This window comes from Thunnus thynnus, chromosome 10 (assembly GCF_963924715.1).
Source record: "Thunnus thynnus chromosome 10, fThuThy2.1, whole genome shotgun sequence".
NCBI classification, from domain to species: domain Eukaryota; kingdom Metazoa; phylum Chordata; class Actinopteri; order Scombriformes; family Scombridae; genus Thunnus; species Thunnus thynnus.
Window position 1 is genome coordinate 5,377,442 of NC_089526.1, and position 126,106 is coordinate 5,503,547.

Here is a 126,106-nt window from a genome sequence, read left to right on the forward strand (position 1 = left end):
TCAGGCTTGGATGTAGGCCCATTTGTGACCTCAGCACTCGACTCAGCAAAAAGTATAAGTGTCTCTTATTTACCAAGCGGGTAGCTCCAGGTCTCAAAAGTGAAGCCAATGCGTAAGTGACTTCAACCTGCATTCTCTCTAATGGCCAGCAGGGGGCGACTCCACTGCCTCCAAAAATAAGTTAGATTGTATGGAAGTCTACGAGAAATTGACCCTGCTTCTCACTTGATTTATTACCTCAGGAAACAGTTTTTCTAATGAGTTTATGGTCTCAATTGCTTGTTTCAAGTTTTCTTCAATACAGCATGATGTTCATTTGTAAATTATGGTCCCATTTAGAGCAAAATAGACAATAAAGCAGGATATGCTTTAGAGCGTGTCTACATTGTGATTCATAAGTCACTACCATGGCGACAACGTTGGTTAGGTAATGTAACCCTCTGATTCACAGAGTATAGCCATAGCCGTTGCTATTTCAGTGTATTTTCAGCTCATGAAAGTTAATTATAATATTTTGGTCGCCTAAAAAAGTTTTGTTCAGCGTTTGTGGTTGTAGTAAAGGACCCTCTAAGGAGTTGGATGTTCAGTTTTCCAGTAAGTACATTTTGTTTTAATGGTTTTAAGCCTGTTTTTCGCTAGCAAAAATTAGCATTAACATTAACGCAGTTAACCATAGATTGTAAGCACTGTGCTAACCGAGCTAGCAGGTAGTGTTAGGTCACTTCTAGCTCCAAAAATCCAAGATGGCAATGGTCAAATTGCCAAACTTGATGCTTCAAAACAGGAGTCCACAAACCATCACAGTGACTACGGCCATTTTTTTTTTTGCAGTCTATGTTTTTTACCTGTTGTCCAGCAGCACCTTGCATCTTCAAAAGCACATTTGTGATCTCACAGATGCTTTCTGTCTGCCCTGAACAATAAAATGTTAGCCTGGTTTGTCACATTTAAATCCAATATTTACACAAACTGTGCCACTTCACTCTGCCTGCTGAAAGATACTTTAAGTCCATCGCTCAGGCTGCAGCAGTAGCAGGCAGAGACTGCAGGAATAGTACATTTAATGAATATGACTGGCGATTTTCTACTTTTTGTCTTATTAGTATCATGTGTATATCCAAAGCCTCATATATCTTATTCCTCTGTGCCGTAGACCTCCGTTGTTGTCCAAAAACTATTAAAAACATCAAACAACCCACACCACTGCACTGCTGTTCCATCATTACAAAGATTTTGGTTATGTTAGGTTGTTTAGAAATGCCTCCAAGGACCAAAAACAATGATTCCATCGTCCCCATTGTCAGGAGGTGCTTCACTTTTATAGTTAAATTATGCTTTTTCTGTTATGTATATACCGTTATGATGTTGGAAACCTGTGTTAAAACTGGTCAAAGTTCCAAAGCTTGAGGTGAACATATGTAGAAATACTCCCTGCATGTCAGAAGTATGGGCTTCAACCTGCCATAAACGCTTCATTAGCAACGTTTTTTTTCTACCTCATATTTCAGATCAGATTCTGGCTCAAACATGTACAGATGTATTTGAGAAGTTGACATTTCAAGTAAAGAACAAGAAAAAGAAGGGAAATCCTACTACTATAGTTTGTTGACGTAGCCTCCCAAGTTGCCGGAAGTCAGCCGTGACGTGGCTTCCAGAAGCTAATCAATCAGAACAGAGTGGGCTCATTGGGAAGGGAGCCTAAAAGAGACAGGAGCTAAAATAGCATGTTTCAGAGAGAAGCTGAACTTATGGATTGCATCAAGAGCCAGTATAAGATAAATAGGGAGTTTTTTGAAATGTTAATCATCCAAAGATATTCCAGTAGAGCCCCAGGAGAAAAATATAAACCTAGAAATGTGCATCATATGTTCCCTTTAATAGTTTTTGGACAACAACGGAGGTCTATGGCACAGAGGAATAAGATATATGAGGCTTTGGATACACACATAATGCGTGTAAGTAGATCAGATCATTGTTGGTTTGGCTCTGAATACATGATTTGTTGACAAAAAGAAAAATATAGAAAATCACCAGCCTTATCCTTTAAATGTTTTTTTTCACCATGTGCAAACATTTTGTCTTTCTGAACAGACAGAAGATACTGTATCTGCCAGATCACGAAAATAAGATACAACCCGCAGCTGGATAACAGGTCCCTATGGTTTTCTTTTGGAAGGCTATGTGACAGAATCACAGATTAACATACAGAGTGCTGAGGTCACACCCTGATCCTCTCTGTATGCCGTAAGATTGAAACCTTCTGTTATGGCAAAATGAAAGCTCAGCTACTACCGTGTGTGACTTTTAGATTCATTTCAATCTCAGTAGAGAAAGTCGGACAAAAAACAGTTTTTTCATACCTTGATAATGAAATTTCATTTTCCATCATTTGGATTTCCCTCGAGAATGTTTTGTCGTTTCTCTTCAGTCTCTTCAAATCTGTTCAAGTGTCATTTCCTTTCACAAGCACTAAGAAGAGGCGAGGGAACACGACTTCACTTTGGCATAATAAAACAAACCTTAATGCAGAAAAGTCACAAACTACTCATATCTACTCTGTTACTGATGATTACTACATCTCCCAGCCTCCTTTCTTTCATCTTGGAAAGGTTGCCAACAGTTAATGTGTTTCTAAAATTTAAACTACTGTTTAAATTGGAAAATGGGAATTATCACAAATGTGATTTTACCTCAAATAATAACATCTGATAATGGGTTTTGCAGTAAGTGTTACTGTATTTGCATTATGTTACATTGTGATATGATGTCAGTAAATGTGAACTGTTTAAGTTGATGCAGTCAGTTAGCACTATGACATATTGTATAAACAGTGTGAGCCAAAGGGGACTGCCCATTGGTCCAACAGCCCATTATTCCGAAACCCCAATAGTCCTAAAAATGTCCCGTTGGACCGAAATCCCATTAGTCTGACAGCCCGTTATCCCGAAAACAAATGTGCATTACTCCCAAGATACAAACTGTGGAGCTGTTGGAGTTCACTGACTGCCAGCCTTACTGCTTCCATCACTCCGTTAACATATTGCTCAATTTAACAGATCTGGGTTCCCTGTTACACAGATGATACTCCTAAATCTTAACATATGACTTTGTATGACTCCTAAAGAAAGACTTCATTCTGGCTGACATTTAAGTTTAACAACTCCACTGTGAACCAAGTTAAATAAACTTAAGTATCCTAAAATGTGTAACATTAGCCTGCTGTTTGACATTGTAAAACACCACCAGTCAGCACGGCCATGCAATTTTCATAATGTGATTTCATTAAACCAGAGTTCTGCTTTATGAAACATGATGCCAAATTTAGCAGAAGACCACAGTAATATATAAAAAGTCTGTTTTGTCAGGTAATAAACATTATCAGTGATAACCAATAAGGCCAATTAGGCTACCTCTGTCGTCTTGTCCTTAATATCTTAGTGTATTTTGACGTGTTTATTAAAAAATAGTTTTGTTTTGTCGACCATGTTGATGCCATGTGTAGATGGGACATTAAAGTTGTATGAAAGAACCTGCGTGCTGGATGAGATTATTATTTTTTATTTTTTCCAGCTTCCACTTGAATCACTTATTTTAAAATTGTTTCCATTTGTGTGGCATTATCTCACCCCTTCATTACTTGTTTATATATAAATATACCAGTCTTATCAGCTCATGACAGAAGCTACAACAGAATATGTCATTAGACACTGCTTTACTTACCCAGATGAAATTCTGGTCACTGCTAAGTTTTTACTACTCAGGACATCAAAAATCCAAAAGAGCCACAAAAAAAGCACCTGACATGACAAACATGACATTGTTTCTGGGAAGTAGAAAGTAAAATCTGTTTGCAGAGAGGTCTGTGGATGATCCAGCATAACTGGGACATTGTATCTGGAAAGAGATGTCGCTGTTAAAATTTTCAAAGTCATTTTTGAATGCTTTGACTACCACAAAGAAAATTCAAATCACCTCCATTGTGTTGTGCTGGTGACAGAAAGCTCAGGGATGAATCTCTCTAAACCTCAGCACAATATACTATAAGTACGGCTGGAGAGCACTAGTGGTAAGTGACAACACACTCAGAAACATTTAACATTCAAATTGATGCTCCTCACCAACGTGTAGAGTTACTAACAGCAGCTTTAAGGTTGTAAACTGTAAGGACATACAGTATATTTTGCTTTTTTATTTTTTTTGGCTGGCTGGCTGCCCTGTATTTTGTGGCACTTCCCTTCGCCACAATAAGAGCTGAGGTCAGTAGGCAGTTATGCGATATGGTTGGCATGCCAGGCAGTCGTGGCCTGATGCCTCACACACCCCAAGTGACCCGGTAGCGTGTCTGTGTGTGTGTGTGTGTGTGTGTCTGTTACTGGTTTAATCCAGAACGGTCAAGCGAAGCAGAGGTCTCGACTCAGCAGTTCAGACACTTTCACCCAGAGACAAGGACCCACCTGTGCTTGTCTGTTCCATGAGCGCTCTGATTTCACACGCAGCCTCATCTGTGCTCACGCTCTCTCTGCCTGCCATAACCTGTTCATCCTGCACCTGTCCTCACCAGTCCCCCCACTTCACCTCTCCTCTGCTGCCCTCCATCACTAGCTGCATTTACATGCACCCTTATATTCCACCAATGATCAGAATAACAGCCCAATCAGAATAGAAAGGCCTCGTGTTACCACCTCAATCGGAAGAGAAAGAACTTTCAATTGGGTTGAGAGGAGTCGTTTGATAATCTGTTCTGTAGGAAAATATTACTGCCTAATAACCATGTAAATGCTTAATCAAATCATTTCTCTCTTGTTGGAATAACTGGACTCTTTCTGCGTACGTTTGCCTCATGTGGAGGTAACATTAGGCGACGTGAACGAGTTTCCGGGAGGGACAGAAACATGGCGGAAGCAAAACAAAACTGGTCTAGTCTGTCTCTCTCTTCCTGGTTGAGGACTGCAGGAGAAGTATGTGCTGCTGAGATTGCTGCTTAATTAGAAAGAACAGCAGAAACGCAAATATTGTTCCCAGCACACGATGTGGGTGCATCTTGAAAATTGCATCAACAGGCTGAACCACTTCTTCTTCTGTTATATTTCCAGCAGATTAGATGCTTCACAGTGGGCGGAACCACTTTGCACATGTCACAAAAGTTATATCCTGATTAAATAGCTTTGAGGCATGTAACCGCACAGCTTATCGGATCACTTTATTTAGCGTCCATGTAAACAGATAAATTAAATGAATCTCTAATCAGAATGATTTCAATCGGGTTGAAGAAATATTGTCCATGTAACCGCAGCTATTGCCCTGTTGGAGCCAGCTGGAAATCCCCCAGCACACTTGTTTAGGCCACACCCGACCATTCCACAGTGATAACTGTCAGCCAAAAGCTCAGTCTGCAGAAATCTGTCCTGCCAGACCGACTGTGTCCTTATTAAAAGAGAAAAACATGACTAAGGTCAAAAGGTTCAAAAGTACTACTGGTACAAGTGAATATAATAAAAGTGGTGGGCAGTAATGCATTACTTTTTAACACATTAGTAACGTAATTACTTTCTTCAGTAACTAGTAGTGTAAGGGATTGCAATTTGATATTCAGTGATTACTGCTTTGGCCTGAATGTAAGGCGACCCCGATTATAAGACGACCCCCTTTATCAACACCTGTTTTTGAAAAAATACTTTTGAATATACACTACACATTCTCTTACTGGGCTCTTGAAAGTGGTCAAAATTATTTTCTCCAGCAGTTTGCATTATTCAGAATGTCTGTTTGACTTTTTGAGCTCCTTATCGACTGTGAGACAGCGATAATTGGCAGCTTAAAAGATTATTCAGTCCGCAGTCTGTTTCTGCAGTAAAGACGTCGGAAGACGATTTGGACTTGTTTTCACTCTTCATGAATTTATTTCCTCTGTGGCAAAAAAAGAAAGATGTTACACAAACTTTCAAAAACTCCTGCAAACTGAGTTGACAAAACACTTTTAAACCGGTACTTTCTCCGTTGTCCATTTCTCCATGATTTTTCTGTTACTGTTCTGATGTCGGATATCTATGCTAAACATGGTCAACGTTCCAAAACTTGAGGTTAACGTATGTAGAAATGCTCCCTGCAAGTCAATATACAGGACTTCAACCTGATCTGAGCGCTTCGTTTGTGATGTTTTTGTCTACCTTGCAGCTCCTCAGCAAGGTAGAAGATGTAAGCTAAGATGTAAGACCTTGGTGATGCATTCCGCAGGTCGTCACCCATATCGAAACGCCGTTGCCATGGCGACACATCCTTCGCCATGACATACGATGCTGTATTTTAGGGACAATGGATGGGTCTACAGTCACGAAACTTGCCGCACATGTCTGGAGTGACACCAGTTAAAATCCTGGATAGGTGTTTTGCATAGGCCTGGCAACATGGTTCAACAGCGCCCCCTTGAAAAATTCAAAATTGTAGCCCCGCCTTCCGGATTAACGTAGAAAAATTCAATTCAGGAGGCACATGTAACATGTCAAGATGGACAAAAAAGCCTCTTGGAGCCATATCCTAAGTCCTACAGGAAGTCGGCCATCTTGAAAAAACTGGTCAATTTTCACATTTTTTTGGCCGTTTCGCATACCTCGTATTTTAACAAACTCCTCCTACAGAATTCATCGAAACACCTTCGAAATCAGTGTGTGTCATCTACGCTAGTGTATGATCAAAAGTTATCAAAAGATTTATCTATCGTTGAAGCGTGTGGCCGTGGCGTGGCGTTGAGTTTTGATGTTTTGCCATGACAGACAAACAACAACAACAACAAACAACAACGCAGGGGAGCACAGGCTCTCGGGGCACCCGTCGAGGGCCCCGCGTCACAAATTAAAAACATTGAAGAAATACTTTAAAATTACCTCATTTAATTCTGCAGCTGCTGTGAGGGTCGGAGGCAAAGTTGCCATTGTGTGTGCATTGAAAAAAATACAGGCAAAAACGTTGACATCTATATAAAGTAAACCCCATACATTTATGGGAAAAGCCTGTAAATATATTGGAGAGTTGCTTGTAATTACTGTCACATAATGTTTATATAAAGTAAACCCTATACAATAATGGGAAAAACCTGTAAATATATTGGAGAGTTGATTTCAATTACTGTCAAAAAATGTTTATATAATGTATACCCCATACATTTATGGGAAAAGCCTGAAAATGTATTGGAGAGCTGCTTGTAATTATTGTTAAATAATGTTTATATAAAGTTAACCTCATACATTAATGGGGAAATGTATGTAGATATATTTGACAGTTGCTTTTAAATAAGATCAAATAATGTTTATATAAAGTAAACCCCATACATTTATGGGAAAAGCCTGTAAATATATTGGAATTACTGTCAAATAATGTTTATATCAGGTAATCATTATTAAAATTATGTTTTTGTAAACTATTATCACATGATCTTATTTTTTTGTACAGTATAAAACCAACATTTACCAGGGATCTACTGTGAATAGATTGGATAATCACATAAAATAAAAGCTTAAAGCTCTCAAGATAGCATTAATGGGATAGTTATTCTACAAAGAATTTTTTTAAAAATACAGATATTTATTGTAGACATTATCTGCATTTTTACAGTCCAACTGTTGTAAAATAAAAACAAAAACATATTGCTAGAATGCTAAATAAATGTATAAATGTGCACAAAAATGAAAAACATTGCAGAAATACCTTGAAATTACCTAATTTAAATAATGGCTTGTTTTATACAGTATTCTTTTGTAAATTCATAGAATTATCCACTTTATCCTTAAGACTGCCCCATCAAAGCACAAATTTCTGGATGTAAAACATAAAAAAGTTATGTAAAATTATATTCAGATTATCCTCCTTTAACACCCATTAATGGTATCTTGAGAGCTTTAGGCTTTAATTGTATGTGATTATCTCATCTATTTACAGTAAATTCCTGGTAAAAATATTGGTTTGATACTGTACAAAAAAATAGGATCATGCGAAAATGGCATCATATGGCCAAAAGTATGTAGACATGTGAACATAAAACCCACAAGTGATCGTTGAACAACTTATTCCAGTACCACAGACATTCATCTGATCCTCAAAAAGCCTCCACTCTTCTGGGAAGACTTTCCAACAGATTTTAGTGATGTTTGCGTAATTTCTGGTTGACAGTCAGTGTTCCAGTTCATCTTGAAAATGTTGACTTAAGAAGTTGACATTTTGAGTAAAGAATGATAAAAAAGTAGTGAAATCCTACTAGTGTTTGTTGCATGGTTTGTTTACGTAGCCAGAGGAAGCTTCCTGAAGCTGGCCAATCAGAACAGAGTGGGCTCATGGGGAGGCGGGCCTTAAAGAGACAGGAGCTAAAGCGGCCTGTTTCAGACAGAGGCTGAACTGAGGGGCTGCATAAAGGGTCAGTATAAGATATAAATAAGGATTTTTTTGAACTGTAAATCATGCAAAGATATTCCAGTAGAGCCCCAGAATAAAAATATAGACCCGTAAATGTACGTGATATGTCCCCTTTAAACACAAAAGATGGAATAAATGGCTGCGGAGGCTTTGAAGTTGTTTAAAGGCACCTTCAAAAGAAAAAAGCAATGTAACTACTTTTGCTGTTGAGTAATTAGTAAATTAATGAAATTACTGTTTTAATAAGTAATATGTATTGTGTAAGTAAGTAAGTAACAAACAAAAATAATAATACAACTGGAATAATAGGCAGCATATCATAACTATATCACAAGATCACAACTCTTGGCAGTGTTATTATCTGGCCAACACCTTTAATGCCTCTGAGAAATACAGAGTCTGACTGAGAAGGGGAACGGATATAGACAGAAAATAATAATTAGAGATAGAAAGAATTGGGCAGAAGTTGGAAAACACACACAAAAAAAGAAATATATTCATATCCCTTACCCCAAAACAAACCCCTGCCCCCAACAAAGTTGTCTGTATATGGTTTCACCCGTAAAAAGCAAAGTGTTCACGTATCCAGATGTAAACATTAATTTGGATTCTCGCCATGTTTCCAAGTCCAACAGCCATTCTCCTTTTAGCTGTTTTGGTTTCTACCAATTTCCAAAAAGATATCTGGCTCTTTAGCTGCTAAATGTTTATTTACTTTCTTCACCAGTTTGTCTCTAACTTTGTCTGCCATTTTGGTGCTGGGCAGGTAGCGTACAGTGGGTTTATCAGCTGAAAACAGCTGCCTGCTACTGTTTCTGGAAACAGGGTTGATGAGAGTGCTGAGACTGATCCAAAACAGTAAATGTGCTGTAAAACCAAAACTATGAGTTAAAAGAGGCTAAAAAAAAAAAAAAAGAGCTGCAGAATCAGTGATAATTCTCTGTGAGTTTGTTCCTATAAGCAGCCCCATGAAAGTGAAATGTATGCACTTAGAAAAGGTATAATTTGTTTGGTTGTTAATTAAAAAAAATGATTAATGAAGCTTTAAACATGATCCATTGAACCTGTTGACCAGACTGACCAGTTATTTTTCTTTTCTGATGTCCTTTTTTGGGGAGGACGGTGTATCAACATCATGTAAACCTGTATGTTTATACTGATTGGACATTCAAACAAGCATGCCTGGAGTAGTTTATTTGAACTCTGGAGAGTTATGTCTTTAATACTATTTGTACTCAGATGACATCAAATAACCACACAGAGAAGGTCAAAATATAAGTACGGTATAACAAGATAACTTCAGTGCGGTCTGTAAAGGAGTGAGAAGATAATCCTGAACAAATACAGTAAACGACCCAAAATCTAAGGGTTTATGGGTACAAGGAGACAGATGTTGGCGTCCGACTTCAGCCGTTCCTCATGCTTGGAAAGCTGAGCTGAGCATAACAGAAATGAACTGAAGGCAAACATGGAGCCAAGATGAGGTGAAATTCCTCTTTTAGGGCCAAGGAGTAAATTTCTCAACTCCTTTAAAAAAAAAAAAAAAGGGAAAGTAAAAGGCAAAGAGTGCAGAGAAGTCCGTCATGCTTAGCTTAAGTTACAAACACTGGATTTAGTTTGTGACATGCATGAAAACACAGTGTAAATCATTCTTAATGAGAACAGCGCAGGACAGAAATTTAAAAAGTAATAAAGTTTGACTTTGTGCTAAACAAACCTCTCACTGAAGGTTCAACCTCATCCAAAGTGACTTTGTATAGATTTTTGACTCTCAGTCGATGCAACGTTGATGGTGTGTCATTGGATTTTCATTCATTGCTGCACTGAAAACACAAGTGTTGTCTGAGACCAAATTTATAGTTGAAGAAACGTAAAGAAAATAATTCAGAGCTGATGAGACTATACTATGCAAGTTTAAAGAAATCAACTGATCAGATATGTGTATGTTATTATGTTATTATATTATATTTTCTCCCCCGTACAGTCTTTATTCTCATTTATAATTCATCAAATCATGTAGCTGTGACAATTCCCACTATGAAATATTATGGTCACAACCTTAAATTAAGTCTGATATTTTTTCCATCCTGATTACACTTCTATTTTTTACTTTATTGAGGTTATAGCTACTCCCATAAACTCATCATTTCCCTCTCAACTCTTTTTCTAATCACTGAGTGAAAATTAGAGGCCAGTTTCTGCTGCCTTCCTTGCAGGAAGAAGAAAATTGTCTCTTTCAGTATTCTGCATCTCCTGAGTGGTGGTAGCAGAGCTGATTACTCTGCGGGTCATAAGTTAATTGTATATGTGACTCGCATGTCAGCGAGAAATATGTCACCCGCATCCATAAGAGAGGAATAAAAACCTTGACACTTGCATTGACATTAGAGAACGAAGACAGCAGAAAGTTAAAGAAAAGAAAAAGTGTCAGAGATTAACCCACAGATCTCAGTAATCACCGACAATAACAAAACGCCTCCTCTCACCGGGTTATAGATATATTATTGCTTGTAACCAAAATAAACTACATGTTTCAACTGATAACATACTTACAGACGTATTTACAGTCAGAAACAGGATAATAGAAGCTTAAAGGTTATATACAGTATATATGGTTTTAGCATTGTTTAACTTGATATTAATCAGACAAGAAAGTGAACAAATGTGCTCACCAGATAAGTTTCTCTATCTGTCGGAAGATGATTTGTGTGCAAAATATCAAGTTAGTGATAGTAGTTTTGTGCTTGAGGGTAAGAAAAGCGTATATTTAATGGTGAATAAATTAATGAATCTACTCTGTTTAACACGGTCATGAATTTTAAAGTCTATAACAGGTGACATTTAATGAACTTTAGCATCTTTTTTAGCATCACACACTGCTGCATAACTCAAAACAAAACAAATGACACAGCATATTTGAAAGTTTGACTATTTTAGTGGTGGAAAGTGGAAAAGAGTCACCCAGTCTGCTCCAAATTTCCATCCAATTTAACCATAAAACTCTGTGAAACAATAAGAAACGAAGCTTTGTGCAAAAGAAAAGTCATAGCCTCAATCATTTTTGATTTTTAAAATATAGAAACAAGATGGCTGGTTTTAAGGATAATCAAAGCTCAAATTTAATGGTGAGCAAACAACCTACTCTAGAGGTTTAACATTGACCTGGATTAGAAAGATCAATACAGAACTTAGAATACAGCACCACAGTAGAAATTTGTCTTGAGACTTCAACTTTGTATAAGTATGAAACATTGCAACATTAAAGCTGCACTAATCAATATTTTTTTATCAAAAATGAATTAAATGACTATGTATGATGTGAAAGCCATCGCTCATAATGCTGCAAAAGAAAATTCTTACCTGACTCTGTAATTCCCGCAGCACTATGGGGCGTTTAAGCATCTTTTACAGCCCCCCTACAACGTTTGGTTCACTCTCACCACTCTCATCAACCTTGTTTCCAACAGCAGCTGTTATCAGCAACAAAAAAAAAGATAAACTGAATATACTTTACTCGCACAGCACCAAATGATAGACAGACAAAGCTAGCAACAAGCTGGTGAACATTTAGCAGATACTAAAGAGCAAGACATTTCCCTCAGCTAGTGAAAACCAGTTCTAAAAGGAGAATAAATATCAGATGGCCAGAAACAAGTAAGACTCCAAATGAATGCTAATGTTGCTCTGTGTCTGCTCCATGTTTGCTAGTACACTTGCTTTAACAACTTCACTGTATAGGATGATAATATGCCATGGTAGTGTTGTGATCATAATATGTTCCATTGCCCCAAAGTGGCCAAATAAATCTAATTAATATGTCTTTAAGTCATAAGAGCCGCATGCAAGTCAGCGTGGTGGTAATTTCAATTAGATTTTTACTCAAAAATGCGGTTTTGCTGGTGATTAAAGGTCCAGTGTGCGGCTGAAACGAATGTAAAATTCAAAAGAATGTTTTAATTAGCGTATAATCTCATGAAAATGAGAATTGTTGTGTTTCTGCTATCTTAGAATGAGTCCTTTATATCTACATAGGGAGCAGGTTGTCATGTTGCACCACCATGTTTCTACAGTAGCCCAGAACAGACAAACCAAACACTGACTCTAGAGAGGGCCTTTCATGTTTTTTGTGAGTTTTGCTGCCACCGTAGGTTCTCCTACACGCTTGGAAGAGGAGGATGAGGGGAGGTGTATTCATTTGGTTGCAATCTGCAACCTCACCACTAGATGCCACTAAATCTTACACACTCGTCTTTTAAGGTGAACAAATTCATTAAAACAAGATACTCTAGAAGGTTAATACTTTCCTGGATTTTCATTTTCAGTACAATACAACTTCATGGTCATCTATAGTGGAAATTTGTCTTTGAGTGCATATTAGCAGTGTAAGAAATGTCCACATTACGACATGGGTGTGCCAATCTAAAATCTCGCCTAGTACTCCAACGCTGTCAGGGCCAGCCCCATTTCACAGTCAAGGCCTCCTTAGTTCTTTGAAATGTCCACCAGCTTGTCCACTGAAGCCTTCAAAGCTGCGTCTTGTTAAACTTCAGGAATTCCCATATTGCTCCATTTTTGCTAACTTCACCTCTCACAGCCGCCCACCTGCTCATGCTGACGACAGCAGCTTTGAGGCCGACCCGCCCATGGCTCATGCTGATACTCAATTAGTCCTGGAACAGCGGTACTCCCATCGAACTAATGATTCAGAGCAAACCCCCTCCACTTTCCCCTCTCTTTCTCTCTCCTCTCCTCACTCTGAGACATTTTTTCTCCTCCTTGAGCTCATTTTTTCTTTAAATTGCATGTCTCAAAATGGCGGCTCCTCAGGATCATTACTGTCGGCATGAGATTGAAGAGATGACAATTTTGAAGAATGCAGATTTCTCTTTGCAGGCAGTATCATGTTTAGTCTTTGTCACCCTAAATGAGTTTGGGGACGTGTGGAGAGTATGTGTGTGTGTGTGTGTGTTTGGAGAAAATGGAAGCCATGAGCGCAACCACAGGATTGATCTCGAAGACTCACCTCATTGATTTCTCTCTTCATCACCCATTTGTTTTCTTGTTCCATGAATCAACAGACATGCTTCATATGAGTCGCGCTCACATGGGAAAGAGGTGCAAACTGTTTTGTTTATGAATATGTAATAATTCCTGTTAATTTGTGTTCAACACATGCAGCACAGTTGCCGTCATTGTGCTTTATTACTGTATAGCTTCGTCAGTTTGTAAAAATGTGAGGTTTTTATAGTAACAGACGTCAACTCCAGTCAATTTTATTTATATAGCACAAAATCATAACAGAAGTTATTTCAGGACACTTTCCACATAGAGCAGGTCTAGACTGTACTCTTTACAATATTATTTACAGAGACACAACATTCCCCCATGAGCAAGCACTTGGAAAAACTCCCCTTTAATGGAAAGAAACCTCGAGCAGAACTGGGCTCTAGGTGGACGGCCATCTGCCTTGACCGGTTGGGTTGAGAGAGAAAGAAGGGGCGAGAGAGAGCAGGAGGAGAGAGAGCATAGCACAATGCAGGCTCTACATAGAGATGTAGAGTAATACTAATGGTAATAATTATAATGGCAATGACGATAATAATAAGACTAATAATAATAATTGTTGATGTGGGTGTTGAGCAGGATTACATATCCAGGCTCTACAGCTCCGGAGGCAGAAATGCCTGCAGAGAGCAGGAGGGGAGAGAGAGGAGAAAACTACAGGAGAGAGAAGATGCTGACTTAGTAACATGCATTAATGGGACAAGAAAGTGTACAGATGGAGAGGGAGAGGAGGAGAGAGGAGTTCGATGTATCATGGGAAGTCCCCCGGCAGTCTAGGCCTATAGCAGCATAACTAGGGACTGGTCCGAGGCAAGTCTGGGCCAGCTCAGTATGATCAAAAAGGAAAGTTTTGAGCCTACTCTTAAACACAGAGAGGGAGTCTGCCTTCTGGACCCAAACTGGAAGATACAGGAGAGGAGCCTGATAGTTAAAGGCTCTGCCTCCCATTCTACCTTTGGAGACTCTGGGAACCACATGTAAGCCTGCATTTTGGGAGCACAGTGTTCTTTTGGGGTAATAGGGTACTATGAGCTCTTTAAGATATGATGGGTGCCTGATCATTAAGGGCTTTGTAGCTGAGAAGAAGGATTTTAAATTCTATTCAGGATTTTACATGAAGCCAGTGTAGCGAAGCTAATATGGGAGAAATTGTATCTTTTCCTAGTTCTTGTCAGTACATGTGCAGCTACACTCTGGAACAGCTGGAGAGTTTTTAGGACTTGTTGGGGCAGCCTAATAATTAGGAATTGCAATAATTCAGCATAGAAAGTAACAAAAGTATGGACTAGTTTTTCTGACTCTTTCTGAGACAGGATGTGCCTGATTTTTGCAATGTTAGATAAGTGAAAAAAAACAGTCCTTGAAGTAGTTCAGAAGAAGAGTGAATCACAGATTTTTGTCATAGCAGGACACCAACTTTGATAGACCCAGAATGGGCTCCTTTTCATTCACACGTTAAAGCTCCTCTGATCAATATGTTTGGAACATCCAGCAGCTGAAGAGCCGACATTTTTTCACAGGAGTTGGTGGAGACCAAACCGGAGCTAAGAGACATAGATATCGGAGTTACCTAATTTTATTGGACAGAAATATGACTCCAAATTAATGCTAACACTGCTGATTTGTAAGCAATTGTTTGCTAATAACTTTATAAGCCGGTCATGTGGTGGCTATATATCTGTGTATCTGCCTGGATATTTTTTCTACTCCCCTTGTGGCCAAAATCAATTAGTACAACTTTATTACCATACCTTTCAAAGCCAACCGCAGCATAAATACTTACAATTTTACATTTGAATTTTTTCATTTTCAAAATTTAAGCAACATTAGCCATTGTAAATACATAGTTCACTCATGGTCACCTTTACTTACATTAACAAATACTTACATTAAATATGTTCATTATTGCTGACTTCTAACCCACTTGACCACACTGGCAGGTAACTTTAAAAGCAAACAGTGTCTAGAATAAATATATCATTACCTAATGGCATTAGTTACCTAGTTTAACAAGTAGGCCCTTTGAGCATGCTATGGCTAATGCTAATAACATCTGTAGGTTATGCTAGCTAAATTGTACAGACACACCAACTATAAAACAAAAATAACTTGTAGAGTGTTATGCCTGAGCAGAAATAATGATTAATTCATTCCAATATTAATTGAATATCGGACTTAAGTTGGATGGAAACATATCTCTAACTTAATGTTAGTGTTGTTCTGTGTCTTGCTGAATATGTGATAGGCATTCATTTACAATACTATTATTATTAAACTTAATTTATTCAGGAAGTCTCATTGAGATCAAGATCTCTTTTTCATAAGAGACCTGAGAACAGATTACATATACACAGGATCACAATAAGACGGTTCATTCATGTCACAATCACAAAATGATCATCATACACACTCAAGACACACTAAAAACAATCACAAACAGTATGAAGAATAGCAGCTAGTAAAACAGTCCCCCAGAGGAGCAAGTTACTTCAGCAGATCATTCCAGTAGTAAGGTGCATAGCACCGAAAACCAGTCTTCCCCAGTTTGGAGTTTGTATGAGGAACTGTCTTGTGTAATGAATCAAATGGTGCTGTGGTAGTCCAGGGGTTTAAGGGTGCTGTCAGCAGCGTGAGCATACTGGATATCTCCATAATCCAATGTATAACATATGGTAGATTGTATAATGTTTTCTATTTTGAAAAGAAAAACATTGCTTTTTTGTTTTTGAGCAAGATGTTCAACATGAGTTCTGTAAGACGATCTGCTGTCTAACCAAAGTCCAAAGTATTTATAGTGCCTTACTGGGTCAATTAGTTCTCCATTTGGAGCATAAATAGGCATGGGAACATCAACGGTTTGTGCTCTTGGGAAAGTGTTTAGAACAAACTTTAAATCAAATAGAAAGGCCTGGAGGTCATCAAAGAAGACTATAACCTGCTTCCAGTCAGTTTAAGAGAAGTGTTTTTCCACACAACGGCATGGTAAAAGGTGTAGTTTGAGGCACATTGAGGTAAGCATCTCTAGCCTTAAGTGCTCCTTTCATTATTCCCCCCTTTTCCTTCTTTTAAAAACTGATCTGATGTCAGAAAAGTGCTGAAAATTTAGCATTCCTTTGTCGACCAGTTATTATTATGTTACAATGGGCCAAAAAACAATGAGGCTGAGCTGTTAGATGGAGAACAGGGATGTAGGAATGGACCATCACAGTTTGCCTTCCTCCCAAGCGGGACCAAAATATCACAGGACAGCGTGGTTATCTCCTGTTGTGACAGCTCGGCATTGTTAAAGACTATTGAGTTTGTTATTAAAGATTAGGCTGATGTTTGCTGGTTGGAAAGGTTTACTTGAGTTCAGCTACATTCAAATTCACACCTGTATACACTTATTAAAAGTTCCCAGTTGGAAGACAGTTATTTTGCTGCACTAATACACAACGATCATTACAATAATAATCGTAATAAGATGTTACTTATTCAGGCCTGTTTTTGTGGTTTTAGGCAGATAACCAAGTGCCCTTGTTTTTGTGATTGTACTCAATTATTGACAGAAATTATTTACCTTTTCTCATTCCTGCCAGAGTAATCTTTTAGTGGCATTCAGTTTCCAATTCTTAAAGAAGATGCAGTTCTTGAACAGACTGACATGAAATCAATTATGTTAATTTTAATGTCACGGAAGTGAAGAAGTTCAAGCTGTCCACATGATTGACAGGGCAACAAAATGACTCACTCTGCCTGTGCTCCAACTCTAGGGCTGCAAATTCCTGCAAATCCACTATTTCTCGCCAGCAAAGTAATTCTTTGATTTTGACAAACCACTGACATCAAATCAAGGTGATCCATCCGACAGACAGTAAACACTGAAGGGAAATGACGCGAGGCATATTTGTAAAAACTGAAGGGAAATGAGGCATATTCATCATCGTATGGTGTGAACTCCAATTCCATCAGTTCAGGTTTCTCATCAGTTTGCCTCATTAATTCAAATGATGTGACACAAAAAATCCTTGTTGTGGCAGTCAGAAGGTTAGTTAATCCAGCTAATTAGCCTGCAAGTGGCCGTAGACCGATCTCAGTCTTTGAAAGGGCTTCTGATCCCTCCCATTTGCACAGTAAACAACTAGATGAAGACAAAAGCATTGAGCCATTTTATTAGCCGAACTGTAGGGAGCTGGAGAAGAGTCTTTGGAGTGATTTCTATTTCTGCTCACAAGGGCAGAAGTCAGACATGATGTAATATCCCAAAAACACAAAAGGCTGCGTGTGTGCATATGTGGGTGGGGATGTAGGCTAGACAGCTTAAGATATAGTACAGTATAGAGTTGATTTTCTACAGCCCCTCTGTAGGTGAAGGGCCCACAATTCTTCCAGACAGTCACTTTAGTAAATTAAACACTTGTCCACTTGGCTCATTGGTGCCGGCTTTCTTAGTGTACAATGTAACATCAGTTTATACTGACCGCCCCCGGACTCCCATCCAAACAATGTGTAACCACAGCCGTTAATTCCTCAAACACACAGGACGTCTCAGTTGAAAGATGCCGGTCGGATTCGTAGCTACATACTGACACCCTGTGGCCATGAACCTGTGGTGCAGGAAATCCTCATGCAGTCTGATTTGCTTTATCATCTCAACACAGGTTTTTGTTTTTTTCTATCTTTCCTAAAGATATCTGTGTAAAGGGCATACTATAAAAAACACTGTTTTACTCCATTTTAACACATTGTTCTGTGACATTTGGAAATGAAGGGTGTGTCATTTGTTTAGCTATTATGAAAACTTGTTTTGACTTCCTGAAAATAGGAGTTATTAATTAAGTTTAGCAAATCACATTACTTTTCCTGGTTTATTTAATACAGAGACATAACAACTGGCATACTAACAGCACAACTTCACTTTCAGTCATGCCAGGTCAGTTTATTTAAAGACCAGATTTACAATTTCATTTCATTTTAATTTAAAAACAATAAATGTTCAACACTTTTTTTTTTTTTTGGATGTACACATGACACTACATAGAGCTTGTACAACTAGATCAATATATGTTTAGGCAGAGTTGCGGTAAAAACAAAATTGATCCGGACTTAGACTGAGATGAAAAATAATTTATATAAAATGATTGACATACAACAGTCAATCATTATTACATTTAAATTAGTACTATAGAGCCATCAAGAGAAGACTGACAGCCTCCACTGTACTGTACATTTTATAGAAGCAGCACCCGGTCAGATTTGGATGGAAATGTGTTGGAATTAGTTATAATACAAAACAGAAGGAGGTCTTTGTTTTCCTAGTACACACTCTCACTGAGCTAAAGCTTTCAGAGTTTCTTGCAAAACAAGATGTACAGAACACCATCTTGAGTCAGGCGTTTCAGAAACAAACATACAATCACAAACGTGACAAAAGTGATCCTGCAGACTGTATTTAGACCAGAGGTCCAACTTCACTAAAGACAAAAAATAAAAAATATACATCAAGGAAACAATGTGGGTCTTTATACATCAGCACTAACTGGCATAAGATAGATGTTACCAAATGTCATGACTGTTTCATTAGCTTATAGCAATTTTAAAGCTCCCAAAACATGGTTTAAAGTATTTCTCCATAACAATAAATATGCATGACTCAATAAGCAACCATCAAAGTTGAAGCCTTGAGAAAAACATCTTCAGGTATTATTTATCAAACCTGCAATTATTTATTCTTTGGTAACTTGTAGGCAAAAGAAACAAGCTGTGAACACAACACTGACATATCATCACTTTATGAAACTGATATGGTGACCTTGTTTATACATACATTTATACATCCAGCAGTTACAGAACAACATTAGTCTTCACTTGAAATTGTTTTTATGGCCACCAGGATACTTAAAATCCAATATTCACTCTCCTTTTAGATCAGTTTCCACCAACTCCTGAGAGAAATATCTGGCTCTTTAGTTGCTAAATGATCCAATATGTTCACCAGCTAGTCACTAACTTTGTCTGCCGGGGCTTTAGAGGGTTGCGTACAGTGGGGGTTTGTGGCTTATTTGCTGCAAACATGTACCTACTAGGAATCCATTGTTTATACAAAAATATTGATTATAGCCACTTGAAGTGTTAAACACAAAAAAACTGAGGACTTCAGGACTGCATGGGTGTGGTTTGATCAGATTTGATTGACAGTTGCCAGACATTGCAAGCAAATTTTATTAAAATATTGCTAAATCCTGACTTGAGCATGGTGGCACATGACCACTTTTTCCCCCCCCAACAGAGGCCCACCCACTTCAAACCAGTGAGTCTAAACTTTTCTGAATTATGTGTTCATATGAGACCACATTTCTTCATAGTGAGAAGCTGATTGAGAAAAAACATTTCAGGGCCTTAAATGATATGTTGTTATTTCAAAACACTGCACCTTTAAATTTTTAAAAGGCCATAAAAAGACCTCACACACACAGAGCAGGTCCATTCAGTCAGCGTGACGTACAAGTCAAGAACTTAATTCTCATCATGTAAGCACAACGAGATTGCAACTGCATCATCCTCAAATGGTGCATTTGTATTAAAGACTTTCCACAAATGCGGGTACAGCTATAGCTGTAAATGAGGATAACCAACCTCAAAAGAAGGATATTCTTTTCTAAGATCAGATGAATGAAATGCTCACACAGTAGCTATTAGTCCTGCAGGTTCCCACAAATACTCAATAATGCCTGAGACGCTCCTGGAGATTATTCAGGACTCCAAATTGGATTAGCAGAGATGCTTCTGCCGGCAATTAGTCTGAGGAAATAGATGAGCTGAAGGAAGCACAAAGCTATTAATTAAAGCTGGGGGGAGATGTGCCACTGAGTTCATACAGTAGCAATGAAGACGAGCCGCTGAGGGAGAAGAGGTGTCAAGCAAAGTAGCCCATCAGAGGAAAAGCCTTGAGAGGAGCGAGGAAATCAATAATGCCCTGAGCTTTGCTTTTAGTACCCTTGATGGCTGACTTGAGCGTGAGTTTTGTTTGCAAGAGAGTCTGTGGGAGCTCCAGAACTGCAAAAGTTTGTGAAGTGTGCGGTTGACGTGTTTTCTCACACACACAGCGGCCTCATTAGAAAATTTAATTTGAGAACTCTGTAAGCCATGCAGGCAACATGAAAGGCGCGTGTCGCGGGGATAGGGCAAGACCACAGGCTCACAAGAAATTGTCTCATCAGTCCACATATGCGACTCTCGAGCGTTCCCCAGAGTAGAGTGCACTCAAGTTGAATGTGAACTGCCTGCAAGTGTTGGACATACCTTTTTAAATGCAAATTCTGGGTTACATAACTGTTGCATGAGTCTAAGTGATATGGTCAAATTACTTTTCCTAGTTTCTGGAAATTCTTGACAAAAGAGAGCTATGAGCAATTATTCCTGCAGCAGCCTGACATCTGCAAAGGTCTGCCTCTGCCTTCAGTTATTCTTCATCCACCATTTATTTAGCGTTCACGGTCTCGGGATTACTGCTCATATTTGTGATATATCTGTTGCTTGTCAGCACGAGTGTTTTTCATGAAAGATACGTGTTCACTTTTTTAGTGTGTTGTTTCTTTGAAATTGGTTTTATATAAACTGTCGCGAGCAGGCGACATGAAAGGCACCTGTCAGGGGAATAAAGGGAGATTTGGAGAAATATTTTCATTCGTGCATTTCTAGCCCCCATTCTGCAATTGGCTTTTATTTATTATAACAAAGCAAACAAGACTTTTTCTCACCGCAACAGGGATTAGACTGCCAGTCATATTTTTCTTTGAGCTTAAGTAGTGTAAGCACTGTTCGTCATTCTTACATATAGTTAAATTTTCTCTGCACTGATACTGTTTCGCTACTGGCAAAACTCACTTCACTTACGCTGACTTTGCAAATAAAGTGAAACTTTCACTTTCAGTATGAGGAGAATGACACAATCAGGACTCCCTTACTCACTCGTGCATGTATGTGCTGTATATAATTGGTTCCTCGGAACATTTGGAAATGTTTTTTAGATTAATTTCAGACTTTTTCTATGTCTACTGCAAAAATACAACACCAAGAGTATCGAAAACTGAATGAAAAACTACCAAAAGCTGGAATCAAATGTCTATTTTTCACGTAGTTCTGAATTGAAGTCATAATTTTAGCAGTTTTTTAGATCTTTTAAATTCAGGCGGCGTTCTTTTATGGCTGCTTAAGAGACCGTTTGACATTTGAAGTGTTTTCTCTTGTTAAATTGAAATAATGGTTTTGTTGGAAAACATGTACATATTCCTCCGAGTAAGTTATTGAATAAAGAATCATTTTGATGTCAATACTGAAAATCAAGTATCAAATTACGCAGTAATCAGCCACAGCGGGGGAGTGAGCTGAGGAGGTTTAGTGGGATAAATACAACATATTTGTTATGAGTCATATTGTTATATATTTAAAAATCAGTTGGAGATCTGCCCTCGGTATCAGCAGGCATCACTTGTGGACTCTCTGCTTGTCATCTACCTTCCAGGGTTCACATTAAATCAGCGCCCTCTGGGTCCCGGCCTGTTCTCTCTGGTTCTTGAGCCACATTTTTCTGCTGCGTAACACTTCAAATCCTTTGCTGCTTGCTGACTGTCTCTGGTGTCATCCAGTCAGTCAACTCCTCACTTTCCAAGTTGGTTGTTCACCCTGCTTGCTCATTAACCAGCCATTCTGCTCTCTGCTCTCTGCTCAGTCTCTTTCCTTTTGTCAACCGGCTTCTCTGCCTCTCTGCTGCAGTTTTTTTTTTTTTGTTATAAAAGGCTCATCTCAGTCTGCCCTCTGCCTCTCAGATCGCTAACCTTCCCCTAAGCATTCTCCTTCAGTCTCCTTAATCTATTTGTTCTCCAGTGTCCCAGTACTCCAGGTGTCTCTCTGTCGGACCCTGAGCCTGTTTCTCTTTCTGAGCCGTAGTCTCAACTAGTCCATTTGTCCAAACATGAGTCTAAATCTGTCTCACTCTGTCAGGGTCTGAGTTTAAAGTGTGAGCCTGCGTCTTTCTCTCCGTATGAGACTGAACGTGTCTCTGAGTTTGAGTCTGAACCTCTTTCTCTAAACCTGAACAAATCTTTTCTGAGCCTGAATCTTTCTGTCTGAGCCTGAAATTATTTTTCTATCTGAGCCTGAAGTTGTTTCTCTCTGTGAGCTCGAGTCTGAACCTGTTTCTTCTCTGTTCATGGATCAGAATCAGATGCATGTTCAACCTGAGAGTATACCTGCTTGAGTCTTTTCTGTCTCTTTATTTTCAGATTAATTACATGTTTCCCAACCAGAGCCTGTTAGAGCTTATGCCTATGTTTCCTTTTCTTTAACTTTAGCTCCAGTGTGACTCTACTGGTTCTCCATCCAAGTCGGTCTCTATTAGCTCTCTGTCCGACTCTGTCTCCCTTGCTTCTCTTCCCTAGTCTCTTTCTCTTTATGTCCCCTGTAGGCAGCGACCTGATCAGCTGTTGGAATCTGTTCATTATTATTGTGTCTGTTCTGAAATTTTCGTAAACCTTATCCTGCTTCACCTGCCCTGTAGGTGTCCTCTCTGAGCCTCTCTTCTCATTAAATCACCCAATCACCAGCTGAGCCAGCTGCTCCTCATTCATAAACAGAAGGTGCATATATACAGGCCAGTTTTCAGCCAGATTCTCTGTTTCAAAGGTGCTGCAGTCATTCAGCCGTTCCTGTCACCTTTATCTGCCCACCTGTTACCTGCTTGTTATCTGTTTCCTCCCTGACGACTGGATATCTGCCTGACGACTGGCCTTTCTGCCCTCATTGGAAATGTTTGCCTGATTCGACTACCTGCCTGCGGCCAACTGTAAGTTGCTTCTTTTTTTTTTTTTTGACTTGCATTTAAGCATATATGCTGTGTCAGTGTCTGAATTTGGGTCCATTTAACTGAATCTAATGGTTGTTTCAATGTTTGTCAGGTTGGGTATGTTTAGTAATGTGACCTGATTGCCTCATTGTCAACCAGATTATTCACACAGCTCTTAAATATGCTTTAGGTGAGGTTATGACCCTTCGTTCATTTGCTGTGATTGTGCCTCAGACTCTAAAAAGTTCACAGTAGAGAAAGCTGCCAAAATTTAGTCCTAAAGCAGCTGAAAGTGAAGCAGCATCTCTATATATTTTATTTATTTTTGTACTTGTTCTGATGCAGTCAGACACATCATCAGGTTACCGTGTCCTGTGGGTCAAAATCAGGCATCCCAGCCGGGGTCGATCAGTGTGTCTGTACTTAACGGAGTTCACGTCTTGATTCACAGCCATCTTGACACAAGCCAGGTAGGATTTACAAAATAAAAGGATAACTGAACTGCTGAGAGGTATCGAGAGGTGATGAGCAGGTCTGAACCGGCAGCTGCCAAGTTGTTGGCATCGTATCATGCAGCATGTGTTGGCTGTGAGTTTTGGCACTGTACTCTTTTTTTTTTTTTTTTTTTTTCTCCTCCAGGCTGCTAAGATGACAATTTGCATGATGTTTGTGTGTATTAAGGTTACTGATGCCCCTATCAGCCTTGTTGGCCAGATAAATATGTATAAGGATCTGATTTTACTCCACTAGTGTCAAACTGGGCTATATTTGTTTGAAAAGTGAAATATACCCGTTATAATTTCTCAGAGCCTAATGTGATGTCTTCTAATGTCAGTTATATCAGTTTACTATCATATATATGTTAAAGAAAAGCTGCAGATTTTCACATTTGAGAAGCTGGAACCAGTAAACAACGGCTGAAATGATTATTCAATCATCAAAAAAGTTACTAATTCATTTTCTTTTGATAATCTAATCAATTAATTTCATTTATTTTAATTTCAGTTGAGAGTTTTAGCATCACATGATGGTCTAAATGTTGAATTTCCTTTCACCTCAAGGGAAATAAACTGAATCCTTGTCATTTTCAGGAATAATTTTCTAAATATTTAATCATTCATTGCATAAATATCTGCTTTCAGCTGCTCTGATTCAAAAGAATTTGGTTTCCCTATCAGCATGTGAAAGCTCATTATGATTTAAGCTAAATATATATGTGTTTATGACCATTATGTTGTGGGAGCATCAGCTGGGAGTTCATATAAATTTCTCTGCCACCTGTAAAAAATCAGTATCAGTTTCTCTCTCATCCACTTCCTCCGGTTCGTCTGTATAGCTCCGTCCAAATATTTAGCAGTCAAACAAAGGAAATTTGATTTCTAGCCAAAGGAAGGATTTGTGTTTACAAGGTCAGGTAGAGCTCCTCTGCAAGATTTCACTTCTGGAGGACTTGACAGGAGAGAGCAGAGAGGATGCTCACCCTGCAGGGGCTGCGAGATGAGCTGGACCTGCCTCGGCCTTCGGTGACTAATGCATGAGGAGACCAAAGACTAAAAATCCACTGAACTGAAAACCTTCCTCAATATTTGACTCATCTGAATGATTCAACCGAACATTTACAAAAAGATGTTTTTAAGTTGTGTAGTTTAGCAGGTGCAGATTGTAGTGATGCAGTGCAGTCAGCTGTTAGTACTGCCGGTATGCAGCACCGTGCAGCAGATGTTATGATGCTGTTTTCCATTAAAATAAATTCTATCTGGGAAGACATTAATTTCTCCCTCCATGACTTAAATTTATTTATGGGCATCTCTGGGAGGATAGACCGAAGGTTAGGGAGACACCTGCAGGGTTTGTTTGTAAGGAGTAAACATGCAAAGTGAAATCTGTCTGTTTACTTGTAATTTATTTATTAAAGTGAGCATCCTTTGAGGTGACTTGCCTCAGAATTTTTGTAGTTTCAGCTGAGTGAATGAGCTTCTGCACGTGTGTCTTCTTATTTTATGTGTTTCCATTGTAATGTTTGATGTTGACGTTGCAGCAGCTCCCTGAATCCGAGACTGTTTTATCCTACGGGAGACAATAAAGGTAACCTTGAAAAACTGTCAGCTGTCATCATGATTCTCTGTCTGTGGGAATATCTTTTGAATTCCCGTTGGTCACCATAGAGCCACCTCAGATGATCTGATCCATCTTTATCTGTCTAATATAAGTCTTCTCGAGAAGACTCCTATGATTTGTCCGCCCCAGATTAATTATTTAAGACAGAACCCCAACAGGTCCTCTAGTTCAAGCACTTCTAATATGTGTCTTCACCTCATCATCAGACGCTATGACAGTTTTTAAGCATGTTTGAATTTCTCATAGCCAAAAACAGAATGTGCCTGTAGTTGAAGCACCTCGGAGACAGAAGAAAAGCAGCGTCCAGTGACACACACACAGGGCCAAATTAAAACAGCGCAGCACACAGCCACTGATTATATTATTACTACAGAAGTCATCAAACAAGCTTCATTGGATTTATTTATCTAATTCTGACAAAGAATCATTAGTTTATGTCTTTTATAAGTATGTTTCTCTCTGGATTTGAGTGGTGAGTTTACGTTGTGTCTCATATTAAGATGATATTAATCTCATCTTTGCTATTTTTACACCTGCTCTTTTGTTTGATGTGCACGTGCAAAACAATCTGATGGGAGAATATGATTCATCTCAGTGGAGTAATCTTGTAATCAGTAAACCTCATCTGAGATAGGTTGTGTAGTTTGTGGATCCTCGTCGTGTGAACATGACAACAGTCTGGGACTGAAAGCAGCACAACAGCTCTGAGCTTTAGACTGACATGAGGAAATAAGTATTGTGTTTATTTATCGGGACAGTGTGCAGTTTTTTGTACCAGATTTAGCTTCAAGCTAATTTTCATCTGCAGTCCCTTACAGTTAAAACATATATCAGCACAATAACAAACAGTACAAAGCAAAAAACACACAGAACACATTATACAAAATACAAAGCTACACATAATGAAATATCACATACACTCACAATGTCAACTAGAAAATTAATAAAAATATGAAATCGTAAAGTGATTAACTTAACATTAAGTGTCCGTTTTGAGACAAAGAAATACTGTTTCACTGATTTGTTGCAGATATTTCACATCTTTCTCCTAAATGATTAACAATCTAAAAGTAAAATGAATCCTTACAGTTTTTAAACTAAGTTTGAATCAAATCTGATTATACAAGATTCAGCAAACCAGCCAGTGTTTATATGCAGACCAATCAAACTGTTGCTTTGTTTTTCCAGTAGTCAGTCACAGGTGCAGCGCAGGGCAAGAGACAAAGACTTTCAGTAAAGCCACTTGAATCAGTGCTCATTGAGTTTAGTTCTGTAATGATGCATAGATCTGTTCCAGCAACCTCAGAATCAACGTTATTGGCAGAGCGTGTTTGGACACAGATGGAATTTGTCTCCAGTTTCTAGTGGCTCTCGGTGTACTTGCATACAAATGTAGGAAGATACACAAACAGATAAAACAGCAAGCTAAACAGAGATAAGCACACGTAAACATACAGCAAGTTATGTACAGGCAAGTAGGTGAAAGAAGAAGACAATATATACAGAATGCATATACTTTACATATATATATATATGTGTATAAACAATGATGGACTATAACGTACAACATCTACATACAAACTGTCACTGTAATCTGGTGAAACTGTGCAAAAGTAGAGTCTTAATTTTTTCTCTGATCTTTGTCTTCTGAAGCATGAGCTGAGGACCGGGAGACTGACACAGCAGCAGCAAGAACCAATCGGCTACAGCTGCTGTCATAGCCGTCCAATCGGCAACTCCACAGCCAGGCTTTCATAACCATGTTGTGTACAGTGTATTTTATATATATATATATGTGTGTGTGTGTTTCTATACTGAGAGTGTGAGATACATTATTAAAGCAGCTTGTTCGGTACAATTCCAGCTTTATGTTCAGTGTAAAAATGTTTACGGACAAAATGGTACAAATTAGGTCATGAATTATTAGAGTTTCCTGATGAGGTAACAGGCGCTCGCATGCTTATCTAAAAAGGGAAATTATAACCTTAAACAGGGTTTCTTAAACTTTTCTGACCTTATTTATAGGGTCAGAAATTCTCATTAATGCAGCTATTAAAGACATGTCAAGTTGTTGTGTGAAGCGGAGGATGGCATATGGTATTTTAGTGTAATTTAAGTAAATAAAAAAATAATGAACGATGACCCCGAAGTTGTCAAACACTGACCTATAACAGATAAACATAATGAGAGATGGTTTTTTGTGTTTACACTCCTCTTGAGAACTGTCAAGTCACAGTTACAAGATCACAACATCCAAAATCACTAATTTTGTACTTTAAAAACACCTTTTCTTATTAACTTAAGGGTGAAATATGCATGTAACAAGAATATTTAAGGAGTAAAATGACAGAATTTACTTTAATTTACTGCTCTTATATTAATGATTATGGGTTTAATGTTTGACTAACTTAAGGGGCTTGAGTTAAAAGGAATAGACTGACATCTCATCTGGAAATATGCTTATTCAGATGAGATCTGTCCCATTATATTCGTCTGGTAAATATGAAGCTACAGCCAAAAGATTCTCATCCTCATTCTCATCTAACTCTTGGTAGAAAAAAAAAAAAAGCAAATAAGCATATTAAAATGTCAGACTATTCCTTTAAGGGTTTAACGCCTGACTGAACCCAAGGGGACCAGCACTAGGGGACTCTTAGTTTACATAAAGGGCTGTGTACATAGATAAAGAGATGACTGAAGTTAAACCCTTAAATAGACATCCTCTTCTCCTGCAGTTGAGCCTTTTATTCTATTCAGTCGCCCTCAGACTTATATAACCTGTAAAGGTGGGAAACCGCTTATCAAAGGGAGAAAAAAAAAAAAAACAGTAATCTTGAGTTTCAGTGGATTTAGTGCATCTGTCACCAGCTGCAGTTCTCACTAATCTCCACCAGGTGGCGATGCAGCCCAGCATTTGGGATGCTGACAGTCGACTGAGGACATTATGTAACCTCAGATTTCCCTGCACAGTCACTCTCTGACCCCTTCATGGACCGTCACGTCCTCTCAGAGCTCTGGGGAGGGATTTTGTCTGTCAGAATGAGACGGCAAAGACTCCACAGCATGTCACTAAAAAATTCAAGGGACGAGCGTTTCTGCTTGAGATGCCCATCACACCGTAAGCCCCAAATTGTTGCTGCCCACATCCAGCCTGAGTTTACTCAACTACAAGTCTGCAGCAAAGTCTGCAGTGATTTCCCACCGGGTGGGTGTATCTCTGCTGGGTGTCATCTCTTATTAAAATGCGTAGTTTCTGCAGAATATGCCAACATGTAAACATTATAACAAAGTGTCCTCATAACGACCACAATAAGTCACTATAAACTCACATTTTGACCTCCTCTGATGCACTTTTTGAATTATTATGTTTATGTGTTTCTTTTTTTTTCACCATATTTGTGATTATGACTCAATTTGCAAAGAGCATATGAGTGCCACACCTTTCCCTCATCCGCCTGCAATATATAGCCTACCTGGAGGATTGCTATGGCAACAGGTTGCCAGTAGCGACGGGGTACCACTACATCCCTGCCTGTGTGTGTGTGTGTCTGCGGGGATGAGCGGCGCGTCAGGACGAGCAGCAAAAAAAAGAAAGAGAGAAAACAAGCGAGCAGCAGAGGGTGAGGTCTGCCCGGCTCAGCAAAGACAAAAACACATCACTGCGAGGCTTTTTCTGTCATGAAGTGAGGAGCCCTGCGGTCTGCGAGGACGCGTCTGTTCGCTGTTTGTTTTCTGTGTAAAGAGCCTGAAAACACAATCGTCGGATCTACCGGAATGGAGAGCTGCTGGCGCTGACGGTTCCCGAGCTCCCCTGATAACAACAGGTTAGTGTTTACAGACTCGGTCACTTTCACCTGCAGCTGATGCGCACACGACAAATATTCATATTTAGCAAGGGGGGGAAGCTTTTTTCTGAAATGCGTTTATTTCATATTTTGACTTTTGTGCGGGAAAGGTGTGAAATGTGACCGGAGAAGAGAAAGATTGTCTTTGGACGCGTTTTGACGCATCCACGTGTGCAGCCAGGAGTCCAGCTGTGGCTCATAGACCGGCTCATTAGTATGTAAAGCTGATAATGTGCAACCGGTTAATTAAAAGACATGAACAGCTGAGACAGTTTCAGATAAAATAGGTTCATTTTAAATGGCGGCTCATCATTTTTTTTTTTGCATTGTTGTTGAGCATTCCTGCGTTGAAACTGCGGGTGTGTCTGCATTTGGATGGACCAGGAAAAATAAATTAATTAAAGCAGTATCAGGATTCATATTCAGATCACCACACTTTTGCATTCATAATTTATTACATGCATACTTATGCATATACTAATCTAGATGGCTCACGTTTTAAGTTTTGTCACTCCCTCTTTTATCTTTTTTCCTTTCTGAAAAATATGTTTATATGAAACTAGACATCTATAATGTATATTTTTACTATAAAACATATATACATAATATAAAATATTTTTCACAAATACATATTTTAGTGTGAAAAATGTAATTTGTTATAGTAAAATTGCATTTTTTAAAATCATGTTCAAATTCTTGTTTCACTGGGTTCACTAGGGCTGGGAAAGTGTGTGTTTGTTTGTTTGTGTTTTAGAGATGCAACAACGACTGTTTTAATAATGGATTAATCTACCAATTATATTTTTGACTAATCAATTATTCATGTGGTTCCTAAAATGTCAGTAAATTGTGAAAAATGTCCATCCCAAGTTCCCAGAGGCCATGATTAATCTTCAAAATGTCTTGTTTTGTCCGACCATAGTCCGAAACGCAAATATAATCGGCTTTTATGATCATAAAGGAGAATGAAAACCACAAAATGTTCATATTTGGGAAGCACGGACCAGTTGATAATCGATTAATTGATTAATCGTTGCAGCTCTGGCTCTGTGCGTGTATGTGTGTGTTTGTGTCGGCTTATAATTCAAAGTATTGTATCATAATGTACTTGCACAATCCATCAGTGGCTCTTCTACAAGCTGCTGTACAGTAACAATATGAGACATTTTATATAGTGTAATGATTGACAACATGCTGAAAAATAAAGTCCAATCACTTCCCTAAGCCATTTTATTTCACCTCCTCTAATGCCTTTTGAATTCTCCATTAGTCATAATCAACACACACACCCACACACACCCACACACTCTCACACCCACACACACACACACACACACCTAGCTTGCAGGGTCGATCAACTTTTCAATGCAATGTAATTGGTTTCATTTCTAAATTTGGCTTGATGTCCTCGTCGCTCTCACTTCCTTGTCGGTTTTAATCTCAGCGCCTGGCATCGTTTCATCTCCTCTCCTCACCGAGGCAACCGTCACTGATGCTGCACAGTTGGACCCAAAATAACTTATACTGTACAGTGTTGGTCAGATGCTAAAATCAGATATCTGCTTCTCTGTCATCTGAAGGCGATTGCAGGGCTGCGGAATTCATTATTTTTCCCTGAAATGTAGCTGCTGATGAGCGCCGTAGATGGAAAGAAAGACAGAAAGCAGCTTCATATTTTCATTATTCGATCTGCTGTTGGAATGGAAAGCAGATTCTGTGCTAAAGTTGTCAAGGGAAGCTTAAATGTTTAGTTTATCTCTGTGCAAGACTGTCAGAAAAAGCTCTAAACTCTGAGCACTTAGTCATGGAGCTGCTGCTGATGTAAATGTTGGGAGTCTTTGAAGTGTATTACATAAGCCGCAAGCAAATAGCAGAGTGATTTCTGGCCTAAAGTGTTAATACTCAGTAACCTCCCCGTGTCATTGGAGGACAAGAAGACGAGATTATGATTTGACAGTAAACGCTGATGAGAAACCGGCGCACAAAGAAAAACAGCCTCCTTCGTCGTCATTTTTCACCGCAAGGGCAATGAATCACCGCTGTGAAATATCATTTTTGAGTTTTAAGTGTGATGGATTACAGGCCGCTGATCAGTGAGGCAGGGCTGAAGGCTGCTCTCTCAGTCTCTCTCCTGAGAGTTGCCTACAGAGATTTTTTTTTTTTTTTTTTTTTTAGGCAGAGAGAGAGAGAGAGACAGCTCGCCTGCCCGTCTTGTCACTTGGAGCCATCTCATAACACATACACCACCCCTCCCGAGTGATATTGTCAGTCTCTGTGACGGCTCTTCATGCTTATTGAAGCGTAACCAAAGGACACAAAATGGAAAAAAAAAAAGATTGGAGTTCGGGCTAAGCAAACATTTCTCAGAGGTGATTGATAATCTGGTAATTATCTAATTGCTCTGGAAATGAATGGACGGAGAAGAAGAGGCGGTTTATCGAGTAAAGCGAGGACACGAGATGCGACCTGGGCTTTGTTTTTTATAGTTTGGGCTCCTTTTTGGTTATAAGATATGATTATTATACTCACAAACACACAACTTCTAAGATGATGCAGCAGCAACTACAAGCAACACTATCAATCAGCCAATCAGAGTTGTGAATGATTTTTAAATATCCATTTAGAAGTAAAAACACAACCTTCTTTCTCTGTAAATGTGTATTTTGAGTTTACAGAGCTACTCTCCGGTTCAACCTTTGACCTTCTGTACTTAATTGCAAATTGTGCTTTATTTACATTTTTCAACGCCGATGACTATTGTAAAAACAATCAGGAGCATTCACCTTAATTTAACTTCCAGTTAATTTGGGTAATCTGAAGGGTTGAGAGAAGATTAACAGGATAGGAAAGCAGGAAAAAACTAATTACGTTCCTCTAATCTTTGCTTCGTTTTCTTGTGAGTTACTGGGTTCATTTTAGTATTTCAAACGTTTTAAACAAACTATTCAGATGAAAGAAATTCCTCTTGGTTGAACTGGTCAGAACAAGGGGTCACAAATAGACGTATCTTCATTTTAACAGATCATAAACCAAAAACTTTGGGAACCGTTGATTGCATCTGACTGCTGCCGTTGCTCCCTCTGATAGATTTTGTTGTAGCAATGTAACCATATCCTCACAACTCTGAATTAAGTTAGTGAATAGATTAGGATTGATGTCCTCAACTACAAAAATAACACATGAAAAAAGAAAGTCCTTGAAGTTAAGCGAGAAAAACAACCTAAGATGTTGGAGCAATCTCACATATCTACGGTTTAATATAAAGGATTCTTGAGTGCGGTGCTTCTGTGCTGTAAAGATGAAGACAAATTCTGAGACTGGTTCGCAGTAATCATTCAGTGAGAGTTTCCTCAGCAGGAGAAACAACATCAAACGATGAACGGTCCTGCTGGCTGTTTTTGGATTAATGAATTTACCCCCACTCTGTGTTTAGAACAGACGACCCAACCGTCTTCTCTTCTATTTTTTGCCAGAACAAATGATGCACACAGAACGCTGCAAGCTGTTCTTCCTGTTCAATCTCTATTTTGGTGGGGGGGAAAAAGTCATGTTTGTTTTTTTGTTTTGTTTTTTTTCATGAGAACATTCTGTATCCGACTAAACCTGACTAACAAACTAACATAACTCAGTTTAAATAAGCTTTCTGAACTAGTTGAACCCCCAGAATCCACCTGCAGCCTCTGAATCTACGTCGGGGGAAATACATTTTTGTCGCTCCCCCGACCTCTGTTGTGCCGAGCTTGTTGTGTTAATCGTGGAAGTGACGAGGTCAGAGCATAGAGACTAAAATGGCGTACGGACAACATTGCAGGATCTGCATGGTATGAGCTGTGAACTGAACCGAAGTTGATGGATTTAGAGGGGTTTTTTTATGCCTTTTGACCACTGTGACCAGTGGCAAACCGGCAGTTCGAGTACAAGGCTATTTCACATCTGCCCGAAGCTAGATTAAGCTGCCAGTGGAAAATTGAGCTGCTGGGCCTCTATTAACCCCCCGACTCCCAACTCTTTGTATGGATTAAAAGATAAGGCTGGTGTTATTCTTTATTTCTCTTATTGTCAAAAAATCCCATGAAAAGACACAAACCAACAATGTATTCGTCCATCTCTCTATAATTTCTGACTCCTCCAGCCTGTTTGTAGCACTCAGCCTGTTTGTAGCACTCAGCCTTAAGCTTATTTCTTCCGACAGACATAGAGATCTTTAATGACTGCTTGTTTCGTTTCATTTTTTTTAAAAAAGGACAATTAATTTCCTAAATTAGCTGGCCACTCCAGTTTCTAGCAAACGTTACTCAAACAGGAGTAAATAGGACATTTGTTGGGGACTATTTTCATCTGCGGATTAACACTGATTTTGTGGACAATTGTTTATGGAATTGAGTCAAAATAAACTACAGTTTTATGTGTGTGCTCATGTGAAGAAGGAAGGAAGGCTTATTAATGTGTTTTTAATATTTTTAGACAAAACGGAGACACACATGATTAGATTTGTCAGTTTCTTGTTGTTCTGGGTCTTTTCATGGGGTTTTTTGACAGTAAGACAAATATGGAACATCACCAGCTTTATCCTTTAAACACTAATTAATTTAGGAATATGTGTCATGTAAGCATAAACTAGATTTTTTACACAGACCCCCCCTGTAGCGACTACTTTTCAAAAAAGGCCGCTAAGAGACTCAGTAGGCTCCTATATGTGACACGTCCATACAAAACCATCCCGAAGTCCAGATGATGTTTACTGATGTTTTATTGAAAAAATAAACAAAAATAAATAAAAAAGAGTCTGACAAGCAGCTGTTGCACAAAAAATACACATGCAAATACAAATGCAATCTGACTGTGAAAATAAAGTGATGAACAGATGATGGTAATGATAGTAACGATGGTGACGGTCATCAGAGCTCTACCAACTCCCTTTGTCCAAAAAACTCCCGCCACCACCTAAGTGAACTGGTTAAATAATAGGAAACCACACCCATGTGTCAAGCAACGTAAGTGACGCGATACGTGATGCTCACGTCAATATATAAACAGAAATAACAACATATTTTGGCTCCTACACCCCCTATAAGACAGAGCCTCACCATATCACTTGATACTGGACTGTAGTGATGTGTCTTTCTAAACAATTCAAGTCAATTTTTATTTGTAAAGCCCGATATCACAAATCACAAATTTGCCTTAAAAGGAGGCTTTACAGTCTGTACAGCAATACAACATCCTCTGTCTTTAGATCCTCGATTCGAAATAAGGAAATATTCCCTAAAAAACCCTTTAATGGGGAAAAAATGGGAGAGCAACAGAGTAGGGATCCCTCTTCCAGGATGGATAGACATGATATAAATGTGTGTACAGACCCGGTAGCACAATTACAGCAGTACAGCACGGACGAACGATTTGTCCACTTTACACACAGCCTTCATAAATCTGCTGTAAATCTGTGTCCAACCTGTTCACATCATTTATATAACCTTGTCTTAGAGGAGATATTAATTCATCATTGTGCATTATAATACACACTTACATAAATGTTGCCACTCAATTAAAATTCCTGGTTCCATATTAACACTATTTCTAGGAGACAGGGGGTTGGAAATGTTCAAATAACAAGCTGTGGTTTAATGAAGCAGTGAAGCCAGTGATGTATCTACCTCCAGAGTAGTGTTGCCTCCAATAAATGTTGTATAACTCCACAGTGCCAATTCAAACCCTCTGAGCTTCTGAAAATTCAAGGCCAAAGACGTCCCTTGAGTCTTCTTTACTCACAGAGCGAGCTTTTCGCCTGTTCGCCTATGAGTTCCAAAAATAAACTGATCTGAGAGCCTCTCATTTCTGGTTTGAGACACATTTTGTTTTATTCTTATCTTCTGTTTTTTTAAGATGTTTAGATTTTCTTTTCTTCTGTTCCTACAATTAAGTTGATAGATTGGTTTGCTGCTTCATCTGTCAAATCGTACAGAGGACAGGATCTATAATCCATCTGTCTGGATTCTCACACAGGTCTGTCTACTCAGCCCATCTTCCCCTCCAAAATCTTTAAGCAACCGTCAAAGAGCTGGAGCCGAGACGATCAAGCATGGATGTGCCCAGGATGGCTGAGGGCCTCTTCAGCAGCACGTTGTCCTCGTCGGGCGGCGGCCATCATGTGCCTTCCTACCTGACGTTGGAACAGAAGGCCGCCTTCGTGTTCGTGCTGCTGCTGTTCATATTCCTGGCCCTGCTCATTGTGCGCTGTTTCCGCATCCTGCTGGACCCGTACCGCAGTATGCCCTCATCCAACTGGACAGACCACACCGAGAAGGACACGTTTGATTACCGCATCGTCTAAGCGGTCCTGTGGGCGCAGAAATGAGAGAAAAAAATAAATAGATAAATAAAAAAAGACTGATTTGATGCTTAAAAAGAGTACTTTTGCCCCCTCTAAGACCAAATGACTGCTGATTCACCAGGAAAAACAGCTTTCAGGAAGTCTTCTGAAAGTTCAGACTGAAAAGAATTTCGACGGCGGATTATCGTCGTCGTAACGAGCACTTAACCAGAGTTCAACAGCTTCTCCCTGCCAAATCAGACAAATTCTCAAGACAAACGGGACTATTCTATGAAGATTATACTGTATATCAAACCACAAACTACCACGACCCTGAGTCCAAGTGACGCACCGGATCACCCATAACTCCCTTCCCCCCGCCATCAGTTCTCTTGTGGACTACCTCGTTCCTCCTCCATCTCATGTGTGGAAGACTCAGTATATTCTCACATCTCCACAGGGTCAAATATCTTTTGAGATCCAAGCCAGTTGGAAAATTAACAAGTGTTTACATTTTATCATGTTTACGTCCTTTAGAGTTTTATCGATAATGTAGACAATCAGTGTTTAAAATAGTCGAAGAAAAAACAATTTCCTGAGTAAATAGTCGGAGGTCGTTAAGGGTCTTTCGGTTTATTTTATTTTAAATTTGTGGACATACATGAGAGGTCCAAAAGACTTTGTATGATTGATATGATTCAGGCGATGAGGAATTTAATGCCTTATGTCTTTGTAAGATATATTTGTGGTGGTCGTTACCTTCTAGATAATTAGGCGAGACCGTAAAAAAGACTGGTATCAAGGTCATAAAGCAGGTTTAATAATCACAAAGAAGGAAACTGTGGTGGAAAAGTTCTCCCTTTAAAGTTTTTGGAGAGGTCTGAATGGATAGATGCCAGCAGTGAGCTAACTGTAACTGTTGTGTGTGCGATTTAAAAAAAAAAAAAAAAAAGTATTTGTCCTCTCAGTCATGGAGGGGTCTTCGGTGTCCATGTCTTAGATGTCAACAACCAAAAGAGGTATTGAAGAAAAAAAATGTTTACTGTGCTGTACCGTGTGCCTAATTTGGGAACAAAAAAAAAGTTTAGATTGATGTTTTAGGAAAAAGAAAGAAAATGGGTTCATATTTTTGTCTTAAATGTAGTTTTTTTCGGTGTAGTGCCCATTTAAAGAGATGAAACTTAACAGCATTTTACTGCCTGCAGTTGGTATATTGACAGTTGGTATGCCAGATCTGCAGTGTTGATAATGAAGATGATGCTTTTTTCACATCGAACCCTTTACGAACTGATGTTGTGGCTCTTTCGTTGGGCAACTTTTTCAACTGTGCGCCTTATAGTGTAGATTGTTTACAGTATCGTAGGTAGTGGAGACACTGGGAATCAGCCAGTCACTGATGCAACGGTGTCTTTGCACTTCACGGAGATGTCATTCAACCTGCTAAAAAGAAGAAATAAAAACGTTCCCTGCTTTCATTCCTGCCGGGACAGGAAGTGAACTCTGATCCTTTCGACGACGTGTGATGTTCTTGTGATCTGCTGTGGCCTTTTCCTACCTATCGCAGATGTTGCGATGTTGTGCTGAGGTGATGTGTTTTCATTTTTTTTTTGTTTTGTTTTTTCGGCATGTACCTCTCGCAGAGTATCCTCTCCATGCATGATAAATGGTGAAGTGCTTTAATCCTGGTGTTGTAGCTGTGGGTCAGTTGCTCAAGCAGCTATTTCCTGTCTGTACTGGAGCCTTTTTTGTTTCGATCTGTTTGACGCCCGCAGCCGCCGTTGTTTTTTGTAATAAAAATGATCAGAGTGTACAACTTCCTTTTTTTAATGTGTTTTATTTAATTAGGTTCATCCACCGGGCAGTAAAAGTGGCAGGTGTTAAGGACAAACAAAAAAAAATGGATTCTTCCAAACCACCCTGCCCTTTTCAAGGCGGCCGTATGCGCCCGAGGCCCAACGCATTCTTTTTCACATTTTATCAGCGGCTGGCAGCGGTAGCCAGCAGGTGTCTCAATTGGTTTTCTGTGAACCCAGACACTTTGTCTGGCTACAAACACACACACAAACACACACACACTAGTCTCCAGGCCCAGGCTGCTCTTTGAGCCGAAACCCTCCAGAACACCACACAGAATAACAATCTTCCTCTCTGACATCAACACTGAATATGTTGATATGCAATCATCTGCTGCACACTTCTCCCCTCCGAAAAAAACCCCCAAATTATTTCTCACACTGAAGCAAGACGTGAATGGCTCGACCTGTGAATTCGGTTTGCAAGTAAATAGCTGCATTTGTTGTGTGTGTGTGTGTGTGCGTGTTACTTAATAATTCCGCTGATATCACACATCCACGGGTTTTTTTGTGGAGGGCCGGGGAGCTGAAGTGGATCAGAATTTTAAATGCGAGCTGATCCCACAGAGGAGAAATGTGCAGTCTCTGCTTTTTGGATTATTATATAAGAGACAGCCTACGTCTTTATTGAAGCCTTTTCACTGTTTGTTCATTTTTTTAAAAGTCAAAATAGTGATGCGGATGCCATCCTCGGCTGATTATGACTATAATGTGAAAGCAGAGCTAAACGTGCACCGTTCGTTCACACAGAAACTTCTAACACAATGCATGCTGGCAGGAGGAGGAAGCCGGTTTGTTACACAAGCTGCAGTAAGTGGTGAAAACGATCTGCAGGGATGTAGGAAACACATCTGAGGAGCAATTAGATATCCATCATTTGAAAAGAAATAACACCTGACCTTAAACGGTTATCAGACGTCCTCCACTTATCCAAAAACACTTTTCTTTTTGTGCAAGTATCACCCGAGGGCTTTTAAATTGTGATCATTTTGCAATATCCAAAATAGAAACAACTAATTTTGGAATGAAAGCCTTCATTTTCTGTCACTGAAATCTCATTAGTTCATGCCAAACAAAGATTATAATCCAATCTAAACACGCCCTTACACAGCTAGTGGGAGCGGCAACAGGGGGAACATTAACCATTGTGGATCAATATCACAGTCATGCTTTATGCAACATGACTCATATTAAAGAAAGCCACCAATAATTGAATTATTTTCATTCTCTGCTCGGCACGCTCAGACGCCTTATGCTGAATTTATTCCCTTCCCAAACGCCCCATTTCACTATTCAGCCTTCAGTTAATTTAATGGTCTCTGAACAGGTTGGAAGGGACTTTTCCCCTGTGAGTGTGAGTAGCTGCGCAGAGGACAAAAAAGAAGGAGCTACTGATATTGCATAATTGATTTTGCAGTGATTCCTTTTATTCCCAAGAGCCAGTGACATTTAGTCTGTCACCTATTTCACTGACGAATGGTGTGAAGCTCCCGGGAACATCGGCGCCAAAGAAAAGACGATTTCCCCGACAGCATTTTTCAAAAATGTTTCAAGTCTGCACTTTTGAAATACACAAAAGTGCATCATTCATTACAAAACAATTAGTGCTTAAACCTGCAATATTTTCTTTTAGCCACTTAGGTTGTGAACACAACACTGACATAAAACCATTTATTTTACTGTGGCAAACTTGTTAGCAAGCAGTCGCTTATTTAAACATCCAGCAGATACGGAGCAACATTATCATTTATTTGAAGTCGTGTTTCTATCCATCTGGTGAATGTAAGTCTAATATTCACTCTCTTTTAGCTCTGTTTTTGCTTTCTACCAACTCCTGAGGGAAATATCTGGTTCTTTAGCTGCTAAATTCTCCAATATGTTCACCAGCTTGTTGCTAACTGTGTCTGTTTGAGAGGAAAGCTGCACAGTCACTCATAACTCTCTGTAGGTTCATCACTATGAGTGACGCCTCTCACATTACACAGTCATTTCATATGTTATGATAAAAATATTGATTATAGACACTTTAAACAAAGAGCAGATTATTCAATTAGTTAATAGACAGAAAATTAATGACAATTTTGATACTTAATTGGTGGAGTACTCTAATTTATGTTTATATTTGCTGGTTCCAGCTTTTTAAATGTGAGGATTCATTTTTTTTTTTTCTGTATTTACATTACTGCAAATTAAATATATATTTTTTGAGCTTTTGGTTGGAAAAAACTGTTTTGAAGACATCACCTGGACAAAGCCGTGCTAGCTGTTTCCTCATGTTTCCGGTCTTTATGCTAAGCTAAACTAAGCTAACTGGCTGACAGACATACATGAGAGTGATATTGGTCTTCTCATCCCCTGAATAGTACTACTACTAATACTAATACTACTACTACTACCACTACCACTACTACCACTACTATTACTACTACTATATCACAATTCATGCATAAAATCTAACACAAAGTGCTTAACATAAATGCAATAGTGAATTTACAGTAAAATAGAATAAAGTTCAAATAAGAAGACAAGATAAGACAGGATGGAATAAACATATTTCCCCCCAAAAATTGAACTATTTCTTTTAATGCCTTGTAATAAAAAGAAAACAAAGACAAAAAAACACTGAGCTAAATCCAGGATAAGACTGCATTTTAAGCAGTGATTCAAGAGATGACAATGATTTAAGTAGCTAATCTCTTCAGGCAGGATGTTCTGAGCCTCAGGGCCCCGACAGAAGAGCTACTGTCACCCCTGGTCTCCATAGGACAGCCCGAGGGCTCCTGCAGGTGATCTCAGGCTTCGTGAGTGCTCATGCAGCCTTCAAAGCGCTATAAAATAGCAAAGACTCAGGCCATGAAGTGCTTCTAAAGCTAAAAAAATTGAGATTAGTTCTGACAAGTACAGGCAGCTTGTGTGTGGAGGATAAAGTAGGGGCAATGTGATCCCGTCTCCTACGTCTTGTTTAAAGTCTGGAGCTGGTCTGTCAGATTCATGTCACCCACAATCTGCTTTAGTCCTTAAAGTACATCAGAGGGAGACAGCTGTTCAGGAGCACACATCACATCAAATACCAGCGCTTACTCCCACTGAACCACTTTGTGCCCACTTTCCAGCCTCAGAAAAGCTGAGTGCAATGGTATTTTTCACCATGATGTCTGAGTGTTGGCCACTGGGAGCCTCCCAGTATAATGACAGTCATTAGTGGTGACCACTGGAGAGCAGCTGCAGGATAAATGCTTCCATTCACTGCAGTGAAAAAAAGTGTGTAAAATGTGCCTAAATGATTGCATAATGTCACATCCAAAGAAGTAAGTGTTTGGATCTTTATGTAGATGAAGATAAAATTTAAAGTGGAAACAAAAACATTTTATTTAGAGGATTTTACATTTTATTTCCAAAAGGTTTAGTGTCTTTCTCTCGTACACACTGAAAAATAATCTTAAAAAGAGGCTACATTATAAGAGTACTGCAGAGATTTTAGTATTGCACTTCCATAAAGTTTGGAGACTCATAAGAGACGGATAAAAAATGGTCAAAATCGAAGCAGCAGAGGCCAAGTCATTCTGGCTTTTAGTGTGCGTCAAGCACCAAAACCACTGGATGCTACAGTTTCCATATGTAACTTGATATAATCTTTCTTTAGACCCTCTAAAGCTGTTATAAATTTGTTGTCTCTGAGCCCAAGCCGGGATAACCCCGATGACATCACTGGCGTTATTTTCTCAGACTTAACAAAGATGTTATACAGCTGTTTTATAACAGTAATACTAACCTTGACTAGTAAACTGATCTGAATGTGTAAAATCTGTGGAGTGGCCCTTTAAGAAACTGGCAGTATCTTCAGAAAATAGTTTTCTTTTTTTTCCTTAAGCGCGTCCTTGATTTTGCATAAGAATTGCCCGAAGTTTTACCTTCAAACTCATTTAAAAGTCAGATTTTTCTGCTACTGCACAAATTAAACCCTTAAGTGCGAATGTGTAAGCAAATAAATTCATATTATTGATGAGTGTACTTTTTCTTTAGTGGAGAAAGACTTGCTTTTGGCCTCTTAACCAAATGATTTTCGACTCAGAACCCCAGACTGTTTCTTATCTTGTTCAAATGGACAATGGTATCACTACTGGCACTTAAGGGTGAAATTCCCCTCATAACCATGCACTCATGAATTTGGTGCTTTGAATGAGAGCATCTCCTAAATGATGAAACTATCATGCAAACAAGGAATTATAAACATTAACATATATTTTTCACCACCTTGTTGTTTTTTTCCTGTTAAAAAACACTCAAATCTGTCCTGATGTAACTCATATTATACTCATAATATTAAACTATAATAGAAACTGAGCGCATGGTGGCTGAGTAGTTAAAGACGCTGCTCCAAAACAAAAAGGTCACAAGTTTGATTACAAGAAAAGATAAGATGCATCCATCAACTGCCATACGTTCTGTTGAAGTGTCCTTGAGCCCGACGCTGAGCCGCTATCTGCTTACTGTAGGTCACCCTGGATAAGAGTGAATGAAGTGCTCTTACTATAATTGCTTCATGATTATCTTTGTCTGTACTGTGCACTTCGACTGAGGGTCCATCACAGTCTGAGGGCCCATCACAGTCTGAGGGTCCATCACAGTCTGAGGGCCCTCGTCATGAAACCTGCCAGGAAATATAAACACAAAATACTTGAAAATAACTTTACAAAATACATCACAAAACATATACTCACAGTACCAGCAACCACAGCTAATTATGCTAACGGTAGCATTAAGGAGACTTAAAGTAGCAACATGACAATGTGACAAGAAATTCAATTTCTCAGTTCAACGCAGGATTCAAAGCTGTCATTGTTGATGCTCCAATAATCAATGTGTTTTGTATTAACTATGGATCAGATAACTACATGTAATGTTAAAGGCACCACTCATTTCACATCACTAGAGACAAACCTGCAGATAATTATTGCCAGACTCTGCAGCTCTATGCAGATTTTTGGTCTTTTTGGTTTTATGGGAAACAACCAAATACGTTGTTTGACCATGTGTACACCATAATGACACATAGGAGCATTTTCTAATCTAGAGCACCTATCAGCAGTAATCGACAGGACATAACTTGTCTGTGCTTGTGCTGTTGAAAAATAATGATGTTCGGCCCATGCACTTTACATTTGGATGCTTTTCTAGCCATTAGACAGTTTAACAGATATAAAACCTTCATGGATTAAAAATTCATAATACAAAGAGAAATAATTGACCTTATTTGCGGTTTGAGGTGTCCTGTTAACAGTTTTATAGACATCTCTAACAGACTCTTTGGATGTGTAGCAACAGGCAGATGTTTTCAGCAAACAAGCTCTGAAAAACCTACTACCATCCTCGCAGTCATGGCAGTGCTCTTTCTGCAGAAGCTGCTGCTGCTGCTGCTGCTGCTACTACTCCTGAGCTTTCCAATTGGCTTCCTGCAGCTTCTCCTCCAGCTATGTGTGACTTTCTTTGACCTTCTGAAATAGAAACAACCAGATTACTGTTTGAAGCATCAAATTCCTTGTAGATTTTCAACACCGACAACGTTCCTAATGCTGTCAAGCTCCAAAAAATATCAGTTACACAGACCTCTAACCAGCCAGGGGAAAACAATTTTATAGACTGATCTAACGTGAGGAGACTCTGAACAACTGAAAATGGACTCTTTCAAAGCATTTCATAGTTAATTAAACAGATTTTATTTAATTTGTATGTAAGAGATGAAGACTGAGATAATAAATTAATTAACTGTGATCTTAGAAGGTGAAAAAAGACATTTAGTCTCTTTTTCTGGACGTCTTACCTTGTGCTGCTGCAGCCTTTATGTTAATATGACTGCTTTCAATTCAGACTTGTGCTGTGTTGAAAGTGATATGTAGATGTTGCCATTGTGACTTTTACATAAAAGACACAAGACCAAGATGTTAAATTGCCTTCAGATTACTGTAAAAGGTTGAATGTATTTATTTGCCATATTTATCTTGGATGTGTAATAGAAATGTCTTGGCCAGGCTTGCAACTTATGAACATTCACGTCATCAGACAACATAAAATGGTTGTGTGATTGCAGAGTTGGCGATGTAAGGGTTAAAAATACTGTGCATTGATAATATAGCACTAATACATTCAAGAGGGCGCCATCCAGTCACCTCTTTGTTGGCTCCATTAAATTTATGCAGATTTGTGCTCTTTACATTTGTTTTTACAATATTAGTTGTACTTTTTGTGAATAATATTGGACAATGATAATATATGATTACGAGTCACTCATCAGGACAGTGAAACGGTCCTGCTGCCAACAACTCTGCTACCCGGCCAGTCGAAGTTTTCAAATGTAAACATCGGAATAAACATCAAGGAAAAGGTGGAGGGGATAAACACCAGCTAGATTTTACTCAACAATCTGCACATATGATGATATAGTATTACAGATTCATGTTTTTTCTTTTTAGACGGTAATATCCTCCTATTATTCCCTCTGACCCTCCCAGCAATCCTCTCCTTGCTCATAAAAACAAAATAATGATAAATAAATAAAATAGATAATAATAATATTTGAATAAATGCAGATACCAAAATAATGGACAGCTACAAAACTATAATACTAATAATATAACATAATATACATAGATAAATAAGGGAAAGAATGGGCACAGAATGGGCAGGTGGTAATACACAAAATCAACATGTCAACCTAACCTTAAGTGCTGCCTGCACCCGTCAAGATCAAAGACCAAGATGTACCTGTACACTGTTACATTTGCACACATTTACCCACTCAAACATACACTTAATGTACCTACGTACACACAAATATATGTATATGTGTGCATACACACCCCCATCAATCCACAGTTATCCACATCCAAACATACTTCCAACACCTTAGTTCAATGGGATGGTAAATGGTAAATGGACTGCATTTATAAAGCACCTTTCTAGACTTCCGACCACTCAAAGTACTTTAAAGCACTTTACACTACATACCACATTCACACAGACATTCATACACTGATGGCAGAGGCTGTCATCCAATGTGCCTGTTCATCAGGAGGAGTTTCTAATCATTCACACACACTCACTCACACACTAATCGCACACTGATGGGGTTCAGTATCTTGCCCAAGGACACTTTGACATGCAGACTGAATGAGCCAAGGATTGAACCGCCGCTTTTCTGATTAGTGGACAACCTGCTGTACCTCCTGAGCCGCCCCGCGATATATTGCATTGTTTCAAAGCGAGAAATGAAAGGCTCCCAGTGTTTGTAAAAATTTTCAGCTGAACTGCAGCAAATTTGATCTTTTTCAATTTCAGAAATGACATTAAACCCTGCAGCCAGGATGCCTTTGAGGGAGGGGTGAGCGACTTTTCCTTAAGAGGAGAATTTGACGACGGACAATTAAAGATGCAGAGGAGATTACATTAATGTGTTTAGCAGTCATTCTAACACCTTCCTCAGGGACACCAAAGATAGCGATCTGAGGCGATGGGTCCAGGGTCAGTTCCAATATCTCCGATATAAGATCAAAACAAGACCTCCAGTATTTCGATAAGCACAACCAGAACACGTGAGTCGAGTCTGCTGGTGCCTGAGAGCATCTGTCACAAATATATCAGAGAGGTTTGGATAAATCTTTAATAATCTAGCTTTGCTAAAATTGATCCTACTAAGTACTTTGAACTGAATGAAGCTAAGCCTCGCACAGGGGGAGGATGAATTTATTGCATCTAATGCCTCGTCCCGCCATTGATCTGACAAAGTGATACCCAGCTCAGTTTCCCAACCTGTCTTGGGATGCTGATGAAAGATCGTATATGAAAGAAATTTGGCCTTTTGACAAGTCAGTAACTGCAAGTAGATGGTCAGTGCCTGAGGCCAGCGGAGCCTGTGGGAATGCTAAGGTGTCTAGCAAAGTTGCAAATTTGGAGATACCTAAACAGATTAGAGTGTTGAAGGTTGAATGTGAAGCATAATTGTGAAAAGCAAGCAAACAGGAACATAAAGGTCACCCACAGAGGATAGGCGTCGTCTGCACCAGACGGCAAACCCTGAATCAATCTTGGCTAGTTGAAAGAATTGATAATTACAAATAGATATAGCTAGGGGCAGAGAAGTCCAGTCGAACTGAAGAAGGTTATGACTCATTTCATCAACATATTGACTGTGCCACAAGGCGAATAAACACTTTGGATCACTGCTACACGTCATTCAAAAATGGCTACAGAGCAAAATTGCTACCCTCTTTCGGGAAGAGCGACCACGGGCCGTCTTGCTGTCAAAGCATGTAAACAAAGTATGACGCATGCCACCAGTGACGTGAGAGGTTAGGAGATGTGTCAGGCCAATCAGGGGCTGCCCTACAGTCTGTACTACATGATGCAGTCTGGAGCACGTTCCAGGACACCATCGTCAGCGTCATGGATGACATCAATGGATTCACTGAGTCTGTGGTGGATTTAATTTGTGAAACAACAGAAGCAAATGTACCGAAAACTACAGTTAAATTATTATACAACCAGAAACCGTGGATTACCAGAACCATCTGTGATGCCATAAATACACACACACTGCAGCCTACAACTTAGGGCTGCAGCCTGAGAACATGGACAATTATAAAGCAGCAGCCTAAAATGTTAGAAGAGCAGTAAAGGAGGCAAAAAGGGACTACGGGAAGAAAGTGCAACTAAAATTCCAGGAGGGCAAACCCAGAAACATGTGGCAAGGTCTAAGAATTATCACAGATTATAAACCCACCCCCCGTCCTTATGCCTCCCTTTAATATTAACGGGTCCTTGGTGGAGAGGATGGACAGCTTCAAGTACCTTGGTTTCCACATCCCCGAGGGCCTGACCTGGGCTCTGCATGCTCACACAGTGGTGAGACAGGCATGGCAAAGACTATTTCACTATTTCACGCTCGAGGAAATTCCAGATATCGTCTCAAATACTGTGGAATGTCTACTCCTGCACCATCAAGAACATCCTAACGGCAAACATCACCGCCTGGTACGGAAACAGCACCGAACAGGACCGCAAGGCCCTGCAAAGAGTGGTTCATTTGGTTGAGCATGCAATAGGTGGTGCACTATCCTGCCTAAAGGATATTTACACCAGGTGCTGCAAGAATAAGGCTAGGAGAATCATTAAGGATCCCAAACACCTGGATAACAGCCTTTTCTCCCTGCTGCGGTTGGGGAGAAGATACCAGATACACCTGGTCAGCACTGAGAGGCTCAGGAAGAGCTTCTAACGTCAGGCCACTAGGATCCTAAACCTAAATCTCCAATCATACACATATATTTATTACTCTTACTATTCTATTTAAACTCTTTTTAAGACACGAATTGAAGGAACTGGTGGGATTACATTTCACTGTGATTGTACCTTGTATGATCACATATGAGAAATAAACTTGATTGATTGATTGATATATCCATTAAATGTGTGTTTTATTACCAAGAACGACAAACTGTGACTGACGTGAGGTGTCTATGTTTGTTGGTTTTATTAAGAGCGAAGCTTTCATAAAAATCTGAGCTTCCCTGACGTAATTCTGACATGGACGTTAACAGGAATAATATTACAGTTTATGACATGAATGCGGCACTAGACTGGAAGTATTACATTACAGTGAATTTCAGGCTGAAATAAAATTGCAATGTAACCTTGTTGTAGCAGATACAATGACAAACCTGCACACATAAAATCACTGAATCAATTCATTTTTCCTCTATTAGATCACCAGGTAATTATTTTAGATGGTATATTGTTAATCTATAATCTATAAAAGAGAGCAGACTCATGTCCCAGATCCCTTAGCTGTTGCAACAACCTGTAGACAGTACTTACATGGAGCTGCCATAAAGTATTAAGTAAGTAAGTCATAAGATAACACCAGCATATGAAAGGTTTAAACAGGTGATACGTACCTATGCAGTCCTGGCTCACCTTGTCTTTTCAGCTGATGTGATTGACTGCAGGGTCTGTTTTGAGGTGTGGGCTGCTGGGGCTCCTCCACCACTACCTCCTTTGCAATGGTGCCAGCTGGCAAAGCCACAACTGCAACTGCAAAACAGAAAAGTGTCTGAAATGCATCAGTACACAACAATGATTTGTTTTAGATTTTGTTGTTTACATGGATATCTGTGCCAGTGCCACTTAATCATATCGAGACATTAATATTAAAGTCTTAAGATGCTGATTTAGAAATGTTAGTCTGTTTAGTATTTTAAGTGGTAAGCAGCTTCCTGCCACCTAATATGCAGTCAGGATTTGTTCCAAGGTTTTACAGGTTCAACTTTGAATCCAACACACAAGTAAACACAAACTGCAATGTCATCTGGAGGTTGTCTGAACCTGTCTCAGCAACTATTACTGTGAGACTCCACATGCCAGTGCCTCTGTTTTGTTTGAATTCTCCACAACGTCTGCAGAATTGTAATGCTATAAATGCGTGTATTGTTGTTTTATTGTTGGTATATTTCTGCTGTTTTTAAAGAGCTAACCAAAAATATCTGCAATTATTATGTGCATCCCTGTTCTCCCTCCTGATCAGTATTCGAGAGTACTGAACCCATCTGCTGCCCACTCACTCTGCTGCCCCTGCCCCTGACGATGAACTGCTGGCCCAGGGCTGCTGGCTGCAGGTTGTCGTGTTGGTCCATCACTATGGTGATGACCCTCTGCCCGCTATTGCCCACCATATGCTGAATGGCCAACTCGGCAGCCATTGTGTCCTCTGATATGCCTGAAGACAACAGGTGGCATGCGTTGTTAGATGACAACACCAAGGACTAACATTATGGAGGTTTAGACAAATGAAACAGGGCCAGAAAGTTACACAAGCACAGAGGGAAAAAAGGATAATGTTAACATTTTCAGACTCTTGTTTGGTAGTTTAAGGAATTTCCAAATTAAAATTGTTGCCACTGAGATGCTGATGTTATTTTATTTTATTCTAAACTCACATTGGACTGTTGGATGTTTCTCCTTATAACTGTTTTTATCAGGAGTTCTCTGATCTTTTAGCTCACTTTACAGAGTGCTTATTTTAAAGGATTTTAACATGCATGTTTGCTGCCCCACAGGTTCCTCTTGTACTTTAGATTTTTTTATTATAAATTATTTCAATCTTGTTCAGTCAGTCGGGGGTCCAAGTCACCTAAAGGGACAAACCCTTGACATCATTCTTTCTTCTGAACTCTACTATGACCTTAAAGGCCCAGTTTCCACCTCCTGCTCCCATAGTGTCTCCATTGGCATCTTCTTGCATCCTCAATAAGGCCTTCTCAACTGCATCTTTACATAGTAACTGAAAAATATAATATCTGTGTTGACGATTTATAGGATTTCACATGCAAAGCAGTGCTGGATTCTATATGACCTGCAAAAATATGGAAAATGACACCAACTGTAAGATGTCCTGGCTAAATAACACTATCAGACAAATAAAGACAAAATATAGACAAACAGAATGGAAATTGAAAAAAGACTGATTGCATGTGTCATTGGAAATTGCACTCACTGGTACATCCACCGGTACATTTTCATTTATCCTTTATTTCTGTTGTCACTTTGGAAGATCTTAATTGTTTGTCCTACTATTGCTTTCCATTTTGCTTCTGCTCTAGTTTGCTGGTGACCAGTCCAGTCCAGTTTCTTGTTTGTTGTCAGGTATGATTATACGTCCCTTGATAACAGTAAGTCTCTTGAGGTTTCTTTTTTTTCTCACATCTCTTCCATCTGCTGTGTATTCATAATGTTTGTCACTTAATTTCAGTACTTTATCCCTGCACCTAAAACACAACAGATGGATGCCTTGCCTTGTCTTGCCTACCTGCAGCGGTCTTGGCGGTGGTGATCACCTCTGAGAGGTTGACAGAGGATGATGTGGTGGGACTCTGGGTTCATGTGATCCGTGGTTAATATAAAAATATTGATTATAGCTGATTCAAAACACACAGTAACTGCAGAATCTTGGGTTCAAAATCCTCCTGTTATTTTGTATATCTGATATTAACCCAGAAAGAAACTGAAATCTAAGTCTTAATTTCTGGTTAACTATGGTTTTACATTGACATTTACATGCCCTTTACAGAGAGACACCGCAATATAATACCATTTCTGATCTCTTGTAGCATATTAGATTATTATATTAGATTAATACTTGATCCAATTAAAACAACATTACAGGCATAAAATGAAACTCTGAAACACTCTGATGTGTAAAATAAGACCATGACAATTGTTTCCATTTTTATCTGTGTGAAACTAATGGTTCACACACGAGATAACGGAGCAATCATCCAGTATTAGTATCCTCAGTTGAAATCACTAAGTTTATACAAAGTAAGATGGCATCTGACACTTTTATCCACAAGTAATTTATTCCATTTAAACAATTTAACATAAAGCACTTTTAGCTGCATGGTATGTATGAAAGGTGCTCTACGAATAAAGTTATCATTATTATTATAATTAGAAAGAGTCAGAGCTCATCTGTTTTTAGGGTTCAAACACCCTTAAGAGCTGCAGGTGAAATTGCTCCGCGGTGCTGAAGGTGACATTCTACTTTTTAAAAAATGGCTCATTTTCAGACCAAATGTAATCATACGGTTAATGGTGTATAAAAATATAATGGCAGCAGTTGATGTAGGCTGAGGTTCAGAACTAATAGTTCATTTTATCGTTCATCTACTGATGGTTTCATTCTCAGTGGAGTTTGGCATCTCGTAGTGTTGGCAGCAGAGACGTTTTATCTGCATTGACTTGATAAGGGAAGAGAAACTGTCTTTATTTCAGGGTATAAGATATGAACATTTTTGTGGTTTTTTATGTTTGTGTATCAACCTAAAAAGTCCAACTACAACAAAAGTGACACCCACAAAAATCGCTTTACGCTTTACAGTAACTTAATTTCAGTGAACAGATATTATCGTGCATGTATGGTGATTCAGCCCTCCTAAACAATGACCTCAGGGGAGCGTTACATATTCAAGGCCAAGGTGGGTGTTTATGTATCATAAGCAGTGCCCTCTCTGTATGCAGCCACCGTGCATGGGTCAAGCAGTTGCTTTCGCCTCAGGCTCTACTATGCGTATCTATCCGGCTAGTAGAGGAGTCCTGTCCGAGGAGGATAGACAGATGATCTAATGGTAACTCAAACCTCCTACGTACTACCTGAAGGGCCCACACACCTCCTTTACATAAGGCCTCGGTAAGAGAGCATGTGGGCCTTTATATAAACATTTCTCCAAATACTGTTCCCACTAATTTCAACATAATCCGTGACCAAAATTCTGTTCTTTTAATTATCGGTGTGGATTCTTTATATTTTCAAAGACAACTAATCTAATCCGACCTTGTGTGAAATGCTGTCTAAATGCGGGTGTTATGATGAGAACTGTTTGCAACATGGCTGTCTGACAGAGAGAGAAGCTGCATGGCCACTGAAACCATAGCAACGCCGCTGAAAGTCCGACTGGAGCTTCGCTAGTCGCACTTAAAAAACATCAAACGTATTTTTTTGAAATCAGAGGGGGGCTGAGCAAACACGTCGGCGCCTGCGATCTCACACTTTTGTCTTCTTATTCTCTTTATACTTTTCTCCTCTTCTGCTCGTCTTTGTGTGAATCTCCTCTGCTTCTCGTCTTCCCCCCCTCCTTTCTGTTTCGCTCTCCCCCCCTAATCTTCGTCCATCTTCCTCTCAACCTACCTCCTTATTTCTCACAAACCTCTCATTTATCCATCTATATCTCCTTGTCTTCCCCTGCCTTCATCTATCCGTCCATCTCTCCGTCTTCATTTTTACCTGCCTTGCCTGAAATGTGCTTGGTCATTTACTGTCTTTTTCGAACGTCTCCTGTTCTGTTACCTTGTTTTATAACCTTGCACCAAAGTGTTTGGGGTTTGAGACGCCTACAGAGACAGATTACCTGATTCGACTTGTCTCTGCTTCCCTGTCGTCTTCTCTGCAAGTCTGTCCTCTCCCTTCCCTCTCTGTTGTCTGCACATATAGTACCAGTCACACTTTCTCATTCAAGTGAATGGAAACACGTGTCCAAACGTTTGACCGGTACTGTATGTCTGCATTGCCTCCTATATATCTACCTAATTTTTATTCATTTCCCTCCCCCATTCAGTCTGTTTCTCTCTTTCCTTTTGCTCATCACCATTCTCCATGTGTCTTTATCCCCCCATGTCCCTCTCTCTCTCTCTCTCTCTCTCCTTCATCTGTCTTTCTGACTTCTCACATCTCATTCGCTGTCTTAGCCCCGTCCTGTTTTTTCCCCCCTCAACTCTGTCTGAATGTCTGTCTCTGCACATCCCCACCCTCCATCCATCCACCTGTAGCAGCAGTATCATCAGCTCAGTGTTGCTGGTATCCATGGCTTATGAAGAAGGGCGTCTTGTCAAACTTGTTGAGACAGTGGACGTCTGCGCCGTTGCTCAGCGGGAACTCGGCCACCACCCTGTGGCCGCGCTGAGCCGTCCAGTGCAGCACCGTCATCTTCAGCATGTCTTTGGCGTGGATGTTGGTGCCGTTCTGCACAGATGCATGGTGCCCCCCAGTGATGGGAAAAGGAAAAAACAAAAAAAAGAGATAGATAAAAGGGAGGCGATGAGAGCAGATGTCTGTGACTAGGCAGTTCAGAAAGGTAAGATAGATAAGATGGTGTGTACAGGCAGACTGTAAGTTAACACAACGTTTAATCATTTAAACACACTGCAATTTTTTTGTGTCTGCAATGCAGAGTTTAGAAAATAAAATTGATGACCCTTTGATTCATGTTACTTTGTAAGATGTTAATTTGTAAGTCTTATTTCATAAATGTGTAATGGCACAATGGCACATCATACATCATAGGGCCAAATGCATGTGAACATAGGTCTGAGGCTGATTTTCATGGTTTAGACCCTTTAGTTCTAATGAAGGAAAATCTAAATTCTACAGCAATAGAGCTGCATTGATTAGTTGATTGACAGAAAATGAATTTTGATGATTCATTAATCATTTTGAGTCATTTTTTTGAGAAAAAATGTCCAGATTCCAGCTTCTCAAATGTGAAATTTTCTAGTTCCTTTAGTGTTCTATGATAGGATGTCACCTTAGGCTTTAGGAAACAGTGACCAACTTTCTTTTTTTTTTTTTTTTTTTTTACTATTTTCTGACATGCTATAGGCGAAATGACTAACCATTTAATAGAGAAAATAATCAACAGATTAATCAATACTGAAAACAATCATTGGTTGCTGCTCTATACAGCATACAAGGATATTTTAGACGATAGTGTTTGTCAAGTTTGTGTCTGAGTTTGGGGAAGGTTCTTTCCCTTTTCAACATGACAATGCCCCGGTGCACAAAGTGAGATCCATAAAGTAATGGTTTTCCTAGTTTGGTGTAGAAGAACTTCTCTTTCCTGCACAGAGTCCTAATCTTTACCCCATCCAAAATGTTTGAGATGAGCTAGTACACCAACTAAAGGCCAGGCCTTATCATCCAACATAAGTGGCCAACTTCACCAGAGCTCTTTTGCTGAATGGGAGCAAATCTCTGCAGCCAGATTCCAACATCCTGTGGAAAACCTTTACAGGAGAGTGGAGGCTGTTATAACAGAAGATTAATGCATATGATTTCTGCAATCTCATGTTTGTGATGTTTGGAGGTCCACATACTGCCGGCCATCCGTCCTCACTAGACTCTTCCTATGTATTGTATGCTACTATAATGATATGAACATGATATGATCACATAATTGCAAATGATTCCAGTCAAAGTCAACTAACAATTATTGACTTATTCCTACATTAATAGTTCACACACATACACGCTCGACCACACTGTAACTGCACCGAAGAAGATGTCTCTCCTCACCCTTACTAACAGGTCTATTATGGTGGAGTGTCCCCTTGACGCGGCCATGTGGAGAGGGGTCCGGGCGTCCCTGCTGACGCCAGCACGCAGCAGCACCTCAGCATTAGATTGATGACTGCACTGAGCAGCCAGATGCAGCAGTGACAAGCCCAACTGAAGCAAAATGAGAAAAGAGAGGGAAAAAGCCACGTGAAGGAGCAGCTGGAGGTGGTGAGATTTGTAAGATGATTTTTATTTTCTTTATTCAGGGAAGTTTCACTTGTACATTGATTTGTATTCAAAAGGTTAAACACCATCACATTTGGGAGAGGCAGAGCTCAACTACAGCTAATGATCAGTGTTTGAAGGAAACTCAGCAGTGGTGATTGAAGAATGATGAAGTTTATCTCATTCATTTTTGGATTAGAAGCTCAATTCTCTGACTTTTTAGGCGACTGCAACATTAGTCATAGATAACAAGGTGTACTTGAAGATATGATATCGAAGAGCATTATAAGAGTAGTCCAGTGATTTAATATTGCGCTTCAATAAAGTTGGGAGGATTGATAGACAGATTAAAAACAGGAAGGTCAAAATCGATGCAGCACAGGGTCAACCTCACTTCCCATAATGCAACCTAATAGCGATTGACCCGCCTGTCTGGTGAACGTCCATATCTTCACACTCCATACTTCCAGGATGCAGCACAGTCTTTCTGTTAAAGGGGAATTCCACCTATTTTACACATCAATTTGTGTGTACAGGTCTTGGGGTGAACTACTGCATCTGATAAATTGCCTCAAGATTACATGTTTGAAAATAAAAACTGAGGTTACCGGACATCTGTAGTCTGCTCTTCATCTCCGCTTGAGGCCGGCAGCTCCAGACTACATTAGCCGCAACTAGCATAACGTACCAAACTCAGACCGAACTTTTGGCAAGGGAGTTGCATTATGGGTAATGTAGGTGCCAGGTTTTGACAAGGAAGAAGAATGTAGAAAAAATCCTCACAGTTTTTCAGTGTAATAACAACTAAGACATGAAATCAGAACAATAATGTTATATTCACACTTTTACTTAAATGCATTAATGGCTGATATTGAATTCATAAATGTAAATGACCTGGATTGTGATTGTTCCAACGAATAAAAAAGGGTGAAGGCTCCTGTTTCTCCACTAAATCCTCTGCCTTTCAATACTGCAGCTTCTCTTCCATGTACATTTCTAAAAATGTGACACATTTTACAGATGTGACAGAATTGCACTTTAAATATGAATGATTTCAACAGACTTTACTTTGTTATGTTGTTGTATAGTAGATACAGCTGACACTAGGGGAAATGAAGGGAAAGAGTAAATTCAATAACGGTGTACAGTTTGCCCGTGAGCAGTAAATTATAAATGAATGTTATATATAGATATGTTAATAAGATTGAGAGGAAATGCCTGCTGATATTTTATGAAGGCTTGTGTATTTTAAAAAAAAATCTAAATTATTTAGAACAATTGTTCATTTATTATTTTAAGTATATGTAGACATTTGTTGCACCACATTTGTTGTTGTGCCAATGCAATTCATTAAAAATGCCCGCCACAATAAAATGATCTTACATACACTGAATGCTCTGTGCTCAAGCTTATACAACCACATTACGGTGCAATGGAGGTTAACAAAATAAATGATGTGATTCAGCTGTAACCCTTTTGCTAATTAGACTGAGAACCTGTGTAAAAACGTGATATATGAGCTATAATATAACAGGTTACACATGCAACATAGAGTCAGTTGGTTTCAGGTGCAAACTTGAAAAGTCTTGTCAACATAGAATGAATGATTGTTTCCATTGCACACTGCACTGCAACCTGGTTGGACTGCATCTGCACGCAATTCAGTTTAATTTGTCTTTTTTCAATAAACATAAAGAGAAGACATACAGTAGATATACAGACAGATTAAAGACAGTAATTCAAGAGTGTCTGAGTGTTGTTTTTTCCATCAGTAAGTGGCTGTTTAGTGTTTCTTTGACTTTTTCTTGTCTCTCCAGCTCAATATGAAGCCTCAGCACTACTGTCACACTGACACTGTGCCGCGACAAAGTCCAACATGACTATAAGAGCCGCCAATCTCTGTTTCTTGGCAGCAGATGAGCGTTGACACTCATCTTATTACGGATTAGCCTGTAGATTATTCCATAATTAACCCATATCAGCCTCACCCAGTCTGTGCTGAATGGAGACCCAATTGGTCATCAGGGCTCTGACATCATCATCCTGTCCAGTTCGCACCGCCTCCAAAAGCCGCTTCCCAAGATACACCACTGACATCTGTTGACAGGGAGGAGAAACACTGTGATGCTTGGAAGAGGAGACAAAGTAGTCTGGCAAGGAAAAACGTTTGAAATGAGTCTATGGGTGATATTGTAGTAAATTAGAAGATCCATACACAGTGTTTTAATGCTGGTTTGGTCTTGGGGTTCAGGCTTTGTTTTGCACTACGTCAAATCATGATCTTCACAAATGTTACAATATCTTCTTTCAGTTTTATGAGAAGACTTTCATTGTCACACTGTTTATCAAGCAAAAACACCAACTATATCCTCTAGTACGAGCTCCTCAAATGTGAGGATTTTCTGCTTCTCTCTAAGAAAGTCAGTGGGGTGTTTGCTCCCATCACTCTGAACATAATGCATTTCTTTTTTTAAGTGAAGGTGCCAACTCCTCTGCTGAGTTGGAACGGTTGGGTAATGTTAGAAGCTGGAGATTTAAGGCTTGAGTGTTGGAGGTTTTTTTCTGTTAGGGTGCCAAGGGACAGGGCAGGAGCCCAAAGGAACCAATAAGGTTTGACTGCCAGACCCTTCTCACATAAGCTCCCTGGATTGGCCAAGAGGTTTCTCTGATCTCTGAACAGTGCCCACCCCTGGCTTTGCACAAATCACTTTTGCTCCACATTTCACTGGGATATGTGGTGCAAAAGTGAGAGCGTGTGGAACTTGTTATTTGTGAGCAAAAAAACAGCATTTGAGACTCATAGCAGCAGATTCAAGCAGTTATTGACTTGTGTTTGTTCTAGACAAATATCCAAGAAAAAAATGTATTTCTGGGAAAATATTCTACAGGTGTGCAACATATTGATTTGTGGATTGTACGAATTTTGTCCATGACTTCACATTATTTGCACCATATTCACTACAGCAACTGTAGCAAAAATGTGTTATGGGTTAATTTGTGATTCGTAGAAAAGCATTTGTGCACCTGCAATGAAGAATCTGAGTTCAAATTTACTGATACACATGTGAGAGTATTTTACAACTACAAATTCCACTGTTGCAGGTGCTCAGTTGTTTTTGCCCCAATAATACCTTCAGACTGGAAGGCTGTTTTCACATTCTTCTGCCGAAAGTGGAAAGTTTCTTTGTGCTCATTGAAAATGTGATTTTAAGGGGTGGGCCTATTCATAGATTCTGGACTTTTTAATGAGGGACAGGCACTAGATGTCATTTTAAAGATTTTAACGAGAGTATTGAACTTTTTTGTGGAAAAGCTATATCAGACACAAGTTCTTATTGAGAGTAGAGTCATTTATATACATCTTAAAACATGTCTGGAGGAGGTTTTTAAGGGGGCAGATAACTCTGGTTCACACGCCAACATAGTACTTGGGGCTAATGCACCGTAACGGTGGTTTCCACCCGCCATAAAACCGAAAGAAAGAATAAAAAGACTTCAAGTTGCATATTTGACTACATTTCCCACAAACCCCCGCGGCGCGTAATGGAAGATTACGTCCCGTGCGCGTCCAGCTTCCGGTTGAAGTGTTAAATGGATACATGACACAGTTGTTTGGGGGGGAAAGCTATCTTTTGGAAAACCGTGAACGTCCACAAAACTACCGACGCGGGTTTTAACATCGTAACGGCTGACAGTCCCGTATAGAGTCGGCCGCGATGGAGGCGGTCCCGCGGATGCCCATGATCTGGCTGGATCTGAAGGAGGCTGGGGAGTTCCAGTTCAGCCCGTCCGTCAGGCAGGTGAGCTGGGTGGGGAACGGAGCAACAGGGCTGAAGTCGAAAGTCAAACAAACAAGGATTATGGACGACTGTGTAACCCCATGAAGAAGCTAACGCTAGCTGACGCTGATACTAACTAACCGTTGGCTGTGACAGCTTGTCGGGAATACGAGAATTTCCCAGAACTGGTCGCTGGCCAGCTAGCTAAAGCCTGCAAATCCCTCCTGACCACCGCCTATTGTTTGCTAACGTTAGCTTCTTGTTAGATGATAAAACGGTACAAGCTCAAGTTCACAATTAGCCATGAACTAATCTTAGAAATTCAGTGAATTCAGAGGTAAACAACTCTATAAAAATAACCAGCGTGGCTCCTCACGGCCCAGTCTGACTGCCGACATGTAAATAATAAACAGTGAGCTCATTGTCACATGCACCAGGTGCTCCAGAAATGTACCGTTATGATGCCAACTCAAGAAGACGTTGGTGTAAACTCTGCCGTTTGTAGGGAGCTCAGAGAAACGTTGGGACATTTATTTTGGTCTTTGGCCCACATTCAAAACAACTGTGGAGTAAATTGTTACTTTGGGAAAACGTATTGTTTGGACTCTCTGAATATGACAGGAAATTAAAGTTTATATTCACAAATCATAATTCTTGAGCAAAAGCCAAAACTTTTCAGAGCTGACTGTCTATATCAAACAATACATTTCTCATTTAACTCCCACAACCTTTACAACATAATTATTAAACTATTTATTTCTTTATTACAACCTCAAGTCCACCTGGCGTGTTTGTATGTAAGTTATAAGCTGTAAACTTGTTGTACACTTGTTTCAGTGAAGCTAAAATTAGTATACCTGCTGCCAACAGTAGTGGAGAGTAACTACTGTAAGTACTGTAGTTAGCCTAAGTACAATTTTAAGGAGGAGTATTTTCATATTATGCTACTTTATACTTCCACTCCACTACATTTCAGAGGGAAATATTGTACTTTTTACTCCACTACATTATTTGACAGCTTTAATAATAATAATATCATGAATAATAATGATAAACTTTATTTCTGTAGCGCCTTTCAAAACCAGAGTTACAAAGTGCTTCACAAAATACAATATCATAAAATATAGGTGCAAAGATAGTGAACATAGAGAAAGTTAAAACAAAACATAAGAAGAACAACATAAAAACATTTGAGTCGACATTATAAAAATATTATACAAATGCCAGTCTGTACAGGTGAGTTTTTAAAAGCTTTTTAAAGAGTTAAAGCAGATAATCTCCTTTGTTTTAAGTCTGAACTGTGGAACTTTTCGCAACATTTGGTTCTCTGATCTGAGGGGTCTCGGTGCAGAATAAAGGGTTAAGTTTTCTAAAATGTAAAAGCGGAGCCAGACAATGATGCAACTGCTGCATCGTTTAGGCAAGTAAATAATGACCTGCAGTAGTCTAAGTGAGAGGACATGAGGGAGCATTGGTTTAACTTTGGCATATTTCTTGATTTGTTTCTTAGTTTATTTCTTTAGTTACTTCTTACGTTCAAATTGTACATAAAATAACATAATAAAAAATATAAATGACACTGCATTGTTAAAGATTAAACCAGTGGTTCCCAGACTTTTTTTTGCTTGTGGCTTACAAAATAATCAGAGTGTATTTGTGTCTCTTCGTCATGTTTTAGATGTCTATGAGTTGTTTCCAGTTCCACCAAAGAGACATTTCCCCTCTAAATTTCCCCTCACATGGTTTCAAATAAATAGCCTAAATGTTTGAGGTGAAACTCTCCAATATCTCACAAAAACTTAATCCAAATGTATGTAGCAGAACTATGTTTTTTCTTTCTTTCCTACCCAATCTATCATCTCAACACCCCTCAGATTGATCTCTTATAAAGGTCTTATAAAGCACTTCAGACCAGCTTATAATAAGCTATAATAATAAAATGCTGCTTATATATTGACTGTTTAATGTATTTCATATATCAGTCACAGCCCGATTTTCTGCACTTTTACTTTAGTACTTCAAGTATATTTAGCTGGTAATACTTGCTGTACTTTTACTTAAGTAGGTGTTAAGTACTTTTACATTGTAGTATTGATACTTTTCTTCTAACACTGCCTGCCAAAGGAAAGAAAACCGATCAAATCAACAGCACGACTTGTTCTCAAGCAGAGATACACATTTTATTTGCAAATCATTCTACAGTTACATCCACAGGAAAAAAAAAAAAAAGAAAGCACCTGTCACGACTCTGACCTGAACCAATCAAATCAGTGTTCGGAGTTCCTGTTCCAAATGTGACGATAACATAACAAATATCCGAGGAAGATAATAAAAACAACAAAGAACACAAGAGGAGATGTTTTGATGACTTCATTCAGTGTGTCCTCCGGGAAAACTTCATGTGTGTGAAGTTCAGTAGAGTAACATGATATGATCACGCAAGACTTACTGTAAGACGATACTAAAAAGGTGTTTGACAGTCAGATTGTTGGCTTTCAAAACACAAATTCAATATTCATTTTGAGACGTCATGATTTGCTGTTACAACACTGAGACGTACAATCAATCATTCACATCCTGCGTGTGTTTCACTCAGTTTCATCTTTATCTGCTGACCCATTTTCTTGCTCCTCCCTGAAGCAGATAAAATAACAGATCTTTGACCTCTCCAACTGGAATTCCTTAATATAATAATCCTGCAAGATGTTTTGCAACAGAGCATCGTCGTTCAAAACCTGCTGTGAAGAATGTTGCTACCTGAAATTCACGCTGTTAAATAAACTCTAGACAATGGTTTCATTCATGTGCGTGCATGCAGAACAATGAGTCATACAGGTTCATGTTGCGTGTCTTTTTGGCAAACACATATTACTTAGATTATCATTTAAGACTATATCTAAATTAGCTTATAATTTCCTTCATTTGCGTGGGGGACGAAGGGCACAATTGTACATATTTACCAAGCGGACGTGGAAACAGGACAATGCCGGTCTTGTTGCTGTGTCATTGTGCATCTTTCCGGTAGCCATGTGACCTCTCCTGCTGCCATGATTTCATTATAAACAGAAACAGAAGCATCGGGGAAAAGATTGAGTATGTCTTCAGGGTTGTTTACCTCCTGACCTGGCATTAAGTCGCTTACTGCTTATTACGGTGGCTCATGAGGTCAGGGAAAGTCTTGGCAAAGCATGATGGGAGACTTTGAGAACCTGCAAGAGACTCTAATCTAATTTGTTCAAGACCAAAGATTAGCATAATGAATAATTAGCCAGTGTGTGTGTCTTCTAAACTGTTATCCTGCTTGTCAGATAGTATTAAATATGATATTTATACCTTACAGAGTGTTGAGTCATAGTTTGTTTTGGATCTCACGTATTATAAATGCATTATTATGTATACTTTTTAAAATGCAACAGGTTTACTTGCTTGTTTCTGTATCTTCTCTAGTTTATCTTGAAGAACTATGGAGAAAATCCGGATAATTACAATGAGCAGCTGAAGAAACTGGAGACGCTGCGGCAGGTAGGTGCAGTGAGACGACGGGGGATAATTTCCTTAATCTGTTGTGGCTCTGATTACCGTTCTGTAGGTTTGTTTTAGTGCAGTTTATGAATTAAAATGTATCGGTGGGTGTCAGATAAATGACAAAAAAGTGAAGTAAAGTACCCTATAGTCTTGTTTGATTATATATATCACTTTAATACAACAAACAAGACATGCAAGTGTTTTGAGGGCTCAGTTCAGTTCCCGAAAATCTAACAGTAAATATCAAAATGATCAGAAGACATAGTAGAATATATGTTACCTGTACCTGCAGTTGATTTTGTCGTGTAGAGGAAAAGTCACAATGAGGAAAAAGAAATAAATTATGTATCCATTATATATGTTTTATATTAAAACTAAACCTAAAAATGAATGATTACGCATCATACTGTGCCTGTGTTATAGTATTAGCAGTTTAAAGTCTGCTCAGGAGCTTTAAGATTTAATTTGCTTAATTTTCAATTTTATTTATTTATATGGCGCCAAACTATAAGAAATGTTATCTCAGGGCACTTTTCACACTTTTCACACTCTGGACTGTACTCTTTAAAGTTTCTGATGTTACATTGGTAAATAAATAATCAAAGCACCTCAAAGCCTGATAATGTGTAAAAAAAGTTCTGATAAATATAAAAAAATGCATCAAACTAACACACTATGCTTATTTTTCTAGTACCAGGCATTCATTGCCCCAAAGTTGAAGATCTAAAAAGCAAAGACAGCAGCAGGAGAAACATTAATGATGCATTTCATCCAGTTTTACCAGTTTCAGTGTTATTACTGATACCTGTATTATTTCTGCTAATACAAGTCAGAATGAGCTGTCTACAAACATGTTTTTAATTTGTCTGCTGATGGAACAGATATGCATATTTTTTATAGTACGTACTTTATTGAATTTAGACAGAAAGCAACATTAAGTACATAACTAAGACATTTAACCATCCTAACAGTCAGTCTGCACAACATAAACTACATTACAGGTCATTTGTGTTTTATGCACATAGCTGCAACCTGATGCATCAAGTCTGTTTTCTTCGCACACATAGCTAAGTAGATTTTTTTTTTTTTTATCGGGCTATGAACACTGCCAAAACAGTTCTAGTGCACAGCAACACCAGGGCTCAACAGATCCAACACAAAGCAGACGTGCTGCTTTTGCAACACACACGCCAGTGAAAACAAGGTATTATTAAGAACGTCAGCGCCCGGTTTCTCTTTCTCTTGGTTTGTTTCCACTTCTCCATTTTCTACTGGCTACTTGATATTGAAAATAAATCTCCTTTCTCTCTAATAACTGCACATTTTTAATCCCATCCACTCAAAACTGCATCTAGAGCTTCATAACTGTAGAACCCGCCATGAAGTAAGATGCCGTTGAGTTCATCAATGATGGGGATGTAATCATGAGTGTGTGCGGTCTTTATAGAGACTTTATATGTCCTGGGGGACGTCCTAATGGTAGATGAGTAGAGTCAGATGCTAACAGCTAACAGCTGAATAATATCTGTTGTGTTTTCCACTCAGTGCTGGTGTTTCGGTGCCACGTTGCACATCCATCCTTCCTCTCATCCCAGTTATGGCTCAAGTCAACACTGACACACCTAAATATGAACTCTCCAGAAATGTCATGAAGAAAACGATCGATTCTAGACATCGAGTGCCAAAACGTTTTTTTGTCGTTTTTTTTTAAGGAAGGAACAACTGAGTTATTTCACCGTGTTTGCATAGATTCAGTGGCAACAAACAGCTGAAACACAGTGTTTGTGTGTGTTGTTCCGCAGGGCGCGGTGAATGTGACGAGGGATTTCGAGGGATGCAGCACACTGAGGAAGTACTTTGGCCAGCTGCATTACCTCCAGAGCCGAGTACCGATGGGAACGGGCCAGGAGGCTGCCGTGCCCATCTCATGGTAGAAACACACACACACAAATAAATGGAAGCAGTACCATACAGTCCTGCAGAGAGTCCTTTTCTTTGCCAGAACTCAAGAGCTCAATCTCAGAATCCATCGGCTATCTGCCTGAAGTCGATTTAGCCTCTGGGGGCTTTGGGGGTTCTGGTTTAGCAAGCGGATATCCAAATAACGGATATCTGGGCCAAGAGATCATTATTAAATGATAGCCAATGGGTTCCAAAGTTGCATTTCGGCCAATGCGTTCTGCCTCTTTTGCTCTCCACATGGACTGTTTACCTGCATGAAACCAAAGCCTCCTAAAACATGATTGGTCAATGCTACTGGGACTACAAACGGAAACCAGAACGCTTCAGGTTCCAAAATCTTGTCCCGTTGCCTACAGATTCTGCCTTCATATGCAGATATCTGTTTATAGAGAGTAGCTTGAGTTTATTTTTCACTGCCCTAAATTTTTATGTACAAACCAGTGTAATCCAGTGAAATATCTAATGATCCGTCCTCTGTTAAGACTGTATCATTAGTCTTTAATTTATGCCTTTGTTGCAGCAGATAATATAGACATTTTCCTTCTCTAATGTGAATTAACAGCAGCATGAAAGCCTGTAAAATAAGATATTTTGCATATTAATATTTACCTGAGACATTTAATTTATAGCGTGATTTATAAAATAGCCTCTAACTAGTATCTTATTTTGTAGTTGTAGTCTAATTTTTCAAATGGATATCTCATTTATGAATAATTACTGTTAACAATATGGATGTGTTTACACACTGAACTCTGTTGTGTCTTAATTGTAATATTTCCTTTTTTCTTTGTTACTGTTCAGGACTGAAATTTTCTCTGGAAAAACAGTCACTCATGATGACATCAGCTATGAGCAAGCCTGCATCCTCTATAATCTTGGTGAGTTAAGTCATGTGATGATTTATAGTTTTGTTTTCATCTTGAGCTGTTAAAGCAGCTAAATTTTCTAGTGTATATTACCTTTGCAGGATAGCTGTTAAAAGCCTTAAAGATCAAATGAGATCTTTCAGATTCAGATTTTCTATATTTCCCCTCTTCCTCTGATTATACATAAAAGCATTGAGATACAGTTTAAAGCTCCAAACCCCACTGAATGTATCTGTGGATTCTCCGTAGGGGCCCTGCACTCTATGTTGGGAGCCATGGACAACAGGGTATCTGAGGAGGTAAGACACTCGAACACACACTCACAACAAACATGCACATATACTGTACATACACACAGTCTCACTGACTCTCTGCTCTCCGTCCAGGGGATGAAAGTGTCATGCACACACTTCCAGTGCTCAGCCGGGGCTTTTTCCTACCTGAGGGACCATTTTAGCCACAACTTCAGCGTGGACATGAGCCACCAGATCCTTAATCTCAACATCAACCTTATGCTGGTAGGTTACACACATGCATATACACACACATACATAACCACACATAAAAAATAAAGGTCTGATCACCCTGTGTGTGCCTCCCAGGGCCAGGCTCAGGAGTGTCTTCTGGAGAAGTCCATGTTGGACAACAGGAAAAGTTTCCTGGTTGCTCGCATCAGTGCTCAGGTTGACTTCTTACTTTTAAATATGAGTTTCATTCAATTATATCACATGAGTTGTTAAAAATGTGAGGGGTTAATACTCTGGCTGTGGTGCTGCAGGTGGTGGATTACTATAAAGAGGCCTGCAGGGCTCTGGAGAACTCGGAGACGGCCTCGATGCTGGGAAAGGTCCAGAAGGACTGGAAGAAACTGGTTCAGATGAAGATCTACTACTTTGCTTCTATTGCACATGTGAGTCAAGCGGAAGGGAAGGAGAGAGAGAGCGGTTGTGTGTTGTATAATGTGTGTATGAACGTGTCTGTGTGTTTATAGATGCACACACACACACACACACACACACACACACACACACACACACACACACACACACACCTTCGTCCTTTGTCTCAGTTTTATTCTTTCTCAACAGCTCCATATGGGAAAACAGGCTGAGGAGCAGCAGAAGTACGGAGAGCGGGTAGGGCCAAAGTTTCACATGGAGGAATTTTTTTCCCTCCACAGGATGCTGCGGCTTTAATCTGTGCTGTCATTACTGTTTGTGTATATAATGTTTGTTGCATTGTTGCTGACAGGAATTAAGTTCTTCCATGAATTTGTGAACAATAGTTCCCACAAGAATTGTGAAATCTTTTTTCAAACCCAATTTTTCTGCAAAACTGGAAAAATATCTTGTCAAGTTTAATGCTGTTTTCAATATATAAATAGTTCAATTCAGAACTACTTTTAAAAGCCAAATAAACAAACAATCTTCCTTGTAACTACGCTGGAACTCGTCTTCTAAAGCAGCTCTTACCTCCACGCTGTGCATCGCTCTCAACAAGATTCTGCAGTTGACCTAAACCTAACTAGTTAACAGGGCCACATGACATGTTGAAAGCTCTAACGTTACCTTATAGACTAAATTCAGGGGGGAAGAGTTACAGAAGCACATTCAGCTTCTCATTCTGAACAGGCGAACGGTTACTGACACAAACGCTCACAATCAGGCTTTCTTGAGATCCCAGAAAGAAACATATTAAATATCATGATTATCAGCAAATTCTTTCAACAGTCTGAATTTTGTAAAGCAGGCTTGCAGTTTTTTAAATATTACCGCAATTTATCATAAATTAAACACAAAAATGTTGGTAAATTTTAGCTCAGTTTTGCAAATTCAGTAATTTTGGGCCTGAATAATCATACAAACTTGTTGAGCTACTGTATTTACTGTTATTGTAAGTTGCTTCTCCATATATTGTTCACCTTTCTTCTGTCTTACTACAGTTGTCCACTCTCCTGCATTTCTTCTTCTGGCTTATGTAAATTCTCTTTTTCCAACAGTTGGCGTACCTCCAGAGCTCCTTGGACAAACTCAATGAAGCCATCAAACTGGCCAAGGTAGAAATGGAGATACTCTTCAGCAACACATGTTAATATCATTTTAATATCACCGTAAACTGCCTTAGTATGTATGTTCTTATTGTTGTATAAACTAAACTCTCCTCTGTCTTGTCTTGGTACAAACAGGGTCAACCTGACAGTGTGCAAGACGCCTTGAGGTTCACCATGGATGTTATCGGTGGAAAGTGAGCATCTGATGTCTGATGTTATGTCCCAGTTATGACATTTTCATAGTTTCACTAGTGATCAAACCCTGAAGAAAATGAGTGAAAATGTTTCCTTTGAACTTTTAGGTTTAATTCAGCTAAAAAGGACAATGACTTCATCTATCACGAGTCGGTTCCATCTCTGGAAACTCTGGCCTCCGTCAAAGGTAACAGGAAGATTCAGTGTGTTCAGTGTATTTACACTTTATCACTTTATCACTTTGTTCATGCAAATCTGATTTTGCATATAGATGAATTTTGCTGAATATATGTGTGCAGAAGGCTATGAATAGCTTCTGAGTTTAAGTTCCTGTTTGACTCAAACTTGGCACACTCGCGTTTACTGTGACATCCTGTAGATTATAAGTGTGTGACTAAGCAGGTTTCACCAACATAACATCCTGAACTTTTACATGTATTTTGGTGACTTAAGTGACTCTGATACAGTTTGTTTTCATCAGGTCATACCTGAGCAGTCTGTGATGCTGCAGCCACATTTGTGTATTTGAAGCCAGACTTCATGCACAGTCAAACTCAAATTTGTAAAATAATCTCTTTGGTAGCAGGTTTAAAAAAATCAGTGTAGGTAAATTTAATGTATAAAACTCTAATATGCTTTTAAAAATAAGGAAAAAACTCCCCAAAAAGCCTTTATTTAAATCTTAATTTAATTAGTCTCACTGAGATTGAGATCTCTCTTTCAAGAGAGACCTGAGAACAAACAACATTCATAATCAGACAAGTACTACCAAAAACAGTTACAAGAGTCATAAAAAATATCAGATAATAAAGTTTTTAAATCTCTAAGGGGTATGAAAGACTCTAGATTGAGGGCAGTTTGCAGTTCACTCCAAGATTTCAATATCAAGAGGTGCCCACCTGAAACCAGTTCCTCAAAGATGAGTGGGTATGTGAGGGATATCTGAGGTTAAGTAGTTACTGGATCTTTAACAGGTAAAAAAAAGCAGAACCTTCTGTTGATGCTTATATTTTTAATAAAAGTACATGTGTTACTCTGCTAGTAAAAGCAAACACTCTGCCCTTCCAGGTGCCCCACTGGTGAAAGCTCTTCCAGTCAATCCCACTGACCCCAGTGTCACTGGACCGGACCTGTTTTCCAAGCTGGTGCCCATGGCAGCCCATGAAGCTTCTTCTCTGTACAGGTATGTACCTTCACTAGGTGTTAGACACATGTTAGTGTGTTCAGCATATATACAGTATATAGAAAGAGAATTCATGTCTGTGTTGACGGTTCTGTCTCGTGTTCTTCCAGTGAGGAGAAGGCGAAGCTGCTGAGAGACGTCATGGTCAAGATTGAAAGCAAGAACGAAACACTAGAGTGAGTTTGTGCTTCACTGTGCACGAGGATGAATAATTCAGCTGCTAATTATGGACTTTTTACTTGCAGAAGAAATAAACTTAAGTGATGACATAAAGCCATATATTCATTATGATAAAAAATGACAAATTTTGACAGTCCTGCCTTTTTAATGATGGAAATGTGCAATACATGGGCACAAAAATACACATTTCATTGTGTGATTGGGTAAATGATTGCATGTGTAATGTGTCTTCATATGTTCTCATCTGCAGTTGATATTTTGAATCATCATGGCCATAAATAAGAAGAACATTGGACATCTCACTGCCAGAACAAACAGGAGATGTTTATGGGGATGTTTTTCTTTTCTTCTACTCTTGCAGACAGTTCATGGACTCTCTTGGTTTGGAGCCCGAGTCTGTAGACAACCTGGACATGTACAGCCACATCCCCCCAGTCCTAATGGAGAAGTGTGCTGCTCTCAGCGTCCGACCCGACACTGTCAAGAGCCTCATCCAGTCCATGCAGGGTCAGCAGCAATGCACACACACACACTCGCACACACAGAGCAGACAACAGCAATACAAAGTTTGTAGTGTTTTACTGTGAGAGTGCAGAGGATAGATGGTGAAGAAATAATAGCCGATCACTGTTTGTTTGTCATTGTTTTCCGAGCCATGACAACTAAGGCAGTGCCATGTCAATAAACTTTCAACTTTCTTTAACGATGAAAAAATCTTGATTTACGACACACTGTAATTGTTTCTAACTAGCTAAAAGAGATTCATTATACAATAAGCCACTGGAGAAAAACCCTGACTGTTTTGAAAAATTACTTGAACAGTACTTTTAATCTTCCAATTACATGAATCATTACCTTAAGTTTTCACAGTGAGAATGTTTAAATTTTTATGAGTTTTTAACATTGAGGGATGTAAATTCTCAGAATATGTGTCTGAGCTTTAGAAGAACAGGTCCAATGATGTATGCAAAGTTTATTCTACATTTTCATTGCAAATTATTGAATAAAATACCAATAAATCTTCATGTCAGAATACTGAAACTATTTCAAATATAGTTTGTGAACAGCATTTTAAAAGTCTTAACGAGTGCCCTCATGTCCACATTGATATTGTTACACTTCTTTGCACAAGTACGCATGAATAAATTCGAAAATGGGCCATTTTACTGTTAGTTTACTTATAAACGCTTCTGTGTAACTAATGTCTCTCACATTCCTCGCCTCTGTAGTGCTCTCAGGTGTCTTCACTGATGTGGAATCCTCACTGAAAGAGATCAGAGACGTCCTCGAGTCAGACGAGACCGGCGAGCAATCCCTCCAGGAAGTTGGTGGCCCTCCTGCTGGCGAGGTGCACCCAGCGGCGCAGGCCCAGGCTCTGGCTGAGATCCGCAGGGACCTGGAGAAATACATGGAGGCCCACGAGAAGGCCAGTTTCACCAACACAGAGCTTCACCGGGCCATGAACCTGCACATCAGCAACCTGCGTCTGCTGGGTGGGCCACTGGAAAGTCTGAGAGATGCCTTGCCCCGACCCCAACTCAGCGAAGGTGAGGGTGTGTTTGATGGGTGAAACAGTATAATTTTAAAAATATAATTAAGATTTGTGAATGTAACCCTGTGTGTGTGTGTGTGTATATGCAGAGGAGGTAGCAGGGCTGCAGTGTATGAAGCGGATCCTGGGGAAAGTTCAGGAGATGAGGGAACAGCGAGGCTCTTTGGAGAAACAGCTCCGTGACCTCATCCAGCAGGACGACATCACCTCCATCCTCGTCACCACAGAAAGGGCCGACATGAAGGTATGTGGCTGCACACGGTTCCCTCCACACAATCATGCAGATTGAGAAGAAAAATGAAAGCTAGAATGATTCATGGATGAGTCTGCATGCTTAAAATGTGCCAATGGAAAAATAGAATTTGCTAAATGTTGCCTGGACAATTTTTAAGATAAGAAAAACAACAACTAATCACCAAAAAACAAAAAAAAAAGTTGTATTGTCAATACTTTTTATGAAGCATTAAATTTAGCAATATATAAGAAACCTCTAACTAACCTGTGTCCTTCCAGCGTATCTTTGAGGAGCAGCTGAAGAAGTACGAGCAGGTGAAAGTCTACATTGACCAGAACCTGGCAGCTCAGGAGAACATCCTGAAGGCCCTGACCGAAGCCAACGTCCAGTACGCCTCAGTTCGCAAGGGCCTGAGTCAGACTGAGCAGCAGTGGAACAGCACCGTCCAGGGACTGGTTGGGTCATACGAAGCCTACGAGGACCTGATGAAGAAGTCGCAGGAGGGGAAGGAGTTCTACGATGACCTGGAGGCCAAAGCGTCACATCTGCTGGAGAGAGCGAAGACCCTCTGCCAGACCAGGGCGGAGGAGAGGAAGCCCATTCTGGAAAAGTAAGGACATTGAAACAAATTAAGTTTTATTATTAGGAATTTCAGTTAAAAAAAAGTTTAAAAAACTGAATTCAACAAACCTAATTTGAGTGGTTACCATGGCAACGAGGCTTTGAGCTCTGCCATGTCACACAGTCAGACCCTTCGCTCATGTTTTGTCATGCGTTTGCTATCAAATTAACAGTATGTTGACTACATTTTGTCATTTTTCTAAAGAAAAAGTTAATGACAAATATGACCTCATGGAAGAAGGTTCAGCTTCATTTTTTTGTTCTCCATCTGCTAACGGTGAAACTTCTGTTTAAATCCCTGTTTTTCATGATGTACCCCTGCTCTCTGTTGTTTGTCTGCTCTTCAGAGACACCCAGAAAAAGCCCCCGGCAAGGCCTACAGCAGCTAAGCCCTCCTTGAAGCCAAAGGCTCCAGATGTCGACTCTGCCTGCTCTAGCCTGGAGGACCCGGAATTGGCCCAGCTTAGTGCAGCCATCTTGGCCCTGGGTGGTGATCTACCAGAAGATCTCCGCAGCCTCCCACCTGACATTCCTTCCCTCCCCACCGCTGCAGCTCGTCTGCCTGGTCCTGAAGCCTTCCTTCCCCCTGGTGCTAACCTTGGCGGCAGCAGTTCTCTGCCTTGGCCTGGTGCTCCAGCTGCTGGTCTTCCTCGCTTCCCTGCCAACCTGCCACCTCCAGAGCTCCTGGCCCGGATTGCTCAGTTTCCTACTTCTGGGGCTCTAGCATCACAGGGACCTATGCCACGTGGACCCCTCCCTCAAATGACTCCACAGATGCCTCCACAAATGCCAACTCAGGCAGCAGTGTCAGGTTACAGGCCACACGCCCCACAACCTGGTCCTGTTGCCCCTGCACCAGTCCGGCCCTCAACCACCACTGTAGATAGTATCCAGGCCCCTATCCCCAGCTATGCCTCTACACCACACCACCCTGTCCCACCAGCAGCCTCAACTGGCTATACTGTACCCCCACAGATGGGTGCCTACCCCCAGTTCATTCCCCAACCAGGGATACCCATGCAAGGCCCAGCCCAAAGTCCTGCACCCCAACCACAGCAACAGAAGCAGCCACAGCAGTACCCCCAGCCTGTTGGACAACCATTGCCTCAGGGGTACCAGGCTGGTCCGAGGGCTATTCCTGGCCCTCACCCTTCTCTCCACCCACAGCAAACCTACCCACATGGATATATGCCCCCGCAGCCTGGTGTTCCTCCCCAGTACCAGCAGGCATTCCCAGGTCAGCTGCATCCACATCAACAAAACGGCTATCAGCCCCGGCCTCAGATACCCCAAGGCTACCAGACTCCACAGGGCTATGTACCCCAGCAGCACCCTCAGATGATGCCAGGCTCCATGCCAAGACCACCTCAGGGCCAGATGCCACCTCAAACAGCACATCCACCCACAACTTCTCAGCCAGCACCCCCTGCATCTCAAGCCTACCTTCCCCATCCCAACCAACAGATGCCCCCTGGACTCCCTCACCACATGTTGCCACAACAGCAACAAATCTCAATGCCCCCCAATACACAGCAGATTCCACCTCATCCACAGATGCAGATACCAGGTGGTCCCAGAGCACAAATGCCCCCCACAAGTCAGCCAATGCCTCCAGCCTCACAGAATTACATGCCCCCCACTAGCCAGCCCATTCACCCTAACATGCGCCCACAGATGCCTCCTGCCTCACAACCTCATGTGGTTCCTGGTCCTCAGGTCCACTTGCCAAGGGGCCCAATGCCTCAAATGCCATCCAATACACTCCCCCCGCAGCATCACCCCCACCCTGGACAACCCCCTATACAAAACATGCCCCAGCAGCCCATACGGATGCCCGGACAACCCCAGGTGCAGCCCCCTTACCCTGGGGGAGTATGCTACCCTGGAGGGGCACCAATGATGCCTCAGCAGCCCCTGGCACCACAGCCTGCGGCTTCCCAACAACCTCAGGCTCCTCTTCCCATGACCCATCCGCAGCCTTCTACTATGTACCCTTCAGCTCCAGGAGCTAATGTACCCCCAAGTGCCCCACAGCAACCCACTGCCATGGGCCCACATGGTCCACACGTTCCCCCCGCTCAGCATATGATCCAACCCTCTCCTGGAGGTCCTTCACCGGCTCAACCACCTGTTCCTCCTTCCCCTTCGCCTTCCCCCTCCCCATCTCCCTCTCCAGGTCCTACTTCTCTGGGTCTGAACCCCCAGCAGAGACCCACACCAGCCCCCACCCCTGGAAGCACAGTTCCACCAACTCTTCCCTCTCCCTCTGCTGTCTCTCCCTCCACGTCACTGTTTCAGCGCCAGAACTCAAGCACAGATGATCTCCTCTCCTCTAGCCCAGAGAGCCAACCTGGAGGCACCAAGGCCCCCACCAATGTCCTCCAACCAACCAAAGCTGACCCACAGGATGGGGATCGTCGAAAGAAGAGCTCCCAGGGACTTCTCCTGATCCATGGTGACCCATACCAAGCTCCAGAACGTGTCGCCCATCTTTACGGCGAACTGGAACGCTACAGAGCCCAAGTAGAATCCCTTGAGCACCCTTCAGAGCATGAGGGTGGCCTGTCGGTGCTGGACGCCCGCTGGAAAGAGCTCCAGGACCAGCAGGAGAAGGACGCCCGGCAGCTCTCTATCGCTATCGCCCGCTGCTACACCATGAAAAACCGTCACCAGGATGTCATGCCCTATGACCTTAACCGTGTGGTGCTGCAATCAGGCAAAGATGACTACATCAACGCTAGCTATGTGGAAGACCTGTCACCGTACTGCCCACGCCTTATTGCCACACAAGCGCCACTCACCGGCACAGCAGCAGACTTCTGGCTGATGGTGTATGAGCAGAAGGTGTCACTGGTAGTCATGCTGGTTTCAGAGCAGGAGCTGGATAAGGTAAGGTTTATAATTACTGAAAATTCTTTGTATTGGGATTGACACATTTATAAGCTTGACTCTATAGAAAGAATGTTTTGTATTTTCTGTTCTGTTTTTAATTATTATATTTTACATTTTAAGTTCTTTTTCAATCTTTCAACACAGATCCTATAGATACCCACTGTACATGTAATTTTCTCATTCTTTACCTGCTCTGTTGTTCCCTTTTGTGGGTTTAACTCTCATCTTCTCAATCTCTCCCAGGGAAAGGTTCTGCGCTACTTCCCAACGGAGCGCGGCCAGCAGCTCTCTCAGGGACCAATCACACTCAGCCTAACCACGCAGAAGACAACACCGACCCATGTGGAGCGCATGATCAGCCTGCAGTACCGTGACCAAAGCCTGAAGCGCACGGTCGTCCATCTCCAGTTCACCTCCTGGCCAGAGCTGTAAATTGTTTATTTTTTATTACTTCCTGTAGACAAGCGAGTAGCTCTGATCATTTGTTGATTGTCCTGTAGGGAGTCATCATTATAACCTAATCAGGTAATCTCATTTAGGCCTGAGGACTCATCATTTCTTCATATTTCTCATCAGGGGGCTTCCTGACAGCAAGAGCAACCTGCTGCGGTTCATCCAGGAGGTTCATGGACACTACCTCCACCAGAGGCCCTTACATACACCCATTGTGGTGCACTGCAGGTGAGTGTGTGTCTGACTATTTCTCTAAATTTCTAAAACCAACAATCCAAGTAATTTGTACGTGTGTGTGTGTGTGTGTGTGTGTGAGAAAGCTCTCTTGATTTAATTCTTCACACAACTATTTCTGTAGTTTTTTCTTGTGTACAGAAGAGTATAACACTATGAATGCCTTCTAGGAGAGACTGTCTGAAAATGTGTGCCGTTATCCCCATATTTGAATGTTTATCACGTCTCACCACGCTGTGACTGTTTTTCAAATAGAGATAGAGACAATATATGTCTGAGCAACATTTAACCTGCACACCTTCCGTCTCAGCTCGGGTGTTGGACGCACCGGCGCCTTCTGCCTGCTGTATGCGGCGCTACAGGAGCTGGAGGCAGGAAACGGGATCCCAGACCTTCCACTGCTTGTAAAGAAGATGAGACAACAGAGGAAGAACATGCTACAGGAGAAGGTCAGATACACAAAGGAATCTGGAGTCGTGTTTGGGGCTCATATTTGATTTATAGCATACGTTTAAAGCTACACTAAGCAGGTTTGCACCAGTGCCAGCAAGAGGCCATTTTAATTGAATGCGACATAAATTTCCTCGTAGTGGCTGATAGTTGAATAGACATTTGGTGGATGAGGCTCTAGCACTTCTTAGCACTTCCTCCTACATGGTTTTTCTTCTCTTTTCTTGACTATACTGATTCCTATGTGATAAGAATATTAATTTTGATGTCCTGGATAGGGGTGACTGCAGTGTCTATTTTAGTGCCACTTTGAGATGTACGCTGATAATCTAGGTGCACTGTTCCAGATAAAACCTTCATCACCCAGAAACCTTAGACTGAACATCTCTAAACCTTATATATCTTATTATATATAATATGAAGATATATATGATTTACATTAAAAATAAAGAACCCAACCATGTGATGTAAATACAGTGTAGCCACATAAAAGTCAAGCTTCATGTTAACATCCTCCTGTGTTTTGTCTCCAGCTGCACCTGAAGTTCTGCTATGAGGCAGTGTTGAAGCACGCGGAGCAGGTCCTTCAGCGACACGGCATCACTACCGCCACCTGCAGCAAGAACACCAACTCTGCAGCCACAAAGGTTTGACACTCATCTGGTCCAAAACTCTTATTTAGGTGGAAAAAAATGTTAAACTGGCTTTGGATTCCCAGCATCTGTTGTCAGTAGACGTGACCAGCTTTCAGTATGTAGTTTGAAACCTGACCCGACCCTCAGTGTGTCCCATAATTCAAAGCTGTTAGGAGAGTTGTAATAGTGGTGTAGTCTTTAAATCTCAGTCCCTGGTTGGTCCAATCTGTTCCGTTATTTGCAGCTGGGCTTTAATGTTCTATTTGCTTATGTTTTGCACTCCTGATTGTTCCAAAGGGATTCTACGAGCTCTGGTCAGACGAGGTACTCCTTTTATTTTCAGTAGAGCTGTTAGCAGCAGATTGAGGGACTTAGTCTTCTGTGAATGTCTCTCGTTATTTTAACCTTTCTTCCTTTTCTGAACCTTCTCTCTGCAGCCTTACCCCAGACAGGAGTCCCAGCAGGATATCGTCCTCGGCGGTGACATGCCCATCAGCTCCATCCAAGCCACCATCGCCAAGCTTAGCATCCGGCCGCCCAGCGCCACAGACCCAGCCATGGAGGCCGGCGGCCCCTGTGGCCTGGAAGAGCAAGCTGTCCCCAACTTATCCGACTTAGACTCGCTGTGTGACGTCCAGCCCCTCCAGGACATCTGTCCCCCCACAGATCCTCACCCGCCCTCCTCCTTCAGCCCACCTATCTCCTCCCCCGCCCACTCGCCACCACCGCCCAACGGCCTGGATGCCGTCTCCCCCTCCACGCCACCCGCAGACAACCACCAACCAGTCCCAGAGGCTGCTCCCAGCGTCAGCCCACCTCCCGCTTCCTCTGCTCCAGCTCCTTCATCCTTGGAGCTGCTGGCCTCGCTGACGCCCGAGGCCTTCTCCATGGAGGGCGGGGGCAAGGGGAAGCAACGTGTGACCAAGCAGAGCTTCCTGCAGCCGGCAGAGGGTCAGGGTCTCCATGGGACCCGGGGGGAAGAAGGTGACGACCCGCTCAGTAGCCTGGACCCCCTCTGGAGCCTCAACAAGCACTGAGACGAGTCCACCACAGATCGCTGCCTTTCTCACTTCTTCACCACCAGGTGTCATCGGAGGCCTGGAGCTCTTTCTAATCCTGCTTTGAAGATGAAGAACACGCTGAATCCTGGGAGACATTGTAGTAGTGTTGATTACCAAGACGTGCCTGGTGGCAGACGGTATGGGGGTTCAGTTTGACGTTGGGTGTATTTCCACTGCTTTAGGGGTGTGATACCTGAAACACAAAAACACACTTGCTTCTCCTTCCATCACTGCTGGCTTGTGGGACCAGATCACTATGCACTCGTCTGTATCCGTTCATTCCTTCTGTCGCTCTTTGCTGCTTTTCTTTCGATGTCTGTGATGGATGGAACCTGTTCTGCACTTCCAGCACAAGATCTGGCTCCCCCACCCCCCCACCCCTCCAAAAAAAAAAATCCCAGCATGCACTCCACTATCATAGCACCTTTTTAGCAGGTGGTCGACAAGGCAACACCAGGTTGTGACTGCGTTTGGCTGCTCCTGTCTGCACTGGTATGTGATGGTTTTAATGACTGGAATAATGGATGCATGGAGTTGCAGGCAGATGGAAGGAGCTGGGTGGAGCTTTTGTAAAGACACAACACACCCCCCACCCCCAACTCAATCATTGCGTGTAGCTCAGTCGTTATGGTAACACAGAGCAGCAAACAAATCAGCACGTCTTAACAAGTTGATTATTTTTCTTTGTCTGTAACACTGTAAATATCTTGAATAAAGTTAGACTTATTCCAACATTCACTAATCATCCATTATTGTAAAAAAAATATCAAATAAAACCAGTAGACAGCCTGTTGTGGTATCAAAGCCTCTTTATTTGAAAATTAGTACAAAGTCTCGTGCTTTTTTTTGTGTTACAAAATGGTAAATAAGTTACCTCCACTACTACAGCCTGCGTAGATTGTAGCCAGCCAATGAAGGGAGGAGGGGAGGGGTGGGGGGAAGGGGCAGACCTGGGGACAGTTTTTAATAGACTTGCAATTATTAATGATTTGTTTTTTCGCCACAGCTTTTCCTGACAGTTGTCTATACAGTGACAAACGACACAAAATATGATATCTCCTCATTTACGCAGCCGGCGAGGATCAGACGTAAACCACAGTGTTTTAAAAGTCACATATCTGACGTTACTGTAAGGATGCAGCTGCAAGAAATGTTCCTTTTTTTCCTCTTTAACAAGTTATAGGATAAAAAGGACATCCGAGGCTGCATCTTCAAAACTCTTGACATGATACACTGACAGCTGGATGACGGGTATGTTTGAAGCAGCTAAAATAAATTGGGCAGAACTGTATTCATTAACTGACAGTATTGTTGGATATGGATTGTTACAAGGCCAAGTCTATTATGACGAAGCAAAACATTAAAAATTCAGCTAAGATTCAGTTAAAATTGCCTTACCAACCCCTCCCTCCCTCCTTAAAGGATAAAGCTGGCGATTTTCTACATTTTTCTTATCCAAAGCCTCATAAATCATATTCCTTTATGCCATGAGCTCCATTGTTGTCCAAAAAAACATTAAAAACACATCAATGAGCCACACCGCTGCACCAGGTGACACGTTGCATTATGAAGAGTTTGGGTGCGTTAGTTTGTTACAACAGCGATCACGTTTTTAATCTCAGTGGAGTAGTTCTGTGTAAAACGGACGCCACTGAGCATGCTCAGGAACGCAGGTCTGTTTACAGCTTCATCGCTAGCTTGTTGTGCTACATATCACAACCTCTTGACTTTGTACTACATTGTAAAAAAAAAAAAATTGGTATAAAGTTAAGAGGTTGTGATATGTAGCACAAGAAGTAAGCTGTAAATTGAAGCATGTTCCTTACATGGAACTACTCTCTGGAGATTGAAAATGTGATCGTTGTTCGTGTTTGGAGCTGTTTCTAGTCAAACTAAGTGCAACGGTGTGGCTCACTGACGTGTTTTTAATAGTTTTTGGACAACGACGGAGGTGTACGGCAGAGAGGAATAAGATATATCAGGCTTTAAATCCACACAAAATACTTATAAGTAGATAAGTTCTGGTCTCATGTGCAGTTGGCTATACACATGAGATTTGTTGACAATAATAAAAAAAGAGAAAATCGCCAGCTTTATCCTTTAAATCAAACTGACATCGCTAGAAAACAAGTTAAAAAAAACCAACAAAATTTAAAAACTACACATTTTCCCATTTCTAAAGCTTTCTCGCCTACCGTTTACAACAGAAAACACAAAGCTAATAAATTAAAAAAAAAAAGGAGGTCACACGTCTGGTTTCTGTGGGGATGCAGGTGCCACAGGCGTCCCGTGCTCGTCTTTAAAAAGTTAGAATTTATTAAATGTGAATACTGACACCGAAGGTCAACAGTTGTCATAAAACATCACTTTCAGCTGCTTGTTTGTTTTTTTTTTTTTTGTGTGCGACCGCCGCTCGGCCGCTGCATCCCTGAGGAACCAGAACCGTAATCCATGACACGTTTGCGGTGTGCGTGTTTGCAAATTACTAGTTACGTCCACGTTTTTCCTGTATGTGAGCTGATGTTCACAAAAGTGCCTAAGGTGTGTGAGCATGTTTGTCAGAGAGGGTTAGTGCATTGTGTTGCGATGCGATACTGTTAAGGATTTTAGTTGCTGGTTTTTTTATTGTTGTTGTTTTTTTTTTGTTTTTTAAAGCGGATTTGTTCGTCACGCCTCCTGGAACTACATTCAGTAGACACTGATACAGTAGATGGTGGATGATTTGGAGAAAATACATTCTTTATGTTGTTGGTGCCAGTCAGGGAAAGGTCTTAAACCTGGAGGACTACATTCTTACAAACAGGAGTCCAGAGTAAACAGGTGAAGTTCAGGCACCACCTACAACAACAAGCTAATGGGGGTTCAAATACGTCCCAAAATTGTCTGGCTACTTTCAGACTTTAAAAATCACATAAAATGTTTTGAAATAAAATAAAAATCTGCCAAAAACAAATGTTGGCTCTGTGAGTAGACAAACAACAAATTGAACAGTTTGGTTAATGACTAGTGATGGATTTCCACGTTTGCGGAGAGGAATGTGATTTTCACAGTAAAAACTCTTCACACCTGAATTATTCCATCACTGGTAAAGTGTTACTTTTATCTCGCAGATACTAACTAATCTTTATTCATCTCTTACCAGTCATACATCTGACTGAGAGGATTATGTTAGCGTATCAACACTGCAAGCTGTTTAACCCTTACTATGTGACTATTCAGTGAGAGGAAGAGCAAAAAAATAATTAGAAAATTGGAGAAATTATGGGTTTAATGGTTGAACTTCAGCGTTATCAACTAAATCTTGTAAAATAATGAAAAAGTAAAGGGGCTTCATGTTAAAGACTTTTAGTATTTTTACTAGTCGTGTTGAATTATAGAGCATCGCAGCAGATTACTGTTTATATATTGTGTGGATTTTAAACCAACCAATGTGATTTATAACGGTTTTCAGCGATAAATATTAAAACTGCACACAGCGTCTTTGCTCCCACAATCATTCTGAATTCACTGCTGCTGTGCAATGTTTCTGACACTCATAGGAGACAAAGCATCACAACAAAACATATATATACATATAAAAAAAAAACAAGACAAAAAGCAACATATGGCTTTGCTTTCCAATTCTGTAGCTGTACACATTTAAAACGCATTTGTTTAAGGTTGTAACCGATGGCCGTTTGTTGTTTATCGTCATCGCTTTGAGTTGATATGTGAAGCTTAAGGAAATGTTTTGTGCCCGATGAAGATCTATTACTGACTGAGACTTTGCACAGCAACAGTGAAAAAAAAAGAATATAGTGGGAACCAATAAACTGTGTGAATTCAAAATTTTTGCTCGTTTGGTCCAGCAGGAGATTTTTTTTGATGTGCGTACCTCTCAAAAGTTTCCAAGAAATGAAATGCAGACAACAGTTAGTTTAAGTGTCACAGCCCTGGGATACATCAGGAGTCCGATTCAGTTGCAGATTTTTTAGAATTAAATGTCAAATATATTAACAAATTTAAGTACGAAACATTGTCTAACAGCAAGGGCGACGCTTTTGAGCATCTGTGTATATATTATGTATATTTTTAGATAATAGGGGCATAAAATGAAGCAATGTTTTAAAAGGAGACACAAAGTCTTTGGGTGCCGTTTGATTTATAGCTTTCTTTCTTTTTTTTTTTATAGCTATTTGTTGCCTTCACATTTTCACTGACTGGCTCCACTTCCGTGTGCATCAACAACATGGCGATGGCTAGAAAACGTACTGTAATGTGATGTGAGGTCCGACGTCGGACAAAGTACAGTCAAGTTTTATTTTTGCTTGTGGCCAAAATGGAAAATCCGGGATTGAAAACTGTTTAAGATGAATCAGTTACAGTAAACAGCGATTTAAAAAAAAAAAAAAAAAAATCTCTAAAGGGCACAAATTTTTAAAAAAATACAGTAGCCAATGTAAACATGACGTCAGCCGTCGACAGCCTGTGCGCGGCGATGACGTCAGTATTCTCATCCAAAATTCAAGCAGTTTTGGAAAATGGAGGTAGCCTGATGAAGGTGTAGCATACAGGGGGCCTGAGGGGTGGGGGGCCTCGGGGGGGGGGCCCCTCGAACAGCATCAGTAACCCCAGAATCAGAGGCTTAAACCCCCCGACTCCATAACGACAAACACTTCAGTGTTTCCAGTTCAATATTACAAATAATTATTTTAAAACCAATGCCCCACCCCGCTCCCCCTCCCCCTCCCCTCCCCAAAAAAATCACCATCTTACAGTTATGTCACCATCTCCACATTATATTCTTGTATAAGAGCCAGGATTAGCCATTCATAAACAAACTGTTATTAAAAATGTATCGCTAATAAATAATAGATTTATACATATAAAAACAGCCCCCTCTGGAGGTTTACTTTATACAGTAATCATCAGTTCTCTCGCTCACACACACACACACACACACACACACACACACACACACACGTAACCAATCGATTTTTGTTCTCAGCAGTGTTTTGTCATAAAAAGGGCAGATTCATTCATGCATTCAGTCTCACGTCCTCTCTCTTACACACACACACACACACACACATTTCTGTATAACTGTTTAGCTTATCCCAACAGGCCGTGGACCCGTCGAGCTGTGGCTGCGCTTCGCTGTGGAGCGAACGAGGCAGCGGGAATATTTAAAAAATAAGAAGACCGTTTTTATCTTCCTCTCTGGGCGGGTGGGGGGTGGGGGGGGGGTCCTCCCTCAGAAGCCCCACTCGTATCAGCAGCATAGAGGGCAGAGCCACAAAAACAAACACACACACACACACACACACACACACAAAAGCACAAACTGGTGACTGGTGGATCTTCTTTAGGGAAGAGAAACATCCAGCTTTTTCTTGAACGGACCTCATGACCCTCGTTTAATGTCATGTGATCTCGTGGGGGGGTCTGTCACCCTCTGATGATAAAATGCAGCAGGTTGTGTCCCGGGCTTGCATTTAAAACTCACTGCTATAAAAAAAAAAAAGAAAAAAAAAAGAGCCTTGTGTATGATCTAATGATCAATAAACAACAAAAAAAGAGCAAAAAAAACAGTGGGAAAGTCGAAATGATGAACAGGAGAAGAATGTTTTGAGTGCATGTTGTTTTTTTGTTTCTTCGAGTGCTCCCACCGACATTAACCGCCACGTCTTTACCGTCCGTCTCTCTCAGTCCAGTTTCTCCAGCACCGAGGGTACGTACACCAGGCTGAGCTCGCTGCCGAAGTCGCAGACGATGGCGGCGTTGTCGAGCACCAGCAGCTGCCGGACTCCCTGGCCGTCGCTGCTCTGGCCCAGGTAGACCGTCTGCAGCAGGTCCCCAAAGTTCAGGTCCCAGAAAGAGACGCAGCCCTGACCCCCCGTCACCAGGAGAGACTCTGAGATCACTCCCAGACTGGCCCCACAGCCCACGTCCTGGTGAGGAGAGAGAGAGACGTTAGATCGACAACAGAAGAAACGATTCGATACATTTCAGGTCAGAGATTCAACTATTTGAATGTGCAAAGTCACAAATTTGGGAAAGTCTAAGTCCAAGGTGATGCATTCAAGTGATGTGTTTTGTTCCTTCTGACAGCATAAGACCCCAAGATTTCAATTTAATGATATAAACTGAAGAAAAGCAGAAAACTCTCCTTTCTGAGAAGCTGAAATGTTTTGCATTTTTGCACAATAAATGACTAAATTGTTACTCAAATAAAATCAAAATACCTTTTCTGATCAACTTATAAATGAATGAACTTATTGTGTTGGTAAAATGTCTAAACGGTCTCTGACTTGACTACGGAGTTGATCAAATTCCCAGACGTTCCCGCTCTGAAATACACCAAGAATCCAAAAAAATCAGAAATGGGTTAAACCGTTTAAGGATAAAGCTGCTTACATTCTATATTTTCCATTTTGTCAACACGTCCCATAAAAAGACCAAGAACAACAGTGAATTAATCCTTCTGACAAGTCTTTATATATATAAATATATATGAAGTCTTTTTCCTCTGTACAGCTTCATTTTTTCCCTCCCAAAAAAAAAAAAACTAAAAGCACATCAATGAGCCGCACTGTTACACCGGATGACGTGTTCCTTCATTAGCATGAACACACACTTTGTAGTTTATTTTGAGTCATTCAACACACACACACACACACACACACACATCCTGCTGCTGTAAATAATCACTATGTGGGTTAATCTGCAGCTGGAAATAGTCCTTTACAAATGCACCAATTACTCCTGTTTGCAAAAAATAAAAAAAACTACAGTACCCAGCTGCTTTAGGACATCACTTTGCCTTTTTAAAAAAAAATTAAACCATATATTTGTAACCAGCTTTTAAGATTTGGTGCAGAGAGAGATGGACGGGGTAGACAAGGAAGTTCTGGTTTAGCTGCAGGCTTGCTGGTGATTGGTGCGTCTGGTGTACCTGCTGTATGGAGTAGAGCTTGATCCCCGTGCTGCGGTCCCAGATACAGATGAGGTCATCCAGTCCTGAGCTGATGACACAAGAGGTGGTGCAGACCAGTGAGGTCACGTCGCCGCGGTGACCGTAAACATGGCTGACACGGCTCCCTGTCAGGACGTCCCACAGGCAGATGGCGCCATCCTGACCGCCGCTCGCCAGAACCATCGTCTGAGGAGACCAAGACTCAAAATAATAAAGGTTTGACTGAAGATTTGACCATTTATATGTCAACACAGGAGTCCAGAGTTATATATTATGATCATTAATGCAGCATTTCTACATCAAAACGTCACTAAAATCACTATTAATAATCAATAATTAATAACACTGACTGGACTTTAGGTCATTTAATGTTCAAAACATGCTTTCTGTTCATACAATAACTAAAAGCACAAAGCTGATTTGTGATATTACTTTATAAGTTTTTGTATTTTGGTGTATGAGGTCAACAGTAAACAGCAGTGGAGGGAAACAATAGATAGAACAGTACTGGGGTCAGGGTTTAGTACTGACCTGGTCTATGTAAATGGCTGTGATCCCTCCAGAGTGACCCTGCAGGGTGAAGAGGCAGCACGAGTCCTCCAGACGATAAACCTGACAAATAAACAACAGAGAGAATTTATTAGGATCAGACGCTGACATTAATAACACTGTTACTCTATTTATATCTGTGCTTTCTGTACACTTGAACCTATTGTGTAAGACATGAATGAGACTACTGCTGTTTTTACATTCAACACTATTTCTTCTACTTCTAAGTTTATTGATTGAGGACTCTGATAAATCTTCTTCTAAACATCAGACATGTCAGTGTTCAGTCTTGTTTACCCGGACTGTGTGATCCTGGCTGCCGGTGACCACCCTCCCGGCGGCCGCTCGCAGCACCGTGATCGGCTTCTGGTGAGCGCACTGCACCGAGCGCGTGAGCTGGCAGCTGATCACGTCCTCGCTGCTGTAACAGGGAGAGGGAGGCATGCTGCCTCGCCCGGGGGCACCTGCAGGAAGACGACAGATGGGTGTTTTTTTTCCCCCCATAAATTATCTGGAATCTTTCTGCCTCCTATTTCATCTTTATTTAAGTGGAATTAATACTATTTAGATACTGTAATCTGTCAGTATATATATATATATAAATATATGCTTTTTGTTCAATTTTGTTATCACTTACTTCACATTAAGCTCATTCAAGCCTTTAACTGGCTCATCAGAACAATTTAACATTAACCACTGCTGTTAGAATATACAGAATTCATAAATAAACAACACATTTTAATTGCCAAGATTAAAAACACATCATACACAGATGTGATGAAACTGGTGACGGTGTTTGAGTGTGAGCCTCACCTCTGTACTGCAGCAGACCCAGAGGTTTGTTTATCTCAACTGTGAAGAAATCTAGAGACCCGTTGAGCCGAGCCGCTACGATTCTGAGGAGAAACACAGAGACTCAGTACGATTTATATTCATTTAGATGCAACGAGCTGGCGGATACATCGACATCGTGGGTGTATGTGTGTAGTTTTGTATTTTGTATGGTGTGTTCTGTGTGTTTGCTTTGTACTGTTTGTTGTTGTGCTGTTGTGTGTTTTTTTGTTGGGGACTACAGATGCAAACTAGCTTCAAGCTAACTCTGGTGCATCTTCAATGTTTCAAACTGCAGCACTGTCCCAGTCAATAAATCAATCAATCAATCAATACACCTTTTTTTTTTTATTGTGTCCTACATTTGACATGTGAAGGTAAATCCTGGGTTGACCTTTACTTTTGCTTTAAACACATTATGTCCTCATAGAAATGCTCTACAACAGTTAGTACAGGGTTTCCTGCAGTGTTTTATTGAGGAGTTGCCTGAAACAAAGAGCTCCTCTTTATTAAAGCACCAAATTAAAATTTTTCTGAAATGTAATATTAGGCCATTACACTTCAGGGAAAATGAGTAGCGGCGCTACATCGCAGAGCAAAGGCCATGTGTTTAATGACTAAGGCGACTGTTTCAACATTCATCCAGTAATAAATCCATAACAAGATGAAACATAACAGAATCTGTCTGATTCAAGTCAGCAGGCGACTGATTGACCAATCACATCGCACTTTCACTTCCCCAACTCCTCTAACCAATCTACTGGAAAAAAGTATGTGCATACTGTTCAGAAAGAGTGGTTATATCACAGCAAATCACTGAGATAAAATGTAAAGATGGAACCTGCACTTGAATAAAACCTGAAACAAATGTAGTGTCTGTGAGTTTTGTTTCACCTGTTGTTGAGGAAGGCTAGAGCTGTGATCCCCGAGACGCCGTCTTCGTTACTGCAGCGTAGCGACCCTTCCACCGCGTCCCACAACTGTAACCAAACGTAGCACTCTATTCATTTTTACTGATGTTTTACACAGAATGACAGAAGAAGGAAAGTTCAGTTATCTTCTTCACAAGTTTTCAGACACATGACGAGTTCGTTTGGCTTCCGCGATATTTCACCTGCGTCTGATTTTAATTTGAATGTGACTGAGAATGAAAATATTTCCAAACAGGAAGAAGCATGTGAAGGATCATTTGACAGCTGATGAATTTTTGTGATCGCACGTCACAATTTAAGATTCAATACGAGAGGTGTTATTTCATTTAAAAAGACTGCCAGATGTCTTGAATATCTTTAGAAGTGCACAGATTCAGAAAACACAAGACACAAAACAAGAATTAAAACTCATTTTGTTCACCATCATGACCTCATAAAAACTTGCATTTTTCCATTTTTTGCTTTTGAAAATAATAGATAGGGCATCTTTTCTTTTTTACAACAACAGGTCTCATTTTACACACCTCCAGTTTCCCGCTGCTCCTCCCGGCAGCGATCAGATTTCCTCTCAGCTCCATGGCCCAGACTGAGCTGTCCCAGTCCGCGGTTGCATGTGTCCCTGCTGCGGAGGCCCTCTCTTGGTTCAGAGGGGCTCCTGCATCCCCTAAACTATGGAGCTGAGCACCTGAGGGCGGTGAGGATGAGGCTGAAGAAGGAGAGGGGTATGCGGAGGGCGAGGGGGGCTCGTGCTCCATGTAGGCACGCTCCACCAGGCCTCCAAAGTCAAAGCCTCCTCTGGGAGGAGTGGAGAGGTGGCAGGGTGGCTGAGAGGTGAAGTTGGTGTCGATGAGCGGGGTGAGATCCGGCTGGTCGGTGAAGAGGACGGGCCGGGCGGGCGCGGTGCGGCGTCTCAGCGGGTAGCCCTCGTCCTCCGATAGGCCGTCGCCGCTGATGGACGTGTCGCGACCTTCGGAGCCTAAACATTCCGACTCGGCGGCGCCGCTCATGCTGTCCCAACCGTCCCGCTGATCCCAGCAGCCGCTGCTGCTGCTCCGCCTCAGCCTGACAAGGAGACAGAGTGCACAGTTTCAATATTTCTTTTTCATTTGAGGTTACAGTTGAAGTGACTGTCACAGATGAAGGCTGGAAAATAGCGAACGAAAATCACTTTATACTCGTTCTAACTGCCAGAATGAATACAGACAAGATTTAAATATCTGTCTAAATGTCTGTTAAATGTCAGAAAAAGTCCCGACACAATGACTGTCAAAGCACAAAGCGTTCTCACCCGTGGTTTGGGATGACAGTTAGACAGTCACCAGTCTGGGCGTCCCAAACCCGAATCTGTCCCGCCAGGCAGCAGCTAGCCAGCAGCATCCCGTCGCTGGCCAAACACTCGATGTCCTGCCAGACGGAAACGCAAAGCGTGAGCCAGTTTCTTATAAAAACAAACACATCATCTCGTGTTTCCTCAGTTTGTATCTTTTAACCTACAGTTGTCCGCCTACGGTTGCATCCAATCAAATAAAAAGGTCTTATTTATTGCGAGCACTTTGACCTTTGAACCTCGTAACAATGTTTTTAAGAGCAGGTGTCAGTTTATTCTTGGCTTACATGACATTATCTTTGAGTCACAACCGATTTTCTATTCCTGTTCAAGTGTCCCTGACTGACACATTGACCTCCTGTTGTTGCTCCAAACTGACACTGTAATCTGACTCTTCTGGTGAAACGCACACACGCACACGAGACTTTCATAATTACAGCTTGTGAAACACAACAACTGAAATCAACACTGTCACTGTTTCTATTTAACAGACACAAGTGAGGCTAGTGAATTGTTTTTCTAAAGCAATACTTAATGGTGTTTATGTGTTTTCTTTATCCGAGTCCATTCTCACCATACTGTGGCCCCTCAGCAGGAGTGGTGAGATCTCGCTGACGGGCGGCGAGTAACCGTAATCGTCACAGGGCAGGTCCCCTCTGCGCCGGCGCCCGTGTGCAACGCCGTTCTGTCCGTAGTTTCTCGGACACAGAACCCGGTAGAGACAGAAGAGCAGCAGAACCAGCAGGACGCCCGCAGCCAGGCCCAGAGCTGCCACCCTGGATTGAAAAAGGGACAAAAGAGTCAAATATGGAAAGTTTTTTTGTTGTATTTACCTAAGCATGTTTGTTTTTGTCATTATTGTGTTGTGTCCTGTAATATTTAGTCTGATTTGATCTGTTGTGGCAGGAAGGTTTGGACCAGATGCAGGTAACCTCTCCAGTCTAATGTCTGATGTCAAACCAGTCACCTTCAGCTCAATGTTTATGGTCAAGTATCACTTCAAAGTTATCAAGTGATGTCATCTTAATTACATGTTATAATAGCATCAAAAAAAGCTACAGTTCAGGTCATTTACTGACCAGCAGCAGGAACTAAATGACAGAAATTTCAAGAATGAAGTAAAAAAGTTGCACAGCATCCAAAGCCGACTTTCTTCCTGCTAACCCAGTAATCTGCTCTCTTTGGTCGCTGCATTCACTCAAAATGACATTTATTTCAGTCTGTAAGTAATTACACACAAACAACTTGGCATAAAAGAAGAAAAACACAACAAACGGAGGCAACTGTTCCCATCAAAACAGTTCACTAGCAAAACAATACAGCAAGATTTCCTAGTGCACCATCTCTCTATTATTTATTATTATTTGTTATTTATTATCTGTTTTTAAGTGATTTTTAATGACTTTCAGTAATGTCTTGTTTGTTGCACATGTTGAACTGTGGAAGATGGTATTTTGCTCCCCTGTATGCTGAGTTTGTACTGTAGAAGTGACAATAAACACGATTCTGATTTAATTTTATGAATAAATACACTTTGTGTGTTTTAGATTAACAAAAAAAGCAAAGACAAATTCTCAATCACTTCAACGTGACAACCGGGAGTTTGGTTTCCATGACAAAAAAATAAATAAACACTACACCCCTCGCAGGTCCAACCATACAAACCCAATCCTCTTGCACCGTGCGGGGACCTGGCGGAGCACCACATAGCACGTACAGTATACCTGCTCTACTACCTGCTGTGTGGAATGTAGCAGAGCTGTGATGGTGAAATCTGCCACAGAGGTGCGACCTGCTCTGCCTGAAACACCGCTCCTTAAAATCCATCTGCTGCCCCGAAACTAAGGCTGAGTTTGTTTTGTTTTTTTTAAACAAAAGGCTATAAACACTTACTTATTTTACACATGTGAGGAATGTTGTGTCATTCAACAAAAGCCGTAAGATAGAGAGTTGAATTTTTAAGTAAATGTTTGTCTTCTTCTGCCTTTATTATACAGTACAAAGTTTAGATGAGAGCTACAAAAATTAGTCAATTAATTAATTACTTGATTTATCTTTTTATTTATACTGTATTTATATTTTTATGCCTTTATTATACAGCAAAAGATTAGAGATGAAAGGAAACAAGGGGAGAGAGAGTTGCAGATATGTGGCACACATCTTAACCGGTGCACTTTTTTGGCAGAATCTGAAGCAAAAACTTTCCAACCTGTGAGAATAACTGGACCCTAAAACTTATTCAGGCCAAAGGACATAAAACATTACAATTAGCTGACAACCTTTGCACAGTCTCCTCATCAACAATCTTAAATGTAGCAGTAAAAAACAGTTGCTGATTATTTATTTCTTATCGTTGCATTGTGTTTTTATTGTTGTATTTGGGAGCAATTACACACTGAACAGAAATAGTGCGTATTATGATGATATGCTGATAGCACCTGATGACTGCACGGGTCTTTGAGAGCTGCTGGAGGATTGTGTGATGATATCAGGAGGCAGAACAATGTTTTTTTTATCAGTAACGTGGTTTGGTGGTTTAAATAGTGTCAACAAACTGGACTCTTTATTCTTCAGGTAACAAGATAAACCACTATTTCTCCTCTTAGACTTTGAGCCCGTTGTTTAATGGAGACCTTTATGAGAGGAAATCCCACTTCCTTCTCTCTCTTGACTTTGGGCAAACATTTGTTGACACGGTCTGTTTCCCCGAGGTTATGAACACATACTGAGAGAAAGATTGTAAATTCTAACTAATCTAAATGCTAATGCGGGAGGAGGTTGGGTTTGTTGCGAGGCAGGTGTTAGTCTAGAAGAATGATGCAGCGCTGTGTCTCCAACGCAGAGGCTTAAAAACAGAAGAGCTGCTTTAACATCCTGTCACAGGTTCATCTTTACAGAACATGCCTGCCCGTACTAGCACTACTGCTGCGAGGCTCCAGTGAGGATTTATCTCCTTGCATGTTTAGATCTTTCCTTGTGATTGCAGACGAGTCCTTGTCACACCTTTAAACCCGCCTCTGTGTCACTCCCTGTGTTGCAACCTGCTCTGAATCCCCTGTTCACCTTTATCACACCTGGCCTGCTCTCCATCTCAGGTTGTGAAATCAGCTGCCGCTTCCCCGCTGTGACGGTCACGACCCTGACCCGATCTCCGGCTGATAGCCGTCGTATCTACTGGCTAAAAGGTGAAGTGAAGAACCGATCCTTCCACTCAGCAGTCTGGGTGATAACACGCTGCCTTACACAACTATGAAAGCTCAACTGCAGACTCTGATATTGTTGGTGAGGGGGATAGTGTAAAGTGATAAATGTGTCATAAGATGTAACAGAAAAGGAGATGGAAAGCTAAAGCTCCAACAAGGAAGTATACAAAGTAGGATATGTGACAACTAAATTTCTCTCCAAGATAAAAGTAGTCTGATCTTACCATCTAGAACATTTTTTATAATGTTTCATCACATACAAAAAACAAGGCAACAATTAAGATAACTCCATCTTCATATTGTATTTTCAAATGTATCTACAGAAGAAGAAACATCTAAATCATCAGGCAGCCAAGACTGGTGCTGCCAGTTGTCATAGTGACACAACATGCTTTCTGGCACACACGTTTTCCCACGTGCCCAACAGTTGGATATAATGACATGACATGTCAGAGCAGTGATAAACAATCTGTCACTGCATGAACGGCTGCCTGATTAGCAATGCTAGCAGCTCTGTGAGGCTGTACTTAGGAACAGTGCGTTGATCTAAATGCTAACGTCAGCATGCTAACATGACAATCACAATCACAGTGCTAACACGCTGATGCTAAGCAGGTCTTAGTTTAGTGTGTTAGCACGCTAACACCAAAGTGACTGCAGTTCATCCTGATGGGAACATGAATTTTTAAGGCAATCAAATCAATAGCTGTGAAGATATTTCACTAGAGGGGCATTCATCCTCTGAGCGCCATGAATGTCTGTACAGTATTTCACAGCAATCAAACTATTAGTTGATGAAATATTTCAGTTTGGACCAAAGTCTCAAATCACTGCTGTATTGTGCAACATTCACATCATAAGTGGTGAAAGTTGTTGATTGATGTCAGACTTTTGACCCGGATAACTTTGATGCGTGTGACCTTTGAGTTTGTCTCTCATAACTCAGTTAGCATGTGAGGAAGAAACCTCCTGCAAGTTGAGACAAGAAAAACCATCTTTCCCTCCTTTTAAAAGCAACCAGTCAGCCGAGCTGGTCCGGTCAGTTTGAGTCAAGAACACGTTGCCTCCCTTTTCTTTGTCTTTGTCTCATTTTTTGTCTCAGATAAAGCAACAAAGAGTCCAGTGACACTTGGCACAGTGCACTTTATGCAAACCCAAGTCAAAGAACTATTCCTTTTTCTTTATTCACTTCCTCTAGAAGTAAAAGTAAACAGTTCCTACAAGGTTTTGACTTGTGGTAAAATTTCAGTATAACACAGTCATTTATATTCTGATCATTCCACACATATCAGAGTATGATCTACATGACCTTGGCCCTAGATCACCTTGGACTCTATTCTGCTTTACTGCTCCGACTCCAGCTGCAGGACTGCTTTAGAGGAGGCTTAAATAAAAGGTTTCAATGTTCACTGTGCAATCAGTTCAATGACACTCTGGTGCCAAGGACCTGTAAGTGCTGTAAGTCCCTGGCTTACTTTAGTGTGTGACTGTGAATTAGGGCGACATGACTGATACAATGTCTTTTTCTTTAACAGCTGCATATTTCCAAAAAACCTTTCTTCCTAACTGATGAATTTATGGCAGTCTCAAAAAGAAAACAAAGCTTATATCATCAGTTAGACCGGGTTGTAGAGATATGCTTTCATTTTGACATACAGTGTGATTTGATGTTGTAAAACAGTGAGTACAAGGTGTGTTGAAGGGTTTTTATAGCCACTGTACAAACAATAAACACTCAATCCGTTTATATGACAATCATAACTGCACTGTGCAATATTTTTTAAAATGTTGTGGCTCTATTTTACATTTTAAAAGGATGTAATTCACTTTCTCATTTAATTTACATGCAAAAAAAGAACCAAGGAGCACATTTACATGCAGCTGGTCAGTTATGAAATCTCTCCCCTACTTAGCGCCATATTTGATGTTTTTTAGTAATATGACACTACAGCTCTGTAGTGAACATTCTTCCTTACTTTGAGCATGTCTGGATTTTACAAATAACCTTCTGTTGAGGTGTTGAAACTGACTTATTAGCTCAGTTTCAGTCAGACTTTGGACTGAATAAGTTTTGTCATGCACATCCGGTAAAAACCATGCCAGGAGTGTAGATGAATGTGTGTGTGTGTGTGTCTCAGTACTGACTTGTAGAGGGTGAGGTCCGTCTGTAGATCTGCAGAGACCTTGGGAATGGGTGGCGGTGGGTGTCTCGTGTCCTGAGGGTGACGCGTCTCGATGGCCTCCTGCGGGCTCAGGTGAACGGTGACGGGAATGACGGGTAAGATGCTGATGTACCTGAAACAGGACAGACAATAACAGAGAGGATGTAACGAAACATGACGGGGCACCTGGACAAAGCACCTTTCATATAGAAGGAGGAACTGGCTTTTCCTACAATAGATATATGATGAAGAGTCGTCAGAATGTGATGTTTATGTCCTTTTATTGTTTTGTTTTTTTACAGAACACAGTAGCTGTGAGTCTTCAGACTTTTCTTTCATCGTTTATTTGGATATGATAGATCAGAAAGAAACATCTGTCAGCACAGACGTATTAAAATGTGATTTACACCGTCTTAGAAGGTTAGTTAGCTGATAATTTGAGAGATGATCATTCAGTAATTTTAATTATTGCTTTATTCCATCTTTTTTATTGATATCGAAGTCTCTCTGCTGCACCAGTCTGACTTTCCTAACGAGCCAAAAATCAATAGTGGAAGAAATTAAATATTTCCCTGCTTTAGTTGCTTGTTTGACTTGTAAATCTTTATTTTAAATTATAGTGGAGATCCAAAAGTTTCCAACGATACCAAATATGTTGGGCTGAATTTTGAAGAAATGTGTGTAAAATTATGCACAAGACATCTAACATTTTTCATTTAATGGAATGAGTTAACCTGTGGATATTTCACTCAGTATAAATATCATACAGTACAGCTTTGATTAAGAGTTTGAAGAGTACAGAATATATATGATACTGTAAAATACATGATTAACCAACCTTTAAGCTGTTTAAATGGTAAATAGACTGCACTTATATAGCGCCTTTCTAGTCTTACGACTACTCAAAGTGCTTTTACACAACAAGCCACATTCACACACACACATTCATACGCTGATGGCAGGCGCTGCCATGCAAGGTGCCAACCTGCCCATCAGGAGGATCTAATCATTCACACACACATTCACATACCAATGGTGCAGCCATCGGGAGAAATTTAGGGTTCAAGATCTTGCCCAAGGACATTCTACCTCCTGAGCCACAGTCAGCCCAAGGGAAATTAAAAAGGAGTTAATTAAGAAGGAAGTCTGACATCTTAACATCTCAGCCTAAAATAAACTAACTTGGGTAAACGGGTAAAGAACAGAGTTTTCCTGCTCCTCTCACCTCTTGGCTAAAGTGATGTTATAGTAGCTGAAGAGCGATGGCCAGTGCCTGAAGGAGAGTCTCCTCCATCCCTCCTCGTCCTCCGACCCCCAGGTGATCTGAGGCACGGTGGGCGGGGCCTGGGGGAGAGGCTCTGCCCTGCCTGAGCCGTGGTGACCCTGCGATTGGTTCTCGGGTAAGGGGGTCGGATCCGGTGCGGGGTGGACGCTGAGGGTGCTGGTAGGATCTCCTCCGCGGAAGACGGGGGCCACCCCAAGGTGAGGGGGCAGCCCGCCTCCCCCGGGGTCTCCCAGAGGGCTTTGCTCGGACACCTGCGCGGCCAGGTAGGTGCGCAGCCCGGCTGGGTCGGTATAGACGAGGATGCCGATCCAGATCACCGTGCCGACCTGGAAGTGAAGCAGTTTCTCTCATATATCATGTTACACTGTGAGTATCTTTTATCATATAAACTTGTCTCATTAATTAATCTCTCACATAAGAACCTAATCTCATAAAAGAACATAATTCTCTAGTCTTAGTCTTGTCAATGCAAAATTATTAGTCATCTGAGAAGAAGTTAGAACTGCAGGCAAACATGGACGTCAGCTCGAGGGTGCAGCCATGCTCATGCGTCACTGAACTATCAAAATAGTTGACAGATAACGTTGCTGCCAGTCTTTGTTTGTTTTTCTGGCATTTATAAGGATTTGATAAACGACACAATAAATCCAGACACACAATGCAACAACGTGGGATAAACGACAGACAGCAAACGGTTTCCGATCCGTCTTCTCACCATGATAATGCGCTGAGCCAGGCGTGTGCGGGCCAGGAAGTAAACCACACGCAGCCTCTTGGGAAGCCTCAGGTTCCTGAAGGCCGGGGTCTGCAGGGTGATCGTGTGAGGGGAAGGTCTCGGGGGAGGGGGGACCTCACGTGGACGCAGCGGGCCGGGCTTGGGTGGAGGAAGACCCGCTTCCGCTGGCAGGCGGCGGTTCAGGTCAGCCAGCTGGAGAGACGAGGTGGTTTAGATGTTTGTTTACACTGATTGGTTTCTGCCTTCTAAGAAAGTCAAACACTAATTCTTTTACTCAAAGTCGAGAAGCAGAGTTAGACGCCGCTAGATGATTTCATTGATTAATTAAGTGTACAACTCTCGTGCATTTGTTGCTTTCTTCTGTTTCATATTATTCTACGTAGAATATCTTCAAGTGTTGCACTGTTGGTCAGAACAAAACAAACTATTTTAAGAAATCACTACTAGCTCTGCCAAACTGTGTTGGATCTGTTTCATGGTTTTCCATTTTTTTAAACAAAATAATTTATTAAATAAATAATAAAACCAACAGATCGATGAGGAAAATAACCGTTAGTCTGTCACAGCCCTGTTAATCACGTATTTCACATATTCTTCTCAGGATTAAGGTTTTATGGATACTTAAGCAGATTTTCTTTGTGTATGTAAATGTATGGGCTTTATAGCCAGCTTATGGTGCTAATGCTCATTTAGCAAGGCATTGAGATAAAGACTAGTAAGTGTGTGACAGGAAAAAAGGCCGAACGGTGGAGCAGTAAGAGGTTTTAAAGTAAGAAGTGCACACACGTGTGGAAAGAGTTATCTGAAAACTATGTGATGAATGTATGTGGGCCTGTGACCGCCACCTGACCTGCTGTATGACCTACTTCTGCTAATTGTGATATTACTGCTGATTCACAGATGTCAGATATGAAGAATAAATATTAAGAGTTTTACTTGTATTTACTTTGTGAGGGAACGTTTGGCTTTTATGATGTCTAAAATGTAAAATGATGATTTTATGAGGCTCAAACTGAGGTTTATGTGTGTGTGTGTGTGTGTGTGTGTGTGTGTGTGAGAACTCTGACCTCCATGCGGCGGATGTCTATAGACAGTACTGTGGTGAAGAAGAACATCTGCAAGAAGAAGTCAGACACCAGCCCCACCACAGCAAACAGACAGAACTCCTGCAAACATACAGAAACATCACATGTTAGCACGTCTCACTGGAACCAACGCGTACGGCCCATGACTAGCTAGCTTGATACAGAAGTATGCACTGCTAACTTTTGTGAAATTTCAATGAGAAATGCTTAGTGTAAAGTGGAGCGCTTCAATCTAGCTTAAGTCTAACTTGAGCGTTGTGTTTTGTTGGGTGAAGCTTCAGGCTTGGAACAAGTTTACACTTCTCAAATGTTATTTATTAAGAAACATCTCACTCTCTCTCCTCCCAACATCTTCTACAACCCATGTCTGCATATTTATTTACTGTTTGCAACATTTCAACGATATTTCTGTTACCTGGATAGCTGGCACTAGAGTGAAATATCCAATGAGGATGATGCACAGTTCAGTGGCCATGTTCTTCATGATAGACCAGCTCTCATTACTAAGGCCTGCGGACACAAAGGACATTTTGAAAAATAAGCGAGACGTGCTCGAGCTGCTAAACGTCCAGATCCTTCCTCTCATTAATAGAGAAAATTATGACACATGCAAAAAATGACACACATACTCCTTCTTCCAAGAATCCTGACTGGATAAACTTAAACCCTAATCACTAATGACTAGTAAAACCATTGATCCAAAAACACGCCGACTGTCTCACTCTTACCCTGAGCGATGCGGAGTTTGACCTCGAGGTCGACGGGCGTGGACACCACAGACTTGGTGAGGACCAAGACGTTCTCCAGGCCGATCACCACCACGAGGTACGGAAAAATCTCACTGCGGAGAGAAAACAGGAAAAATCTATAACCTCAAGACTAAAAGTGGAAAACAAAACCAGGATTAATTTCTGCGTCTGTATACAGTGTTCACAGTGTCATGATCATCACTTGGTTAATTTTCCGTCGCCACATAAGCATGTTATTGAATCTCTGTTCTCTGCTTGTTTCCCACATTAGAGAATCTGAAAATAAACCCAGGACCACGGCCTTTCGTCAGTCCATCACTTGGATGGATGGATTTCCATGACGTTCAAGACATTCATGGTCTTTAGAGGATGAATCCTCATAACTTTGCTGATCCACTGACTTTTGTTCTAACGTCATGAGGTTCACATTTATGGTTTTGAGTGAAATGTGATGGACTGCCATGAAATCTGGTGCACACATTCATGATCAGATAAGGATCAACAAGATTAAGATCAGGTGACGTCATCTGTTGGTGACTAAAGGCTGGATCTTAAAATTCATTGCCAACAGCTAAATCTGCAACATTTAGTATTTAAACTAGAAATACCACCTTGCGGTTGTTTGCCTCCACCAACCAATCAAGTTGCAGTTTACATCCACGTCTCTCCAGACTCATAACATTTGTAGTGAAGACTTTGAAGGAATTTAATAAAATCACCACAGTTTCAAGGTGGGAACCAAGATCAGTGTCACTGATTCAGTATCTGACCAAATGTGAAATATGGTCTCAATCTGACCTTTGGATATAAAATGTCATCACTTCATCCTATGAGGCATTTATAGCATATGAATTCTTGAGTTACGGCCAAACACGTGTTTTCGTGAGGCCACAGTGTCTTTGACCTTTCGACACCAAAATCTAATCAGTTCATCCTTGAGTCCATGTGGACGTTTGTGCCAAATTTGAAGAAAGTCCCTCGAGGCGTTCCTGAGATATCGCGTTCACAATCATTCACATCGCCGGCCGTCACCGGCACGGAGGCGTAAAAAAAAATTCCTGTAATTTTCCTGCTAGAGCAGCTGACAGAATAAAGTAAATAATCAAATACGCTGGAAATTATTTATCAATAGTTGTCAGGTATCTGCTGGGAACTTCCAACTCTGAGGAAGTGTAGAGACAGATTAGATTGAGAATAAAGATAAGCCGGTGCTATAGAAGTAAGAGCATAACTGGGTCACAGAGTCAACAGCTCTGCACGTTACATCAGTCACACTCACTAACACTGTACACAACAAAACACACACACACAACTTATCGCTATCACTATCTCAGCAGCTCTGTGAAGTCAGCTATGACTAAGCAGGATGTGTGTATGTATAGTGTGGTTATGTCGACCTCGATGTCTGTTTATGCAAACTCATACAAAAGCACAACCCATGGCTCGTGGTCTATGGTTGGACGACGGTGTGCTGCTGTTGTCACGCCACGACGTCTGCTTTCTAGTAACCCTCAAACGATTGGACAGCCGCTACGTGTCAATATGATGACATCTCCGCCCCCTTCGCAAAGTCCCGCCCCCACGTCCTCTCTTCTTTGTCCACACTAACACACTGACTTTTTGCCCCCCTGCTGTAAACATTAACGCAAAACCACAGAAGGTAAATGCAGAGGAAGTAGGAAACCGTCAATAAGCTGATGTGTGTGTGTGTGTGTGTGTGTGTGGATCTGTCCTTGTCTTTCTGAGAAAAAGATAAGAGATGAATTGAAGCGGTGTGTTCGAGCTGTAAATATTAACAGGATTCATTTGAATGTCAATAACTAAAGTATAATGAGGAGCTCCAGATATCGTTCCAACATTAAAACTATAACTACAAGCGTTCTCTCAGACACCAACATCTAAAATATATATAAATAGATATACTGACAGACAGGAAAACTGACTTAGCGGATGTTCAGACTAACATCAGCCCTGTGTTGAAACAATGAAAGGGGCTGTGATGGTGGGGGTGTGTTGCTTCAGGTACCGGTAAGACATGAAATACAAACCAGGAAATCCAGTAACGGATCAGTGAATTCGAAGGCTTCTCAGCAGTTGATAATACTATGAGATTTTTCTGGAAAGTTATCACCGCTCAGGGTTAATAGTTGATTTGAAAGTGGTCTAACGAGGACGCGGACACGACCTCTTTTTGGTAATCTTCCAAAACTGAAGTATGCAGGGAAAAAAAATTCCTACCCTCCATTGAGCGTGGGTGTCAGTCCAAACAGTGTACACAATCCCACAGACATGAGCAGAGAGCTGAGAACTGTGACCACAGCAGCCAGAGCCAGACCCCACTTGGACTTCACCATGTCGATCTTACCTGCAAGAGGAAGAGGAGAAGAGTAAGACATGTTGAGGACAACTGTGCTTGTTTAACACCTCGACCATGGAGACAGATGCACTCTCAGTCCTGTTTATTTACTGATAAACAGATTCACAAAAAGGAACAAATCTTTCAAATGACAGTTGGGGATCTGCCACAATCGTGCGCCTGGATTTCCAAAACAGAATTCCTGCAAGTGCAACGAAATTAAGTTTAAATATTTACAGTAGATGCCAGTTATTGAGATATGGCAGCACTTTTGCTATTAAAATAAACATGAACTGTAGACTATAATAAATGCTAAGCTAACAGTGGAGAAAATGGAGAAACTCTCAGAGGAATTTAGGTTTTACAATCCAACATTGTTACAGTATTAACAACCTTTTAAAAACACAGACTTTTGATCCAAATTCTTTTAATCAATAATATCCAAAGCCTTTTAAATCCTTCAGAAACCTCACCTAAGTATATTTTTAAAATCCCTACACTGTAAAGATCCAGTTTCCACATGTGTGTCAAATGTTCTTTATGTTTGATTGACATAAGGAACTGGTATTTGATAGCTACACCAGCAAATAGGGAATAAATTTAATTTCTGGACAAGAAGAAGAACCTTTAAAATCTGAAATAAAAACAATAAAATGATCAAAACTGTTAAACTTTTACACATGACATTTGAAATTAAAGTCCTGAACAAGTTGCCAAATGTTTAGTTACCTAATCAGCTTAAGATGTGCATATTAATTTTGTGTACTTTGAGTATGTACGTGTTTGCCCCTCTGAACTAATGTTTGTACTGGCGAGTCAATGAGGGTTAGCTGGGTGCGTTCTTAACAGCGGTGTGCAATGTTCCTGCGTGAGGATTATCCCTGCACCAGACAGGAACAACCTTGGCACACAAACGCACGTGCGTACACAAAAAGGCACACTGGAGGTAGGAGATCTTTAGCACATTTGAAAGATTAAGCGGTGTGAGTAAGTTGTGTGAACAAGGGGAAAAACAAAACAAAACAAATAAAGCGAGAAGGAAAGTCTGGGACTGACGTGTGGAGAAGTAGATGTAGGCGAAAAGGATGATGTATGTGGTGACGAGGGGGATGAGCTCTGCGATGCCGATCTCCTCCTTGAAGTGGACGTGAACCATGTGGTCATCTCTCAGGCTGCAGTTGGCTGACGGGTGGAGCTGCTTCAGACGAGCCCGCAGGCTGCCAAGGAACCTGGAAAACACCCATCATCATCATCATCATCATTATTATTATCATCATCATCATCCATAACGCAAATGCAGCCAACTACCTGATTGACTGCAATAACTGCCAAGTATGAGATGATGAGAACTGGCCTCTATCTCAGGCCGGTGAATTGTTTATGCAGCTGGTCAAGACCGAATGTTGATGAATGTTTCTGTCGATGTGGTAAAAATGGTTTCTTGCAGCTCAGATGATTTTAGAGGCCGTAAAGAACTGCTCTTCTCAGTAATACCCTTGTTATTCTTTGTAACACTTTAAAAATACTGCAGTAATACGCTTCGAGTCACCTTTTAGAAAGAACTAAGGTGTATTTCTTTAGGATTAATATAGAATATGTCAAGATAATTGCATAATCAAATTATTCTACACCCGACAGAAAAACAGAATAATCACTAAGCTTGTACTTCAGATTGAAATGATATGTAAAAACACTTAAATGCACAACTCATCACAGAAGAAACAAGCTTTATTTGGTTTCTGGCTCACAAGAAAAATAGTTTATTTATTGCTCCTCTGCTGCATTTGTAACTGACCTTGCATCGTAGCTGGACAGCACTACAGTGATCGTGTATGTCACCACCCTCTTCCTGTTGTAGTGATTGACACCTGTGTACTTCCCAGGAACGCCGAACAGCAGGTCTGAAACACACACATGCACACAGCAGAGCACATTGGTGTAAATGAAATCTAAATCAATAGTCATTCATTAGTCGCCTGTCTAGTAGTTATGCAGTTATATAACAGCTGATTCCTACAACTGTTGTATTATATCGCCTCTTGAAGTGTGCTCAATAAAAAATTTGTGTGCCATTTAATTTTAATGAGCTTCATAAAGGGTGTGATGCCTTTTTTTTTTTTATGAACTTGCATTGATGTAGAGCGGACTGGGAGGGAGTGGAGGCTGCAGGTTGCCAGCAGACTGACAGGTCTTACATTACCTCAATGTGAACAAGAGTATCAGTCTGACTGTATCTGGCAGCCGAGCTGTCCCTGACTCCAGCTCTAGAATAAGCTTCCCCACCTCTAAATCACTTGAGCTGGAAGGTGAGGCAGAATGCTGAGCTGGCTTTGGGCAGCCAGAGAGGGTGATTTGGTTCACTATGTCAGTGGGCAAAGTTTTAAGAGAATTAAATAAGTTCCCAGGGAATGAAACTGCTTGTTCTCTGTAAATATGAAAGCCTCTTAGTTTAGCTGATACCACTAATCCCCTTGCTCACTACCTCCCTACAATTCTCCTGCTGAATGATAGCGGACTGCTTCCAACAAAGCAGAGTAGAAAAAGGACCCTGGATAACCTCCACTCCTTTACTTTGCACCGTCATTTCTAAGATAGATTTTCTATAAGTCTAAAGTGGTGGGAGGAGTTGAGAATAGATGGAATTTCGTGGATTGAATATGACACTTCTGACATCCACATAACTCAGAGACGAGTCGATGAGTTGACGAACTCGTCTGTAAAAGTTTGGACAAATGTGACAAATGGGTGATGTTTCACAGCACTTTGTCACAAGTTCAAACAGGTTCATCATTTTTGATTGAGTCGGGATATTTTTGGGACGAGGCACGAGTCTGTAAGAAATACTGTTCATGGGAGCGTGACAGGTAACAGATACACGTGACTCATCCTCACACTCTTCAGAACAAATGCACACAAAACACCTCGAGGGAGTGAAAGAAATGCTCACACAAAAATACTGGAGGCACTAAATATCCTGGAGGCAAGAGAAAAATGGGACAAAGACATTTATTTCTCTATTAGCATGTGTGCAGGCAGCCTATTAGTCTTCCTCATCCTTACCTCGCAGCGTGGCCGAGGTGTGCAGGCCTTTAGGTTCGTGCTTCTGGATGGTCTTGAGGAGGTCCGAGTCCGAGTCGAACAGCTCACGCTGGTTCTGCCAGTAGTTTCCAGGAGAAACGAGCAGGCAGCCGTGCTCCGGCAGCACTGACTGCATCCGCCGTAATCCTGGAAACAGGTCTGTCACCTGGAGACACAGCGTCTCCAGACTCCGAACCCCCGAGCTGACAGGAGACGAACGAGGAGAAGACGGAGGTGAGGAACAGAGGAGCAGAGGAGTAGTTGATGTAAATATAGATCGTAGATACCAACAGCTCCAATCCTTATTACCATTTCAACAGGAGATAATATATCAATTTGTGTAAAGATAATTAGACGAGGGAAGATCCATGTCGATAATTTTACTCTCGGGAAAAGGTTTTATTTTTAAACAGACTTCATTAGGATCAGCTGCACTTTAAAACCTTCAAGCAAAACAAGAAGCTGTCCGACCAATCAGCACTCATATCAGTGTTTGGTACAGTACAGCTGTCGAACAAACAAAGAGCTCCAACACAGCACCTGCCCTGCAAAGTCAGACCTTGTAGTTTAATCAATAGAGCGTTTTCCATCACTCAAGGTCATGGATGTTTTTCTTTCTTTCTCTAAAGGTTAGTTTTGGGTTCATGGCTTGACTTTGAACAGGCTAACGTGTTGAAGGGACAGACCAATGTTTTTTTTTTTTAAAAAAAACGACACTTTTTAAGAGATGAGGGGCAAACTTTATACAATAATTCATTCATATTTAACTTCACTAAGAGACAGAGAAAAAAAAGAACTTTCCCTTCGCCTCGAGAAACAGACATAAGTATTTATCGAATGATAGTTGTAGTTTTATTTATAGTTGGGACAATTGTGTTCAGGTGTTGGTGGAGTTTGACGTCAGGTTTGTCGTCTAACATTGTGTATGTGTGAACGTTTACCCGTCAGAGTGGACGTGGTTGCGTATCTCCTCCAGCAGGCTGAAGACTTGGCCCAGCGGCGACCGGAACATGTCCACCGGCACCAGGCTGCTGTCCCACGGAGACACCGCCGCCTTCACCAACACCTGCTGGATGTAGGCGACCGGAGGGCCCCGATACTACAGCAAACACACAACACACAACACACACGTATAGAAACACGTTGAGAGACGCGGGAAACGGAAAAAAGCGGTCCTTAAACAGTGAAAGTGTTCTGGGAATGCTGTTTGTCCTCGGATCTCAAAGGCTTACAAGCGAACCCAACTACTGCTGACAAGTGAGCCGTCACTTTGTGTTTTTACATTATTTATGAGCCTCCATCTTTACTGTCAAACTAGTTTGCATGAAAGTGCTTTAGGGTAGGGTGAGGATTGTGGTTAAAGATTAGAATTAATCCTATGTTAGGATGAGGATTTGGTTTTAAGGTTAGGAAATTAAAAAGCTTTCTCTTCTCCTACCCAGTCGGGCCTTTCTCCGAGGTCTCCCTGTGGCTCATGGGAAGGGACGCTGTAGTCTCGCACCCCTGTGGTGAACTCCACAGGACCTGTCCCGGGCAGGGGAAGCCTCAACAACGGATAGCTGAGAGGGAGAGAAAGGAAAGAGAGGAGGGGAGGGGGGGTCACTGGGTAAATATTAGATATGGAGCACAAGTGTGAGAATGACTGAGCTCTTCAAAGCTGATTTGATCGGTTTGGAAATGTTTTCAACGAGGAAATTCAGCTGATATTTAAGCATCTGCAACATTAAAATTGAGAAATATAAGGAAAGAGAACAACATTAGATTTACTGCTGCAAGGATGGGTTTTTTTTTCCAATGTGCTGTATGTGTATAATAACTAACTCCTTGGTGATGCTGTCATGGTAAAGGTGAGCGCTTCAGTTTGAAGTGTGATGTGTGTTCACTGCGCAACACTTCTGACAACATGGAAGCGGGGCCTCCTGCTTTTCTTTGCCAGATTAAATACTACCTGGAGTGACCCACTCCCTCTTTTTCCTGGAAATGGGTGGGTCCCTATGAAACAAGTTCCCTGTGAGCACCGCACCACGTGTGTGTGTGTGTGTGTGTGTGTGTGTGTGTGTGTGTGTGTGTGTGTGTAGGGCTAGTAAGTTTATTTTGAAATGGTAGTGTTGGGCAACCCAGAATCACGGGCTGAGCTTTCACTGGTGCCAGAGGAGATTGATAGATAACAGGACAAAGCTTTACACAGCCTTTTGTTGTCTTTCTGATGGAGAAAAGAGCTTGTTTCTGTTGGCCTGTATGCTTTCTTCCTGCTTGCTGATCGTGTATAACCCTTCTAAAAATCACAATTGTGGGAGAAAAACGTGTAGCACTAAAGCACTGACTGTCAGACTGACATTATTCAAGAGTTATGTTATTATCAGCTAACAGTAGGTGATGGAGACGGGACACAACACCTCAACGACAGCTGATCACAGGGCTGTCGCTAAGGCCACATAAGAACAAGACAAGTTAAAGACAGCACAGTAAGAGTGTGCTCACATTAAGCCATTTGAATTTCAAAACACATATTTATCTTTCCATTTAAGCCCTCTTTCCATCCTATGCTTGAGTTTTTTCTCACTCAAAAAACAGATTTACCAGTGCCTGGTTGACAGGTAGTCCATATGAACCACGATCAAACCACATATTTATATTTGTTCTGTCGTTTGACAACAGAAACAGAAAAATACAAACATGAGAACAACTAAATTGTGAGTTTGGCTGTGAAGAAACACAGTATAGGTGATCATAGAGGAGTAAAGGAGTAACTGGGCTGTCTCTGAGCCACTCCTTACCAGATGTCAGGTTTTTGATGCACAGTTTTGTTGTTTTTGTAAAACACAGACGGCTTAGTGTGGACGTAGGGGATTGAAAGAGTCATGAAACCGGTTGCGACACTGTGGCTGTGAATCTCGGCGGCTGATAATGGAATCGCTGAGTCACTGGTATTGACCAATGACATTATCAACTTCCACGCAGACAGTGCATGGTCATTTCAGCTGTTGGGTTAGTACAAATATTGCTAATTTCTCTTTTAGAGTTGGATAGAAAGCTCTCTTCTCTCTCTCTCTGCTTTTCTCCCACCTCCTTCCCTCCATTGACTCCCCTCTGCCTCCCCCCACTCTCCAAGGTCACTGTACCTCCACAAAGGCCTCTTTTGTGCGGCGCCGGCCCCCCTCCTGACAGGCAGATGGAGGGACAAGCCTCCCATTCTCACAGAGCCATTTTCTCACAGCCCCGCGCTCTAGTACTCCCTTTAACATCCTCGCCGTTCAGCTCTTTTCTTTCGCTTCGCCACCGTCTGGGGGTCAGTCAAGCATTTGGTCAGCGCCCCTGCTGTAAGGTGCTGGGAGGACGGCATGCAGCAGGTGCACATGTGCGTTTCAGGGGGGATTGTTTTACAATGCCTTTACTGATGAAACTCTCTGACCTATGTCCTCTCTTTTGACCAGCAGTTTAGCAAGAGTGGATGTGTGCACGTGTTAAGTGAATGTTTGTATCGTGGTGTCAGTGGGGGGGGGGGGGCTGTTATGTGTGTGCAGATGGCCAGTTCATATGAGTCTACTTGTCTCCTCTGTCAAAACACTTTTCTCTACATTTCACTCTGTCTACACTGGATGAAAACGAAAAGTCTGGAGTCATGCATCAATCCAAACACCAGCCCTACTATCAGTCCCTCACAAAGACTAAATCTATCTTTCTATCTAATCTATCTTGCCAAACAGAACTACATTCACCACTCCTCTGTCACTATCACCTCCTCATAGCTCGGAGGCTCCGTCATAAGTTGCATATTTCAGTGTTTGCACTATATTCATGGGAATGGAATTGTTTTGAGTCATCTTCCCTCTCCTCATTCTTCAAAGGACATCTATGTAAAAGATACTGTTATAAGAGTAGCGTGGCTCTGTTAAGGAACAGGGCAGTGTGAAATGTGTGTGCGTAGCGAGCGTGTGATTGAGCGAGTGCGGAGATGCAAGCACAGCAGAGGAATAAGTTGTCAGTCTGGCAGTAAATGTACAGTACAGGCTACAGTGTGTCATTTCATAAACGCTGCAGCTTCTCAAGACCAAGAAAAATCTTGTCTATTGTTTCCCCAACTGCTGGAAAAGTGAAGGAAGTTAGCCATTTCTCATTTTAGTGTCAATCTCAGCCGCTCTCGAACAGAGAAATGTCAGCCACAGCTATTCAATTGGTGATTGAGCACAGCACAGAAAAACAAAAAACAAACACTTAATCCAAGTCAGAATACCTACCAGCAGGTGAGGATGCTAGCAGATGTGAAGAGGATGATGGGTACTGGGTAGGAGGCGCACAGCAGCCCGTGGCGGTAAAAGGCCGCCGAGATCTTCTCCCTTAGCTGCTCGCGCAGCGTCATCCTGGTGGGCGGGGTCAACTCCCGGCCATTGGGAAGCACTGGGCGGCCGAGGACAAGGCACCGTGGGGCATCCAGGGACCTGGAGGAGCAAGCGAGCCGACAGTTTAACAGATGGTTTAACCAGGCGTCACAAATATGAGGAAACCTGTGGAGTTCACACAACAAAACTCACAGTTATCAGGTTTTATTTCACGTCCTAGAAGCCACCATATTCATAGTGTGTGTTCCCCACACATTCACCTGAACATCTAAGTCATGGACAGTTGATATAATTCTCAAATTTTATGCTAAACAGCATAATTTTACCCAGTTGGGGAATGTAGTGTAGTGTGAAGTCTATCTGTGCTGATGATGTGTGTTGAAAAATGATATTTATATTTTCTTAAATTAAGAAAATATTTAATACTTGCTGTTTTAAAGACAGTTAAAAGTGTCATTTTTCATACACAGACTATTTTCATAATCACAAGTCTACGCCATCAGGTGTTTCTAATCGACAGAAAACAAAAAATATTAAATTTACATTTCTAAAAATCTGAGAAAAACAAAAATCCTCTTTTTTGAGGAGCTGCAACCAGTGAATATTTAGCATTAACCATCAGTTAATATTCAGAGAACTGACTAAGGAATGATTCAAAGAGGGCACTTCATCTGTTAAAATAAATTCATCTGAGTTATAAGTGTGCTTTCAACTTTTTTAGATGCACCACTGGAAAGCCACAGTTGTGTAGAATCCAGTAGATGGTGAATATACTTTTTATATCGGCACAGCTGACAACCCCATGGTGTATTTTTGCAGATTTGTATCCCAATGCTGAAACATTTTCTATCATTAAAACAACAGATTTAGAGCTTTGTGCAGCCTTGGCCAAGTGTGATCTAGAGTGAAAGCACAGGGTTAATAAACATATGTGTGAAACGAAACTATAGCCTAGGGGTATATTTTTATAAATATCACCTTGCATTTCATCGGAACTAATGCTTTTGTATATCCCCACACACGCAGTAGGCAACACACACACACACGCAGGCCAACTCTTGTAGGACTGCTCTGTCCTAAACACCTAATTAGATACATACTCCTTGTGTTGGTACACATGCCGCTGAGAACAGACAGGGTGTGTTTTTCCTTCGAACCAGCTCATACAGGGGTCACATGCTAGATGGCACTTAAACAGACACCTCATTCAGCAGCCAAAAAGGTGTAGAAACCTCCCCCTCCCTGTAAGAAGCATGCAACTCTGGCTGAGCAACTAGACTGAAGCAAACAGATGAAGCTGTCTCATAAATCATACCTGGGTAAAAACGCGGCCACCACGTTGCCTGTTAACAGCCTTTTGTTATAAAACGTTTCCACTTCCCTTTAGGTAGAAAACACAGAGGGAGAAGCTGGCCAAGGTGGTGGCATTTAATGGAGGACCTGTATTAATAAAATTAGCTGATTAATGACTAATTCACAACACTTTTGATAATGAAAATTCACATTCAATGCATGGTTCCAGCTGCTCAAATGTGAGGGTTTTCTCTTTATATATATAATAATAAGTAGGGTTGGGTGATATTTACTGGATTGGCATATGACGATGTCCGCAGTGAAACATCACGATGGATGATCATCATATAAACTCCTCTATTAATTACTATTTCTATTTTTTGCACATTTGAACCCATTCACATCCTCACCTACTCATCTGCTCTTTCCTTACTTTTCCTCCCTATAGCCTCTGCTTAAGCTACTCCATTAAGCAGATCATCTGATTATAAAAAAAAACATTTTAAATACTTGTCATAGTGATGTAACTGCAGAACATACCAGTGAATTTAAAAAACAAACAAACAAACAAACAAACAAAAAGAAAAACAGCAGTCAGCCCAGCAGATATGAGCAGATATCGATCAGTGATGGTGGTAAATCACCACGCATTATGGCGGCAACAAACCTGTTCACTAAAAAAAATAAACCGCTTCACTTGTGAGGTGGTGTGCAGGATTTGTGCTAATGTAATCCGCGCAAAAGATGGACAGAAGACGGATCTTCACCACCATCTGCATGTACACCATCCCATCGATTATGCAACATTTAGTAAGTAAGAAAGTAATAAATACATTTTTATACGTTATAACACTGGAATTAGAGCATTTTTTTGTATTTTTGTAATTGCAGTGTCTGTCACTATTGTCAATCTCCGCTTGGTGTAGTTTACTGTGTGGCATGCAGATTTGATCTGGGCTGGCCATACCAAATTGGTGTGTGTTTGTGTGTGTGTGTGTGTGTGTGTGTGTGTGTGTGCGTGTGTGTGGCAGGGTGCGCCCTGGTGTTGGTGTGAACCGGAGGGGCGGCGGCGGCGGCTTTCAAATCACACTGTTACATTGGCAGAGGGCTCAGTGGTCGGTGACTGTCAGCCATGTGAGTTCTGGCTGTTGGTTGGACAAAATAAACAAACTGAAGACGTCACATTGGGCTTTTTTTTTTTTTTTTAACCATTTTCTAACATTTTATGGACTAAATGATTAATTGATCAGCCATTAAAAAAAAAAAAAGGGGGGGGGGGGGGGGGGGTTAACGGGACAGAGTGCACAGTGAACTCAGCAGTCACACGTTTCTCTGTTCTGTATTTCTCTGTTTTGCGTCTTCAGGTTATGCTAACCCATTGTTGCTAACTTTGGAGCTAACAACCTCCTTCACTTTTCTAGCATTTGGGGAAACAATTGACGTGACTTTTTAGCATTTATTAACTGACACACTGTAGTCTGTACTGTACTGACAACTTACAACTAACCTTTTCCTATGCCCCGCTCGCATCCACCGTCACTTCTCTGCCCCTCGCTCTCTCCCATCCGCTACGCAAACATACTCCTTAACGGAGCCACGCGACCAGTGGTTTCCCAGGCAACCACAGAGGTTGACTCACGTACCGGAACAGCGCTGCACAGAGACTCCCAAACGCTGTCGATTTCCGGATGAATGGATGTTCATTCGGAAAATCAAATATTAAAAAATATTTCTTTTTGGCCTGGCGGGGGTTCTCGTTGTGTCATTATGTAGAAACACAGATTCAGTAAACGTTCGGTACGTTCAATAAACGTTGAGTACAGTTAGACCCAGCAGTCTCCGCTAGGTTGGGCGAGTTCAAAGTTGTGAAAACAACGGGGGTGTTTTGAATACACCCCCCTTTTCACAGGTAATTTGTTAGTCTGTCCCTCCCGCCGCAGGAAATAATGGATTAATCCTCGAAAGCTACTGATGTAGTACTTTTCTCCTTATGAAAATAACACGGAGATTATTCGACCAATGAGAAATTAGTCGCACGAGAGCATATCGACCAACTAATCGACCAGTCGACCAGCAGACTACATCCCTAATAATCATTAGTTGCAGCCACTGCCATGAAGTCAAGAAACAAGAAGTTAATTTAGAGCCCATCAGTTTCATAACAAGGAAGCCCTGAAGCAACGTTCACCACAGTTATCCTGTTTCCTCATTAGTGATGTTAAAATAGGAGATTTTGCTCATCAACAGCCAACCAGCCGGCTACAGCAGCAACAACCGTTAGTGATTAGTTTAATCTAAGGAAGGGCTGGATAATATGGATGAAATCAATATCATTATGTTAAGAATCTTTCTCTGGTTTCAAGTATAGTCAAGTCAATTCTATTTATAATTAAAAACACACCTAAAATTTACCTCAAAGGGCTTTAATGCATCATTACATATATCACAATATGGCAAATGTACACAAAATCACACATGTAAAACAAAAACTTCATAGTTTTGAATTACAATGTGCTTAGAATCATTCATTTAGACAAGAGAACGTTATAAAATTATAACTAAAGCTGCAACTAACAACTCTTTTCATTATCAATTAATCTGATGATTATTTTCTTGATTAATCGGTTAATCGTTGGTTCTACAAAACATTTGAAAACAGTGAAAAATGTCCATCACAGTTTCCTAAAATCCAAATTGACATGTTCAAGTTGCCTTGTTTGTTAGACCAACAGTCCAAAAAAAGTCCAAAGATAATCAATTTACTATTGCATAAGACTGACAACAGCAGTCAAATGCTCACAAATGACTGGCTGGAACTTAAAAATGACTGAAACAATTAATCGAATATCAAAATAGTTGCTGATTGTTTTTCTATCAACTAATCGTTGCTAATTATAACACAATATAATTCCACTGAAAGGCATTACATTATTATAGTGCTCAATACAAAAACACTGATTTATTTTTTATAAAAAAGAGCAGAGTCCAGTAATATATTAAATCTTTGTCTTCTGGGTGATTCACCTCAATTCAAACAGAATCAATCTTCAGTTTCTCTTATCTTCTGTGCCCAATCTCAGCTTGTCTCAACAGACAGGTTCAGCATTTCCTATCAGTGTTTGTAGTTACACCCTCCTCTATTACAATGTTGAACAGGCTGCCCTGGCACACATACTGCAGCTGGACAGTATCACAATCTACAGACCATTAACCTCTTTTCCAAGTCTCTCTGCCTCAGCTTCTCACACGGTGCCAAAAAGCAGAATTGTATTATTTGGCAACCAAAACATAACAACAACAACAACAACAGCTCTGTCATGTCAGTCTTGAGTCTCTGAGACCGTACCTGCTAATGGGAGACCAGGTTATCTCTCTGGCTCGCAGCCGTTTACGTCCCCTGAAGGCAGCAGCGCTGGGTTTTTTGAGCTTAAAAGGTGCTTTGTGGTTTACGTAGTGCTCCCTTCTCGATTCAGGCAAAGTGTGCGGCTGCTCGGCTCGTCCCCCAGGGAGCAACGGAAACATTCCCTGGGAGGAATTCGGCCCAGGAGTCTCTTGATCTGCTGTTATAAATACACTATACAGTAAACACGGCAACGTCCCGGTAAGCTTTCACAATGGGTTCTGCAAAGGTCAGAGAAGGGCTTTGAAGTAGTGCCTTTCTGCTCTCCGGATCTGAAGGAAAGTCGACTCTCGGCCGGGTTCTGGTCCAGCTCGCTGTCTTGCAAGAGAAAACTTTCAATGAATGCCTCCATCTCTCAGCTGTCTCTCCAGTTCGCTGTGTTCTGTGAGGGTTACGTGGGTGTAGCGGCGAAGCCTGATTTGGCAAAGGCTCAGCAACATCTCCGTCAGTGAACTAATCCGGGATTGAGCGAGCAGCGCTCAGGCCCTATGGCCACCCCCCACCCGCTTCCCTCCTTCTCTGGTCACAGCTCGCGGGGCAGTCTATCCTGTACGTGATAGCATGCCAAGACATTCACGTCTCAAGAATGACAGAGTTTGAGGGAGGATTTAAAAGCAAAACAGACCGGCCGCGGGCCAAGAGCTGGGTAATTGTTGTTTCAGGCTGGCTAGTTTGTGTACTCTTCAGCCACTTTGGCAGGTGACCAGCGATTGTTTGGAAATCCTTTTTTTTTTTTTCTGTCTGGCTGGATGGTGTTTGTGGGATGTACCAGCTACTATGGCTGATGAAATAAAAATAACATTTCTATCCAAAGCCAGCCAGCCACAAATAAATCTTTATGACAACAACGTGGAAAACGTCTCAGTTCAAGAACCCTGTACTTTTACGCATACGTGCCAGACAGCTAATAATCCGACAAAGAGCGGTCTATGCGCCTCGTCACGTGAGACGCTAGCGCACGTACCCGCAAACAAAAACATACCCAGAGAAATGACAAACGCAGTGTTTCACATTGCAAGTGCAAATTCAGTTAGGGAGATCATTGTGGTTCTCTACAGCTTAATTATGTGGCTTGCAGATTAAGGTAGATTTATAAAGCCACATGCCTACAATATTACTGTGAGCAAAAACTCTGCACTGAGCTTATGCATGAACTGTATGAAAGCTTTTTTTAAAAACTAAGATAGTACACTTGCAAAGACTCGACAGTGGAGTGGGAGATTTAAAAAGTATGCAAATAAAGCAGCTTACCTCCTTTCAACACTTCCTAAAATGCCCAACTTGAAGGCATCTCCAGGACTTAAAGCTTCCAATGACATAATCAGCAACTTTATGTATATTAAATGTCTTCATGTGAATTTTACTGTAAACCAAAAAACTACAAAAATATCCATTAACATTCCAGAGAGCTTTACGCTGCGTCCATATTCTGTAACATAACTGCATCGACATTCAGTGCCATAGTTGCGTAATGTGGCAGCGTGCTCCTCTCGAAGCCCATTAGTCCGGTTGTAAATGTGGAGGCAACCTCGACATGGATGAGCAGGTTACTGCAACACAGCCTTTTACAACCAGTGCCGATGACAAAGGAGGGAAATGTCCTGTCAATCAGTAACCATACTGTAACAACGGATGTGTTTCAAACAGGCAGTCTGCTTCTACATAAGAGTTTATTTTTTCTCATGTATTCTTTAAAGTAGGTAGAACAAAGTTAAGTGTAAAAAACACAAACTAAATCTTCACTTTTTTGAGAATTATACCAAGAAGTTATAATGGACACCTCTTTAACAGAGTGTTACAGTTGGCAAAGCTCCCAAAATAATCTTTTTCTAGTGCATGTAACTGCTTTTATCATCTACAGAGCACATTAAACTTTACACAAAATGGTGAAATAGCTATCACAAGACAGTGAACACATGCTGGGATGATGGGGCTGATGCAACCCTGTCGCAACATTACCTGCCAAGAACCAGCCAGTACAGTGGTTCCCAAAGCCAGGCTCAAGGATGCCCAAGGGTCCCTGATATGGTGCCCAAATAAATCATTTTTCATATAGTGTAGACTTTGATAAAGCAAAACAGAAGGATTTAGCTAAGATTGACTGACCCATCACAGGTTTCCCCTTCAGCAGACATTCTGTGCATCAGTTACCACAAAGCATGTATCAGGGCAGTAGATGTCTTTAAAAAACACCTCAAGCAAAACAGCCAGCAATATGTTAAATAGTCTGACATGAGAGGATGTATAGTTTCAAGTTTCGTATTGTTACATCTCTTCACACAAGTGTAAGAGAGTACAAATCTTAGGTTTCAGCTCTTTTACAATGCAGCAAGGAAAAAAAGAAATAGGCTATTTTAAAATAGTTAAAGCAATAGTGATAGATAATAGTATAAACAACAAGAAGAGGATGAAACATATGAGTGTATGTGTGAATGTGAAGTGCGGTGTACATGTGTCCTACCTCTAATATATGAATAAATATCTATGTGTGTATATTATATCAGCATGTACAAATATGTGTGCTCATGTATGTGTGTGTGACATCAGGCAGGCTGCAGGCCGTATTAACCACTGAGCTAACACATGCAAATAATAACCGCACTTATTACATCTATGTGCGACTCATTTTTTCCGAGGATAACAAACCAATTAACTTCGCTGTTTGTCCTGAAGCGTTGATGCTTTTTTTTTCCATAACCGAATCTCTTCTTGAGAACCGGCTGTCAAGTGTCAACTTGCTGCTGAAGCTAGCTAGCGTTAGTAAAAACAGCCAGCTAACATTACCGACCAGTATCATGCAGTATGTCTGCAACTTACACTACATAACAAATAGTTTAAGACCTTTATAACGTCCGTTATAAGTAGCTACTATAGATGTTCAGACCCCAGTTTTCAAATTAGCGTAAATAACGTTAAGTTGGATTTTTTTTTCAACTTGAAAAGTTTGTTACCGACAAACAGACGAGCGGTTAATTAAGTTATCCAGCAACCAAAGCAGTTTAAAAGCCATAATACCAACTTCACACTTTATGTTGCTATTTCTTATATTCACGGCCACAGCTGGCTAAGTAAACGATACACCATATTTGTGTACATGTTTTGTTTTTGCAGACAACATTGGGTGGCACCGTGTGAAAGGCTAACATTTACATTAGCTGGCTAGCAGCTGCTAACTCTGTTAGCCACTCGATGAACCCAGTGAACCCGCACCCAATCTATATTTATTTAGCAAATTAACTAACTTACATGGGCTTGTCGTAAATACGCACATATTCTATATGTCGTGGGGTCTAGCGTTATCAACAATGGATTAAAACAATGGTCAGTGTGACAGAGTAGCTTGTAGCGAACGACGCTACCTTGCTAAATTAAAGTTAGCATGTTTAGTTAGCACTGTGACGATGATGTCAGTTGCTGTGATTTAGGATGTCAAGGGTTTACATATCTGCTTTTGCAAAACAAAATTGAGCCACCGCGAGTGCAACCTTGCTGCTGCGGCCATAACACCGCCTCCGTATCTGTTTTTATTGTGAGTGATAATACAATCCAACAGCTCCCATGCTTTCCTCCACCACGGGGCTAACTTTCGCAACATCAGCTAAAGCTAGCGGGTTTATTGCTTAACGTACCTGGACACACTTCAGAGATCCCCGATGTGAGTTGTTGCTGTGGTCCTCCTGGGCAAACTGACAAAACCGCCGTGTTACTCCTTTGTTTTGGAAATGAGCAAAAGGCTAACTTGCATGCCTCGGATCGGATGCTGACATGCAGGAGAAGCGTTTCAAATCTACTGGTTGTCAAATCCCACAGAGACCTCTCCACTCCGACCTCTCACCCGGCGGCGAGGAGAGAAGGAACAGAGCGACCTCTAGTGTGGACACAGACATCACTACGACAACATTTTCCACTGTGTTAATAGCTTCTTATTCAACCAGCATCCATGCAGTAAGGCCAGTTGTGTCATGTATCTAAGTACATTTACTAAAGCACTGCACTTCATAGAATTTTAGTATATTTCAACAAACTTTATATACAGTTTAGTTCAGTGGTTCCTAGGGGTCGGTCCCCTCCAGAGGGTCAACAGCTAGATCTGAGGGGCCATGAGATGATTAATGGGAGAGGAAAGAATAAAAAACAAAGTTCTGATACACAAATCTGTTTTCAGTTTTTGGACTTTTTCTCTGATCTTTGATTTTTGGTGAAATATTGGATCATTTGAACATTTATTGAAATGAAAGCATGTGAGAAGTTTAGAGGGAAAAATCACTATTTGGTGGAGCTGTTAACAACTCATAGACATCTGAAATGTGACCCCGACTACACACTGCTTTTTGTAAGACGTCAATATGTTGTATTTTATAAGCTTGTTATATTATCCATTGTGTCAAATCTTCATCTGAAATGTAAGTGAAGCTGTCAAATAAATGTAGTGGAGTAGAAAGTACAATGTTTCCCTCTGAAATGTAGTGGAGTGGAAGTAAAAAGTAGCATCAAATGGAAATACCTAAGTTAAGTACAAGTACCTCAAAACTGTACTTAAGTACAGTAATTGAGTAAATGTACTGAGTTACTTTCCATCACTGGTACTAGTTACTTTTCAGATCATTATTTTATAAGGAAAAATACATTCATAGAATATGCATGTTTATAGACTATTCAATAATATAAGTTGTTCAAATTTTCTCTACCTTAACATTAAAATGCTGCCTATATGTACACATCATTTAATTAGTTTTAATATTCAAATAACATATATATACATGTATGATAAATATAACACTCTAAATTGGGCTATTTTGCATAATGAGTAATTTTACTTTTTATACTCAAAGTACATTTTGCTGAAAATACTTACATACTTTTACTTCAGTAAGGTTTTGAATGCAGGACTTTTACATGTAATTGAGTATTTATTTCATCATGGTATTGCTACTTTTACTTCCTCCACCACTGAGTAAGATGATTCTGGGTGGAAATAATCATCTCATTTTTCATAAGTACTCTCAATACACACAAAAACTGACCAATGTACTTTGTTTATTGCAGATTTTTAACATAATTTAACTAACCAATCAGTACACAAAAATCCAATAAAAACAATTATCAGTCCATTGGCCATATAGTGTTCACTAACCATTAAAAACGTAAACTGTGCATTCAAAGCACACAGTCAACACACAAAAACGACCAAATACTGACAAAAGCACAAGCCTTTAGTAACACCTACAATAGACTGGCCTGATATTCTGACTGCATTACCATTTTGTTTTCACTTCACTTATCTGAATAGCTGAAAAGAAATGTGAGAAGTGTGCAGCAACTCAGAGGTCTGTGAGCAGACTATTAACCGGCAGGATCACTGTGCCCACCGTCCAGACAGTGTGAGGTCCAGACACGACCGGCCAAAAGCTTCGCTACGGCTGGTGAGTTTGTCTTACTCACCGACCATTTTGGCAACTAATCAACCATCATTTATATTGTCTGGTGATATTATCATACAACAGTGAAAGTGGCCGGTCAGTTGCCACATGTAGAAGAGGCAAAAGGCAAACAAGGACACTTGGATGTGGAACTAGAGAACGGCGCTGGACGTCCCACGAGCAAAGAATGACGCTCCTTTATCATGGACCTTGTACTGAAAGAGTTTCTTCTGTGTGTGCTGCCCATCAGCTTGTCTCCTCCTCCAACACACTTCCACCTGAAAACCAAGGAATACTGGAGGTTAACATATATTTATTAATGCAGGATTTCCTGATCTCATAATGTGTCCTAAACAGATGTGATATACATCTTATGCCATGTATATCACTATATGATTTGTCTTTTGTTATTCAGATGTTCACATATTGTTTCCCGACCAAAACTAAAGGTTTTTTGGTCTGTTCGGTCAATTGTGGTCATATTTTTTCATTTACATGTCGATATACTTATATATATATATATATATATATATATACACACAGGTAGTAGTAACAAAACCCAGCCTGAGACTTTATGCACCGTACAAACACATAAACACAGACCTGCCCGTGGATGTCCCTGCAGTAGCCGGTGGGAAGACCCCGTACTTGAAGAGCGAGGCTACACTGGTGGCTCAGGCCCTTCAGGAGTCTCTCTGAGCCTTCATCATCTCCGTCGTCCTCCTCATCTTCTTCGCCATCACAGCGCACCAGCATCACCACGTTACCCTGCAGTCACAGTCAAAGTCAAGGTGATAAGGGATTTCATTTTTATGTGAGCTTTTGCAGGATTATTATAAGAATAAAGTAATTAATTCCAATAATGACGATGCAAATTCAAGCTGGTGGAGAAACTTTGGCCGTTTAAGTCATAGCTTTAATTTATCACGATCCACACTCTGCTATACAGTCTTCGACAAGAAGAATCCAACCTGTTGCTGGGAGCAGACGGTGGCTCGGCAGTAGTGGCTGAAGTCCAGCACGGCTCCGACGCTCACTCCCAGACTCAGCAGCACACTGAGGTCGTCCACCAGCAACACCAGGGGTCCCCACTCCTCTTCCCCACCGCCAGGACTGCTCACACTGGAGCGGACAAACTCGTACAGACACCGCAGGCCAACAGCAGGATCCCTGACGGCAGAGATACATTCATGATTATTATTTAGGTAATTCACATACTGGTAATGAATACAAGGGAAATGATAAACTGATGGCATGATGATAACAATATATAAATGTGCGGGTAACACAGAAACAAAGTGACTCGTGAAAATACATGAGAAAAACATCATATAACATATGATAAATGATTTGCTTGTACCTGAGAAAGTCCATGGCTTGACTTCCTGTGTTAGCTTCTTGAGGATCCAAAATAGACAACGACTCCTTCAGTCCTTCTAGGAAAACTAGTTGACCTTTTTCCTTTGCCTGTGCGAGACTTACACCCTGAGGACACACAATCCACAGCACAGGTTTACAAAGATTCAACGTCATCATTCAGTGTGTAATTACCTTCATATGACAATGTCAAGCATTTTATCCAGTCATCTGGAGTTCAATGATGGAAAATGTTTACACTTCTATAAGGCTGCAACTAACAATTATTTTCATTATCGTTTAATCTGTCGATTATTTTCTCGATGACTCGATTAATTGTTTGGTCTATAAAATGTCAGAAAATGGTGAAAAATGTTGATCACTGTTTCCCAAAGTCCAAGATAGCATCATCAAATGCCTTGTTTTGTCTCGACAGCCCACAACTTAAAGATATTCTGTTTACAATCATAGAAACCAGAACATATTCACATTTTAGAAGCTGGGATCTGAGAATTTGGACTTTTTTTTGTAATACAGAATAATCAAAGATGGAAGTAGAAGAGATTTGTAATGATGAGTTTGATTGTTCCAGCAGGATGATTTTTAATGTTTTTTTTATTCTGACTTGTTTATTGAACATACAGCCAGTCAGCAAGTATTTGTAACATGTACATAAGCAGCTGATCATATACATGTTACAAATACGTACGACTTTTGTTGAAAGGATGTTGATGTGTCAAAACCACAAATGTGTCACTGACATTCACAAAGTATTTCCAGACCTTTCTAAGCAATTGACATTAGAAGGAACCAATCATGCATAACAGACTCTGGCAATATCTCTGTGTTCAAAAATATTATGTAATACAGAATAATCAAGGATGGAAGTAGAAAAGTGTGTTTTAAAGCAGGTGGAAACACATACGATGGATATGGCACAATGATAATGATTCAGGTGAATGACAGCTAACTTTAGTCATTATTTTTGGTTGACTGCAATGCCAATTTTTTATGTCATAAGATCTTAAAATAACATTCTTTTCTTACTGTGTTCCTATAAAATGAAGATACATCACGGTAGAAACTCACCAGTCTCTGGCTGACTGCGCTGTAGTGACTGAAGGACTGCACCAGACCCAGAAAACACACTTTGCAGCGCGCTGAAATAACAGAGAGACAGCGTCAGTGGTTTATACCTGAATTAACTGTTTCTCTGATTTTGACAGCACACCGGCAGCTGTTACAACTCACCTCGTAGGTAAAAAGACAGGAAGTGGTGAATGAGGAAAGAGGCATCACTCTGTCTCTCAGAGACCAAGATAAATTCTCCCTGTAAGGTTTAAGACGATGTTACAAATATGACATTAGGAAAAATAGGGATTTTGTATCATTTGCAGGCTACATAGCTGCAATAGATATAACAGGAACCCACATGTTGTAACGTTACTATGTGAGAGGGTGTGTTATATCTTAATAAAGCAATGTATCACAGTACATATCGCAATGCTAGATGAATTAAAAATGTTAAATCATCACCTGTGTGAAGCTGTCGGGAGTGGTGTTCAGGATGCTGTTGAGCTCTGTAAACATGGCTAACTTTACTAGCTAACCTGTAACGTAATTAACACAAGTTTGACAGTTTGTAAGAGAGCTCAAATAACGTTACAAAGTAGGTGCTGCGAGGAGGAGTTACTCAAAAACTTTGTCTTGTAAATTCACGGGTTAAAAAGTAACGTCAAAGACTCTATTTTAATCAATTAGTGTGACAGCTTTTCTCTATGCTAGCAGCGGCGCTAACGTCAGATAGCATGCTACCAAAGAGGAGTAAACGCTTAACAGGAAGCTTCACTCTGCACTGATTTCTGGTGGCGGAAAGTCATTTCGACCAATTAATAAATATTACTGCTGCATATATCTTGCGTTTCAGGACTATTCGTGGGAATTTTAATCAGTCTATACCACATAAAAAACAAAAACCTTAATTTTCATGTCAAAATTATATATTTTCATGCACTGTGTTATTTTTGGTAAACACAACGTCTGTAGCAGAATGGTTTCCATGGTGACAGATGAAGGCGACTGCTTCGCGATAGACGATCTTTGCTAGCACATGGCGACTTCTTCGTTGTGTTTCTTTCCTGGTTGAGATGCAGACAGAGCCGCCTGCTGGTAATGAAGCAGTAGAAGCAGTAGTATAACAACATGTGGTAGCAGTTGTGTAGCTGTGCTGATAGAAGCAATATTAGTAGTTTTAGTAGTATCAGTACAAGTAGCAGTTACATTCAAGACGGTTAAATAAAGGCCAGTAAAGACATGGTTTCTATCACAATGGTGACAGCCTCTGTAGGAGCTATTTATTAGTTAATTTGTTCTAGTAATAATAAATAGTATTTGGTTTAAGTGGTTGATTACTCTTGTTATTTGCTTTATTTAGATTAGATTTTTCTTTTGCTAGTTATTTGTTAGTTTCATTATTTGCATGTTTAGCATATTTAGTTTTAGTTTACTACTATTTTGCTGTATTTTATGTTATTTTTTGTGAGAACTGGGTATCACTATGGCTCCTCAGGTTATATAGGTAGGTTGGCAGGTATAGGACCAGCATGCACCTGTGAGGAGAGGCAGCAGGAGCCATGATCTGATTCTACATTTGGAAGAAATTTGATTTTGATTATTGACAAACGGCCACAGCCACAGAGATACCAAATCTGCACTCTGTCCTTCAGTGTTCCTCTCTGAATCAGATTTATTTTTATTTGTTTATAGTTATTTTTGTTTCCGACCATCCCAAATTGATAAAATTGAGATTGTCCAAGTGTTTTTATGCTTAGTTAACCATCAAAACTTTAATGTTTAATAAATTTCATATTTCCAGGATACCAGATACGAAATTCATTCATGCCATCACTGTGCTAGATAAGGATGGATTATGGGAACATTAATTGTCAAGTATGTTGAGGTTTTTACACAGGAAATATCATCTTATGTCAGGAAACATTTTAAAAACACTCAGCAGAGGACGGCTTTAATCGCTCTTTTTTTTGGCTCTGCATACTCTGTCTTTATCACTCTGCTTCCCGCTCATAACATTATATATTTAAGTGGAGTTACCTTTGAGGAAATGACCTTAATAAATCAGACATCATCCATTCTACACTAAAAGGGGGGACATTAAGGCAGGGTAGTTTTACACATCAACCACTGGGTCATCAACCCAGCACTCTCACTTCATTTCTTTTCTCTGAATACAAATATGAGGATATTGTTTTTATTTCCCAAGTGGTATTAGCATCAAATCATAGTAGAGGATGCTGTTTATGGAGGAGCATCGTTCAATAAAACAACAACAAAACAAAAATTATGGTTTTAATCAAATACTTATCGAGTTATTTCAAGGTGGAACGAGTGACATAACCCAAAATTTCTCCAAAATCTTTTTCTCATCAGTGCTTAAAGATTAATGCAAACAAAAGCCGTGTGTCTGTGCAACAAATCTTCATTCATTTTCTTTTTCTTAAATGTATGGTCATCCATCTTGCATCCATGATTCTGCAGAACAGCAGAATAAAACATTTACGAGTAAGATGGGAGATAGAATATCAGCAACTGACCATGTTTTTTGAATCAGCAGATGGCAGTGTGTGACTCTCAACCAGCTCAATATCACAGTCATCAAGACTATAAATGCAATGAATCTGCATTTTAGTCTTTAAACATGTTTCATAGTGCTTTACCACTAACACAGTAAGTACCCTTAAGGGTCTCAGACAGAGTAGACCATCCCTGAGCAGCTGGACTCCTGTTGGAATACTTACACTTGATTAAATCCTACATTGTTGCAGCCAAGTCACAACACTGACTCCACTTTACTCAAGTCCAAGAGGAGAACTCATGCAAATACTCATTTGTCACATGAAAATCTTGTTTTATTAGATGTAATGTTGACAATTGTGAATTTTGGTCATTTTTGTTGTTGTTGATTTGTCTCTAAAATACTGTAAATCCAAAAATGAGACATTAAAGCTGCATTTTGATTGATTGATTTATTTATTTTTGCCCACTAGGGGGCAGTGGAACAAGCTGTAAACACAACATGTACACATCCAGCAGACACCTGGCAACATCATCGTTCATTCATTTGGAGTTGTATTTGTGTCCACCTGATGTATGCGAGTTAAATATTCACTCTCCTTTTAGCTCCGCTTTGATCTCAGCCACCTCTCGTGTCGCTGTTAAACGCTTCACTGTGTTTACCAGTTAAATGATACCTTTGCATGTCAGCCGTTTGGTGCTGCAGCGCTCAGTGGGTTTATCGGCGCTATTCTGCTGAAAACTGCTGGAAACAAGGTTGATGAAAGCGGTGAGATTGAACCAAAACAGTAAAGTTGTAGGCTGCAAATCCAAAACAAACAGCTGAAAGATGCTAAAAGGCTCCATAGAGCTGAGAGAGGATCTGGATTCTCATCACTATGAACCAGTGATGCAGTGATTTGATCAAATATTAGTATGAAAACATTAACAAGTGCAAAGAAAATTATAAAGCTATTGCATTTAACAGTCAGCAGTTTAGCAGTTGAAGCATCATCCTTTAAATGGATGTGTCTTAATGTACGTTTTCACCGACGCTGCCTACATACTGCCTCGTAATCTGGATCAGTTACATAATCACCTACATGCAAATTAAGGTCAATATGAAAAGACGTCTGAGGTTATCGAGTTCAAGTTCTGAGAGTAAAAATATCCAAGTAATGTGACGTCAAACCTGAGACTCAAGTTGGACCAGATTTCTGCCACAAGCACTGTTTTCAAGAAAAAAAAAACTCTTCAATTAAGGATCAATAAAGTATCACATACAGTAATTAATATTCTACACATGTATACAGACATCAGTAATGTACTGCTGAGTCAGATGTGAGTGGGTTGAATGTACCAGTATCAGAGTACGGCCACTATGTCACTTGAGAAGAGAAATATAGAACAATCCAATGTGCTTTCATTGGCTTGTCCTGGTATAACTGTTGGCACAAATACACAAATGTATAAATAAAGGCCTCTGCCAAAGTTCTCACCAACATTTCTGGTTCGAGACTCTCCTGTAACCTAAAGATCACAGGTTTGATTCCTACAGTCCCTGAGATGTTCCTGGGCAAGTCACTGAGGTTCAATACTGTCATAATTTTTATATTGTTTTATATAAATAGTTTCTTCATTATTACTGCTCTTAGTCCTGTTTGCTCATTTTATTTTTGTGATCTGATCTTTACCTTTCGTTGTTTATTCATTTCTCGTATCATTCTGTAAATCACTCTGCAATCACCGGTTTTCATAAATGCTATATAAATAAAATGTATTATTGTTATTGTCAGCTAATTCTCCATGTCAAATGAGTAGTTATTAATCAGTTAATAATATATAAATATAAAATAAATATATATATTTTCTTGTATCTTAAACTTATACCTCTAGTAGAACAGTTAGGGTTTATGTCGACAAACTAAAGACTAACAACATTTGAAAATTCATATAAAACCTGCAATTTAACAATAATTGGGTGGGTTTTTTTTTACCTGAAAGAACTCTATTTCCTTTCCTGAAGACACCATAGTTGCATCCCATTTGCTGAAACTGATTCATTTTTGGGAATCCAGATTTTGTGGCAGTCACCAGAGACGGCCGGTAGTCGTCTTCAACAAAATGCAAGCTAGCATCCAGTCCACAGTCCATGTGAGTCCTGGTCCAAGCCAGACTAACTTCCACCTTACATACGTCAAACTATAGAAACAAAACCCCGTAGAAATGATTGTGACTTTAAGTTTCCCTGAATAAGAGCTTCAGCCACAACACCTAAAAAATGTGTGCATTCACAGAAACACTTTAAAGATGAGAGCCGGGACAGCGAGACGCTAGAGCAGGAGTTCGTCAAGGGGTGTAGGGGTTGAGAGTCCACGGCCTCGACCGGTGAAGCTCGTTGATCGTGGAGGCAGGTAGCGAGTGTGTGCTGATGGGGCTACAGACAGAACAAGGGGGAGAAGGCGGGTATGTGTCGTCCTCCCAACGCAAGGTTCGGTCCTTAGCTCTGCTGGGGCCGTTCATAGTCTTGGTACGGGGCCCGTTGCGGACTCGTGGCTTGGTTTTGGGCACCCGGTAGAGGTAGACGTCGTAGCGGGCGAGAGGACTTCCGGAGGGTTTCAACTTAGTCCTCTTGGCGAGGTGGAGCTCCAAGTCGATGGTCACCTTATATAATGCAGGAATACACAGGTTACTGACATGCGAATTCACAAGACACACAATATACAGTTTACATATATATATGTACAGCACATATTATATATATCAATCTGTATGAGGGCTGCACAGGGTTCGACATCTATGTAAACATTTTACATGGATGCAGCACAAAATAAACTTAACCTTCATCTGTTCTTTTATTTCCACTTTGGAGCCTATGAGTCCACATTTAAGCTCACTTTCAAGTAATAGTTCGAGATTAACATGAGATTAACTTGTTGTTTTTATAATACAGTGTGTACGGATTAAACAAATGAACAATAAGGTGTAATTTAGTGAGCTTTAGAAGTGCTATTAGGGGGATTTTGTTACTTTGGACAGAGCCAGGCTAGCTGTTTCCCCCTGCTTCCAGTTTTTATGCTAAGCTATGCTAACCATCTCCTGGCTCTAGCTTAATATTTACTGTACAGACATGAGAGCGGTATCAATTTCATTGTGTCAAACTGTTCCTTTAATGGATCCTTGGATGCCTGTTTGTCTTTGTGTTCAAGCTCTCTTTGTGTTTTTTGTGATATATTTATTTTGCCTGTTAAAATAATAAAAAAAAGGAACAATTAGCATGAGCAATGATAGCTGCTAGGGTTTCATTGGCAAAGAAAAGCATTCCCCTGACAGAAACTCAAACTTTATCAACAGTAAATCCAAACACAACACTCCCACAAACACTTTTTGACTGATGTGTGATAATTTTTAGGATGTGGTGAAGAAGGAACCAAAGATGGAGCTCACACGAAGAAAACACTACATCATAGACCACAACAATACCAACACAAAAAAAAAGTCACAGGCCAAGACTTTATTTTAGTCACAAGGCCTCATCATTATCATCATCCTCATTATCCTCATCCTCATCATGATCATCATCATCGTCTAACTATAGAGTCTGCTGAAGCGAACAGTTGGGTCACATCGTTCACTCAGTTGCCTGAAGTCGCTGCCATCACACTGCTCTGCTGCCAAACCAGTCACTCATTCACATGTACGGGGGAACTTGGAGGGTGGGTGGGGGGGTTTACTCTGCTTTCGCTACATTTCCATCAGAAAAGAAGCCAATGTGTCCTGTTCTGATCAGCAGCATTCCTCAGAGCCTCATTAGTAAACTAGACTGTGCCAGAATGATTCATTTAGACTTGAACCCCCCCCCCCCCCTCCGCCCCCCCTCCTGCTTCTCTCCTCTTTCCTTTTGGTTTCAATCCCCTCCTTTCAGACGGCTTTGTAAGGCACACTGTGTGCTTGTGTGTGTGCATGCATGTCATTCTAAATGCATGTGTGTGTGTGTGTGTGTGCGTACCTTTGTGTCACTATCTGTTGTTTTTGTGTGTTTATAGGCATGCATGTTAATCCAAATGTGTGACTTTGATGTGTGTGTGTGTCTTTGCATGCATACATGTATGACTTGTGTTTGCTTGTGCATGCCTTCATCATGTGTGTGTGTGTGTGTGTGTGTGTGTGTGTATGTGTGTGTGTGTGTGTGTGTGTGTGTCTGCACCAGCCAATCCTAACAGCCCCTTCTGGATCCTAACACCATCATTCCACCACATCGTCAGCCAATCACAGGCTGCTGATGTATCCCAAGTCCCAGCAGGGATGACTCGGAACAGCAGAGAGAGAGAGAGAGAGAGAAAAAAAAAAGAAAATCTTGACACGCCTTCACCATGTTCTCTTTCCATTTCTTTTCCTGCACCCCCTCTTATACCCTCAATACCCTCCACACACACACTTTACACCCCTGAGAACACTCTTTCCCTTTCTTCTTTCTGCTGTGTGATTTCGGATAAAATGATGGTTTTGTGTCATCATGGAAAGTAGAGGTACTTCTACTTAATACGGTTACTCTACTTGAATATTTCCATTTTATGCTACTTTATATTTCTACTCCACTACATTTATATGACATTTATAGTTAGTAGTTACTTTGCAGATTTAGATTTTTACATACAAGACATATGATCAACAAATCTGATGTGATGTGTAAATTGGCTGTAAATTGTTGCTTTATTCTTATAAAATACTGGAGAGCTTGAGCTCCTCTGCTCTCTACCAGTTACTCAAATAAAACAAACTGGGAGGTTTAGATGGAAAAATCCATCATTTGCTCATAACTTATAGACACATGCAACCTGATGATGGTGAAACAGATGCTGCTTCACCAAGATAAAGATCCACCACTGGAATAAACAACAATTACACAACATTAAAATGCTGTTTACTTGTTAACACATTAAAAAACAATAACCTGTATGAAAATATAAACTATTATTATTGAAAACACTCTCAATGGAATCATTCTGCATAATTAACACTGTTACTTTTGTATTGGGAACATTTTGCTGCTAATGCTTCTATACTTTTACCTGCAATAACTGATTTTTTTTTTGGCCAGCTGGGTACAACAGAAACAAGCTGTAAATACAACACTGACATATTAGCACCATTTAGGTAGATGTGATGAGCTTATTAGCAAAAATAAGCAACATTAGCAGTCATTTGGAGTCATTCTCTGGCCACCTGGTGAATATAAGTCCAATATTCATTCTCCTTTTAGCTCTGGCTGCTGCTGTTTTGGTCTCCACTAAGGGAAATTATCTGGCTCTTCAGCTGCTAAACGCTCCACTGTGAACAGCGCTGATGAGAGCAGTGAGACTGAAGCAAAACAGTAATAGTTGTAGAACTTAAAACCAAAACAATGAGCTGAAAAAAGGCTTTAAAGCTCAGTTGAAATAAGAAGAACTGCAGAGTCGGGAGTCACCGCGAGTGAGCCCTTTCACATAATATCATAATATAACAACATATACATTAGCTACATTATGTTAATATAAAAATACTTCATTATAATATTTCTACCTTTCCTTAAATAATATCATTTCACAGAAAAATCATAATTTGATATGATGTTTGCGTGCATACTGTCACCATAATGATTATTTATAGCTTTATAATTGAAAACATTTTCTTAATTCATAATATTTAAATTCTTTGCTGATGTAAAGACTAAAAGCTAAAATCTGACTAGTGTCATGATGAGGACAGCACTGTGTGTGTGTGTGTGTGTGTGTATGTGCGCCTGAGACAACTGTAAGTGACAGCTGGGCAGCTGTGTAAGAAGGGATTAGGGTCGTCTGAAGAGATCGCAGGGTGCAATGTTCAACCTAATGTGGAGCTGAGAGCAGTTTTAATGCTCTGATAGTCCACAGTTTGGCTAGATGAGAGTAAAGCTGCATAAGAGTCACTTAATCTGGCCCCATCAATACTGTTGCGGAGCCCGTAGGTCACCGAGTTTGGACGGCTCCTCCTGCTTAGACTGTAGCATCAGAATCGGTTTCCATGGAAACGGCGCCCTCTCTGTCTGAAGATGCATGAAATCGCCGCC

At 40.6% G+C, this 126,106-nt stretch overlaps 4 protein-coding genes across 7 annotated transcripts; 2 read left to right on the top strand and 2 right to left on the bottom strand.

Annotated features, from left to right (window-relative positions):
* Positions 1 to 22,983: 22,983 nt before the first annotated feature.
* Positions 22,984 to 36,562, top strand: LOC137190870 (cortexin-3). 2 transcript variants are annotated; one of them, XM_067600565.1, is made up of 2 exons: positions 22,984 to 23,290; positions 35,257 to 36,562. In XM_067600565.1, exon 2 carries the CDS (start codon positions 35,333 to 35,335, stop codon positions 35,582 to 35,584), a length of 252 nt encoding a protein of 83 aa, XP_067456666.1. In that variant the 5' UTR covers positions 22,984 to 23,290; positions 35,257 to 35,332; the 3' UTR covers positions 35,585 to 36,562. The 2 variants fall into 2 exon arrangements, with proteins under 2 accessions (XP_067456666.1, XP_067456665.1); XM_067600564.1 differs by lacking the exon at positions 22,984 to 23,290 and adding an exon at positions 27,781 to 29,232.
* Positions 36,563 to 57,060: 20,498 nt separating this feature from the next.
* Positions 57,061 to 76,183, top strand: ptpn23a (protein tyrosine phosphatase, non-receptor type 23, a). The gene is made up of 24 exons (XM_067600566.1): positions 57,061 to 57,318; positions 60,745 to 60,819; positions 62,625 to 62,752; positions 63,586 to 63,662; positions 63,900 to 63,949; positions 64,037 to 64,168; positions 64,253 to 64,333; positions 64,429 to 64,560; positions 64,739 to 64,786; positions 65,650 to 65,706; positions 65,836 to 65,894; positions 66,003 to 66,082; positions 66,964 to 67,078; positions 67,189 to 67,254; positions 67,620 to 67,765; positions 68,488 to 68,805; positions 68,900 to 69,054; positions 69,324 to 69,655; positions 70,014 to 72,555; positions 72,802 to 72,986; positions 73,135 to 73,239; positions 73,556 to 73,694; positions 74,229 to 74,342; positions 74,768 to 76,183. Exons 1-24 carry the CDS (start codon positions 57,235 to 57,237, stop codon positions 75,365 to 75,367), a joined length of 5,820 nt encoding a protein of 1,939 aa, XP_067456667.1. The 5' UTR covers positions 57,061 to 57,234; the 3' UTR covers positions 75,368 to 76,183.
* Positions 76,184 to 77,768: 1,585 nt separating this feature from the next.
* On the bottom strand, positions 77,769 to 113,510 carry scap (SREBF chaperone). 3 transcript variants are annotated; one of them, XM_067600569.1, is made up of 23 exons: positions 113,302 to 113,510; positions 104,878 to 105,078; positions 102,078 to 102,198; positions 101,581 to 101,738; positions 100,622 to 100,842; positions 99,357 to 99,462; positions 98,618 to 98,790; positions 97,444 to 97,570; positions 95,185 to 95,297; positions 94,872 to 94,966; positions 94,439 to 94,537; positions 93,351 to 93,563; positions 92,576 to 92,961; positions 91,334 to 91,483; positions 86,560 to 86,761; positions 85,947 to 86,062; positions 85,183 to 85,720; positions 84,621 to 84,706; positions 83,709 to 83,791; positions 83,193 to 83,359; positions 82,878 to 82,958; positions 82,326 to 82,532; positions 77,769 to 81,321 (listed from the first exon to the last, which is right to left on the bottom strand). In XM_067600569.1, the coding sequence occupies exons 2-23, from the start codon at positions 104,997 to 104,999 to the stop codon at positions 81,076 to 81,078; spliced, it is 3,810 nt and encodes a 1,269-aa protein (XP_067456670.1). In that variant the 5' UTR covers positions 105,000 to 105,078; positions 113,302 to 113,510; the 3' UTR covers positions 77,769 to 81,075. The 3 variants fall into 3 exon arrangements, with proteins under 3 accessions (XP_067456670.1, XP_067456668.1, XP_067456669.1); XM_067600567.1 differs by lacking the exon at positions 113,302 to 113,510 and adding an exon at positions 109,619 to 110,419; XM_067600568.1 differs by lacking the exon at positions 113,302 to 113,510 and adding an exon at positions 107,780 to 108,240.
* Positions 113,511 to 114,740: 1,230 nt separating this feature from the next.
* elp6 (elongator acetyltransferase complex subunit 6) lies at positions 114,741 to 118,277 on the bottom strand. Its single transcript, XM_067600570.1, has 7 exons — positions 117,985 to 118,277; positions 117,700 to 117,778; positions 117,538 to 117,608; positions 116,453 to 116,577; positions 116,064 to 116,262; positions 115,696 to 115,860; positions 114,741 to 115,370 (listed from the first exon to the last, which is right to left on the bottom strand). The coding sequence occupies exons 1-7, from the start codon at positions 118,036 to 118,038 to the stop codon at positions 115,245 to 115,247; spliced, it is 819 nt and encodes a 272-aa protein (XP_067456671.1). The 5' UTR covers positions 118,039 to 118,277; the 3' UTR covers positions 114,741 to 115,244.
* Positions 118,278 to 126,106: the final 7,829 nt, after the last annotated feature.

Excerpts from the sequence above, each read along its gene's own strand:
- ptpn23a (XM_067600566.1), top strand. The coding sequence starts at position 57,235 with ATGGAGGCGGTCCCGCGGATGCCCATGATCTGGCTGGATCTGAAGGAG. Across the intron at positions 64,169-64,252 it reads TCAACATCAACCTTATGCTG|GGCCAGGCTCAGGAGTGTCT; the intron begins GTAGGTTACACA and ends TGTGCCTCCCAG. Across the intron at positions 64,334-64,428 it reads TTGCTCGCATCAGTGCTCAG|GTGGTGGATTACTATAAAGA; the intron begins GTTGACTTCTTA and ends GTGGTGCTGCAG.
- elp6 (XM_067600570.1), bottom strand. The coding sequence starts at position 118,038 with ATGTTTACAGAGCTCAACAGCATCCTGAACACCACTCCCGACAGCTTC. Across the intron at positions 116,263-116,452 it reads CAAGCCATGGACTTTCTCAG|GGATCCTGCTGTTGGCCTGC; the intron begins GTACAAGCAAAT and ends CTCTGCCGTCAG. Across the intron at positions 115,861-116,063 it reads CCGTCTGCTCCCAGCAACAG|GGTAACGTGGTGATGCTGGT; the intron begins GTTGGATTCTTC and ends CTGTGACTGCAG.
- LOC137190870 (XM_067600565.1), top strand. The coding sequence starts at position 35,333 with ATGGATGTGCCCAGGATGGCTGAGGGCCTCTTCAGCAGCACGTTGTCC.
- scap (XM_067600567.1), bottom strand. The coding sequence starts at position 109,794 with ATGTTTCCGTTGCTCCCTGGGGGACGAGCCGAGCAGCCGCACACTTTG. Across the intron at positions 97,571-98,617 it reads CTACATCTACTTCTCCACAC|GTAAGATCGACATGGTGAAG; the intron begins GTCAGTCCCAGA and ends TTCCTCTTGCAG. Across the intron at positions 86,063-86,559 it reads TGCTGAGGGGCCACAGTATG|GACATCGAGTGTTTGGCCAG; the intron begins GTGAGAATGGAC and ends TCCGTCTGGCAG.